Raw genomic sequence first — 108,198 nt, forward strand, 5'->3', positions numbered from 1 at the left:
CATCCAGTCTAACAGCCTTGTTTGCTGTTAACTGTCTGATCCACTGCTGTACACCACACAATTTAGAGCAAATACGCTGCTCCTCCTGGCACATCCCAAGAGAAGCATCTCTCCCACCACTTAGAACACTGTCATTGTGTCAATATTTGATTAGACTTTAAAGCTTATAACGTCATATCAACTCAATATAAAGCCATGAACTCATGGAGTATTCATGGCCTTATTAGGAACCTTCCTCTGAATCTTTTAATCTTGAAGAGATTTAATGAGATAACAGAGGAAATTGAGGGGGCAGCCAAGAATTTTTGGCAGGGTTACAAAGCTAAATGTTTTGCTGAATCAACATGGTACATGACTTGTTCCATAAAGCAACAGTATTGACTATGATGTCAGACATTGAAAGGACTGATGCCCAGTCTCCAACCTGCCCCAGGAGAGCTGTTCAGCATTACCTGTTAACCCAACAGCCCTTGCCATATTCCAGTTGCATCAGAGTCATTAGGAAGCAGTCCAACAGCCATGGAGCATGCCCCCTGCTCACACAGGAAATAATGCAGTCTCAAAGTGGTTATTATGAGTATAATGCACGTCTTTCATGTTGATTCATTTTCTAAAGATGTAATCATAGCTCATAGCTAGAGGCAGCAGAAGTTAAGGAATAAATCTGTTAACACCCATTGCTATGCAGTGTTTTATGAGGAAATTTCTGTGTATTGTGCCAAAAAAAGAAGACACTACACCTTCAAAATTGTTCCTATAGCCCTCTCTTAGATAGTAGCTGGCTATCTTAGTTTGGGCTCACTTAAACCATGTAATACAGAACTCAGTGGGCGTAGCACAAAGCTAAGCTCAGTGGAGATAGGACTGACCCTCAGGCCAGTAGTGATTCACAGACCCACATATTTGGCTTGCTAATTGCGCATTGGGGTTCAAGGGAATCATTTTCTCCTTTGGCAAGAACTGAAACATGGACTACATTAAGCAGAAACACTTGCCTGTATCACCATGCAGGAATAGCACCACTGCTACTTAGTGGTAACACAGCTAACTAGCAATTTGTAGTAAAAAAAAATATTATTAAATCACTGCCCAGCTTGTAGTTAACGGACGTATTCACTAAATTCTCACAATGGTATACAATTTGGAACATTGGAATACAATTTTAACAAAAAGACAATCTTTTCAGATTGTTGCTGGTTATCTATTTATATTCTCCAAGGAATTAATGCTTTGGAAAGTCCTCTGACTTGATGAGTCCACTCACTAATAGAGACTAACATTTCTAGTTGTATATCAAACTCTTAATAGAGAGATTGAGGGAGTAGACCATGATTTATGCTATTAAAGCACTGTATGGACTCTCAAAATCTTTGGTCTGTCTTTATAACGATCTTCATTTCTGTCATTGATAGAAATCTGTTCGAACACTAAACATGAAGGCAAATGGATTTGAATTATATTGCCATAATAAAATAAGGTATTCAGAAGGACAGAGACCCAAGATGATATGCAAGGAAAGATAAACAGGAACCAATGGGAGCCTTTAATATGCTGGCTTGAGCCTCCTGAGTGGGAGTGCTTGTCATCTCTTACACCACAAAAACGAAACACCTTTCACTCAGCGCACACAATGTAAGTCAGGGTATCCCTGCTCGCAACCCAGCAGGACACTCACATAAATCCAGGCACTCCGAGGAGTCCCAGAGCCTCACAGCTGTGTTTCTGTCTATTGGTGCCAGCACTCCATCACTCATAGAACCCGTGATCTTTACTCCCACATGAGACTTTCTGGGCTGCAATGTCTGTCTGTCCCTCAGACTCATCTGAAATCACATCATCACTGCCATTGCTCTAAAACCATGTGTGGATATGTGTGTGTGTGTGTGTGTGTGTATGTGTGCGTGCATGTGTGTGTGTGAATATTGTGTGGTTTTTCTTTTAAGACAAGGAAAATATACTGTCAGAAACAGCACATGATGGGAATTATATATATGTTGCCATTGAGCAGCAGAGGGTGTTTTGGCCAGCCCAGACTCTGGAGTTCTGTCTTTCTGTCTCTGCCTATTAAACGCTACCATGCATGAAAAACTGTGGGGAAACTGTCTCTGCTATTTCTGGCTGGAGTTGTCTAGGACCTCAGCATCTGTAACTCTGGAGATTTTACAGATGTGTGCTGTGCATATGGTTTTGGGGATTTCACGGTCATGACTGTAAAGTAAACTTTTTTTAGGTGGAGGGATGGGGGTCATTTTGGGATATTAAATTTAATGCTGTTGTTATGATTTCTATACTGAGTTTTCTTGTGACTCTCTCTATAAGTGGTGCCCACTGAGCTCTGTTGAGTTTAACAGAATTGACTGCTAACAAATCATTTTCATAAATTGCTTATTACTTCAATGCTTTTATGATCATTATCCTAAGCAAACTCTTACAGAATACCACGCTTTACATTTTACCATTATCATTATTATATCACAGATATCAATAGGACCAAAAAGGTTTTGTTGTTGTTGTTTCCTGGAAAAGCAATGGACTGATCGCAACTGAACCTTGGCTATACCTCTGTTATTTTCCTATAATTCTATTCAATTATGCAACAATAGGTGTGTCAGACATCAGACACAGTCAGGTGTGTGTTGAGGAGGGTGTGGCTGCAGAGGGGTCTGGCTGCCCACATCTCGAGCCTCAGGCTGCGTTGTACACAGCCTGTGTAAACCTCATCACTTTGGTTTGATCGAGTCAAGAATCCTTACTCTAACCGCAATGATAACCTGAGCCTTAGCCACAAACCAAAGTGTTTTTTCCGTCTTCACATGATTGTGATATGGTCTGTACGCAATAATAATGTTTAGAAAAAGTAATGCTTGACACCATGTAGTGTACGATCTCCCTCTAACTGATATATCTGTTTGGAGGGCTTTCAAAAAGCTCTGAATGACAGAGTGGGTGTGTTGCAATTCCTACCCGTAATTTATCTCTCTTCCTGAATGGAGTGGCAATAATCGATGGAAAAGCCAAGCCTTTGTTTTTTTGGCTGCGGAAGTGTTTTTTACTTAAACCTGCTTATGTCTAGACTGAGGTTTTACTAAAGTGTGTAATGATGACACAAAACAAACCATGCTACAGGTGAATCCAGACTCAGCTCACAGCATTGCTGAGTCCTATGACACATTCAGTGCTCTCCTGCTCCAGTTATGTATATACATCACCATCTGGCACAGCCTCAAAGACAGAGAATTTCAGTTTTTCAGCGTGACAGAAATTAGCAAGAACAGCACACGGCACTCCGCACATGCACACATGCACGCACACACAAATAAACACACAGACACACACACACACGTGTGTGCACATTCACTCAATGGAAATATTGTTTTTGGAAACCACCTACGTGTGAGATAATGGATCAAAAGTATTTTTATATGCTTTGTCGTTGCTGTTTCTACTTTCATATTACATAACTCCTCTAAATGAGGTAATAGAGAAGTCAGCCAAGGTTATGCGGTAGAATGTTCAAGCATTACTCACTGTTATGAAAATAAACAAAAGTACAGTGCTCTATTTCTTTCCTTCTTTCTCAATGGCAAAATCTGCTGGATTTTTACATTTTTTGAAAGGATTTACTCCTGTTATATGAGAATTCAATCTGAAATTGAAGCTTCATCTTAAGGAGTATTCCAACATTCCAAGTGCATCTGTTTGTAACTGCATTGCGCTTGCTGGTCACGCGGTGAAGGGAATAGTTTTGAAATTTGCCAAAAAACCCTCTTTCAATAACTAACAGACATCAGTTTCAATAAACATAGGGAATTGTTACATTTTTGAGATTCTGAGTTCATTTCATACAAATAAACAACTATATTAATTACTAATCAACTTGCCAGTGGAAAAAAAAACAATTAAGTTGACTAAGCAATATTGGCAAAATGCAGCCTTTTCTGCAAAAGAACAAAGTAGGCATAGCCAGCCTTTTTCATGACCATTTCAACACATCTCTGCACACACCTCTGACCAACCGACACTTGAACCTGAATTCATCTGCCAATGCCATCTAAAGCCTTACCCTTCACAATTTGATTTGATGGACAAAAGGAGGAGATGACAGATTTATGGCTCAATTTTGTATCATCTGAAATTTGTCATAACATTCTACCTTTGGTAATATGGGTGCACAGTCAATATGTTGGCATTCATGCCTTTTAAAAAATGCATACAATTAATTAATAGTTTTGTGCACACATTATTTAATGCTGTTCACATTCAATAATTTTGAATGAATTTTTTGAAGTAAACTGTTGTGATAAATATTTTACCTTTTTTCATTAAAACTAACATAACTTATGGAGTTTACAGAAGCAGAGCAGCCACATTAGACACAATCAAGAAGGATGGACTTAATAAAATTATCATGCTTGTTAATAGTATAAAACAATCAAAATCACATTCAGTATATTTATAAAATAAAAGTCAGTTCTCTGCCTCCCCTATCAGCATCTCACTGGACACCAGTCATTTCAAGAGTAATCAACAGGTGGTTTCACTCTAAATAACTCTAAAACAGCAGTAGGCTGCAGTGGTTAAATACTGGAAAAAAGCTTCAAAGAAATCTATGGATTGTATGTTGTTTGTTGCACTTCTGGAGTATGTCAGAATCTGTACAATTATGTAAATAATACATAGCATACAGTGCATTTTTCAACATGTTGCATAAACATTTTTCAATATGTTGAAAAATTTTTCAATCAAATGTCATCCACAAAACATAAAAATGTATTATTTCTATCATCATTATTATAAATTGTACGAGTACAGTACAGTAGTGGTGACAGTAGCAGTAGTAATAAAAGGAGCAGAAGTGATTGATAACTTGCCTCTGATTCTCTGTGCCGAGTTGAAGGTGATCAGTACAACCGCAGTAACAAGCAAAAGGAGCGGTCTGAGGAGCATGGTGTCAGCGCTGGTTTCTGGACAGAGACACCGGACAACTTCTCAAAGGTATCTAACTTAGGAACTTGTGCAGCTCACTGTGTAGGACTGCTGAGTGATAGAGACTGCAGGTTGCAGCAGCATCTATAAGCAGGGGAGGGAGGGGACTGGTGACATCAGCCCCCACCCCAGACTCAATGCTCACTCATGGGGGCACGAGTGTGGAGCTTTACTTTAATGTGTCTTCTTCTTTCCTATCTTCTCATTCTTTTTTGCTTTCTTACTTTTCCCCCACCCTTTCTCTGCCTTGTGGGGGTTTTCCCCCATCTTTGCCATTTACCAGCCCTGTTTTTGCTGCCAAACTTTTTTTCCATAATTTTCAGGATTGCTCTTTTTTGTCTTCAGTTACAGTCCTGGTGGGGGCGGGGGGGGGGGGTGCACAGTGGGGGAGGTGGGGGAAAAGGGGCATGTGCACATCTTCATGCCATCCACACAGAGGCCTGGTTGGAGAGAAATGACCCAACCCCTCATCAGCCCCACCTACCTCCTCCCCTGGTACTTCTCACATGTAGTCACTGGGTGGGAGTAATTGTTCCCATATCCACCGTAAATTGCTGATCTGGGATCAGTTTCCACTCCACAACATGAACCCCAAGCATATCGATCCATCATCCAGCCCATTGCCCCAAAGGGGGTATTTCCCGTTATCAGGATTGTCTTCATATCCCGACAGTGATGCAGTAATTTCATGAAGAAATCTCTCATACATGCCAACAAGTGCCGCAACAGGGACAGCTATTCTGGTAAATGCAATGTCACCCACAGGATGTGACAGAATCTTCATTACTCATCTTTAAGTACATGAAAACAAATGAAATAATTACCTCCTGAAGTACTGGTACTGTTTGCTCACTTGTGAAATAGCTGTACCAGTTCATACTCACATATATGTATTTTGGCTTTTTAAAGTCATGGAAAATTTTAGTTGTTGGAAATTGTATATAAACCTTAATAAGGTGTATGATCTTCATTCAAACATTTGTTTTCTCTAACAGCTTTAAAAAGATTGTGCATGCATGGTTATAACAGACTTGTGGGATTATGGAAAAAGTAATTATTTAGGTCAGTGTTTCTCAATCCTACTCCTGGAGCCCTCCTGTCCTGCATATCTTCTATCTATCTTTGCTCCAAACACACCTGATTGAAATGACTAACATGCTCTTGATTAAATCAGGTGTGCTCAGCTTATCAAAAGTGCCACTGATGAGTTCAGTCAGGTAGGTAGGGCAGGGAAAGATGGAAAACATGCAGAGCAGGGGGGGCCCAGGAGCAGGATTGAGAATCAGTGATTTAGGTGATCTACATTGTGGATTAGCCAATGAAAAACAGCTCCTTTTCATTTTGTTTCAAAGTGCTTTACAGGCATGTCTTGGTCAGTTGTTATCAAAAAATATCCTTTTTTTAGTATGAATTAATTACAGGGCTTCACATGATCTTGAATGCAATAGCTAGGCAATTAGCAACTAAATGTGAGCCTGATTCTGTACAAAGTAGGCTTGACAAGCCTCAGGACTATTCCACCAAGTCATTTTGGTGACATACCAAGTCATCTGATGACATAAAAACAACATGGTGGTGGGGGGCTGCTACTGTGACACCACATTGGTGTGATGCTTACCCTGCTGCACCTTCAACACTGATCAGTTTGTGAAGAGACTTTAGAACTTATGCAACAACCTCTCTGTGCCTGCAATACGAACTTAATTTCATTCAATAGAACAAATCATTCTGTCTTACAATGCACTCTTTGTCTCTCAACACGCTGAGGTTGTTTGTGAAGACAGAGCAAGAGCAAGAGAGAGAGAGAGAAAGAGAGAGAGAGAGAGAGAGAGAGAGAGAGAGAGAGAGAGACCATTCCCAAAAAAGGAATAAAAATAAACAAGAGTTAAACTCTGTGCATACCTGTCCTGTTTGCCTATTGGCTTCAGGACACAAATAGTGCTATCTATAACATTGCATTTTGATAAGTGCAATGTTATAGACAGCAGTATTTGTTTCCTGAAGCCAATACATTTTAAAGATTTATAATATAGAATAACATCATTTGCCACTCTCGTAACAGTGTGAAGCTATGGTTTGAAGAGGCGGGAATTGTGGTTATGATTTGGCCATCACAGTCACGTCACTTAATCCCATTCAAGACTTTTGGGACCAAACTGCAACCAGAATACATGAGCAGAACCCAGGGATCCATGGACCGTTGTAAACATGGGATGCATTACAACAGCAACACCAACAGACTCTGTCCAAGGATCAGTTAAACTATCATTATATTCTGGTAATACCAGCTTGGAATACTGAAGGAATGGTTCATTGTATACATTGTAACTCATCACTTGGACAAGCTGTTATTTTTGACTACTATATACCGTATGAAGGTTGAGATGGTATAAACCCAACTGTAAGGATTTCTTCTCTTGCTCCAGGAGCTGCCCAAATTGACCATCCCAACAAAGACAGCTACAATTCATTTTCCTTTTTAAGGTAACCTGTTCAGTTTATAGCTTGGTAACTTGGTAAATTAAGTTTTTTGTTGTTTTTTTTCACCACAGCAATCTTTTGATGGAGCCGGTGCAGCTGGTGGACATCATAGCTGTCCTTTCAGTAGCTGTACCTTCAGTTTGACAAACAGCCATGCAATGCATTATTAGGTAACACTTCAAAGCATCAGTGCCCACTGGGATAATGTGAATATGTAGATCATGTGAATGATTCCACAAATCCTTTTGCTTTCACATGCAACAAAGTAACACCACTTCCTCAGGTTTACTCAGTTTACAGACTCCTCTCCACATATCTTTGTGTTAACCCCCCGTTAACCCTGACAATTATTAGAAGGATAAAAATCATACCATGAGGTTTCAATAAATTTTATTGGTGCTTTGCTGGAGATGTGATAATGTGTTCCTTTGATCCTTACACACTAAACTATCCTTATAAACATCTGTGTAGTGTGTATGCATCCAAAGCCTTGCAGTGGACATGAGAGGATGCCATTGAAGAAGCTTGTAAAGAGTGCAATGATTATCATTGGCTGAAAACAGGGGAGAGGCAAATGCAAATTAAGAAAATGAAAAACAAACATGGGAGCACTGAGTTCAGTTTCCCCGTGAGCTGCCATTGGAGAAAAGCCTTCATCCCACACAAAAGATTGGGAAGTTCCCCAAACAGCAGGATCCAGAAACTTAATTCAGTGCAATGAAATAGCCTGAAAATTCTGCAATTGTGTCCATGGTGGCAGGTTATCCAGGTGACTCAAATGACAAACAACAAGAAGCAAAGTATAGGTGTACAGATATACCTTGGTTAATGAAGCACATGCATTCCGTGAGGTCATGGCTGTTGTGTTCAACAAACGGCTAGTAATTCATTCCTATTTTGCATGTAGTCACTAAGTGTCAGTCCATAATGAAATTCACAGATAAGCTAAATGGAAGGAGGAAGGGTGAAGAGTGAGCATGAGTAATGTACAGAGTATGGAGAGCTGAATAAAGTTTCCTTGGCAGTATTACACCAAATCTCCTGTTAAATGCCCAACACGTAATACACAACACTCATTATCCAACATTTAGTTACTTTCATCGACCAGCACCATTACATGGTGATATAAAGATGATGGCATACAGGAATGAGTAAATAACAGCATTGAAAACATGTTTATTTATCACCATTGCCATACTTCCAACTGCTGTTGCACCAAAGTCTTCACCTATTCTGCTTGATTTAAAATTGTTTACAATGCCAACATACCCATCACAAATGATCACTTTACTTTTTATTTCACCCAAATTTCCCCTGCCAGTGATCTCCATTTCAGTACCTAGTGTAACTGATTTACAGTTCATCTTCTGTCCAGTAAGACTGCTCGTGGTGTCATGAGATAGCAACTTGGATTCCAGCTTTCCATACTTTGACCAAGAATCACAGGCTGCATGGCTGGGAGGGGCATACTTTCCCCTTCACCTGTAAGTGTGAGGGAGGAGCCAGGGTGAAAAACCATGAAACAAAATTCTGTATTTTGATAAATAGGTGGGAAATAGAGCAGCAGATGATGTCGGACACAGCTCATTCCATTTTAGAAATTGCAATCTCCGGTTCCTTTCCTCCTTTTAAAAGTTATTTCCTATTTTAATACTTTTCAGCACATGAGATACCCCATGTGCAAATGAACATCATGTGGCCCAAAAATTGCACAAAATTGCATGGTCCAAGGATGACTTTAGAGGGATCTGGATTCATCACTCCGTTTTGAATAATGAAGGTACCCCATGCATACCCCAGCGCCTCAGAATTACCTCAAACAACCCCCAAGCTGTCCTACTTTCACCAGTTATATGGCCCATTTTTTTCCTCACGACGCTTTCTTCCACATATTGGCAGGCATTGGGAGGTGCAGTATGCATGGAGATTTATGAACTTTTACATGGCGATTCTTGAGATGGATCGCCTTTTAATGTAGTGGAAATGTGGCCTGCAAGCTTCCAGCTCAGGTCATGCCAAATACCTCAAAATATAAAATGAGAAATTTCAAGGAATAGTTTTTTTTTTTTCAGCAGATTTTGGAACTAAGAAAACATTTACAGATGCAGCCCACATGGGCCAACCTCTCAGAACAAACTCTAGTCAATTCCCCCAAGTTTGGACCATCGTTTCACTTGGAGACAGAGACTAGAAAATTGTCAGATATTTTTCCATTTCCTAATACAATACTATCAATTAATCTAATTTATTTATGGATGCCTGAGGTGGAATAACTCATTCTGCTCCATTATTTTTTGAGGGAGTTGGGAGTTATCAAATACTGAATCTTTTTTTTCCTGTCAGCACCAAAAGGAACTGAGTGAAAGTCAGTTACACTAAGTTACATTTTATAAAATCATTACAAAAGACCATTTACAGATACAGATTTTAAAAAGTATCTTGTGCAACTATTAGCATCAGAAACACAGAAATGTATTGAGATGCTTTTGCAGTTTGGGGTAAGTAATGGTTCATTTTTCAATAACCAGCTTGTACAACTCTTCCATGAGAAATTTATTCATTAGGTGTTCAGTTTCATGGAATGTTTAGTTAATGGAAAATTATGACTCTGCCAAAATTAAGCACGTATGTCATTGTTAGAGGAGTATTTCAAGCACATTATGGATGTAATCTGCTAAATGAAATTGTTTATTGATATGATCCATTCATTCATTTGAATTCTCCTTTGTCACTTATTGTGCAAATGCTGCTATTGTACAACTGAGCTATAAATAATGTAACATTGATTTATTATTATCAATAACATTATACATTATATTATATACATAACATTAGAAATATTTTTGTGTTCTCGAAGTGTTGTTTTATACTTTTGAATAAACATTGGCGTGGGATTGATGCAAGGTTCTTAAAAAGAGCATGTTGTGCTTGTGTTGTGTCAAAATGTATCACATTTTCTCTAATAATTCTCAGTTGATAGGTATTAACCCTCATATTGTACTATAAGGAATGTGTTGATATGCATATTGCTTAACTTCACACCCCTAATGTCTCTGCCAGTGACTGAAACACAAGTGTAATTGCCCACTCCGCAGCCTCCTCTGTCTCATAACAACCTTGTACTTTCTACCCCCTTTTGACACAATTATGTAATCATCATCAGTACATATTCTCTGCCTTTTCATGTGGATGAAGCCATTTTCCAGTGCTAATCCATAAAAAAATAAAAACATGATGAAATAGCTGGCAAAAAAGACACTGGCATTCAGAATTTGTCTAAAGAGAAGTAATTGTGATAATTTAGAATTTCATACTAAACATTCATTTTTTCTGATAAAAAGAATTATTTCTCATAAATGTATTTTAGTAATCACAAAAAGCTTGAGATTTTAACATTGCTCATTAACGAGATTATAATAGCCATGTCTGGACCAGGATTGGAGCGGATCACTCTGAATATATAACCATTTGTTGAGCCAACATCCCTCTCAGAGCAGTAGTGTTGTCCTTCACCCATAAATCTTTTTCCCCACAAGGGTAAGTGTCACAAGCTAAGCCTCTCTACCTTTCTGTCTTCAAGGACAGATCCTTCCATAGGTTCTCATCATGAATGTGCTTATGAAACACTTTTCAGTTTTTATAATGCTGATCCAACACTCAACCCCCGGACCGGTCACATCAGGATACATCCACTGCTGCCTGTGAGAGATGTGTGTGTGTGTCCTTACAGGATAAGGATGGCGTGGATGAGTTTAATTCAGTCACAAATGGTGCATGTGAGGAAACACCGGGAAAAACAAAACAGGTGACACTACTACTTGCTGGGATTTGATTGGATTTTGAGATGGAACACTTTATCATATTGCTGAACTGAAGTTACTGAATTTCACGTAAAACATTTCTGGTTTCATGACAGACAGAAGGCATTTATCTGATAAAGAACAAAGACATATCCTTATCCTACATTCAAGATGTGGCTTAAACAGGGCTTGATTTGCAGTGCTTTGAAAGTGGAAGCTTTCCAGCTGTAGGCCATTATTCATTTGTTTAGAACATATCTATCCATGACACTATGTCCTGCAGCAATCACACGTCACCCATCCATAGTATCAAACCCATTTTGGTTCAAAGCCTGTGTTCCCAGGACCTGAACCCATATGACCTGAACCCATATGCAACCAGTCAAAAAAGTAGGAAATAGAATAACAGAACAACGTGGAACAATGTGGAATGGAGTGCATTAGAAACCACTATAAAGGAGATCTGTGTTTATTACAAGAGAACACTGAGCAGTTTATGAAAACTTGCCTTTCACAATGTTCTGATGATCAATGCCTCATTTTCTTATAAGCATGATTGCATCATGTCTTGATAAATGGAAATAACAACTAGAATGTTACAACAGTCTGAATGATGACCAATCTTGAAATATCTGTGGTTTTGTCCTGAGTTTCCAAAGTATGAGCATGAGGACTAATTGAAAATTCCAGTTATGAGTTACAGTAAATTGGTAGTGCCTCCAAAAGAAAAAAAATTTAAAGCATACCTGCCAAAATCCTAAATCGTGACATCCTAATGTGCCTCAGGACTACATTTCTGTAACACCCCTTTTATTCTCCAATGCCCAAAAGCATGTGACATTTAGTGCAAATGGTGTATTTGAATTCATATTTGGGGGCTCCTGGGTGGCACTCATCTTGAGTGCAAGCTCAGCACTATGGCCCAGATTCTCAAACAGCCATGTCATCTGCTAACAGTGATGTGGAGCCTCATCTCACCTCTATCCAGCACCCACTTATTCATTGGTTGTCTCCAATTTACCTGGTGGATGTCTGTGGAATAGCACCTATCCTCCAGTGAGCCCCCACTTCACACCAGTATGCTGTGTGATTTGTAGTGTGAAAAGTACAAACACATACATCTTTCTACAACACTCCGGCATGACTGCAGAAGTTGTCACCATTACACAGGGTCATATAAAGGACAAAAACAATTTAAAAACTGGAAAAAAAAAGATTTAAAAGATTAATACTCTGTAAAACCTGTATTCAGGGTAAAAAAACTTTACTTTCAAAAGATGTGCATGACTTGTATAACATTTTGAGAGAGGAAAAATAAGAATAAGGAATTTTGATGGCAAACCTTTAAAAAGCTTAACATGATAGCAGTTCGAAGTTACAAGCTTTTCCTATTTTAGGCATTGACACAAATAGTACAAGTTATGTAATTCCAGGAGGAATTACATACAGAAAATCAGGTGGAATAATAATGAGAAGAAACTACGGAAGAGGGTTTGAGGACAACTTTAAGTTGGCGTGAAAAAGCCTAGCATTGTGGTCACTGCAGCAAGCCCAACGTTCCGATTCTAAACATTCTATCCAAATTTACATTGGAGAAAAATTAGATGTAAAATTGTAAATATCTCAGAAAATGTTTTAGGTACAGATGCAACAAGCACAAGCAATGCAGTCCCTTGCGGTTAGAAGATATTGGCCTCGTAAGTGTTATTGAAAAGCTGTAGGTGGAGTTATGTGTTGGAAATCATTTGTCAAGCCAATGTAACAAGAACCAGTGGGTTGGTTTCCTCAAGCAAACCAAACAAAATCGAACAAACCATTAAAACAAAGCAATAAAATCAGGAAAGTCACTTGATGTCATACTGAGACCTGTGAAAAAAAAATATAAATTCCTATATAGAGTCCTGTATTATATGAATTTTACCAATACATGAACCATCTGAATCAGTGGACAAGTGGACAGAAAATTAATGTGGACATTTAGCATTTCACAAAACTGTTCCTATTTGGCATTCTTATGTATGTGGCTTTGCTGTGGAAATACGTTTCACCTGTTTCCCATTTCCCACCATGAAAATACAGATCTTCTCTGGAAAAAGTCAAAACCCTGCTTGAAGAAACCCCCTGTAATAAGGCAGGCTCACAAGGTTCAGATGAGAAAACAGTACACACTCTCTCCACCTGCAGAGCTGGAGAACCAGCTGGACACAGAAGACCTTGCCAAAAGTCAAACTTTGCAATCTATCCCAGCCACTGCCTCAGGGAAACTGAAAAGAAATTGAAGTAATTAGCAGGTAAACCCATCGGATTTAAGAATTGCTTGTAGTGTTTAACACCCAAAGGAAAACAGCTGGAGTTAATTCTTCATAAATGCTGCTAACCCAAGAAACTCCTACACTCACAGGCCAGAGTTACTATAGTTATGAGGACAATATGTGGTACAATAGACTTATGGAACCTTCATCAGAATATTTAAAGAACTGAAAATATGGATAGGCAAAAGCTTTCTGATACTGAATAGTGAGTCCATGACAGTATACGTGCAGTATATGTAGAGTGCATGAGATGAAGAATATTACCATATGATGAAGTTTTATGATGGACAGATAACTCTCCTGAGAGGAGAAATATAGCTGTGATCAAGACCGGCTGGAATCCTCAAACATTGATGCTTCACAGGTCCCATGATTATGTCTCTCTGCTTCTCTAATGATTAATGCATCGTCCATAGGTTCATTATGCAGGGTCGTAATATAATGGTTAGTTTCCTGTAAGCAATCACTTTGATGTCGTGTTAAATTAACCAATAACATCTCAAGGAGAATGTGTATGGAAAACAGCCCTGTCTGCGCATCTGTGCAAGTGCTTGTGGGAAATGAGCAAACAATTTAAACTCACAGTCAAGCATGACAAAAGAGGCACAGAAGGAGCTGTGGCTCACAATAAACAATTCAGTAACATCCCGTAATTATTTCCAGCTCTTTACTCGAAGAGCTACTTGTTCAGCTTTGGATGTGAGGACTAATGATTGTCCGCTCAGTCTCTCATATCACAAAGATTTTCTTATCCTCAGGCACTAGCCTACCAAAGTGCTGTTTGCATGGTCTTGAATCAGTGAGGTATGGCTGGCAACATGGTGAAGCTGTGGTTGAGGTGGCAGTCTCCAGGAACTGCAGCCACCCTGAGATAAGACTACTTTATAGAAGTAGTGTTTATCACTCCTACAATGAACCAACTCATGCCCTGCTGTATCTAAAGCTTTTTCAAATCCATTTAGTCCAAGCTTGGGATATAATAGCTGTATCAAACATGGACACAGCCAAATTGGTCTGTAAAAGTTAATGTTAATGTACTTGTAAGACTTTCACTTGAGTGATGTGACATGAAGATGACTTGAAACCAAAATTAGCCAGAATGACATAGTTAAAGACAACCATGCCAAAATAGTGGATGAGTGAGAAAGAAGACAGTAATCATGCATTAATCATTAGTAGTATAATTCTAATCATTATGTTCCAAATGTTAGGTTCTTGAGACAATAATTGCTATGTGTCTGTTTTACATAGATCCAGACCTTTCTCCTTATGTGTGCCACCTCAGTAATGAGTTCCATATACTGGCTATGCTATGACAAAAGTTGAATTGTTGTTATAATGCACCACGTCAACAGATACCTAGACAGCGATGAGGAAGAGTTAATATGTGGCTGTTTCTTCTCAAATGTGTGCTGGGACCATGTGACACAAAAGTGGACCACAAGTTTTTCAGATGCTGGGATTTTTTATCTCCACAAAATTACTTGCAGCGTACAAAAACTGAAAGTTACTCATGCATACAAAGTAGTCTTCTTTTTTTGTAACTTGGCATCCAGTGAGGATATCTTTTGTCTTGAGATGGTATGTTCAAGGTTGCAATTCTATTATTGTGGTATGTGCAGGTCCCAGAACCGTGGGTACTGTAGCTAATGCTGAATGGAAGGACAACAAGGCAATGGAATGGCTTTGAACCAATAAAAGAGATTTATTGCCTATAACTAGGGCCCTCGGTTTGTATCATGTGACTCACGGAAACTTGAAGCTGCATTTAAATTGTTATCCTCCATGTGAAACAGTCAGCATAGTCACTTGACTGATTGTACAATTAGTTGAAAAGGCTTTTTAACAACAATCCTTTGATCTATGATGGGGAGGAAATGAAAGGAGCCCTGGAAAGAAAGTCAAGAACAAGCAAGGAGCACACAACAAAGAGCATACCTTTGAGTGAAGGACTGCAACAGTATCTACAGGGTACTCTGCACACTAGTTTCCATTATTTGTGTGATTATGTATTTCATTATCTTACCTTTATAGCCAGAAGAGAAACTATTCAACCCTAGATGCATTGTAAGATTTAATCTGTTGTTAGTTCATTACGTATTTCAATGCTATCATTGTTATGTGTTTCCTTTCTACATTTTCATTGTTTGAGCGTGCAGGCAGTTACTGGCACATGTGCAAAGCTCTACCCTTGCATGCGGGATGGAACTACAATGGAATCAAAGTTGTCTCACAGAGTTGATTTATTTTGCAAAACCTGCAATTTAGCAATAAATCATATGCAAAAGACAACAACAGACTGCCATCTAAAATCACACAAACACTCAGAATTAGTCTGAGATCAACAGAGCAGAGAGGGAATCATCTGTCAGCAAAAGTCAGGAAAAGAAAAGACAGCCTTGAGCGTTGGTTGAATGGTGAGTTGACAGATTTATTTTTAAGTGCAAATATTCCCATTGAAAAAGTAGATGATCCTAAATTGCATTCATTTTTGAACAACCATGAAATAAATGGTAGGGTTCAGACAGATAACTTGCATAAAAGTTATCAAAAACATCTATAATCACAGACGAATCAACAGATGGGAAAGACCATTATGTTTTACTAATTTTATTTGTTCTGCAACAAAAATCCATCTCTCACAAAAAACATCCTTGCTGACAGTGTACCTTATGCTGTTAACTACTTGGTAGCAGATGTTATCAAGAAATGCTTACAAGATTTTGAGGTTGATTTTAATACTATGACTACATATTTTCCCAACAATGTGACCTGTATGTGTGAGGCATATAATGAAATCACCTGAAGCTTGTTGCCAAATTCATTGCAGTCAACATGCAATGCCCATATGCTATTAGTATATGGGCAAGTAATTTCCCTAAAGTTGACAAACTGATTGTTACTGTCAAAAATATTTCTGAAAACTGAACTTTGAAAACTTGAAAAAAAAATCCACAAGGCAGAACATTTAAGGAATGCAGTTACCAAGACAGGTTCCTCTCCACCAATAAAACCACCCCTGGTTAATTATTCTTGGTATTTTGTGGATGAAGGAAAAATGTGTTTCCATTTGCATCAAATGGAATTTTCTCTGTAGCCCTTTTGTTTAAGGGGAACAGCCAGGGGTACAAAGAAGTGGTTGCATAACCAAGTATGGCTTCCTTAACAATCGCTGACAGAAATCTGACAAAAAACCAGAAAGTCTGATTGTATCTGGAGAGAAGGGACGAGTTGAGAAGACCACTTATTTTCACTAAGCGCTGCATTCTACATTAAATTTCTCCCTGCCAGGTGGAGGAGATATTTTCCAGCAACTGAAAGTGAACTTTAAACAGTCCTAGATAGCACCTGTTTTCTCAGTCTTCAAATTTCACACCAAATGTAACATTTTATTCCTCAATTGCAGAAGAACTCATATCATCATAGTGCCTTTCAAAGGTATTGATCAGAGCAAAAACCCAAGCATCATCAACTGTTGTCATTTGTCAACATATGCCCAACATATAGGTGGTTTGGAGACATTACACAGGGCTTTTAAGTGGGTTTTTGATGCAACAGACACTATATGATATTGACTGTTGTGGTAAAATGAAGTGGTAGGAAGTCATGTGTTACACTGAAAGATAGGCCTGATAATAACTTGCATATTTTATTTTCTGATAACTCAGGAGAGGAAGATGATTTGAGAATGTATCTATTTCAGCCATAAACTGTATTATCTCACTGGTTACCAGTATTGTGTAGTTTGTTGCTTGTCTACTATCCTATGGTACTATGGTGCACAGAATTCTGCACAGCTGACTTATCTTAAAATCTGATTGGCTCAGTCCATTCCATTCTCTGTGTCACATCAGCTGATTCAAGTAAAAATGGTTAAATGTGCACAGCATGACGCTCAAACTCAATCTGAGTTTTCCAAACTCTCTATCTATCTCTGTGGTGCAAACCAGCTAAAAGAAAGAGGGGTAACTAAAACCAAGAAGGGGTGCATAAAGCTAGATACATACCTCTACAAGAGAAAGAGATCTGCATCAATATTATTGGAAAACATCAAAAATAAATCTGTGGAAACAAGGCAATGACCCTCCCCAGTGGCTCAACAAATAAAAATGACTCTTCCCCATCTTTCCCCATGTTAAATCTCTACAGTGTTAGTTACTAACATTAGCATTCTTGTGTGTATGGGGAGGGGATTGTTGTTTCATATGCACCATGCTGCTCTAGTGTACCATTCTTTTCATAACCTTTTAGGCTATTCCATGTCTCAGGTAAGTGTACCTGCACTTCATGATCTCAAAAAGCATGATTAGAATCATGTAGTTCCTGTTTCCATGACATTAGAAATTCAAATGTAATTCTCTAGAATCGGGAAAGTAACTAAGAGTTCAGTGGTAATTTTCCTTTAGTATATGATATTTCCCAGCTGTTGACCTAAGCAGGGTCTCCAATTTGCATCGCCTTTTTTAATCTCTATCCTAGGAATCCTGCTTAAAAATCTAACTAGAAGATCTGCACTATGTTTGACAGCTGGAGTTCTTCATACATATAATACAGCCAAAATGAAGGGTAACTAAAAACACTGAACCCTTTTATTTATTTATCGTTCATCTGTATGGAACTACAAACATATGGAAATAAACATATAACCTATGTTGCATGGTGGTAGCACTGGTTACTCTGCTACCTTATCAGGGTAGACTTCAGTACTACAAAGACAAAGACTTCCAACAGAGTGCCACTGTTTCCAACTATGAAGCAGGAACTGTGTAGTCTCCCAAGTCAGTGCGGTTTAAAACCAAGTTTGCTCATTAGAACTCTGTCAGCTCTAAACCTGATTCAAAGCCTGGCATTTTTCTCTCATAAAATGAATCCAGAGGAGTAAAAAACGATGTATTATATCACCAAGGGGGAGCATAAACTGCCAAACAGCCTCTTGTGGTTCAAGAAGACAGTAGTGAGATATTTGTAGCCAAAGGAAAACACTATGCTAACTGTCGAAAGATAAACCTGGTAATGCATTGCTAAAATAAATTAAGTTTGATTATTTTCCCCTCTTGGTAACCCAAAAAAAATCATGAGATAAAAAGAAGCAGTTGGCAAGTATCTGGTGAAGAATGAAGAATTTCTCAGATGAAAAGGTGATAAATCCTCTTGTAGTCCAGCACCTTGACATACAGTAGCAAAGGGAGCTTTGGAAAAGTTACAGGGAAAATAACTGAGGAGTTATTTACTGTCGTGGCTTATAATAACTCTGTTGTTTGTACCGCATAATTTATTTAGGTAATTACATAGTCTACGAATGTCCCACTGTGGGGAAAGACCTAGTATTAGTATTAGAACTAGTGCTACTACTATAGTACCTGGCAGTAAAACAACTGCATCCAATTCACATATAATTTTACCTGCATCAACCTTCTTTCCCTCAGGATCAGCATGGGGGCCGTCATGTAGGGGGTGAAGAGAGCACTTTTCCAGTTATACGCTTTGACACGTTGTCATGTTTTTTCTTACATTGTTCAATATCGGTAAAATATGAGGGGTGGAGAGAAGAAAGAGGGGTAAATCATGCTGTCTAAAGGAGCTGCCAAAATGCAATTTGTCCCTAATTTATCACTCAGTTAAGAAAATGCAGGGCACAAAACATACAGCCTTTGTCAGAGGTAAAGAATTATTGGTGATTTATCTGGCTGGGAATTTCTTTATCTAATTACTTTATTTCAAATGTCATGGCAGTCAAAATATATCTTGTATCTGTGATGAAAGGAGAAGCAGAGGGAAATCTGCTCAGGTTCATGAATACGGTGTATCCAGGAATGATACATCTAAAAATCAGCAATGGTTATAAGAACTATTTAAATGTGGTGACTTCTTGGAGCAAATATTGTTTTTATAGTATGAAGGATGTGAAGTAATACCATTATATTTCAACTTGCAATTGCATGTTATTGAACATGCATATTAGCCACTGTAATTATGTGATGTAAGTAAAGTAAATGTGCAGAGCCCTCTAGTGGTAATGCAAAACAAAATTCATGGGGGAAATGAGAGGGTTAGTAAAACCTGCGTTGCTCTGACGAATAACCACTCAACTCTACCTTTCACTGCTGTATGTTTTTATTTAAGGATTAGTTTTCATATATATATATATATATATATATGAAAGTTTCCCAGGGCTCCTGTAAGCACATTGTCATCATGTTTCAAGGTAAGATAAGATGACAAGATAACAATCAACAATCCCTCTTACATCCCTGGTGAATCAATACCATATACCCTCTGAGTAGGAGACAACAAACTGCAGTTTAAGAATTCAGGTGAGGACAAGAAGGAATAGAAGGAAATGGCAACTTGGAAATATAGAAGTGAATTTCCAGTAAACTTCATAATCTCAACCAAAAAAATATTTCCACTCTAAGACAATTTCAGCATACTATAGCCCACATTCCTTGTCCTGTTCTAGTTCATTTTTGTGCTAGTCTTTGCCAATGACATCACAGGCAGATCTTTATAAAGCCAGCCATGACTCTAAAACAGAGTGCGTTAAGGTCACTTGTCGTTCAACATTAGCCACTTTGCTCTTCAAGTGAAATGTTGGCCTAATTCCAAGAGCAGCAAGAATCAACAGTCACTAAGTCCCTAAAGTCAGAAGTCCCTAAGCATTAAGTAGGGAAAGATTTTCAGTATGAGATAATTAGTCTTTTCATAGTAGCTTTATTCAAACATTACAGTAAATAAGAAACAATGTAACAGTGGTTATTAGGGTGTTGTTGTGTTTTATTTAAAAATCTGACAAATTTACAAAGAAAAAAAACTGAGAGAGCAATCCTTGTCTGTAATCTGGACTGTGCTCAACATGTTTACTGAGGGTGACGCAAAGCTATTACAGACTTATTCTCTTTTAGAACGGCTAATGCCTTGATGTCCGCTAATCCTGTCTTGATAATTGTGGATTTATTTACGTAATTACACAAGGCAAAGTAACTCACAACTAAATGTTGATTGATTAAAGCATCCTCATGCAGTTAGATTTGCAAGCGCACAGTAGGCTAGGTTAACTGCAGGACTGAGTGTGTACAGTGGACAGTAAAAACACCTGCATGATTTTACTAACCTGTCATAATGGGTAAATTTATTAATTTAGAAATGGGGGCAGCAGTGTGGGCTAGTGATAAGGAGCAGAGCTCCTAACCCAAAGGTTACCAGTTTGATTCCCCAATGCGGTGCTACTGCTGTACCCTTGCCCATGGCCCACAACTGTAGAAATGGACAACATGTAAGAACTGTAACCTATGTAAATTGCTCTGGAGAGTCACCTTTGAGATACTGAGATATAAAAACATGTTGGAAATATAGAATGATTGCAAAGACATGTAACAGAAAACACCACCCTCTGCAGTGGTAGAATTAAGATGGACATCCCTTGGGCAAGGCACTTAACCTGAAGTAAATATCAGTAAACAGAAATCAGTATAAGTGTATAGCATGTAAGAATTGTAACCTATGTAAGATGCTCTGAGTAAGAGTATCTGCTAAGCAACTAAATTTAATGTGGTGTTTCACTGTGTGCCTTTGTCTTTCATACATATTTAGCATACTAGTAATACAAATTAGGCCATTAAATATTTCATTTACTACAGCCATTTTTATGTACAATCCTCAAATTTGAAAAGAGATTTTTCACCCTTGGAAATGCAAGTATTGACACCTATGTTGTGGATCAAGATGTGGTTGTGTTACAACCATACTATTTGGACTATATCAGTTCAATAGAATGTCTGTTGGGTTACACAATGCCCTAGCAATTTCAGAAAGATTATGGACTGGGATTTTTGGTGACAAAAATGTTCAGTTTTGATTTACTTACAACTGAATAGTACATTCAGGGGTTAGATTTGGTGTTTTCCAACATTAAAGCACAGGATATAAATATCAAGCACCAGTTACTCTCGTGGGATGTTGAATATTGCAGTTTTTGAAGATGATATCTGTACAATCATAAGCAAAGATGAGACAAACCATTTACTTACTGAACTTGCTACCAAGCATAATAATGTACACCAGAACTGCTTGTACAATGTACAATGAAATACCTTAGGTTTTAGATGTATTATATTTATATACCACAAGATTACTCTTCACTGCAGATAAAAGTCAAACCATATTCAATACCTTTTTTATTTAGTGTTCATTTTTGGAGTTGAAAAATATATCTATCTTAAGATGCAAAACATATAAAAACATTCTGAAAAATATATTGATGCAAAGACATGAAACACTATCTTCTGCTGTGGTAAAATTGAGATGTACACGATCTTTTACCATCATGATAATAAAGGTATTTTGCTTGCATACATAAACCGTACAGTACATGCATATGAAAGAAACCAATGTAAACATAAACTAAAAAACAATGTTTTATGCTACACGCCATCAAACATTAAAAGCCTGATATAAAAAGTAGAAAGAGAAAATACAAACTTGGTTTAAAGCAGTGGTTGTACACCTGAAAAAAGCAAGCTTTGCCAGCAGAAACCCATAGCTCTGTATGGAACACATAAAAATCAGCAAAAAAAAATCACTAAACATATGCAATAAATGACAAAAGCAAGACTTAACATTTTATGTCTGGTGTCTCCAACACTGATTTCTGGCAGTGAAATTTCATCTTTTTTCTAGGACATACACAAGACCATAAATGTATAATTTTATACATCACCTAAAATGTTGGCTCTGTTTTTTTTAAAAAAAGCCATTTGCATTACAATTCTGGTATTCTGTCTACTCTTTTCATTATGTCAGTAAGTTTGCCATGCAAAACCTTCTTCCCTGGAGTTATTTTTTCTTTGTTTTATTGTTATTCTTAGGCATAAGAGACTGCCAGAATACAAAATACAAACTTCCCAATGTAATATTTCTAGATAAGGAATCACAAATGGGGAAAAGTAGTTTAATGCAGAAGTTCATTTACCTTTTTATTGCATTATGTTCTGTTTTTGCAACTCACTCCTGTCCATAACACAAAACAAATTCTGTTGCCATTGTCTGCCTGTCTCCTGGATTTCGTCTTCCCAAGTGTGAAATATTTTCTAAATTGAAGCACATCAGTGAAGTGCTAAAATATACAAGAGGACAGGTTTCTGTAAGTGACTAAATGTAATCAAGCTATGCTCTGAGCAGTTTTACATGTTCATTTGCTTGTCGCATTTTTCATCATATTTCAGCTGTTGTGAGGTATCAGATCAGTTTTAGCTTTTTAATCTTGCTTCTTGTGCCAGATATTACAGTTCTGAGACAATTATTCTCAGGTGAGTATACTCTGAATAGCACTGCTTTGTAATTAGTGGGTTGAGTGACTGTGAGACAGGTTTCTGTTCCAAACTGCAAATGACTATTTTCATAAGCAAATACAATATATAACATGTCAGACAGAATATATGCTACAATAAACAAATAAAGTTACCTATTCACTTTTTAATAAAACAGCACCCATCTAAATATCTACATACATTACTGAGTAGTTCAATCCATTGCACCAGCAAGGCAATTGGTATTTCAATGAAACACTCCTAAATGACATTTTGCACCTCACAAATTTGAAAAAAAAAGAAAAATACATTTTCTACTGAAATCCTATGTTTTACTCATTTAAAACATTGTTTTCAAGAAGACACAGCAACCACTGGAATTCCAGCTTTGATCAAATCCCCTACCATGAAAACATGCCTGAAAGTTTACTTTCAGGTAGAAATGTGTCTACGTGTTGTGAATTCCAAGGCTGTGCAGATCTGGTTAAATTAATGAAGGCACTGACTGAAGAGCTAAAGGTGGGGGATGGGGTCATGATGTCCCATCTCTCCACATTTGAGATGAAAATTATGTGACACAAATCCAGAACAGGAAGTGGTAGACACATTTAACGGGGTGTATGTTTCTGTTCATATGTGTGTGCATGTTTATGCATGTGCACACACATGCACATCTGCATGCAAGTAAAACGACAGAGACAACAACAACAAAAAAAAATCACTTTCAACCCACCCGTAAAAAAAAGTTTAATTATACTATGCACATCATTGTCAACACTAAGCGGTAAGACAGTGACAGCGTCACTCAAGCCATGTTCCGTGTGTAGCATCAGCAAGCATAGACGCATAAAAATGAGACCAATCATCAATGAATATCTACTCCCAGCTATAGTCATTCAACAACATCCATTCTAAGCACCATGGTGACAGGAGTCACTGACTTGTGAGGAATGGTTCTTTTCCCTTCTTCAAGGACCAAGGCATAGCTCTGAAAAGTGAGAAAGTTCGGTGACATTTAGCAGCTGTACACAACTGTTGCTTTAAAGTAGGTAATTTGCTCATGTAATAAACAAACTCTATAAGCTGTGAAGTCCACATATACCCATGTACTGGTGTCACTAATTGGGCATAGACAAGGCTTACTGCTATAAGCCGACTAAGAAAAGATCTTAAAATCAAGGTGTTTTCTTTTGAGGAAAAGAGGGGAAAGTACCTCATTGTTCATAGCTCTGGATTCTCTTTCCAGGCAGTCTACGTGGAGGAACTCTCCCGTCGAAGGTCCATTGCCCTGTTTTGACAAAAAAGCAGCTGGGTTCTTTGGGCTGATCAGCAAAAGGCTGCTTGGTGTGCTGCTCTCCTACTCTCCCTACAATGTTCCATATTTCCTTTTGGACATATCTGTATTTCCCTTTCATCTCTGCTTTGATGTCTGAATGCAATATATTGATGTCTAATACAATGTCTAATATCCATTCCATATTCCATCTATATTTACTCCTTTTTTCTTCCAAATACATCTTTTTGCTTTTGGTCATAGCTTGTGTTTTTTAAAAATTGTACATTTGGAAACCTCTACTGTACTTTAAGCCCTGTTAAGTGTTTTCGCATTGAGCATTTTAGACTGTCCCAGGTCAGTCTTTGTAGAGTGGGAGGGAGTTCATCTGTCCTGCCCTGGGTGAACAGAGCATGAGGGGAGGTTTGGATCTTAGTGGGTGGCTCAGCCCCAGTGAAAGTGTGTAATCTCTGAGGAGATTTAGAGTGTCAGTTAGGTCAACTCTGTCCCTGGCCCCATCAGTGAACAGTAATAATAGCAGCACTCACACTTGATGCTGTCGCACAAAGTCGGCGAACTGGCGGTCCTTGGCATAAAGCTCAATTATCCGTATCCGATCCTGAATTTCCTGCAAGGGGGCGGAAGAGTGAGACAGTTATGTAAACGTCTGGATGTTAGAAATAGGTCTGAGCAGTCCTACAGTAAAGTTGCATGTTTAAGCAGAATTCTCACCGCACATCTTCTAGAATAGTAAAACAAAACAGTCCTACAGACATATGATGGAGATGATGAGCCTCAGTACTGACCCCAGGCCTTTCTCCCACTATTAACTCTCTTTGTTTGAACATGTAGTACTAGAAACTGACAAAATAAAGAAAATGATTCATATAACGGAGGCCCTGAACCTAAAAGCAGAGGTATCTTCATGTACATATTGATCTAAGACTAAGTTACAGTATGTGCTACAGTGCTACAGTGTGTGCTATCATGAAAAAGTTATATAATATCTACAGAGAACCAATATATACAAATTTAGATTGGTGTAGCACAAGCCAACACAGGGTTATGAGTGTAAACATTTTTGCTAGACCTACTATAGCAAGAGCCCAACCAGTACAACAGAAACTGACAGTACACATTACATAAAATTCCTTGACTTGCCTTTGCACTCTGGTTTCACCATGCAGAATGAGTGAAATCAGGGGAGAGCACTGGTTAGTAAGTGGGGAAGGGCAGAGCTGACACACCCCTTACCTCCTTGGTGAGCTCACTGTTTTCGTAGATGTGTCGGATCTCCTCGCTGCTGAAGTCAGTGGAGGCCTCAGCACTGGCAGTGCTGTAGCAGGGAGCCTCCTTGTACCGCTTGTAGTAGTGGCTGTACCCTGTGGTGCAGTCACTCTCATACATGGGGTTGTACTTGGTGGCCTTCTCAAGGGATGGTACGCTGTCCCCAAACCTGAAGGACAAGAAGGACAGAAAGCCTCAACTCAGGGGAAAGGAGTTGGGAGTAAAAGTTGTGGTGCTGAGTTTGTAACCAGTGGCTTGAAGGTTCAGATCATCTCAAGGAAGGTATTTCACCTGAATCACTTCCATAAAGGCATTTTGAATCAGTGAATCAGAAGAGATAGGACTACAGGGACACATATACACACATACACACACACACACACACACATACACAGTGATAGTGAAACATGTAAAAACATGAGATGTGCACATTCATGCAAATCCACATGAATGCACTAAACAATGTGCTCTTGGTTGTGTGCATGACACATGCACTGTACTTCATCACAGGACTTAATACACAGGTGTTCATGAGAGCCACACATATGACTTCAAAAGTATTGAAGCAGAAATACCATGCAGAAATCTGTACATATACATTAAACCATCTACAGTAACTCAAAAGGAGATCATGACTGAGAGGTGACGCCACGTCAGATTATGGTTTAGAAGCTGCCCCCTGGTTGTCACGTACAGCAGTGGACAGAGTGACACAATTAGGATGTGACTCATCCCTAAGTCAGTTACACATAGATCATAGTGTCCCCCAAGTCTTAACCTGTCAGTGGCACACTCTGTCCTAACTTGATCAAGGAATTGTGGGATCATCCCTCTCAGTTATTATATCATCCATTATTGCCCCATTTCATCTGACCTGCATTTCCTGCATGCCCTCCCCTCCTTGAAAAGTAAACACAGCCAGTTTATTGTAATTATCTTTAAAAACTGCAACCCTCGCTCAGTATTTCTGGCTGCTGTATTGCTTGGTCTGCCAGTGATCATAGTTTGTGGCTATACTTTATCTTTTGTTTTTGGATTTAGAACCAACCTAATAGTCACAGCTGTTCTTTCTGGACAACATTCAATGCCATTTCAGCAAATATCTGATTTTTTCTTCTATTATAAAGAGGTTACTTGTTTCCAAATATATAAGAAGGAATCTTATCTGGTTTGCAGATTATCCATGTCACTGGTGAAAAATATATGCAAGTTTACATATATTTAAAAATACAATGTGTAATCACTCTCTACAGATGTTGACAGTAGGAGTAGGGGTTGGTGTAATGCTCACCAGACATTCATGGTAATTACAATTTATCATGCATTTAGCTTCTCATATCTTTCTTTGAATAAATCAAGTTCTGTATACAATATTTAAACATATTTAAATATATATAAAAAAATATTTGCACCGGGGCCAATCACAGTTATGTTACGCTACAGTCAGATACTCAGCAGTTGACTGTAAATTGAAAATAGATGTTTAAGTTGACCTGTCGCATCACTCAGCAGCTTCATACAAGATCACTTACTGTACTTTATAGCCTGTTGCCAGCACCCCATTGGCCAAAAAATACATGATCTCTTTCCACACCCCTCCATAACTCAAGGCAGCAGTGGAATAATAGTGGAGCTGTCTGTGTAATGCCCCATGGAAGTGATCTGATCAGTGTGTTGTCTCACCCCATGGGGTCCTCCATGTCATCCTTGTCGTACTGGTCACGCAGTGTCCTGGCCAGGAAGAAGATGATGCCGGAGGCTACAAGCAGGAAGCCAACCACTGAGGCAATGGCAATGCCCACCACCAGGGGCTCAGACACGTACTCCTCACAGTGCTGCCCACGATACCACCAGTTCTCCCCGACTCGACACCTGAGAAATGAAAAGGAGCATCAGCACAGTGCACAGAAACTTCATACACACTAAAACTATCAGCAGCCTCACAGAGCACAATACACACCTCTCACAGAGACAATACTAACAATCATCAACAGAGTGTATGCCTCACACACACACACCACATATGGTCATCATCGCAGTGTGATCATGTGCAGTCTGCATACTGTATTATTTACACACACAGCATATCAATGCAGACATACTGGTGTTCACCACTGTGTTTGCAAAACATAATGCCACCTCTTCAGACTGTATCTTGGTTCACTCTGGAGCATCTGCTAAATGAATGTGATATAATGTAACGTAACTTAATAATGCAATGGGAACATGTTTTATGTTTTTACAAAGTAACATTGTCTGTAGCACAGTAGCACTTCACTATGTGGTTATGTTTAACAATGTATTCCTTCAAAAGTATAAAAATCCAAACAGATCATGAGCCTGTTACTCCTGAAATGATGTGAAGGGCTCACACACCTGCAGATGGCCCCCTGGCCAGGGATGATGTCACACTTCCCGTCATTCAAACAGAAGTCAGGCTGCAGGTCACAGATGCTTTGGCAGGGCAGGTCGTCCACGCTGAAGTAGCCAGCATTGCAGACGCACTCTGCCTCGCCTGACCAGCGGTTCACCTTACACTGGGAGAACTCGTTACAGGCTTGGAACTTACAGGGATCTGCCCGGTCACCTGCCAACAAACAGAAAACAGAATGTTCTGGTTAGGTCCTCTCAGAAGGTGAAGTTTTTGCCATTCACATTGTTTTAAGGAGTAAATGCTGTGATTTCAGTGAGTGAATTTGATAGGAAAGATCTTTGTGTGTTTGTCCTGAGAAGCACAAACACTGTTGTTTTTTGGCAAAGGTTAATGGAATCCACCGAGTCAGGGACAAGAGTTATTCTATGGTGAAAAAAGCTCTTTTGAAAATACCATATAATTATATTCTCTATGGTTTTTTGTGTCCAAATTATTTGTTGAGGATTTGTTGGCATAATGTGTGATACATAATTCCACTCCAATCCTTGGCCAAGGTCTGTCATACTCAAGCATTTTAGGTGACTGTGTTCTTAATCGCATTCTGTTGATACCTTACATGCTGTGACAAAGCATTCCAATATGGCTGACAAACAAGCTGTCACCCTGCCATATGTGATTAGCTCAGACAGATCAAAAAGGCTTATCACAAAAGCAATCGTCGCAGTTCATAAACGGATAATCAGGGCCTGAATTATTGATATTATTCAGGGGCAGATCTCACAGATCAGTTCTGATAACCTGAGAATCTCTGCTGAGATGTGCTTGGTGTGTGAACAGTAACTAATTACGTGAAGTCACAGTGGACAGCACCAGTCATTTACATCAGGTTCTCCGACTATGTCCCAAGTTTCAAACCTGACCCATGCTCATTACCTCACATGTGCTACCATTTAGGGATTCATTTGGGGTTTCATATTATGAAGAATTATGAAGGATGGGACATTTCACAGTATCAATAGATGCTACACCTGACTCTACATCCAGAGAATACTTGTCGATGGCAAGGTTCATGGTCTGATAGGCTGTGTTGCAGAAGTTCTCCAGGATAAGGTAGACAGCATTTGTGACACCACGGGGCACAGGCTTGGCAAATTTCATCCTGCTGTTCACCACAATGCTGCCGTTTCTGAAGTTGAGAATCTCCAGGTTCTGGAAGTTGCTGAGATTAGACTGTAGATAAGGAACAAGCTACAGCAACAAAGAAGATGGGAAAAACAAAATTTTGAGGATCAGTTCAGTGCATCCTATCAAAATAATCAGCACTTGTCTCGTCAAGTAATTGTGTTTACAGATTGGGTCAACTGGGTCATCTGTAAGAGGAATTAGGTCAGCTTTCTCAGGGACAGTTGGTATGTAAGAAAAGTTTTAACCCTTAGGCTCATCTCAAAGTGACAACCCCTGCTTTCACTCAGGAGCACTAAGATGAGATGACGGCAATCCTCCATTAAATTGGCACACAGCCAAAAGCTACACAGTACACTACAACATCGATTCAGATTTGGTTGCGAAGTTCTGGAGTTATTTACAAAAAAGGATAAATGCTGTATAATATACTTTACCAGTTCAAGAAACCTCTGTTCCAGGGCTTTATACTCAGGTGAGCTTTTGTTAAAGAGGTCCTCAGAGAAAATCATGTTGGTGACCCTGAGGCTGAAGAACACCATCAGTGCCTGCCCTCTAGGACTTCCACTATTTGGCAAAGCAACGCCAGCCATGTTGGTCCCTTGGACCACGCTGGAAGGGTACCCATTCCTTTCTTCCTCTGTGTGGCTTTCCCCAGTATAGTGCAACACATCATAGGACAAGTCCAGGTCCTTGATGTTCAAAGAGTCTGGCCCATATGTTCGTATCTCTAGCATGGTGGTGCTGTCCTGGTCTTCCTGGTGCTCTGTCTCGTAAGGCAGTGTAAACAGGGAGGGATCTACCATTATGCCAGCATCCTCTGCATTCTCAAAAGGTGGCAGTGACTCACTCAGCAAGTCTTCGATGGGTCTGAGGGTTGACTTATAAAATGGAGGAAGGCTGGTCAGGGTTGTTTTGGTCTCAAGGCTATCAGAGCCATTTGTCACAGGAACGCTGGCAGTTGAGAGAGATGGTTCCATTGGGAGGGGTGTCTCCATGAACTCTTTGTCCTCTTTGGCCTGAGGAGATTCCTTGAGTGAAGGGGGCTGGATCTTAATGTCGTTGATATCATCAGAAGGGGCACCTGTAGTGGTGTGGTCTGAGACAGTAGTTGGTGACTCTGTCATTGAAGTGACAGTTTCTTCCTCTTCCGGCACAAAATAGGAGACACGAGTGAAAGGTGACTCCCTCTCAGGGGACAGTGGAGTCGGGGAGGCAGTGCTCTGGGGCTGTGTAACCAGAGGCACTCTTGTTGTCAGGGGAACCACTAGGATTTCATCCTCAGCTAGATCTTCCTTTGAGATTTTGATGGTCAGACTATCTGTTGGCAGGATCACTGTTGGCTCTGCCCCTTCGTCTTCCTCCGTGATCTGAATCTCTCCACCCCCCTCTTCCACAGTAGGTTCCAAGAAAGGAGGGACATCCGTGAAGGCCTCTATAACCGGTGGCTCCACTGTGTCCATCTCCATGGCAGGGTCCTTCGCTGTGAGCTCTGTATCCACAAATGCAGGTGCCTCTGTGATAGCCTGTACAATATTTGTTTCTGAACCCACATCTGAATGTTCAGAAACAGCAAGCTCAATGCTTTCAAAGGCTGGTGACTCGGCATAACGGTCTGAAGGAGGTGTGATCTCCACAACCGCTATGTTAATTGGCTCTGCCATTGAAACTGTTTCAAGGACATCAAAGGAATCCCCTAAAGGGGCTGCATTATCAACTGACTCTGAGTCTGTCGTTGCTGGTCTTTCCAGGACAGGGACCTTGGTTGTGGGATTTTTGTGCGGGATAGGGTAACTGGGAACCGGAATCATCACAGTAGAGGGTTCACTGGCATAATAGTCATCATATATCCCAGAAGCCTCCACTGTCTGCATGGACAGCTCTACTGTCAATGTCTCCATAGTCCAGAACACAGGTGGTTGATCAGTGGTCGTGAAGCGGGGATGAGTCCGGATGTCCTGAGTCACAGGGACTCTTTCTAAAAATTGATCCTCCTTAGTGAGATCTTCCTGTGGTTCAGGTTCCTCTTCATCCACCACAAACTCTGTTCGTATTGTGGAGTAAAAATAGTCCTCTGATGGGGAAGCCACCACCTCTGAATCTTCTGGAGATTTAGTTGAGATTTCAGACACACCTGCATCCTCTTCCTCCTCCGTGAACTCCACATCTATCTCTGGTGTGGGGGTATCATTCAGAACACTCTCAGTTTCTTTCCCTTGAGATCCATGCTGTTCTGTCATTGAGATGAACCATGGCCAGACACTAGGGTCTTCCTCACCTATGAAGAAGCCTGATCCAGAGCCCATATCAAACAAGTCACTAAGGGGATTGTCTTCTGGCATCACTGGTGGAGCTTCTGTAGGGACAGCTTTGGGGCTGGTGCTCATGGCCTCCTCAGCTGAGCTGCTTGTACTGATCTCAGCTCCAGGGCTCACCACTTTGGTTGAGAGAGGTTGTGAAGGGCTCGCACTGTCAAGAGTATTATGCCCCTCAGAGGTTTCTGTGGATGCTGTGCTGGACACTTCTTTGTTGCTGAAAATGAAACCCTCCTCTTCAATATCTCCGTTATCTAAAAGAAAAGAATCAATTTCAGATATTTCAAGTTTGCATTCTCATTCTGTGTATTTTTAAAATTTGTGACTTGTAACTTTTTACTGAGCATTACTACAGATAAAAATACAATTTAAAATATATTTTTCATATCTTTATAATCTTTCCATATCTGGATTATGTATGTAGGACACAAAGCTACTCACTGGGCAAAGGGATGGTTAGGGAAGCATTTGATTTTGAGTTGGACTTGTCTAAGGTCTTTTCTGTAAAGTCTGGAGTGGGTAAAGCAGGGCTCTCATCCAGGACAATGACATCATTCTCGCTTGTCACCAGATTCTGGGACTCTATCCATGGGTCATGAGTGTGGGCGGGGTCAAATAGGAAATTGTCCTTGTTCAAGCTGTCGACGTAATTGTTGCTAAGCTCCTGTACAGCCATGTCTGGGGGTTTCTCTGCTGCAAGAACATTGTCCTGGGATAATAGAGAGGATGTTTAGAATGAACAAAGACTGAATGAAAACTCAGAGAACTGGAATCTATAACCATGAGTAATTTCTTGTAAACACTGATGAAATATTAAGCAAACATAGTAAGAATATGTACAGTAAAGCAAGCTATTTAGGATGTTTTCAGTTAATATTCATACTAAAGAAATGCAGTGTAATATACATAAAAGTTCGATACTGTATTCACATCTTGAATGCATCCACTAGCTATTTGTAAAACTGGACAAATGTCCAGGTCCTCTAAAAGCAGGAGGCACTGTCTTCATCAATACCTGTATTAGGTTTCAAATGAAAGCTGGAAAATGTAAGATATACCTGAAATTATAATAGGATTATTATATTGTACATTAAGCTTTAAAGCCTTCACCTTTGTCCTTGAATATGCAATCAGCCAAACTAATCCTTTTTCCTACAACACAGGTACACAAACCACCGTATTGTAAATGTCAGAGTAAAGCTTTGGTATCACACTATTCTAAAGGGATGTGAACGAGGCCATTACCACATACCCAAAATTTAAACAGTGGAAGCTGGTGAAAAAGCAACTAGTGATGTCAAGCGAAAAGGAAGAAACAGCGTATAAATTCAGAGGTCATGGACTTGTCTTACAGATAGTCTGAAAATATTTCTAAATTACAGCCCATTCTGCCCTGAAAGCATTAAAGCAGATTTATTTGAGCATAGAGCAAGTATAGAGAACAGTTTACACTTATTAATATTGTGAGGATGATCTTGTAAACAGATATCAATTGCCACCCATCACAATCCACACACCTCAGAAATGTAAAAATGATAAAATAATCTTGATTCTGGTCTAGTAAAAAACAATCACTCACCATGTTTTCGTTGAGGCCAACTGGTCTAGCGGTGGCTTTTAAGGCCGGAGCCAGAGTCTCCACTGCAGAACAAGAGGTACAGGTCACATTGAAGTCATATGCAGAACACATACAATAGGGTCCTCCACAAGAACCAGATCACCTAACATTGGGATGGCAGCTATTCCATCTGTCAAGTTACAGGTTAGTGTTGCACACCTGTAAAATACAACAAATTGTAACTTTGTCTGCTGAGAATGAAAGGCATAGTTGCTTACATTGACCATGTCATAGTTAACCCTGGAAATCTTTGAGATCACAGACTGGGGTGCATGACTATCTTTGTATGAAAGAGTGACGTTTCAGGAAAAACTTGTTTTTCTTGTTTTTTCAGGTCAATAGTGATGGGATTTGAAGTTGATTTCATAGTGTTTCACTTCACTTATTCAGTCCTTTTTATTTCACTTTCAATGGAAGTGAAAATGAACCGGTTCAAATTATTCATTTACTTAAATTGGGATCAGTTGGTCATAATGTCATTAACTGATGATGAAAATTTGTTAGAAAACTGAATGGCAAATTTTAGGAGCAACATAAATTAATTCACTTCCCTAATTACTTTTCACAGCAGTTTGAACCAAACAGTTAGACATCAAACTGAATTTGAGACTAAGCAAGAGGAGATCTAAGAATTATCTTGCAAATCTGACCAGTTTAAATTTAATATGTATTTCTAGTCAAATATAAGGGTAATTTCTGAGAAGCTGCTGTGACGATATTGAAATATAGCCGGGCAGCAGAAAGCAATTTGTAATGCTTTAGAATACTGCAGTTATACATGGTTAATAAAGCATTAATAGCTGCTTTTTGCATCATTAAACATAGATTGTTGATGTTTAGTAGATATTAAAGAGACAAGGGCTATCTCTCTAATAGTCTTACTTTGATTTAATTTGTTTGCTTGTGCAATCAAGTTACTGCTGGCAGTTTCACAGGAAGGTCCATATTAGCCTACTTATGCCTATTAGCCAGTTTATTCTAGCCTTAATACCTAAATTACCCATTAGCCTAATGGGTATCTAGAAATTATTACTTATATACTGTTTCCAAAATATTTATTATTGTTTGCCATGTACATCTATTTTTTAATGGTACAGGTAAAACAACACTGACTTGACTGCCCACTACTAATGTCCCCCAGAAGACAAAAAATTTTAACAATATTCGAATCAAGAGTCAGACAAACTGTTGCTGAAGGTCTTCACTGAAATATTTTCTAAGATAGGCTTCTGTCTTCCTCAGGAAGAAAAGCATATTGCCTTTCCCACTGTTAATTTTTGTTAATTTAATCCTAATTCTCCTTCTCTCAAATCCAGATACCCTATCAGTACTATTTGACACTTTTACCCCAATGACTACTTTACAGTTTCACTTCCTCCTTCACGATAACCATATTCTCAATGCTATTCCATGGTGTCCACCCAACAGTGTTGGCAAGTTCGTACCGCTCTCCAGCTGCAGTGAGTCTGGGTCCACTGCCAGCGTGGTGTTGCCCAGGAAGCTTTCCTTGTGCAGTGCCTCTGTGATGTAGTTGCGGAGGTCAGTGATGGTGTACACAATGGTGGACTGTTCCTCCAAGTCCAGAAACGAATTCTCCACTGTGTTCGACTGCAGGTTGATGTAGTCCATGGTCTCGTTGGTGATGCCCCCTCCATCAACCTCCAGAGTCACGGCATAGTGGACTACAACCGCTTTGCGACTGTGAGACAGAAAGGCAGAGGTTTGATGAGAATCAGGCAGCGAGGGGTGAGGGAAACATATGCAGAGAGTGCTGATATGGGTGTGATAAGTAACTCTGTTACAAAATAAACAATACGTTGTTTCACCCCACGGTACGGCAAGCAATGCAAGCCAACCAAGAGATGGTTACCTCAGGGTTTATCAGTACCTTTTTTTATCTGGTAGAGGGAAATGAGTATAACACATATTTTCCACAATTCCAATGAAATAATTCATCTCTGAATGAAAATGGGTTTTGACAGATCCACTGTTCCTTGAGATAGAGGTAAAAGTGGATGCTTTACAAACCGCCATGCTGAGAAAGATCAAGACATGAGTACATTAAGTAGTATCTTGATCATTCAGGTGTTACACTAAGGACACAGTCACACAGCCTTCCTGTAAGTTTTACAAATGTCCCAGACAGCTATTTTTTACCATAAGGAAAATATATTATGCTATGTTCTCCAGATTTGCTGTATTAGTCTCATGACCCCATCCTCTAGTCAGCCAGCTTGTGTGGGGTCACAAACCATAGTTAGGGAAGCAAACAACAGCATCTGAATGCTTTCATTGGATGGAATTCAGGTGAAACAAACCTTGTAGATATTATTTAGATATTGAATGGGGAACAGTACTATCTCAATAGGGGTCAGATCTATCACATGTAAGTTTACAGTTATACAGTTACTCTATTTATATTATTTTACTTTATTGATTTATTGATTGAAGTGTATTGTGGGATACTATTATAATGTGTGAATATACAGTCATGTAAGTAAAGTTTACAGCAATGTTTAAATGTAGATATTTAATTTTGAACACACTTAAAAGGTCATAATGTCACTTGGCAGAAGTTGGTTTCATCCTTCATGAATACTTACCCTTTAGAGTCCCTGTGTGGCCTGTATGACATATTAAACAAAAAGAAAAGAAAATAAGAATACAACTAAATTACGCTTGGTCTGTGATTATTTTTCACTTATTTAATATTGATTTTTACCATCAAATTAATTATTCTTAAATTTCGATAAATGGTGTTGATTAAAACCCACCTGAATTCAAGTACAATCACATCCTTAAAACCTGGCAGTCTCTCAAAAGCATCTTCAATCTGAAACAGGTGAAAAATAAAGAGGAACATGCGGTACAAGTGTTACTTATCATCCACATTGTTTTGACTGATTTAAGTACTTCAGTGTGACGCAGTCTCCATGAAAAGGCCCCCTTGTCCTTTATCTGACTTCTGATTGATAGAGTTACTAGGATCCAACTGTCTCTACTGTGATAGGTGATTCACATACTTTATCCTCCAGATGAGCACTGCTCTGACGCAAAATCTGCGTTCAGAATCTCCCAAGCTAAGGTTCACACAAAGAGGGCAACAGTAATTCACTGTTGTATTTTGGGGAGTTTTCAGTCTAGCCTCTTCCTGCTGGCTACACAGTGCATGGGCCTGGCAGCCCTCAGGATAAACAGTGTACATCCTTTGATGTAAAAGTTTTTTTCACATTTTAAAAGTCGATCAAAATGAATTCTCTTATGTTCTGCCAAAGCCCATGCGTTTTCTCTTTGTACTTAAACCCAATGTAACAGCTGAAGACCTCTAGTCTTTCAACAAGAAGAATAAGTAAGAAGAGAAGGAGAAAGGTGAGAGTAAGAAAGGAAGAGAGGCTAGAGGCTAGTGGAAGGAAGAAAAGAATGTAGAAACCAAGAGAAGAAGGAGAGCAACGTTCCCACCTTCTCTGTGAACTCCTGGGCCAGGCGCCTGTAGTAGAAGCTGGAGGGGTCTTTCAGCGCATCACTGTAAACCTCTCCCTTCAGCTGGATGCTGAGTTCCACCATCTGCTCCCCCATTGGTCGTAATGGCCTTGTTACAAAGTCCATGTCAATCTCATTGGTGATCTGGACACAGGATAGAGATACACGGACTAAATTACATTATCATGGACATTGTCAGTCAGCAATGTAAAATGTTCTGTAACAAACATGATGCCTGTCATAGGTAAGATATTTAATCAGATTGGATCTAAGCAAAAATCCTGTATTTTTCTGTTAACGATTTCTGAAAGCAAAGGTAAAGAGTAATAATTTTGAGGTGACAGAGGTGACAGATACATGTCATGTTACACAGAGTCAACACCATTGTCTCACCAAATCTTCCTTATTGTCAATGACTGGTTCTGCCACTGTGTCCCTAGATGTCACAACTGGAGTAAGTTCTGTGACCTTGGGAGTGATCTCTTGCATAGCCTCTGGGGTGATCTCCTGGGTGGCTTCTGCAGTGATGGCCCCATTGACCTCTGGGGTAACCTCTGGAGTGATATCCACAGAGACATCTGGGGTGACAGGCACAATGGCCTCTGGGATGGGAGGCACAGTGATTTCTGTGGTGTCTGTCACACTGATTTCTGGAATCACTTCTGGGGTGACAGCCACAATGACTCCTGGAGTGGCTTCTGGAGTGACAGGAACAGTGACGTCTAGGTTGTCCTCTGGGGTGATGACCATGGTGTCATCTGGACTTGCCTTTGGGGTTACTGTGACAGTGACTTCTGAAGTGACCCCTGGGGTCACAGGCACAGAGACCTCCGAGATAACCTCTGGAGTGATGACCACAGTGACTTCTGGAAGTAACTCCTTGGTGTCGGGCACAGTGACTTCTATCATAACCTCTGGGGTGACGACCATAGTGACCTCCGAAGTCACCTCTGGGGTGATGACCACAGTGACCTCTGGAGTCACATCTGGGGTGACAGGCACAGTGACCTCCTGGATGATGTCTTGGGTGGTGGTCTCAGTGACCTCCTGGGTGACCTCTGGGGTGACAACTGTTGTGACCTCTGAAGAAATGGGTACAGTGACCTCTGGGGTAACAGCCAGGGTGACCCCCTGAACGACCTCATGAGTGATGGCCACAGCAGCCTCAGGGGTCACAGTGTACTCTGGAGTGACCACCACAGTGACTTCAGGAGTGAACTCTAGGGTGACCCCCACTGTGGATGTCTCTTGCTGGGAGACACCACTCATCTCTTCTGCATACAAAGAGACCCAAAGAGAGGGAGTGAACCAGGATGACATCATTTCCATGGATGAAGGATAACAACAATCACTATGCACTTTGGTATGTATAAATTAAACAGGACATGAGTTGTGAGGTGCTCAACAGAAATAATGAAATACTGCATTATACAGTGAGCCAGTCTTAGTGACAGGGCCAAATTCAGACATTAGGTTCAGATAATTGTTTAAGTGGCACAAAGCCCAACACGTCAGACAGTCAATTGGTGTTCATGCCATAGGCTCAGACAGTCACTCAGTATTAATCTGATTGGCTCAGATAATCACTGAGGCAGCACTAAGAGCAGTAGTGTTGTTAATATGGATTACAATCTATTCTGAGAGCAACAAAGCCCATCATATATAGCAGACGTTTTCAACGTGCGGGGCCCACGTATCTGGGGAGGTGCCAGAGAGTTCAAGCGGAAGCATGACCTGAACTGTCACCTACATATACATTAACTACATTTTTCTAGAAAAGTCTTAAAATATAACTGAACAAAGTAAAAAACTGTTCCTTACAATGATGGTACCATGTAACATTACCATCATCAGAGCCTTTTATAGAGAATCGCTGGAATAGGCCCTGACCATCACGACTCAGGTGGGAAAGATTTTACAAATGTTAATACATCTTGGGGAAGTAAAAAAAATTAATAAATAGGGACTGAGACAAACCAGTTCATGAATGTTACATATGTTACTAAATAAAATAATTATGTGTATTGTACAGCATCAGTGTTGAACAAATACTATCCTAACTAAATCCCAAGTAAACATGGTTTAGCTACCGTAGCTAGCTAACCAGAGGGAAACAGTCTTGCAGAGTTATGATTATTTTTTTAATCTTTAAATATTTTGCAGATAAGCCTATAAATATAATTTGGATTGCCAGCTTGCCAATACTATTTTTGTAAAGTGCCAGGTGGCCAACATGGACACATTCGTCACAACTGGAGAGCAGCCAAGAGCGTGCTCAATCCACATTTCTTGATGGACAGGTGCTGAAATGCGAGAGTTGTGAAAAATAAACCAATTTCAACTGTGAAATTAATCAAAACATGTCTTGGTTAATTATTTTTCAAGTCTGAACATATTTCATACAAATTATGCTCCTGAAAGCATTGCCACTTTTACAACTGTACTTTTTTCAAGGAGTGCTCTGTTGGGAGAGCTATAATTTACTACATTATTGTGTAACACTGCTTCACAGCAGGCTACTCTCACTCAAAGATACATTGTAACATCTACCTTGCATTGTACCCTAATCTAATAAGCTGTGAATGCATAGTAGGAAGTATATAGGAAGTGCCTTCAAATACACTTTATGGCCAGAAGTATGTGGATACCCCTCCTAATGATTGAGTTCAGGTGTTTCAGCCACACAGATTGTTAACAGGTGCATAAAATCAAGCATATAGCCATGTAATCTCCATAGACAAACCGTAGATGTAGAATGGGTCATACTGGAGAGCTCAGTGACTTTAAACGTGGCACTGTCATAGGATGCCATCTTTGCCACAAGTCAGTTCGCGAAATTTCTGCCCTGCTACACTGCTCCGGTCAACTGTAAGTGCTATTATTTTCAAGTGGAAGCGTCTAGGAGCAACAACAGCTCAGCCATGAAGCAGTAGACCACACAAACGTACGGAGCTGGGCCGCCAGGTGCTGAAGCGCGTAGCACGTAGAAACCGCCTATCCTCTGTTGAATCACTCACTACAGAGTTCCAAACTGTCTCTGGCTGCAACATCGGCACAAGATCTGTGCATCAGGAGCTTCATGAAATGGGTTTCCATGGCAGAGCAGCTGCATACAAGCCCAACATCACTACGTGCGATGCCAAGCGGCGGCCAGAGTGGTGCAAAGCATGCCGCCACTGGACTCTGGAGCAGTGGAAATACGTTCTCTGGAGTGATGAATAAAGCTTTGCTATCTGGCAGTCTGATGGACGAATCTGGGTTTGGCGGATGCCAGGAGAGCGCTACCTACCGGAATGCACAGTGCCTGGAGGAGGTGGAGGTGGAGGAGGGATAATGGTCTGGGGCTGTTTTTCAGGGTTTGGGCTAGGCCCCTTAGTTCCAGTGAAGGGTAACATTAATGCTACAGCATACAAAGACATTTTAAACTTAATTGTATGCTTCCAATTTTGTGGCAACAGTTTGGAGAAGGCCCTTTCCTGTTCCAGCATGACTGTGCCCCTGTGCACAAAGCAACGTCCATAAAGACATGGTTTGACGAGTTTGGTGTGGAGGAACTCCAGTGGCCTGCACAGAGCCGTGACCTCAACCCCATTGAACACCTTTGGGATGAATTAGAACGCTGATTGCGAGCTAGGCCTTCTTGTCCAATATCAGTGCCTTACCTCACAAATGCTCTTTTGGCTGAATGGGCACAATTCCCACAGACACACTCCAAAATCATGTGGAAAGCCTTCACAGAGTGGAGGCTGTTATAGCTGCGGGGGGGGGGGGGCAAGTCCATATTAATGCCCATGGTTTTGGAATGGGATGTCCAATAAGCTCATATAGGTTTGATGGTCACGTGTCCATATAATTTTGGCCATATAATGTATATGTGTCTTCAATCTGGCACATTCTTTCAAATCAAATTCAAATAATTAAACAAAAATTGTTTGCTGAAAATAACACATAGGGTACCCTCTTTTACATTTTTGGGTTTCATAAGCTGTTCATATTTTCAAATAGGTGTAAGCACAAGTGAACCATCAACAGCATTCTGACAAACAGTATAATGTTGTACAGTGATACAGCAGGAACAGACCTTGCTGGGTGATGAGGGTGTCTTGCGTCAGGGTGGGTGCTGTTGTCTCAGGGCTGCAAAAGAGAAAAATGTTCATCCACAGCCTACAAGCAGTGTTTTGGTGGAATAATACAAGATAGTAGTCAAAAGTTTGTTCTAATTGGTCATGCAGAGCAGCTTCAGAACACATTTCTTTCACTGTTGTTCAATTGTCACCAGTTATTTTAAGCTATTTTGTTACAAAGCACAGGTACCAAATTACCAGAAAACAAATATTTTTTTGTATGTTTGGCCATTAGATTTTGCAAATATTACCAGACAAATGGGAAAAACCTGCAAAACAATTTGATTTGAGGTATAACTTCCATCTGTCTACTGCAAGGACAGGCCAAAGTAACTACAGCAGTGAATTATGAAGCTGGTGTAGAGGCCAGTGTTGTACAAGGCTGAATGAACCCTAGAGTGGGTAGCTTCTATTAAGGCTAGCAGTCCTACAAGGCTGGAGGGGCCAACAGGCTCTGGGATGCAGCAGACAGGCCTACCTGCACTCTTGTGGCTGCGAGCTGGTGGGCTCACTGGCGTCACAGTACAGGGAAGGGGGAAACAGGAAGTGATGTAAATACAAAGTTCCAGAGAGGGGACGAACACACTGTACGTGCGTACGTGCGTGTGTATGTGTGTGTGTGTGTGTATGTGTGTGTGTGCATGTATATGTGTGTGCATGTCTATGCATCTCATTTCATGTCTTTTCCCCTTGTTAACTTTACAACAGATATGAACACACGTGTTTATATTTGATGGATTCATCATCATTTATTGTATTGAAGCCAGTCAGTAACCAGCTTCCATGTTGTACTGAAAATATCATTGGTGTTTTTCTTTTCTTTGAGTCATACCACATGCAGCAGAAAGACTGATGAGCATGTATTTATTCGATGCTATAGAGTAAAATCTCTAATTGGAGCAACACTATTATTGTCCCTTCTTCTTGTTTGATAATTTAGTATTTTTATGGTAATTTTACCTTAACACTATCCTTGGCATTATCTGAAAGAGAGAAAATACATAAGCATATCAGCCTGATGGACACTGAGGAGGAATGCAATAATACACACACATACACACTCTTATTACACTTTTGAGTCTGAAGATTGTACTTTGTCTTGTTATCAAAACATAATTTAGTGCAGTGGATTATGGGATTATATGTTATAACAGTACAATTGCCTGGCAGACACTCTTATCCAGAACAACTTACATAACTACACAGCTGGATGTTTACTGAGACAATTAAGGTTAAGCACCTTGCCCAAGGGCATAACAAAGGCGCCCCGCTGGGGAATTGAGCAAGCAACCTTTGGGTTACAAACTCTGTTCCTCAACCACTCCATCACACAGCAGTCGTATAAATATGTGTGACCAATTTTCTAATTGAACCAGACATCTGAATTGTTGAAGCCACAAAATGTTTCTATCTGTCCTCATCATTTTAAAATGTTGACACCTCACCATCCTCCCTTTACTCACACTCTGCAGGAAGGAGAGGTGCTCCTCTGATTGACTGAAGTTGGCACCAATACTGAATATGGTGCCATTGCCATTGTGGCATACGTTCATCCACTTCTGGTATTCATCTCTATCTGGCAGACGGTCCCAGAAAATCTTGAAGGCCTCCCACACTGTCTCCTGGCACACTGAGGCACAGTCAGAGATACAACCTTTTTAAAATGTAACAATTATTTTACCAGGCAGGGTCAATTGAGAACCAGTTCTTTCTTACAATACATTATGGACAACTCCTTGTCAAAGGGTTTACCTGAAACCCACCATGGGAAAGGGTGGGATTGGGGTGAGGCAAAAACCATTCAGCTAAAGTACATGGAAATTGCCGGTAGCCATCTCACCCGCTAGATTTAATGGGGGACCCTGCAGTCTTTACATGTTGTATAAGAGTGAGTGCCTCCTCTGATATTTTCTAAAACAGTGGCATTCTGTGGCAATACTTTGCAAAATCACCATGGAAAAGTGATTCATTGATTGCTTTGATTTAAGCTATTTTCAATAATAATTTGGTGACATGTCTTTACAGAAACGCAGACACACAAAGTAGAATTTTGCTTTTTTAATTCACATTTCAAGTTAACTTTCCCTGTCTTAATTCTCAATTTGTTTTTTTTTTTCCAAATTGCTGTGTGGTGTTCAAATGGTTCATTTATTGCAACAGTTTGAGGCTATACTGAGCAAAACATGAAACATAAATCCTAAGAAAGGAATTTGCACAATCAGTGAAAACCAATGTAAATCTAAGTAAATGTAAGTGTTTGAACACTTCTCTGAAATTACTATGTTATTTATGCCTCTGGTTAAGAAATATCCTCCAATATGACTTTATAGAGGCATCTACAATGTTAACCAAGGTATACCTGTAAATACAAGTCATATGTAAAATAAATATAAGCGTTTATGTGTCAGTATGGTGCACTGTGTCCAGGGAACACAGAGTGAAGCCAGGAACAAGGAGTGCTATTTGGGGAGGACATTCAAAATTGAAATTTGGTAAGGTCTCCTGTACAGGGTCTCAATAGTTTAGGTAAATTACAATACTTTTTACAATATTTTTCGAAGAAGAGACCTAAATTCCCTCTGAATGGAAAACAATCAGAAATAAAGATGTCTAAAAGATATACATGCACACCCCTGTGCTGTGCTCTCTGGCTCTAAGCCTCGCCATATGGAGAAACATGTGCTTCCAATCATTACCTTTAACCACTTATCTTTTGGAACTGACAGCAGCACCAGCATCCAACATTTCCTTCATTGCACAGACTAGCTGGGCAGACTCTGTGTTCTTTAAGAAACAGACCCTAAACCGTCATCCTACAGTCAGCTATCTCTACCTGGTATGAGATTTTTTTTTCTTGGTAAGAGAAGTAGGACAAAGAAATGACTACCATGCAACATCCTAATAAGCCTGTTCTGCTACAGTGGGTTTCCCTCTGAACGATAACGGTCTTTATCTTTGTAGAACAGTCAGAGTTACACAGAATTACACAATTCATATTCCATATGCAACATTCACTGGAACCATAATGGATCGATTTACAGCTCAAATCTTGATACCCATGGCTGAGGACAAGTTGACATGATAAGAAGATGATGAATAGAAATAGCCTGAATGAAGGCATTAAATGAAGCTATGCTGTTAAGTGTCTGGTCAAACTTGGCTTTCGTAGAAGAAAATACACTCTGTGAATCATGTAAGCATTTCTCTTGGTCAAAAGCCCAAGTCATCAAAAGCAGCTATACTATACTCTACTACACTATATGTGGGTGAGCTTACCTCTCAGCTGGAAGTAATTCAGGTGATTTGTGATTGCTTCCTGCATTGTTTCTTGTGAACAAATTCTAACTCCGCTGGGAAACAGCACATTGCGTTTTCTTCTAGGAAGTGCACCTTTTTCTTTGTTCAATGACTGATAGGTCCCCCTCTGAATATGTTTTAGAGGAAGCGAGTCAATTGATAAAATCCCAACATTCTCTTGAGATTTATGTCCATTTTGGGAAATTGAACTTTCTGGGAAATCTCCATGAGCTGCATCTGAAACAACCAATGACAAATAAGACATCAGCGAATGAGTGTACCTCTTAAAGATGAAAAACATAAATTACTCTTTGTAAATATCTTTATACATACCTGTACTTGTAGCCAAATATCCTGTCAAAAAAACAAATGCAAAAATGCACAAAACACATTTCCATGAGGAATTCAACATGTTCTCTGATGTCCAATGCTATGGGATTGGGAAGTTTCTAATTGAAAAATATTTCTCTTTAATTGATGCTCCCCAATTTATGTGGCCAGGGTTCAGCAAACGAATCAGTTCTTCATTTCATTTCAGGGGGTTTCACCTGTTGCTACAGGGAAGCTAGTTGTGGCAACGCTGGAGACAGCTACCCACTCAGAAAGGCAGATGGCATTTCTAAAGATTTTTTCTCTCTTAATCCTCTTTGCTAAACCCTTCAGAGTAGGTCATCAAGAAGTAGGCAATACCACAAGGATGTGACCGCAAGAAATATACAGGCACATTTGGATCAGACAGACAAACATTATGTCGTGTTATTCAAGAACAAGGTTGTATGCTCAGCATACGAATGACATAAAACTTAATACAGATTTCCCATCCTCACAACACACACACACACACACACACACACACACACACACAAACAAGAAACAGAAAAGTGTTGATGATAACATTATTGGGTGAATCAAGTTCATCGAATGATTCAGTCACTCATTATCCATTCATTCATTCATCCACTCATTGTTTTGGACTGGATTGGATTAATTCACTTAAACTGTACATGTTAAATATCAACTTAGGTTCTTTTCAAATTCAACTGATGTGCATTTGACTGTTCTATTTGACTACAGTACTGTAGTGTATATCCTTTTTCCCCGCTGACTTGCACAGTGCTACCATTGTATATGCATTCCGCCATATCATTACTCTGGTAATAGGTCTATTTAAGTTACATAAAAATTTACAATTAATCTGATATTGCCATATCATTACTAAAACACTTCCTTTTTACTCCCATACTTTTTGGTTTGTGTTGCTCAACAACACGTGCTCGAAATTTGGAAGCCTGGAGACTCTTCCACGTGTGTCTTATTTAGGGAACAACTTGCATCTGCAGGTGAGGTGTTGCACAATTTACTGGCATTCAGGCAGCATAATGGCAGCAGACCTACCTGATTACTTAAGAAAGCCTGTTTAGTTGAGATTAATGTACATTGCGACCAATAAGCCCATTTGACCCAGAGGACACTTCAGCTCAGAGGGGGGGGCGAAACCAGGTGGCGCTGACGATAAATACAGCGTAGCCTAAACACCCTAATCCTGCCGGGAAGCGTCTTCCCTCTGGAAAGGGAGATCTGTCTGTCACTTACAGTAGAGTGGGATCCGAGGGTGAAGTTGTGCGTGATTAATCCTGAATGACCTGGGTGCAGGGGGGATTGGGATCCCTGTCTGTCAGGCGCACACTGACAGGGTGAAGTGTCTGGGTCAGGCTTGACGTTTCAGAGGGTGGTCTCTGCTGCGGACTGGGCGGCGCTGGCCAGCAGCCATTTGCATGGGAGGGAAACGCGTGTAACGGAAGGAGATGCTGGATATGGAAAGGGTCACACATTGAGGCATATCGAAACCTCTTTCGTGCTTTTTGTGCCTGACCAGCAATGGCTTCATCTCTCTCACGCTTGCTGATTACTCACTCTTACACTGAAATGTTCTGCTCACTTCTCTCCTCTCACGATCACCAGTTACAGCTATATGTGTGTGTGTGTGTGTGTGTGTGTATTATATTTCATAAAACTGTGCAGATTTGTGCATTGTGTTTCTGCCTACCTCCATGACCTATGAACTCCCTGCGGTAACCAACATGTAGTATCACTAGACATGCACGTACATCAGAATTGTGCAAAAGCAAAAATAGCCATGAATGTTAAGACACTGGAGGGTAATTAGAGTTCTGTAGACAACATTACAGTCCCAGCCAAAACAAGTCACACGGCCTGAAAAACAAGGAGGTAATGTGCTTAGTTTCTACGCAGCAATGTACCTATCTAATCTTGCCAAAGAACTATAGTTAGAGACTGACTGGTCGTCATTACAAATATGATTAATGGACAACAATGGAAATCATTTACTGAAAAGTGCAATAAGTACATAGGAGGACATCTCAGTTTGGTCTGGACCTCAACCCAAACAGTCTAATGATCATTATTGCCTCATGAGCTATTTACAGTGTTAAATGATAATAGTAAGCCATTAAGCCAGAATCATTGATACATTGTGGAAGGTATAAAAGCACTTTCCAAGAATATCCTAATCTTGCTGTGTTATCATGCCAGAAGAAAACAGAGTCATCAGCCATTGCAGTGATAGAATGATATTTCAGATGAAATACGCCTATTTTTATAGCTTAGTTGTGTTAAACAAAACAACTATATTTAACAAAAATGACTTGCAGTTGGAAATGATTTATTTCATGAACCCCTAGGTACTTCAACAGGAGCTAGACTCTGGACCTAGGACTCTCACTTCTCAACTGGAAAAATGAGGATTATTTGGAGACGGGACAGGCGTCAGATCAGATCTTTATCAGAGAGTCAATAAGTCTAAGCTCACAGTCCAGCTCTCTGATCAGATTAGTCCAAGGCATTCCATCACAGCCCAAAGTTACCCAGAGGTCTTCCTCCTTCACAAGTCAAGAACCCAGCGCAGGCTACTCCTCTCTCATCAGAACCGACTGGAGAAAAGCCCAGCACAGGACCTACACCTTATCTGCAGGCTATTTTTCACTCCCGATTCCATGCAGTTCAGCTGAAGCAACACACAAGCTTATATCGACAACAGACATAATAGACAGCACACACACTGAGTACAATATGGAGAGCCTTGTGACCTGGCTTAATAGAACAAAACCTTACAACACAATAGCACTGTGATAGCATGAAGTTGCTGATGCTGCATAATATCGACAGGACCATGGACCATCAGACATGCAGACAGAGGAGAGCAATGTAAAAAAAGTCTGAGGGGTATTGACAGAGTCAGCTATGTAAGTATAACTTATGCATGATACAATAAAACATGTTCTGCCATACACTCTTGAATCATTTATTTTTTATTTTAAGAACAACATGGTGAATCATGTCCTGTGCTTCAGACTAGACTGATGTATAAGGGTGACTTGGTCCTTCTTCCTCTACGTAATTTACATAACTGAGGCAAAACGTAGGCTGATCGATTAGACTGAAGAGGTTTTTTGTCGTAATTTTGTTCCTGAGGAATACAAGACATGATGCAATGTCCAAACATCCTACTGTATAGTACAAATTCAAAAATACGGAACTAAGAGCTTGAAAAACTGCAAGAACTTTAATCACTACCTATGTATGTCTAAGAAAACATTTTCCCACTGCTTCATGTTAAATTACTGACTACATGCAAAATGTCCCATCCTCTTTCCTTGACCTCTGAAAGGCCACTGCAAACAAACCCATCTGGCCAGCAGGACAGTTTGTAATGAAATTCACATCCTTACAAAAGTAATGATGTTTAAGCTCCTTAATGAGCTGTAGGGGTCCTACTAATGACCAAGGTTCATCTCCCCCACCTACATGCACACTGTTTGACAGAAGCCTCTTCAATTTTGACAAAGAACTGAGCCAACAGTAAGCCCCTCCCTTAAATCGTCTTACGGCCCAAGCAGGTCCCATATGTTGCAGCCCTTCAGCTCTCAGTCTTCATTGACATTGTGCAGATATCCCTCCCACCCCATCAGCCACCCCCAAACAGCACCCTGCCCACAGAACGGCTTGTGCAGATATCCCTTAAACCTTCTAATGTCACTGTTGCCTACTTCCTCTATACACTACCATAACTGGAGAGACAGAAGCTGGTGTAAAAAGGACAAATAGACAAAGACGTAAATATATTAATTTTCTAATTTCCCTTCTGTTGCAAAAACCTGGTGAGGCATATTTTAGCCATTTGGGTACAGTCAATGGAACATGTGAGAAACTCCGTCAAAGTCACTCTGGCAGCAGAAATTTACTCTACATGTCTGCGCTGAGATCACACACAGGGCGACACAAAGTTAACACAACAAAAGTAAGCTCAACTCAACAACTGATCCAAACTTGCAGAATTAGTCAAAGCATGAGCTTCCAAAGGTCCCATTTTATTATACGTAAATATTATATTGCTTAATATTATCTTTGAGAAATTGTTCTGGATTGCTGGTATGTCTGCCTTTTAAATTCTTGCTCAGAGTTCTTCAAATATGTGTCAGTCAATCTATCTTAAGTATGACAACCAAGTGCATTGTTAAGCTTGCAGTGCACTTAGTGCCTTTCACACAGGATAGCTGCTACGCTACAGAACGAAAAATTACACGAAAAATGTGAAGCAAGTCTGATACTATATGCATTCTGTTCAACAAAACAACAAAATACAGTTCCACAAAATCATTGTCATTCTCAATTTATTAACTTTTCAAGGTGTAAAGCTTGTTGGGCACTACAGAAATGAAACCTATGACTCGAGAATAAGATTTAAAAATTGCACACACAGAATCGAAGAGAACATGTGGCAAATCAAAAATAAAAGGCTGACACTGACTGCAGCATACTTGTACATTTTGGTGTAAATATTTACATCTTAAAACAATATACATAAATGTTTTTAAAAAAAGTATCAGACAGTATGACAATATTTGCAAAGTAAAAATAAATTATAAAATATGTAATAGAATAAAATATAACTGAGCCGTTTTTCGATGGCTTTATTTTATAAAAAGAGGCCACTGTATTTTCAAACTCGTCAAGGCGGTGAGTGGCTAGGCAGATATGCAGGTCTGTGCAGGGCTTTGCGAGTTTCAGTTCTTCTGTCTGTCCATCTGCGCAGCCCAACTGCGCAGCCCACCTGCGTTACCTGCTGCCGCCGCTTACACCACCCTGTTTTCGGTACAGCTGCAGTACCAGATCCCTGATCTCATCACGCTTCCTCCGAACCTGCTGCCGTGGAAACCAGTGCTCCAGACGCAAGGGGAGCTCAAAGTGGACCACTGGGTTCTAGAGAGGTGTTAAAAGAGGCATTAAATCAAAACATGGATGACGTGATCAACACAAATTACACTTATTTTCAAGAAATGGAACTGGTTTGACCTTTGAAAAGAACCATGGTCTCCCCAGGATTTTGGCCTGCGTTTGTTGGTTAGAGGAGAAGTGTCCAGAGATGGACTGTGATTCTGCTGGTGGTAAGCAATAGTTGCCGTGATTACCTGCAGGAAGGTCTCCACATATTGAAGTAGGTAGACCCCACAGTCACTGCTGTTGTCCTGCAGTGGGACCCTGCAGTGAGACCCTTTCATCTGATCCGAAGTGAAGTCTCGAGGAGTGCCCCGTCGTACCTCCCATTCCACCTGCAGGTACCTGGGACGAGTTACAAACTGTCACACACAGATGTCAAGCAGTATAACACACATATGTGCAGGTCAGATCACACACACGTACACAGTCTGCGGGGACAGGGTGAATACTCACTCCCGTAAGAGTTTGAGGACGCGCTCATGGAATGACAATTTCAGAGAGTCCATGATGAGAATGCAGGGTCTGCAAGAGGAGACATTTACACCGCCCTTCAGAGATCACTGCAGGTAGGTCTTTTGGGGGAATTCCCCCAAAAGCCAAAGAACTATTAAAATATGTCACACTTGGAGGCTTGAAAACAGTGTCTAGGGACTTATTCTGATTTCCTTTTTACATATTACATTTCGTCATACAGGAAGCTGTTCTTTCTGCATCCAACTTCCTGTCTCTCTGATCATACTTTCAGTATACAACAGCACTGGCAATGAATAGTACAAATGTGAAAGTGGTCTTTACTGCGCTTTTTCTGAAAGTAAATGGGGCCTGCAGGTTCTTCTGCTTACCTCTTCAAGATGGTTTCCCGCTTACAACCCAGTTGTGTACATTCCTATGAAAACAGAAAAAGACTATTCAGAGGGGCAACCAGTCACATAAAATATAGGCGTATTCAAAATTTTTTTTACTGCTTTACCAAAACATTGTTGAGTAACACTTCAAATCATGGTGAATCGGTTCAAATCATGGTGACTTGGTAAAATGGTGACACAGACTTCAGCCACTGCGTTTTCAGCAGAGATCTGCTTCACTGTGATTGCTCAGTTTGCTAGGTTAGTGGAGACAGAGGTGAGATTTACCGGCACACTATATGATCTCAGCATGCCATGTGGGGACTTCTCTCCGTCTCCCTTTGTGCCACCTGCAGAGGAACACATGGTCATTCTCCTCACCAGAAACAATTCAAGTTCAGCAAGTGTTTTGCTGTTGTTGTCTTTAGCAGATAGTACGATAGGGGATCTTGCGAGCCTTGACGTGTTTAATGCTTTTATTTTTTGCATTTTCCCTGTTTCACCAACTTTAGTAGTCACAATGATCCACTTTAAGATCATAATTCCCATGTGTTTGTGGAGCTGTACTTTGTACTTCTAAGCTATTCCAAGAATGTATGTCTACAAGGCCTACTTATACTACAAACTGAACTGTTGAGTGAAAGATGACAACAAAATATCACTGTTCATATTACCTGCCACCCTTCCCTGGTTGTCACTTCCCCCCTTGGAAATGAGTTTAGTGATGATGCCATTTGGCTGTCTGCCCCCCACGGCCTGGGCCTCAGCCTGGGACTCGTTTTTCCTTTTTACCCCAAGGTCTCCCACTACAGCTGGCCTGCTCCATGTCTCACACTGGGGCTCCATTAGGCCAGGAAAGCAGATGACCACCAGGTACCAATGAGCCCTAATACAGCACCGAGAACAACACATACAACTCTAAGGTAAAACAGTATGATACTTCAACAGAGTCAAGGGATCCTCACAAATGCAAAACATCCCAGAGTCTCATCTAAAACATAAGAATTAAGCTCTCAAAACTGGCCAGGTAACACATTTCAGGCACAGATGTTATCTTGAAACAGGGTAAGTTTTTAGACTCGCAAAGATAATAATGCAGGACATTCAGCAATTTTCAGTTTACTTCATAAACACCCTAACAGAAAAGAGGCCTGGCTCCAATGTATTCAGTGGAACACAACAGACTCTTCAGCAGGACAGTGGCAGGAGGCTGAAAACACACTGTAATTTCATACTCGACATTTACAGCCATTGGATGTTTTCATTTACTCCGTTTTACAGCTATGCTTATAATTTGCAATAAAACACTGAACTAACCACTTTCTTTAAAATAATTCTTGGTAAACAGTCTGAAGACTTTTAAGATTTCTAAGGTTTTTAAGGGTGTGTTTCTGTGTTTGTGTGTGTACCTGTGTGTGTGTGTGTGTGTGTACGCGTGCATATGTGTGCAGGGCTGTTCAGGAGGCTGTCACTCACTCCTGATTCACAGGCACAAACAGGTAATCCTTGTTGAAGATGTCTACATGCCGGGTCCATGTCCTCACTCTCTGGTGTCGTCTGTGCTGTGCCCTGAACAGGGAATCATCACCGTTTATATCACACAGCAGGATAGCAGGACAGAAAGAGCAAGTCATCTAAGCATCAAGAAAATGTAAAGTTCATGTATTTTGAGTAAAATCACCTCTTAACAATTCTCAATTATACTTCACTAAAGCAAGGACAATCACTGAACCCACTCAAGGCTAGGGGCACGCAATCCTTCAATACACATGAACAATGGGAAAAACGCTTACGATTACGGTTTTAGAATCTAAAAATTCTACTCATATTAAACTTAAATAAGGGTAATACAATGCATATGTTTTATATCCATTCTCATATGGCAGTACTTTCCACTAGGTTCTTATCCTCCTCCCAGTGGGGGTGGCACCATATCCATGGGGCCCACATCAACTGGCCAAACACGAGCACCTGCAGCCTGCAACATGGCTTAAACCCAAGTCATCCTGAGCCAAGAAAAGTCACGAGGCTCCTTACGAGAAGCCAGATGCCTCCTCGCTGGCGTTGTCTTTGCGGGTGAGCTGCTTGTAAAAGAAACTGCTGAAGATGTGCGATCTCTCAGCCACTGTCTTTGGGGCCTTCTCCAGCATCAGATACCTGAATGATGAACGTCACAATTAGATCTTCCCGACAGAATTCTCGCACAGTCCTGTGGGTTACTCAAATGACGATGTACACAGAGATGGATCAGGAATTACATCTGGTTTGACTAAGAGAGCTCGCAGTGGTTCGTGCTGCACAGACAGAGCGGGCGAGACTAGTGCTCACTTGAGGTAGAAGTCAATGATAACATCATTCAGGAACTCGCCACTGTCGAGACACTCCAGGTCCTCTGTGGTCACGGTAATGCCCCCTTTGGAGGGAGGAGGAGGGAAAAGAATCAACCTGTGGAGAAGACAATATGCTGAAGGTGGAATATGTTTCACAAGGGACAGATTTAAAACAAACAGATGACTTCAGCAAGTTCTGACTAATTTTTTTTTCCCCCTATGATAGTTAAATCTGAAATCCTCCTTAGGCTGTCCTGCTGTGGCAACAGCATGTTTTCCAGTAACCCCCTGCAAAGAGACAAGATTTGGAACTAAACCCAAAGTTAAAGCTGCAAATCAGTGATTGAGATAGACTCCTAAACAGTGAGAAACTGAGGCTGGCCCCACCAGAGCTAGGATTGTAGCCAGCTGCTGGAATCTTGCCTGAGGTTTCTCACCTGCGTGGTGGGCCCTGGTGCTTGTCGCGCCTGCAGGTGGGGCTGGGTCTCTGGGTAATGGACACCAGGTACGAGTCTCTGATTCTAGAGTGGCACAGCGTGTAGCTGGGCCTGGGAAGTGTCGCATCGTCCTGCTGGGAAAGAGAAGTAGGATGTAACCACTTTTAGAACACAACATCCTTCACGTGGCACATCGCAGGTAGTACTAGAAAAGACAAGAGACAGAGTAAGAGAGACAGAAAGAAACAGAGAGAGTGAAACAATGAAGGGAAGACAAAGAGAGAAAGAAAGTCAGGGACAAACAGAGTGGAAATTAGGCAGGACCAACAGCCCCAGGTGCTATACACAGCCACAACACTGACCTCAGAGGGGGCGGGTTCGAGGCCAGTCTGACTGGTGCCGGGCTGCAGCTGCTTCTCCAGGTTGTGGTCAGTCGCCACGTCCTGGTCCAGGAGGGCCAGGAGATGGGCGTCCCGCCCAGTGCTCCGGATCATGGCCAGGCCTTGGCTACAGGAGAAGGGGTGTATCAGGTCCCGCTCCCCGCTGTGTAGGGCCAGCATCTCCATCAGTGAGGCCAGCAGCACTCCCTGCAAGCCCTCCAAGCTTTCACACATAGTGAAGAGAAGGAATGGACTTGCTGGCCCTGCACACAGGCACAAAACACCCAGACACAAGGAGAGGACCATTATGGCAAACAGGACAGAACAGTTTATCTGCAGTCTCATCTGATTATTTTGGTACTTAATTATTAGAGGCTGGTGGGAAATGACAACTGACTGAGTTTCAGTGATATCTGATAAAGCAGTAATTTACATTACAAAAACACACAAACAATCAGTGCCACCTCATTCATCACCTCAATTACTATTTCAAGTGTACTATTTACATACAGTACCAGTCAAAATTTTGGACACAAATTTTCCACATCATAGAATAATAGTAAAGACATGAAAACTATGAAAGAAAACAATTATGCAGTGAACAAAAAAGTATTCCACAAATAAAAACTATATTTTAGATTCTTCAAAGTAGCCAAAAATATTTTTTAAAATATTATTTTTGTAAAGAAATTCATACAAAGGCATAAACTTTACTATTTTTGTCTAAGAAACAAATTTCAAGCAGTCTTCAGTTCAAGTCTTCAGTTCAAAATGTCTTCAAATGCATGTTTCCCATTATGCTAATCAGGTGTGTCCAAGCTTTTAACTGGTACTGTACATTTACATACTTTTTTAATTTGCATACTTACATATTTTGAACATTTTCTCATAAGATTTCTCATATTTGGAATGAAATGGTGTCTCAATGGCATAAAAATCAAATTTAAAGCAAAAAAGTGAGAAGTATGAGGAAAGTGGATGAGAGAGGATGGGTGGTTAGCGATTCGGTGGACGAACCCCAGCCCAATTTGCAGAGTAAAGCCTCACCAGGGGAATTGACGGGGTGGATCGCTGACAGCTCCGTCTGGATGAGCTGGGCCTGGGCATCCGAAACCCACAGGAAGAAGAGTGAGGGGACAGGACTCTCCTCGTCCCTGTCCCACAACACGCTGCCGTCCCACACGCCATACCTGAGTAACTGGGACGCCACCAGTGACACCATCACCTCCACCTTACCTGAGGAGTCTGGAGACAGAGGAACAAAGTGTGGGGTGGGAAAAAAGTAAACGAAAGATGAAACTAAGGGGACCTCTGGTTAACACTATAAAACATCTTATCACAGCCCATTTATAGACTTTGGTCGCATATGAACACCTCAAGCAATGTACACAAGAGGGCACAACATTGTGACTTCTGGTCAGTTTTAACAGAGTTGTGCACTGTTACACCATACAGACTGCATTCCGATATACATTCACAAATTCAGTTATAATGTTTTAGGACTCAGTATTTTTGTAAGCTAAGTAAAGTGTGACTGCCTGCACATGTGTAAGCATCTTAGCATGGCTGCTCAACGAAAGGATGCATAAAGACAGCTCACGAGGCAAGCCAATCAGGATGACAGAAGTGCAAACAAATGCAACCATCTTCATCCACAGTCCACCGTAAATAGGTTGTTAATCTCAGGTGCCTTAATATAGTTAGTCCGATTCAACTCTGTGTGCCACAGTCCCAGACGGCTGAAACTCAGCTGTGACCTGGGGGTGTGGGGTCTTGACGTCTGGTTAACTACCGCCCTATTGGCCAAAGGGTTTTCCTGTGAATGCATCTTCAAAGGAAGCTCAAGTTGCTCTAAGGAATGTAAACTAGACGGCACTGATTCTCAGCATCAGTGCTAAGCACATTAAAGCTTGTGAAGAATCTGATTGCTTAGTTATACATGTCCAAGGATGAATTTAATGAATATTTTTTAAAAAATTATAAAAAATTTAAAGGAATATGAAACTGGAATAGCAGCCTGCAGCTTCCCTGCAGTCTGCAGAGGGACATAAAATAGGGGCTCCAGGAGGAGACAAAGGATGTTTTACCACACAAACAGTGAGGGTGTCCATATGATTCCACAGATTGCACAGTAAGGATGGGAACCTAATGAGCCCCTCTGAAAATCTCATCTGGCTCAACACTAACTAATCATCAGCCATCATTACACCAATAGCTTGTCAGTGATTACCTTTCAGAGGAATGTTGATGCAGTCCTCGGTGATCTAAAATAAAGGAGAAGAAATACGATGGTTCAATGTAAATAAAACTCCTGGTTACAGGGAAGTCAGGCTTCACACACAAAGTCTTCCCACTGGGACTGACAGACTAGAGGAGGGGTGAGGGAGGTGACCCTCACACAGAGGACCCCACCAATCTTTGTCCTCCAGGAGGAAGGCCGTCTCACCATGATCTTCCCATTGGCCTCGGCCCTCACACTCCCAACGTGCAGAGCAAAAAAGGACAGCTCTATGATGGCAGGCTCTTGGGGGATTTCTGCCGGATCAAGAAGCTCCTCTGTACTCAAATGTTGGACAGGTTCATCATCCAGGGCCTAGCAGACACAAAAGAAGGTTTTTATATATATATATGCTTTTTTAAATAAGGCATTATGTGGAGTTGTCATGTCCCTCAAACTGAGCCATTAAGACATAACTTGTATCATCTGTGAAGCCATAGAAGCTAGGTTGAACCAACTGGGGCCATTTTCCCAGAACCAACCATAACTGTTTCACCACACTCCCAATCAATGTCATTAATCCTTCAAGTATTCATCAAGGTCACATCCAAAACAAGCCACAAGGTCATCTGAATTGTCAGTGGTTCCATTTAAATGGGTGCCGAGTATTTGAATAAAATGGCAGAATGATCAGTTCTAGGTCCCCCATCCTTCCTTTCCCTAACATATCTGTAGAAGTTCTCAAATGTACATTTGTCGCCTCCACCTGTGCCTTGTCAGTGCTCTCGCTGTTGGTGTCCAGGGTCAGCTGTGGGAGGGGTAGGTCAGGGTTGAAGGGTGTGTCTGAGTCACTGCTTCTTCTAACTTCTCCCTCATCTTCATCACTGGACAGGACAACTGAAACACACAATGAAAAATAGTAGTGTAGTGTCTCTTCTGTAGTGTAGTAGTAAATGTAGTGTCTCTTCTGATTCTGCAGTCATACAGCAGCCAATGACAGATCTATAAATTAAGGACAATCCAAGGCTTTCTGTTGACACATTAAGGAAGCCGCTTCACCCTCTTAGGAGGGAAGCAGGCGTGGCAGGTGCGGCTGTGGGCATCACCTGGGCACGCACTCAAAGGGAGCTCGGCATCAATCCGCAGCACACGCTTCCCTCGGTAGTGCCCTTCCGTGCAAGCACTTGGCTTGGTGAGCTTTGAGGGAGTGTCGGGGACGGAGGTAATCCCGCCGCCCGCAGCGAGGGCCAATGGCGTGAGGACAGGCACGAGAGAGTGTCACCCCAGGTGGAGCTCCAGCCCTGAACTCTGAGAGTGCCGCCCCAGCATACCTTGTTACACTCCTCTGGGCTGTGCCACAGCCACGGGACTGTCACTCTGAGGTGACAAACTACCTTAATGACCACAGCTGCGTAAATCACTTCTGAACTACAGTCTGTGGGTGAGGGGACAGGGGAGGAAGGACAGCACCGGTATTCATCCATGTGTTTACTGCTGCGGTTTCTCACACTTGCAATGTAACAAACTGTAAAGTACAAAGTGGGAAAATGTGCCTGACACAACCCCAGAACAAGCTGACAGCTCTAAGCTTATCACTCTGCGATTACTGCACTCCGGGCCAGATTTACTAAAGGACTGCATGTGCATTGTGTGTGGTAAAGGCCAGCTGTTGTGTTTTGATTAATGAGCACTGGCTACCATCTGCAGGAAAGCACTCACGGGACAGCAGATGTTGTGTTCTCTTCTCCAAATCGTTTGTCAGCTCCATTACTTGACCTTGACCTCCAGCATTGTCATGGTCATATTTAACCGTATTTAACCGCAAAATTGTGAGGAAATGAGCAGATCCTCCCCATTTTTCCGAAACCTTTCTGCCGCTCGGACCTGTTTTCACATTCTGCAGTGGTTCTGTCAATTTTATCTGCACAAGCACTGGGGAAGGACAGAGGTTGTTACTGAATTAGTTTGCTCCTGGCTCTGAGTTCACAGTCCAATAATTGTCTGCATCCACACCAGAACTTTTGGCGCCTGCATCTAGAAATAACTTTCATGACTTGTTGACCAGATGCCTTGTTTCTGAGTAACGCTGTTTTCGGGGACGGTAATTTCCGTCAAAATTCTTAATAAGAACATTAAGTGACCATTATTTTTTAAGGACATCACAGTGACCAAAAACTGCTTTTATGACCAGACCCTAAAACAAAGAAAAGCAAATGATGATGACAATAAATAAAAATTAATGCATAAACATTGAGAAAGCTATGAGCTTCTCCCACTAGCTCCTGTCAAGACAACAGTCAAGGGAATGAGTGACTAAAGAGGCTCCTGTTCTTAGTGACTCGTGATGTGGGTTCACTGATAAGGTGAGCGTTCTCTCAGCAGGTTCCCTAAGACAGGGTAGGCCCAATCCAGGCTCCAGATGGCATCAGGCATCCACTGGACTGCAATTCACCTTCACTCCAACTGTCATGCTTAAAAGATGCGCTTCCACTAAACCTTTTAGGTCTGGACTCTTGCCTCTCCAGACAGAGGTGTTATGTCACGGGCATCTCTGCTCTGTGGCATGCTGCTAAAGCTGTTGCTGTAGAAAGTCACGTGGAGTCAGAGAGGGAACTGATTAGAACTGGGTACGTGGCAAGGGGCCTAAAAGATTAACACCCTCCCTCCCTAAAACAGTAGGGATATATACGTGAGCCCAGACCAGTTTTTAGGCATTCTGAGGCAAGGCTGCATACAACCTGGGAAAACTGCAGACTGAGCTGTGCTCTTAGTTGCTGTCACTTCTCAAGTCTATACAAATATCTCTGGAATTGCCTCAGTACTGTCAGACAAGTTCCATGGCCTAAGACAGGGCAACGTCTTATACGAAACAGAGACTGGGAAATAGATTCAGTTATTAGGTTACGCTGCGTTGAGTTTCGACGTGTTCTGTTTCTTTGAAAGCTACAGACATAGTTATGTGACAGTTCTTCAGTGCTACTGACACAATACCCTTTGCTGTGTGAGCCAGTTAAGACAGGTTCTTTCACTGCAGCATTTATATTGTTCTCAAGAGTCATTCAACAATGAGTACTCACTTGGTCACATAATGATGGATGATATACATAAATGGAAACACAGAGTCATAGGATATGCAGGTCACACTTACTTGGTTCTGTGGGGCTGAGTTTGGGCTTTTTTGGCTGGCTGGAGGAGGAAGGTAACTTGGCAGGGGTTCTCTTGACTCTGGGCTTGTGGGCATCATGGTTAGGGTACCCCTGCACTTCATCACGGGTCTGTGGGTCAGGACGTGAGCCTACAGGCTCTGCTTCCACTGACCCAGCAGAGGAGGGTTTGCTCTGTGACCCCTCCGGACTGAGACATTTAGGGGCCTTGTCCCCACTCATGTTCTCCCCCGAGTGTCGCAAGACGCTCCCTCTGGACACTCCTGAGGCCCACCACTCGGCAGCGCCATTCTCGATTTCTCCATTCCTCAGAGGCCCTGAGGTGTCCCTTCTCCTCCTCTCCTCCTGAAAACACAGAAAAGCAGCCCTCAGCTCCAACAACCACGTCTGCCAAAGCAGTTGCTTGGCAGCGCTTTCAACACTGTTGTGTAACACAGGTGATACCTCTTTGTTTTCACTGGCCAAGTCCTCACGTCTGGAAATTTCCTTCCTGCGTTTGGAGTTTTCAGGCGAGGCACTCTCCCTCTCACCCACCCATGGAAGCCTTCCCGTGTCCTTCCTGGGGGTCTGTTTACTGTCTGTCTCCCTTTCTCCTTCCACAGCTCTGCTCCTCTCTGACTGTGAAGAATCTACTAAGACAATGGCGCAACAAAGGCAGAGATGAAAAAATATACCCTGGACATGATCCTAAAAATCAGAGTGGAGTGGGTGTATGTGCAGCTTTGAGACAGAGAGGAGTGTATGAGGCAATAGACCTCAATGAGCGAAGTACTACCTCTCTCAGTGGTACAGGACAGAGTTGACAAACCAGAAGCCCCAATATTCCTAGAACCTGGCCCAGTTATGTGAGGGGTTATATTTTAAGGAACTGACCTCTCAATCCCACACTGCTCCTCCTGAGCTGGCCTGGGCTTGACCCTGTCTGCTGGCTCCTGTCTCCACACAAGGTGTCTGACGCTCTTCTGGGACGGGACCTGGAAAGGAACAGCAGAACCATCGCAGCAAATACATAACAACAGTCCGCATGGCTAACTTACAATCAACTGCCGTGAAGGAACTAAATCATTTATCAATTCCAAATCAAAACAGCTGTCAACAACATTAAGGCATTTTAATGGACATATAAAATACGGACCACAAGAGGAAGTGATTCCAGAGCAAATAATGTTGTTTATTAAAAACAGACTTCCTGAATGATTTCAATAACCAGCAGAATAAAGCATGAATATTTAGTTGAGAGCTTGGCTTTTACCATCCTGTCCTTGTACTCCCTGGTGGAAGTTTAGACATGGGGCTCAGTGCAAGACCCATCTTATGCAAAGACAAAAAGGGACAAGAAAATGTGCTCACAGCCAGAGGTCACAGTTTTTCATAGCCCTCTGTCAAACATCTAGTTAACGTTCCTTTAATGGCTTCTGGGAAAAAACATAAATCCATGGAAGCATTTGGTTGGACCAGTACATATGTCTACTTAACCGAGTGTTTGGTACGTCCAACCAAACACCTTCCCAACTTTAACCATCTACATACTTAGAGGGTTATGTGACAGAACCTGACAGTAATACAGAGTCCATTATTTAGCAATATATAGGTTTACACCAGGAGGTTTTCCGTCCAGCCTTTTCAAGATTCCAGATGACTGCCCATTTGAAATAACAGTGACTGACAAGGATTACAAAAATATGAACGATCACCGTGCTGGGCTTTCATAAGATCGTACTCACGAACAATGGAAACAACTGGAAGAATTACTGCTGCAGTTCAGCACAGAGCTCCCATGGTTCTTCATACAGTAACTTCTGCTTCCTTTGAATTCCATTCATGCTAATTAACAGCGCATTTATAGGCAATCACATCATTTACATATTTAATTCCACATGACAGATAGATTCCACTACATACTGAACAGCTTTAAGTACGCAATAGGGTCTTTTCCGAAAACCTTGAAATGCTAACCTCTGTTTATATACACGTGGTATATCAATGTTGTGTATTGATTGATTTGTCAGACAAGGACCTCCAATCTAACTGGGGATGACAGCGGGACACAGGGCTATCAGAATATCAACATTCACTTTCTCACACTACATTCCACAGGCTCTTGAAACAAGCAAGTCTTGAACAGCAGAGCAGAGCTAAGAGCTTAGCGGAGAGAAAGCTGGAGACAACAGAAGGCATCAAGGCCTTACTAGAGGTCTTGGACATACTCCTCTCTTCACGTTCACCTAAGGAGATGAGATTAAATGTACATCTCAGAGCTCCTTGGAGTTGGCATTATGGCATAATCTAAAGAGAGAGCCTAAAGATAGACTAAAGATCTTTACATCGTTTCCCAGAAGCTTATTCCTGCAGTTAAAGAGAGTTAAGTTCTTGATGCTGTGGGCTGCATGGCTATGCAAGAGACAGGGACAGTGAGGTCTGCTGTCAATGGAACAGGGTGCATTATGAGTAGGGTGACCACACTTACTGTGAAAGGGGGCCTTCACCTGTCCCCTAGAAAATGAATGTTAATTGTTAAAATTTAAATTTTCCCAGGCCCTTTGTCTTCGATACATTTCAACCCTACCAATATCAGATCACATTTCATCGATTACATCCAAATCTGTTGACTGTGTACCTATTTGTCATTATGCTTATTTGTGTGCATGTGAAGCCAGCCAGTGGTTAATGGACTACACCCGCCAGAGGCACATTAAATACAAGTGTGTGGGTGCTGCTACGCTCACTTTTTTATGAGCTGGTTGTGGTGCTTATGTCCAAGGCTGAATTTCTTTGCTTTTTAAAATAAATTATTTGATATTTTTTGTAAGTTTGTTCCTTCTGTTCTGTTTGGTGAGAGGAATCAGCCAGCTTCCTCACTCACACTAACAGAGCTCTAAATTTTACCAGTTTGAGTACAATGAAGGCTTTTTTCAGGGCATGAAACAAACTGGCAACACACTACTATAAATGCTGTGATAGGATGAGCCTACTGTTAAACTGTTATTTACACTACAGGGCTGTAATTACCAGCTTAAAGGCAATGCATCATTACTGACAGTAAAACAGAACCCTACATTCAAGCGCCCCACTATATTTTAAATACTACATGCAACTCATGCAATCCATTTTACATACATCAAAAACAGTCCACCATATTTTTTCAAACAAAAGTGGGCAGTGCCAATTATTTAAACATGACAGGGCTGAGGTAACTAAATGCACACACACTTTAGTTAATATATGCAATAGCCTAGCAACACTGTGCTAAACAGTTTATTATTCTGCTATACATTTGCCACTGTTACAAAATAGAATCAAGACAGAATATAAAGTACTGTACTCTTTTGTTGGTTTTTGTTTGTGTGCAGTGAGCGACATGCTAATTACATCAGTGCTCAAAGGGTGAGACCCGCTAAGCACAGAAAATGTTTTCACTCCTAAATCTTAAATCCTAAGTAGATCCAGGATAAATACTCAGGTATTCGGGCCGCTGACTTTAAACAATACTGTTCATATAGTCTCATGCAAAGAATGAAAATAAATTACTGGTTGAAATTACTATGGGTAATTTATAATGATTTTGTAATCACCAGCTGCACCTTGGGGTCATCTCACTGTATCCACTTCTGAGTTGACTCAGAGGCACTGAGGCAAGATGAATGCAACCCTCAGATATAGTCCCACACAGCTATTTTTCCATACAATTCCCACGATGCACTTCACAGTCGCAGGCAGCCTAAGAGTGAAGAGGTGAGGAAACCCTGCTGACAAGCCCACACCAGCTCAATGGAACAAAGCCAGTTTATTTCGCTGATGTGGGCTGTTAGTTATTGTGAGATAGCAGGGCAGGGATAAAACACAGGCTGTTGGGCTCAGCCTTCATTCAAAATGAACGCCTTACCGAATGAGCCACTGAGCAGCCACCTTGATTGTGAAAGCCTAGTATTCTCTGGATAATTATGATACATTTGCTCTGATCAAAAGCAACAAAAGACAACACAAATCACATCACACGATTATGTAGCAGTCTGTAGTCCAACAAAGGTGTCAATACTGTCTGAGTCTGTCATATTGCCATGGATCCATGAGCACACCATCACTGTATGAACATGCTTAAACATGCATGAAGATTCACAGTCTAGTTTTTGTTTTGTTGTGTTTTCACATGATGAAAACCCTCCAGCCTACCTGTTCAGCTGTAACGATGAAGAGCCAGAGAGCCTCTGTTCAGATGCTCCTGCCCAGCTTGCACGGTCTGGCTGGGAATCCAACCCATTGCTGAATGTCCGACTGTCCAGCTGTTTGCTGTTTGTCCAGGCATCCTTCATCTTTTTGTGTGTCTGTGAATCTGTTTGTTTGCTGTGTGTTGGTGGATTTCTCCCCCTGCTGTGCATTTGTGAATCCTTCATCTTGCTGTGTATCTGTGAACCTTTTTCTTCACTGTGTGTCGGGGAATCTCTTTGCTTGCTGTGTGTTGATGGTTCTTTTCCATTGCTGTCCGAGCATGTCTCAATCCGCTGGCCATTCCTTCCCTTGTTCAGGTATCCCAGTCCCAACTCTGTCTTCAGAATGTCTGTCAGGACCAGCGTGGCACACATGCTGTGAGGGAGACACACACTCAGAATCACGGGAGGGAGAATTACAATCATTTCATTTGATTACAACCTAAGGCAAGAGATTAAGAATTCAATTTCATCCACAAATTAGACAAATTTGATACGATGCCCTAATGTCCTAAAGATTCTAATGTCATAAGGTATGCTTGACCTGTGTCATGGTCAGGTAACTACATGTCTACCAGGAGGCTGCAGGTTTGAGGAACTATTACTACACCCTTCAGTACAATAATCATAAAATCTAATGTATGTATGTATATGTATGTCTATGTATGTATATGCGTGCACACTTAAGCAGCTTTTTTGATTATTGTACTAAAGGGTATAGTAACAGTTCTTCAACCACAACGTACAGAGCTGTGGTATTCAGATGTATAAATGATGTAACTGCTAAGTGGAGAGTCTAATGTATGTTCAGATTTTTAGAGATAACAAAAGAAGTGTTAAAAATGCTGGGTCCCAAGTGGCTCAGTCAGCCGGGTTCGATCCTAGCAGTTTCATAATCCGACAGTGACCAGGAACCTACAGCAGCAGAACAAACTGACTTCATCCTACTGGCATGGGGGTAGATATGCTGGTAGAGATTCCTCATCTCTCCTCTCCCAAGCGCCCTCAAATTTGCCAGCCACCTGCAAATTCCTCAGATAATCTAAATGAATGTCAGCTGGTTATCTCACTTCACTATGATGCATCGCTGAATCTGTCGTGTGAAAAAAAAATCACCATTTGCTGTGTGCAAGTATAATGGCGTATTACATCCTTCTCAATTCAACACCAATGCACAACTGCAGATGTAACTGAAATGAGACAAGCTTCCTGTGTGTCTGCTTCTGTTCTAAGCGGTGATGCACTCTGACACTGCATCTAACGGAGCTGGAGCTAATGATGGCAAATTTCCTGCAAACCAACAGCGCAAAAGAATGTCAACTTAAGGATTCATATCGAAGGGAAAATCAGTCAAATCTTACTCAATCAATAGGTATATCAATGAACTAATAAATGTATTAACCAATGTGGAAATAATTTAACTATGGAAAGAACAATTATAAAAATAGGTAAATTGTAAAATTGTTAAATCCTGTTTAAATAAATGCAAAAACAAATGGAACTCCTGGTCTCGATTTCAAGTGTAACTCCTCTCAGTTCTCCAATTCCCATACTGTCTATTTATTCTAGCAAATGTGCTGAGAGGGAGCTCAGAGTCCAAGGTTCAACTATTCCAGTTCAACTGTAACATGCTAATTTCATATCTAAAACCCTATTAAATACTGTGAGTTTGTACTTGCTAATTATTTCATTGAAAAACACTCATGGACATATGACTGAATGACTTTCTTGTGGTATAATCTGAATGTGAATTCTTTGCTCAGGTTCTCCTATGGATTGCCTAGTGGATTCAGTGTAGCTAGCAAAGGGGACTCTGATTTGCAAGTCTGGCCAGCTTTTCATCCTGATCTAAACACAATGACAAATAAGTGAAATAAAACTGAACTATCAGTGCTGGGAATGGATAGGCAAAAAAATATGATGAGAATTTCTCCAACCCTAAAAGTGACTTGTTTTGACTGCTGGTGCTACTTGAAGTGTGCGACTCTACAGCATGGATTCCCTCCTGAAGTTATGTGGCTGAAGTGTGCCATCTGGTGAAAGACTCCAGAACTACAACCTACCCGATGCAATGCAGTTAGCACGCACAAGGTTATCAATAATGTATTCAGACTCCTAATACATTATTTCATAAGACCATGGTCTACGTATATGTCTTCGAAAAACAAATGGAATTATACCAGTATACCAGTTAAAATGTCCACCATGAAATGACTGATTCATCATGAGAGGGAGAAGGTCACATCATTTCCTTAGTGGGGGACGCTGTGAACCTTACCTGCCTTTGCCCTTGCCTTGTACCGGCTGGCTGCGATTTGAGGAAACAATCCCATTCAAGGGAGAGACTCCTTGAGGCTTCCTCCCCTTTTCAGGGCAATGAGTCCACTGCATCTGTAAGAAAGAGGGGAAATTAGCATTATGATGTGGTTTCACTACATTTTATTTAACAATTCTAAAATATTTCAAACACATGAATTTGCTTTAAACAACCCCTTATCATTTAATAGGTCTGCTCTTAAATATGATTCAGAACTAAAACAGAGGGTCAAAGCAGATGAACACAATGATACACAGAAAAATTCATGTATTTCCAAAAAATGGGAAACCCTTGCTGGGCTTCCAATACTTGATATTTCACTTGAATTGACAGCAACAGTCAACTGACTCCAGCTGAAAATATTCAACCCTCTATTTTGAGGACCCAAATCAAGATTTTGGTCTCTGGTGTTTGAAAATATGGCAACATGTAAATATTTACCTAAACATGAGCTTATATCATCTGAGGCTTCATGTAATAACCTCGTATCTCGTATTTCAGATTACCTTTGGAGCAAAACAATCTGACAGACAAACAAATCTGGGCTCTGTGATTTTCCTCTAACCTTCTGGAAGCTGGTATCCTGGAGACGGGACAATGGTGACTCCATCTGGACACACCTGGACTCTGGGGACTTCCTCTTTGGGATTTTGAAAGGAGTACTCATCTGAAGAAGAGAGAGAGAGAGGTCCTTAATTAAGAACGCAGACATTCTTCATTTTACAAAATGCTTAATGATGAATTTTCCCTGCATCACAGTTGAAAAATAAGGGAGCACTTTTCAGTGATCAAATGTTTATCACCTCACTTCCGTGATCCCTCAGCAACTTATAGAATGAAACAAACTTCGTAGTGAACCATTGGAAGAACAGTGTGTGTACTCTCCATGATGATTAACTGATTCCACCACCTCCTACAAGCAGGTTTACTACACAACATTATTCTTGTTTTTGATGCCAATCAATAGTTTTTGTTTAAGGCCTTGCATTAAATATACAAGTACCAGGACTTGTATTAGAAAGTATTTTTATTCCAGAAACTACAACTACACAAATGTATATAATAAAAGATGATTATGAATGTATATCTATGTGTAGCTTTATCCTATTTGCTCTAAGACCCGAAAAAACTGTGGGGGATGAAATGTGTTTGAGGGTAGTTTTATGGTAAAGTGTGTGCAAGTGGATGCAGGAGTACAGAAAACAAAACTAAATCAAGGCTTTTGTCATGCAGAGTATCTACTAGAAAGAGAACAACTCCCCATTATGTTCATTTGTACAACTGGGAAATGGAAAGACCTAATCAAAAAATCTTAAGAAAATTATGCATACAACTAAAGGGATAGCAGCACAGGTGGAAACTTCCTTCATAATGTATCCTATAAAAACATACAGGGGAAATATAAGCAGTTGAATAGAAAATGGGCTTTGGACTTAGAAGTCTGTAAAGGGAAGAAAAGCCAACACATCGAACAACAACTAGGCTTGCTGCCCATTGTGATCAGAATTAACACATTCAGTGATGAACAAAATGGAACCACAAAACGTGTAGCTTGTGTTGTCTCTGATTTGCACAAACCATGGAGTTGGTCAATTTGTCGATGGGGTGTTTAACAGACAGTGCTGTCCTTCAGTTCATCTGGGCAGCAACCTCATTAACAGGGTCTGATGGGGCTCTTCATCTCGGCGGAGGGCAGCATCGCATAAGTATGGTGGTAGGAACTGCAACGCTACAGGGAAAAAACTGAGGAATTTAATCGTCGTTTAAAACCATAACTGCTTTAGTGTGTTGGTCGCTGATTAGAAACGTCAGGTCTAACTAAAAAGACAAGCTAATTCAGTTGTACGAAAACACACAGGGTTAATTTGCAATTAAACAAAGTATCTTAACTGCCGCACGAATATGATATACGTCGCTTGTCACATAGCTGTGTCACATAAGTGTCACATAGTGTAGATAACTGAAGTAGCCAGTTTACGTAAATAAAATCTCAACAGAGAGCTACAGAAGTAGTAAAATGTATGTGTCATACAAACCCGCACTGGAAAACACATATAGTCATGACTCCACGGTTTGCCAAATGTGTTTGTTAGTTCCGGTTATGTGAACATAATGGATTTAGACGATATAGCCAGGATTAACGTTATGAGACAATGGACATGGTGGTGTCTAAACTGGGCAGATGCGTGTTAGTAACACTTAACCTGAATCGGTCAGGGGCTGTTTGTTGTGCAGCAATCAAGCTTAGCTACATATTCGTCAAGCTAACTAGCAAACAAACTAAACCACTCTAGCTAAAAACACTTAGTTAACTAGCTAGCGGCATTTACCGACTACCTATCTAGGAAAGCGAACTGTCTTCTAACGTACGGTAGTTTTGTTAATTAATGAAACAATCATTTGTACTGCACGTATACGCAACTGCATCTACCTTAGTAGCTATAAACTCAAATATTTCTGCAACCCAACTGACTAGCTAGCTGGCTAGCTGACGCTGCTTCACAGACAAAGCTAGATAACGTTGGCTTCTGGCTTGTGTTCTGACAACTACACTTGTGTTTTCATGCTTACCTTGCACAAAAGCAACTGCAACAGAGAGTGCATGATCAGAAGATCAAGTAACTTGGAATTAATTTTAATTGCACAAACATGCTAACATTACTAGCTAAATTACAAACAAATATTTAACGATACACGTTTCCGCCTCGTAAAGGCTGACAAGACCTGTATACACCAACTGCGTCACCAGCGTCGAACCAGCAACAAAAAAGAATACTTCCGGGTTACAATAACGAGCGCTATGTCAAAATAAAAGCTCCTATTTACGCTCTAAACATGACGATAAACGCTTCAAATATTACGTTTTCGGACGGACGAAGTGTATTACTGAAAGTGGGGTTCAGTGTACTCAGGAGGACCCCCTGTAATCAAATCAAGTCAGTGTAAACTAAGAGCTCTGTCTTAAGTGATGCTGGGCTTTGACAGCAGTCAAAGTGGCTGCATATTCCACAACTGTGACAATGTATAAATAGATATTGCACATACATACTGGCCTATGGCAAAAAATAAAAGTGTATTAATGAAAGACCCCTTCCCTTCAGTAATGTATATTTTTCCTGTTACTGATATATCCTGTTTTTCATATTTATCCTTTTTTGCATTACATAGGTAGTTAGCCATTTGAATACATATGAAGGGCCCTATCTAAGAAATTAGTATATAATTATCTAATATCTAGTATCTAATATACAGTACCTAAGAAATTAGTATATGGTGTATGTGTGTTTTTCCCAGAAAAAACAGAAACCACTCACTGGTGATGTAACAGTCTTTATTTTATGTGCTTTTGCCCAGCTACAGCATAAACCTCAGGTCTGCTCAGCCCCTTGAAATGAGGAGTTGATGAGCAAGCCGTCACTCACTGCAGCACAGCATAACACTTTGGAGACGTGACGTGTGCACAACCAACAGACACTGTGCTGCCACTCAGATGGGGGAGAAAGACGGAGAGAGAAATAATGAGAGAGAGTCATGACATCATGAAACTGCTCTTATGTGTCCTCTGAGAATACAGGGGTACAGCTCTCACCATTTAAAAAAAGACCAAGGGGTTGAGATACATTTGATTCTGTGGGCTTACAAAAAGAGTATGCATTTTTAACAAACTGTAACATTGGTAAAAGTGTAAATGGTGAAAAAAAAATAGATTATTACATATTTTGTCAATTGTAGTCACTGCTGCACCCCTAAGCACTGATGGAAGATCTCTTTACACTGCTCCCCTGTGACTCTCCCCAGTCCACAGATGTGACAGCCAGTGTGTCCTTAACCTCACGAACCACACTTCTGCACTGAAGTCTCCAATGGTGCAGCACTGGCTGTGCTGTCAACATCAGGATCAGGGGTCAACATTGCTGCTTGTGGCTCAGACCCTGATGCTGACCCCTCCATCTTCTTTCCTGAGGACATACAGAACAACACAGCAGTAAGAGCAGTGCACAAACACAGGTAACCATCTCCTGAAGCTTAAAAGCACCATTAACCTACTTCTGGTAATGTGTTCACTGACAATTTCTACAATGTTTACAGATTTTTTTGATATGTGTAACATAACGCCTTCACATTACTTTTAACATAATAAATGGAATAATAAAGCCTACCAAGGAAATAAATGATTTGCCTTATTGTGACTTCAGTGTTACTTGTTGGCTGAAGTGTGAATACTGTCCTCTAAGACAGTTTTTCTCAAAGCCTGGTCCTAGTTAATTAGAATGGTAGCAGTATTCATGGTTAATGGTTTAACATGTGTCTCTTCATTTAAAGTTCTAATTAAATCTACCATACCAAGTTAGTATTGAGATGTATTCCATTTGCAAACTAAATTAATACAGACAAACAAAATGGCTGTAGGTAACATGATTTTTTATTAAGACTGACAAAACCGTACAAATAAAAACTGTAACAGTACACCCTCTGAATCAGCGCTGGGAAACACTCCTCTGTATTAATGTTGTTCTGTTAGGTATCCCATCATACAGACTTTAAAAAAGGACTTTTCCACCAATGCTAAAATTGGATTGGGAGTTATTGGGATTGGAGTTAGTGCTGAGGTTTAAAGCCAAAGACTTAAAGCACTGAAAAAGGAAAAGATTTAAAGCACTGATAATGCTGTCTGTTTACTTGCGTAAGACTTCATAATGTTATTTTACTTGTGTAAGACTTTGTAATGTTATCAAACACCTGTGAAATCCTTTTCATTGCTTACACAACATTATAAAGTCATCAATTACAGTTAGTAATGGAAAAAGCTGTGTAAAAAACAAAAAGCAAAATTTTTGCAACAGGTTGGTAAAAGTTAAACTGCAAAGAGGTAGGACTGAATAGTCCCATATCTACTATCTAATCAGGTCTAAGATGAATAAGCAATGACAAAGTGTGTACCAGTTTATCAACTCCAGTTTTACACAAAAATGGCTATAAATATCCATATCCAATTCACATCCACACATTTAAAGTCATTGTAAGAGAGGTTTTTGAGGAACTACTGTCCATCCACGACAAAAAGTAGCATCTGCTTTAACTAAAATGCAGAGGATTATCCGGTGTATCCAGAGAAGAGTATCCAGACAGTCAGTTGCTTGGCAATGAAAGATTATGCGCACCAGGTACAACACTGCCCTGCTACATCAATTGTTTTTATACAAATACTGTTGTTTCCATATAATCCCATTGTTATCTGCTACTTTACCTACACCATTCTACTTCATTATTTACATTGTTCAATTAGTGTTGTCATGGTCAAATCATGAAATAACTGAATATTTGGGACCTAACCTTTTTGCAATCACTGTTCCTTGTGTTATACCGTACAATGAGCACAACTGCAATGCATCATATGGCTGTATCTTACAGCTGTACCTTAAATTCAGAAGTGTGGCGCACACTGTATCATCTGATGTGAATGGACTTGAATTGAATACATATTTTATGGAGGACTGTTCAAAACTAGGGCATCTGAAACAAACAAAATATAGCAGTTAAACCTCTGTTATTTCAGAAGCCCCCTGCAGATTGTTTCTAGTTTAACCTCAGTAAATAGTGTTGTGTAAGCAGCCTACATCGTTAGTTGGTGGCTTGTGCACTTACCTTTAGCCAGGCTACATGGTGTGAAGATGGGCTTCTCCTTCTCTTCCCCTTCAGCAACGGAGGCCCTTATCTTCCTGACCACATAGCATGTGGCTAATGGAGAGAGTATCAGTGTCAGTGTGCAGTTTCCAATTTTGCAATATTCCCAGGAGGCAATAAGCAATCAGGGATTCTTTGTCGCATAAAATATTTCCATGTTTCATTCTGCATGTATTAAATTAAACGGGTACAGGTAATAAATTAAACTTATTTGCTGCAGATATCCAAATATTCGTCTGTTTATTTTGCCTCCCGCTATAATTTCAGATGGAATAAATTATTTTTGCAAAGCGCCTGCATCGTTGTTTCACACAAAAGGTTGCTGGTTCGATTCCGCGCTGGGGCTCTGGAGTTGTGCCTAAGGTACTTAACTCACAACTGCCTCAGTAAATATCCAGCTGTATAAACGATTAAAACTGTAACCTATTTAAGTCGCTCTGAATAAAAACCTCCACTGAAATATAATAATGTAAACCCTACTGAATATTTTTGTCATATTGATTAAAAGAGACACAGCATGTTAAAATGGTTTCATCTATTTGTTTACAATGGAAGCTTCATAGCAGGGACTGTTATGCTGCTGCCTGAATTCGTCGAATTACAAGCATAAAGGGATCTCCTTGCGAATATTTTACTAGCAAGCCAACAACATCGTCTGTAAACCCGGACTCCTCCAGCAAACTGCACTGAACATTGATGAAACATGATGAAATTAATACAGCTTGTGTCGTTCCCTTGAATTGTTATTTTTTTTAATAAGGTTCACATCTGAGTGAGGAAAAAATTACGGATCGATAAACAGGGCACAGTAAAATGTTTTTGGGAACATTACAGCAATTCATTTTGAATGATGGCTGTATTAACCTCGACAGCAAGCTCTTGGTATATTATTAACTTATTGGCTTTGTTCTAACCAGCAATGTAAAAAGCTTAGCCTTACCTTTAATAAGCAGTCACACCATTTTTAATTCAGTCAGTCCCTTTCTTCGGACCTTCTGCTACACAGTGTACTTCACACCGTGTCTACTTATGTATTTCGCACTACAGTTATGAAACGAAGTAGACCACGTGGGAAGTCACGTGAGCAGGCGGAGGCGTTATCAAACTGTCCTCAGCACAGGCAGTGGAGACCAGACAAATCGACAGAACACCGGCATAGTTTCATACGAGCACGTTTGAATACAAATAGCATGTTGTTGTTTGCTAATACGTGAATAGATATAGATCAATGTCACGGGTAATTAATGCATGAATAACTCATAGCATCTTTCCAGATGAAAGCGGACTAAATTCTGTTTTCATGTCTGTAAGGATGTTCCTCACGGCATCTGCCAACCTGTATGGCTCATTTAATTTGTATCACAATTACAGTATTCCCTTGGTGTGTATAAATTAGGCTTGTCAGATAATTCATAACTCTATTCAGCACCATTTAAATATAGACAATGGAAGTTTATATCTATGTAATCTACTCTTTATAGTAGAAACGATTATGATTCCTTTCAATTTCATGTCTTTCATAATTTTAAAAACATGTTTTCTTTCTCGCTTTATGCATATTTCTTTGTGAAGGTACAGGCAGTCATATAACAAAGGTAATATTAACATTAGTAAAAGTGCCGTGATTGCGAATGCCAATCAATTTTTGTTATTGGGTGCGGCTGTTTTCTGCGCAGTCTTTACTTCCGCGTCCTAACTTTCTTCTAAACCGCGCCCACATGTCTCCCAGTTCTCCTTTCTATGGTTTCTCCCCCTCGGTTACGTTCGAGTTCTCGCCAGTATCCCATAATGCTGCAGTTTGACTGTGACCTCGCTGATATCTATGACGGCAGTGGAGTGAGGGGCTGAGGCGTGTGTTTCACTGCTCGTTCCTCGTTGCATGGTGATGGCAGCATCTAAGCCTGTCGAGCCCCAGGTTGGCAGCGGTCTTCCCCGTTGGCAGCTGGCACTCCTGCTGGGAGCCCCCGTTGTGCTAGGGGTCGGGGCTGTGTATCTTTGGAACCGCAGTCGATCGAAGGAGAAGCAAGGCAAACGCAATGGGGCGAGGAAAACTCCCGAAGGTAGTGCCAGTCCCGTCCAGGGCCGAGCTCAGGTAGACGGTGCGGCAAACCGAGCCGGCAGAGAGCAGGAGGATATGGTGAGACAGCCTGGAACCTCTGACCCATCTGTTATTCAAAGCGATTCGTTCATTACAGTAATTATAGGTTCTCTACATCGTCATTATACAATTCGCTGTAGACTAGACAGATCTTTCAAGGACACGGTCTGGCTGTCACGATGCGAGACAGTCGCTGATTGGGTTAGCTAGTGTAGTTGGAATAGGTAGCAAGCTAGCCAACATTTTTTTCATAATGCCCTTTGTCCAGCTTGTCTTACTGTGAAACCCCAATGCATTTTGTCGTGTGGTCAAATCGGAATTGATTGAAGTTTGAGAATCCATGAGTCATTTATACTTGACTTGATAGTGAAGTTAAGCTTAAGTCACATATAGTGCTGCCTGGAAGTCCAACTTTTTCATCTAGGCTAGGGTGAAATTGAGGACGGTTCGAAAGGGCTAGAATGGATATTATAGATAGCTGTCTATGGGTGTAGTCTGCATTAGTTAGCTCGCCATACTAAGTCTCTATAGAGACATGTTTAGCGAATTTCGTTTTTCTGCCAGTGGTGCCTTATACTAAGTATGCTGATTCCAACTTGCTAATATTGTCCTATTTCAGACGCCTGTGTACTTCTGCATAATGTGGTGCTAAAAAAGTAATATTTATTGTCTGTCTTTGTTCACTCATTTATCCAGGCTCCTATTGCAGACTGTAGCTGAATAAATTCTCTCTAAATACTGTACATTGGAAGGCACTGCTAAAGGCCACAGTGCATTGTAGAGTTTAAGTTGGATTGGAATAAATTTAAGGTTGGAATGTAACCATCAGAAATTCATGGCATTCCATGCACAATAAGTGATGCTGTCAGGTTAATGTTCACCACACAGTCAGTTTCACAATTTGACTTTGTTGCACACAACTGGATGTGCAAGCGAAGTCATTGGTAACTTTATTTAGCGTACCTGCTGCAAACCCAAAGTCCATTTATGTTTCAAGTTCTGTCCAGTTGAACACACACCTGCAATGTAGTTCCTCAGCCAAGTCAATAGTTGGTTCGAGAATGGCAGAAATTCTGAAAGGAACAACAGCGTTTCATTTGTTATTGCAAATGAGGTTATTTCCCTCAGGCAATTTTCTGTTTCCATCACAGATATGACAGCAGTGCAAGGAAAGCATTAAATCCCCTGCCCGCTGTTTGAAATGGAAAGCTGAGACTGGAGTAACTCCACATTTTAAGTGGAACTTGGCAGGGAAGTGAGGAGCCATTCTGTATGGACAGGTGTCAGACTGAGAGAATTGCAGCGTTGGCCGGTGTCAGATGTGATACATGGGGCACAGCCGGGCTATGCTGTAGTACATGCCCTCTGTGGTGGACTGCCCTCACAGTTGCTATCCAGACAGCACACCGTACTCTTGCAACGTTTCTGTAACAGCTCTGTTAAATAACTCAGAACAACATCAAGATAATGTTATATGTTCACTAGGTTGAACTTGGAGGTTGTTTGTGTGAGCACTTGTATCTAAAGGAGTGTAAGGGAAAAAGACCAAGAATTGCCAAAGATCTGAGCAAAGTACTTTACTGAAAATAATAGGACAGCTGAAGTGAAGCATGGAGAGCTTGACTGGAGCTGCAGAGATCTACAGAGGCTCATACCTGCATGCATTAATAACATGAGAGATTGTGATATGACGTGCATTGTGACAGATAAGGACTACTGGGGATTGCCGTCTTATCCTTAATGCCATGCTTTCACAAAAGACAAGGAGATAGAGTGTGGACTTGTGCCATAAGGAGGCAAAGGCAGTTGAATGAGGTGAGGGTGTTTGCTTGAGTGTCTGATACATATTGAGTTACCTTAGCTGTTACATATTGCATTTGGGCCATCATCAGAGCCCAACAGTGAAAGTCTGCAGAGGTGCATGGTAATGATGGTAACTCTCAAGGGAACCGCATACTGTTCGTCACTCCCTGGCACCCCCGCGCAGTTGACCCAATTCCCAACCTCAAAAGAGGCTGCTTGTACAAGTGTACAAAATCTACCACTGTCAAGATGTCAAAACGAATGTCTGAAATGTTTCTGCTCTATTTTCAGTCTGATTCTCTTTCAGTTTGGTTCTCAGAAACTGCTGCTGATGGTGTTTTCTCTGTTCTTTTCACTTTATTACCCCTGTCTAGTCTGGCTTGTGTTTCAGCATGCATTTCTCTTGCAGTGTGGTTACCTGATATAGATGGCTCCTGCAGTGTCTGCTATCGTGGCGTTTCAGTATTGACAGGCTGATGTTCTCTTTACAGAGCCCTCTTGACCGGGCCCAGGCTGCCAAGAACAAAGGCAACAAGTACTTCAAGGCCAGCAAGTTTGACCTAGCCATTCAGTGCTACACAGAGGCCATCAGCCTCTGCCCCAAAGACCAGAAGGGAGACCTGTCCACTTTCTACCAGAACAGAGCCGCCGCCTACGAGCAGCAGGTCAGAACCAATAAGGCTGTCTGCAGTTTTTTCTATTTAAATCACCAGTGTCTGTAGCAGCAGGCCTGAGCCAATCAGGGGAATAACTTCTGCTGTGCAGACTGCACTATGTAAAAGACCAGTTTCCTACAAGTAGCAGGTCAGAGCCAATCAGGGACCTTGCTAACTGCCAGGTTCAGTGAGTGTTTGAACACTGAATAAAACCAGGAGGATCTAGTAATATGTTCCATTTCTACCAGCCAATTTCTATTTCTGATTTTCTGTTTTGGCAAGTTGAAAGAGTAGCTGTTGTTACGTTATGATAATTTACTTTGTTGTTAAACATTTTATGTAGATATTTTTGCATTAATGGGACATCAAATGACTGAACATCTTACTTGCTTTTAGACTTGTTGTATTATTCTGCCAAAAGTATTTCAGATTTCAGATCGTATTTGAAATAATAGATGGCATATAGTTCATACCACATTTTCATTAGTCAGGCTCAGAAATAATGTATTACTATTGTTCAGTTGTACAGTTATTATTTATGGTATTACTTATGTACAGTTTAAAATGACATATTGGATTTCATTGTTATTTCAAAACCCTTAGCTGGGCCAGAAGATGATTTAGATGAAATTTGCTAACTGTCGCTCACCTTACACTGTGTATTTAGGGTCTGTCAGAAAACAGTTGGAGGTTTTTGGAAAGTGTACTGTAGAACCAGGAAGGGTCAGCCACACAATATGTAATTATAATACATCTATGCAGCCAAGATGAGTTAGCTTTTGTGTAGTGAGCTATGTGGAAATGCAAGAACTGGAGGCAGCCACACTGTTATATGAGGCCTGGTTCAATGGTAACATGGTTCAGAAAACAAATTCAAGCAAAGTTAGAATGAAAGCCTCCTGACACTGTGTGTGTGATTTCCTGTCCAGTAGATGATTACCTGTGGAGTATGATGACTGATCTATGTTCTGTGGTTGTGAACTGAACATTCCCCTTCTAATCCAGGGCTTCAAGCTTAACTGTTTTAAAAAAGAGCTATTTATACCCTTACCACCGTTTTCACTGGATTGTAGGTTTTTACCATTATTCCTCCTGTTTATTATGTCCACTTTTTCCTGTCTAGTAATATTTTAATGTATTTAAATGAGATGCTGTTCTTCGGGTGCAGTTCATAGCACACTATCACACACTAAAATGCTTGCACCCTTTCACAAATAAAGGTATTTCTCCATATCCACTAGAGGGCAAACTTACTCTTTAAGTTTGTTTTCCAAAAGCTCAGGCATATTCTCCAACAGAGGTCATATTAACAGCATAGTGTGAGTCCTGTGTGCTGCTCAGAAAACAACTTAAAAAAACTAGGACTAGTTTGGGGGAAGGCTTTCACAAGAAGAGATCACCACCTTCTTGATTCCTGGCAGCCAGTGGTGTGTTAGATAGAACTGTGCAGGCTGCATGCAGTTACAGATTTTGAGAAGTGCAGTGACAGCCACAGAATCTTTGCAGGTTATACAGACCCTCTCCAAGGCAGCACACAATAACAGCATGCAGTTTACCCTTGGCCCTTAGGTACATTTCAAACTCACTACAAATATGCTGCGTGTTGTCATTGTGTGCCAGGGGCCCAAGTAATGACAAAGCTGTGGTGTGTCAATTCTCTGGGGTGTTGTTGCAGATGAAGTGGGCGGAGGTGGTGCAGGATTGCTCTCAGGCTGTGGAGCTGAATCCACGCTACATCAAGGCCCTGTTCCGCCGCGCCAAAGCAAACGAGAGGCTGGACAACAAGAAGGAGTGTCTTGAAGGTGCGTCTCAGATTTAATTGATGCTTACTGAAGAGACTTTGTGACTGTGACAGTGACTGATATTGTTTTCACAACTGGGGTTCACAAAAGTGTGCCAGCCCTGGGCATTGACACTCCTGCCATCAGCATCCCAAGGGGAAAGTAGACATGAAGCAATAGCTATAGATTTAGCAATAGCTACGAAAATGGATCTCCATTGAGCTCCATACTGCAGATATGTATAGTACCAGTCAAAAGTTTGGACGCACCTAATTAAGGTAATGGGAAAGGCTTAAAGATCAAAAGACTTTTGTTTAAATGCTTGAAATTTGTCAAAAAGACAGAAAACTCAACTCCACAATTTATATTTGTCTATGAATGAATTTCTTTCCAAAAAAATTTAATTTTAAAAATATTTTTTGGCTATTTTGAAGAATGTAAAATATAAGAGTGCTCTCAGACACTTGCATCTCTTTTCCTTTTCCTTCCATCGGTCTCCAGATGTCACAGCAGTGTGCATTCTGGAGGCCTTCCAGAACCAGCAGAGCATGCTGCTGGCCGACAAGGTTTTGAAGCAGCTGGGGAAGGAGAAAGCCAAAGAGAAATACAAGGTGAGTGTCATGCCGGACAACTCAAGCAAGGCTCACCGAGTTAGTGTGGGTATTCTGAGAAAAAGTTAGTGGACATCTACCTTACAGTAATCTGTTACCATGCACATTTGAGTGGAGCAGAAGGAATATATCTTTTTGGAAATTAATCTTGTTTTCTGGAAGGAGTTAATGCTTTTTCACGAGTGAAACCAAGGTCATATGTCTGACCTTGAGCACACTAAGGACACAGCAAAACAGGCTCTATCTTGGCTGATTACTCTGGGTTTATCCAAATGAACCTTCCATCATTTGTATACCCATGGAACTACACAAGGTGCCTTTTAACACCTGAAAGATTATGTGAGATGCGTCTCTGCATGATTGCTACGTGCCCCTGTGTTTCAAAAGGAATTTTTCAACATTTCCTTGCTGGAAATGCTGTAGTCATGGCTCTGGAGCATTGCAAAAAAAAGTACAGAATGGTACTCAGTTCTCTAATATACCTAACACCAGTGTCAGTGACTTAGCTGAACAAAGATGTAGGTCAGAGATTCCAAGAAGCCCTGTAGTCCCACCTAAGCTGTCTCCTGGCTGATTGGTTTACTGTTAGCTTGGTTACTTAAGTAGAAATTCTAATCTCTGCAAAGTTGTAGAAAGCTCTTGCTGCATAGTTTGTTGTGTGGAGATGAGTTTTATTTCTTTGTAAAGTCGATACATTTACAATTACTTAAGATTATATTATTTCTGTTGATGGCGGTTTGGTGTGTAAGTGGGTCTGTCATCTGTGTTTCTTATCTGCAGTGATCTTAGAGACTAATGCGATCCTCCTTCCTCTCTGTACAGAACCGTGAGCCCTTAATGCCGTCTCCCCAGTTCATCAAGTCTTACTTCAGCTCTTTCACTGACGACATCATCTCCCAGCCCCTGCAAAAGGGTGAGAAGAAGGATGAGGACAAGGACAAAGAGGGAGAAGCCTCCGATGTCGCAGAGAGGTCAGACACTAAGCATTGGAGGCCTAATGAAATAGGGAAAGTGGGGGGTGAAAAAGTGTTAATTTTATATTTTTGACCCCCTGGGCCAAGAAGGTATTGTTGCTGTCTCTTCCTCTGTGTATGTGTGCATTCTTGTCAGTGCAATGATTCTTGAAGGAATGCCACTGCAATCATAAAACTTAGATGCTCAGGTCCATCTCAGAGAAAGTTTGGAAGAATTTACATGCAGTTTTCCTTGATGTACCTGGTTTCTAATTCTAATTCTAGTGAAAAAGCATAACCATTGGATTGTACACAACTCTGGATTGTCCTCAACAGAGTAAGAATTCCCTCCCCTTTGTACACCCCCTGTAGCTCTGGCTACCTGAAGGCCAAGCAGTACATGGAGGAGGAGAACTACGACAAGATCATCAGCGAGTGCACCAAGGAGGTGGAGTCCCAGGGAAAGCACTTGGCCGAGGCTCTGCTGCTGCGTGCCACTTTCTACCTGCTGATTGGCAACGCCGCTGCGGCCCAGCCTGACCTCGACCAGGTCATTAACATGGAGTCCGCCAATGTCAAGGTACTTCATCTACCGCATTACACATTATCTCATCTACCTCAAGAAGCTGTGGTCCACCACCATGGAGGGCTCTCCATCACAGCCCTCCAACACCACTGCATAAGCTGGTATCCATGATCAGATTGTAAAGATGTGTCATCTATCAGTTATTGAATATGTTGACTTTATCTCTACGTGTCCCTGCTTCTTCTTAGCTGCGGGCCAACGCTCTAATAAAGCGAGGCAGCATGTACATGCAGCAGCAGCAGCCCCAGCTGTCCACACAAGACTTCAACATGGCCGCCGAGATAGACCCACGCAACGCAGATGTCTACCACCACCGGGGACAGGTAGGCCCACCCGCTGTTACCAGTGACAGCAGTGACGGACAGGGCATCGTCGTCATCTCACGGTTTCTCCAGGGGGACATGAGTGGCTCTCTGCTCCTACTTTCATCTTGTTTTCGTGATTATTTTAAAGTCAGAAGTTGTGTTATGTATGCAGACACAACAGAAGAAAGAGAAGCATGTGATAATGATATGTAGTAGCAGTGACAGGGTGGTTTAGTGATTAGGAACTGAACATGTGAGGAGAGGGTTGCAGTACCATGCTGTCGTTACAAGGATAGTGGTGATGATATAGATATTTGATAGAGAATGTGATTGTCAAATAGTTAAGGGTGGCCTGATGTGTCCCCTCAGCTGAAGATCCTGCTGGACCAGGTGGAGGAGGCCGTGGCAGACTTTGACGAGTGCATTCTCCTGAGACCTGACTCTGCCCTAGCTCAGGCACAGAAGTGCTTTGCTCTGGTGAGTCAGTGGGGAAATTACAGGACGACCTTTGTGTCGCACATATGTCCTGCAGGAAATTTTGTTGAGCCCCCTGCAAATATGTGATTTTTTGTTTAAAAAAAAAAAAAGGAGTAAATGACACCTCTTCCTCTGTTGTCTTGTGTTGCAGTACAGACAGGCATATACGGGGAACAGTCCCTCCCAGGTACAGAGTGCAATGGAAGGATTTGAGGATGTCATTCAGAGGTTTCCCAGGTGTGCTGAGGGTTACGCTTTATACGCACAGGTACGAGCAAGCTTCCACAACTCGCATTCACAAGTCATCATAATATACTTTATATTTTAATGTCCCTCTGTGCTTTGCAGGCCTTGACAGACCAGCAGCAGTTTGGGAAGGCGGACGAGATGTACGACAAGTGTATTGATCTGGAGCCAGATAATGCCACAACATATGTCCACAAAGGGTCAGTTAACACTGTGATAATTGACTAAGTTGAAAGCTCTGAATTAGCGCGTAACTCTGCAGGGTGTGTGATGTTGTGTCTTGTAGCAGACATCACTCCGTAACCTTTATGTGTGTCTTTTTCCAGCCTTTTGCAGCTCCAGTGGAAACAGGATCTAGATAAGGGCCTGGAGCTGATCAGTAAAGCTATAGAGATTGACAGCAAGTGTGATTTTGCCTATGAAACCATGGGAACTATTGAAGTCCAAAGGTGAGAATCGACCAATGGTTAAAAATTAGATCCATGAAAACACTGACTGAGGCTTAAAAAAGTGGTGTCCACATTTCATATGTCAGATCTTCATTTGGAGATCTGCAGTCTAGTGCATTGTCTAGCTCAGTCTCCACCAGCACCTGACTGACGTGTGCCTTCAGTGGATACAGGTTCACGGCCAGTTATTGGCTCCTATTAAGTAAATAATAGCCAAATTAAGGACGTCTGAATCTCCAGTGGACAGTGCTGGTTTATTTTGCCTGGAGTGTTTTTGCTTTAAACGGTTTGCTGTATCTGTAACCGAGATAAGCCCTCATGCTGCTCATTCCACAGAGGCAACCTGGACAAGGCTATCGATATGTTCAACAAGGCCATCAACCTGGCAAAGTCTGAGATGGAGATGGCCCACCTGTACTCACTGTGTGATGCAGCCCATGCTCAGACAGCGGTGGCCAAAAAGTACGGATTGAAGCCCCCAACGTTGTGAAAGCCCCCCGCTGTCTTCCTGTCTCCTTCTGTCTGACTCTGATCATTCATTAACGGCTACTGTTTGTTTTATTTTATTTTGCAAAGGAGGTGGCATAATGATTTAAAAACAGAATGTTCACTGATAATTAAGTTTACATTGGTTTAAGAGAGAGCGTGCCTGAGTTTGTAGTTGCTGTTCACCGTCCGATGGAGGCAGCCGATAAGACAGGCCCCTTCTCTGTCTGTCAGATTGAGGGATGTAACAGTCTCCTACTTGTCTGCCTGTCAGAACCTACTAGATCCCTTAACCTTTCAAATATATATGGTTTCCCGTGCCTCATTGGCAACATTTTTATAAAGAAAATGAGTGAGTAAAGGGCCAATGGTGTGTGTGCAGTGTCCCCCCCCCCCCCCCCCCATCATTCTGTCCAAGTTCCTCTGGAGGCCAGAATGAGTAGACCTATCCTACACCAATTATTGGGTCATTGATAACACCCTCAGCTGTCAGAGCCTTACTGAGCATCGTGTATTATAACACTAAAGCAAGCTTAGCACACACATAATCCGAAAATTTTCCTGAAATAGAAATGTACTTGCTTTATTTTGAAAATAATGTCATCAGGTTGGGAATTGATGGAATCCACTGTGGTGCTTATGATAGAGTGATGAGTAAAGGAAAAAAAAAAAAAGTAAGACCACATGAGTGACTCTGTATGTTAATCAGGAATGTTCTGTAATATTGCATTTGAGCAGATGGGTCCACAGAGGCAATGATGAGTAGCTCCTAACTCCACGCCATGCCAGGCAGTGTAGTTCTTCACTAAGCTTATGCAGACATGATACAGATCCAAGCAAAAACTGAACACATTGTTTGAACTTGGACAAAAGAGTGGATGTGGAAGTGGTTTAAATGATCTTTTCTACATTTGTTACCATTATTATTACTGTTCAGATCTTTTCAGCTGTGCTGTCCAACTGCCCCCATATTCTTATAATAGTTGTGGAGTGGGAAATGATAAATGCAAGAATTTAGTGAAGAGATGTGTGTTCACAGTTCATTATGTCAGTGTTTTTGTTTGGATTTCTGGAGTTGGGCAACACAGTGTCTGGGATTATGGGGAACTTGTGAAGTTTTTGATTGATGCCATACATTTTTTTATCATCACTATTTTTTTTTTCATTTTTTAAATGTTCTGTATAGGTTGTGTTATATTTCTCTTTATAAATAAATGTTAATATGATTCTAATGGTGCATTGTTTCTCTGTTATTGTCCAGCTGCTCACCAGCATTGTTTGAAGTTTGAGAAAATGCTAAGCGGATAAAGATTAAAGTGACTTTGTGTCATACCTTTGGAAAATTGGCTTTGCCTAGGTTATTTATAAGTGCTAGTGATGTGAGGGAAATTCTAACATGATTAGGCAATGCAATCCTCTGGGACACTTGCATGCCTGCTACAGGTCCCACAGTTAAGCAAAACAATGATAGTCAAGGTGTGTCTCTACTGATGTCATCTGAGCAGCTCATAGGCACCTGAAAGAGTTGTGGGGTGCCTGAGAGTGGTGAAAGGAGGAAACTGCTCACAAATCCATTCCTGCCTCTGTGGAACAAAGTCAATTTGTTTGGCTCCTGTGTGCTCCTGGTTGTTAACTGATGATACCCCGGAACACAGTCTGCACTTTGAACAAGTACCTCTGCTGTGCCACTCAGGCCCCACCTGTGGCACATTCAAATACTTAAAAAGTTAATGCAGAAGACCTCAGATCGGTGCCAATCAATAATACTGAAGTCCTTGTCCCTGAAGTTCTACTTACATATTAGATCTTCAACAACAGTCTCATGGGTTTCAGCCCTGTGTCTGTTGGGTGTCTGCCTGAGTAGCAGATAGCTGTGTCAGTGGGGCAGTTTGGTACACTTTGCCTTGGGAAAATGTCTGCCCCATCAATGTGTCCAACATGACTCTTACACAACATCTAAAATGGCAGCTACCGATTGCAGTAGAAAAATACATTGCCAGGCTTTCTTTTCTGAGTAGCCAACAATTAACCCTGTTATGTCACGGAAGCAATCAATTTTATATCCATGTCTTGCCATTTTAGTGTGTAGTACCGTCTTTCTGGTTTTCTAGCTAAACCCAGCATTTATTTTATGCGTATTTGCATGTTTTCGCAATATTAACTGTGTCGGGGACGCTTGAAAACTTGTAGACATAAAAAACATTGAACGTAGGACCAGCATGATGAGAATTATGAATGAAGTGGCAACAAGTGTTCAGCGTACATCACGACACAGTGCTGATATTTACGGCAACTTTGACGTGGATGTTGTCAACAGCAATGGCGGATGGAATAGAAGTACTCCAGGGCAGCTGGTAAGGGGAACCTGAGAAGTGGGGACTAAGACTGAAAGTGCAATGAAACGCAGGATTGTGCACTGGCGGGGACGGTGTTTTAGCAGTGTGAAGCTGCCATAAAATGGCAGTGTCTGAGAGGGTACGAAGTGTTAGCGAGATTATGCAGTGATAGTCGCATCATCATCGACGTCGCCTCCCTGGTTTCTTGTCTTGTTCCTGCACTACTCGCTTATGCATAGCCGCTAGCTAGCTAACAAAGCCAGTACAATCCTTACGAAGCCAGCAAGCAAGTAGCTAAAGCTAGCTGCATTTGAATCTTATCGGAAAGACAGTAGTTTTTGACATTAGCCTGATAGCTATCTATCAGTTTTTAGCCACATTTTACTTCCATATGAACTCAGCTTCGCTGACTGGTAGTATTTTGTCAGTTGTCTACAATTAGTCCGATCTAGCTAATCAGTTTGCCTCATTTGGTATGTTTAGCTGGCTAGCTACCTACTAGCTAAGTCAGCGTTTACCTAGTTAATGTAGTTAGTGTCAGACTGAAATTTGCCCAACTTTAAAACTGATAGCATGTGTACTAACATCTTGTTACCTAAGTATGTATTTATTAGGTTACAAGGTACCCAGTTAATGAGCTTGGTAGTTAACCGTCAGTCAGTTATGATAGCTTTCCGTGGCCATGTTGATTTATATGCTCCGCAGATGTTTTCGCAGGTTATCCCTAGACACAGCTAACCAGTTGTAAGATACTGCTTATAACATTGTATAGCATCTTGCCTCTAGCTCGATTAACTGGCTGGTTATGAGTTATACACAGATGATAAGATTAAGCAGTCAATGGACTTGGCTCTTTTATTAGCGAGTATAATTGTATGTCATCAGATTTTGTTTTGTGTCGACCTGCTTTGTGTGCAGTGGACTGTTTGGAGCCTAAGTTAGGCAGACACATTTATTTAAAGGTCAAGCAAAACTAACTTGTGTTACAGTGGGTCGGATGTACAAGCTTTAGTCAATACCACTGTACAGCACAACAGTCCGTTATTTTGTAGCTAGATCATCTAGTCTTAACTAGCTTGTTGAACTATGGTTTTGTTCAAGAATGTGCTGTACCGCTTGGTGATGGAAAAGGGACCCTAAGATGCAGCTACTTCAGTTAAATGGCTGGTTAAGTGGTGGTACATTGTGTTTAAACAAACTTCTCCATTACATATACAAAAAGATGCCGATGATAAATGTGTTTTTATTGAATTTCAGACTAAAATTTACAGATTGAATTAAAATTGTTAGTAATGGAGAGGGATGCCAGATGCCTGAACTCAGTGGTGATTGGTGGAATCAGATGGATAATTGTCTCGTTTTCAAAATAATCTGCAGGAAACTGAGTTTCCAGGAGCAGGACTGAGCAAGACTGGCAATTCTGCGAAAACAAACAACAAACAACAGGCATTTTGTTTGCACATTTTGACGTCAGTTATTGCTGATCTGAATACTATGACCAATAAGTGAGCCAAGTAAATCCTAAATTGGCAAGAATGGCAATAGGTGTGCAGCCATATGTTTTTCATAATGTGTGGCAATTAGAAGAGGCTATGTAGATGATTCTTTTTTTAATTATATGCAAATTAGCATGTATTCTGTGGCTTGATCCAAAAGGCACAAATACAATGTTGTGGGACCTGAGCTGCCACGTCTGGTTTTCTTTTCTTGCTTTTTTTCTCAAGGCATCTTTCTGAAAATTAAGTGTATTATATTTGCAAAGTGTTTGTGGTTACAGAAAACAGAAAACTTTTATTGAATACAGAGGGAAAAATATTTTAAGCATTATTTTGTCTTGGAGTTCAGTGCTTTGGTGAGTTGCCCTATAGTTGCACTGTCAGTCAGGTGCATCAAGCCTTGCACACCACTGCAGATAAAATGAAAATAGCCTGCCAAGAGCCCTGCATCAAATAAGCAACCTGATCTTTTTCATTCTCCAGTCGATATTGAGCAGTCAGCAATCTCTTATTACCAAAGCAACCAAAATGACCCAGAGAGGCTGGTGTTGTAGTAGAAAATGAAGCCATAATGGAAGACGGGCTACGTCTGTACATGTACATATGTAATGTATACTGACCTGATTGCATACAATAGTTGAAACCCCTCCCCCACCCCAGCCTCTGTAAAGCCTGTTTTCCACTTTCATGTATTAGTTTACTCTTTTCATTGTCCCCTAATAATGCGGAGCTGTATGATTTGACGTAATTTCCCATTGACATATGTTTGCTTGTTCTTCATTGGTAATTCATGGTTTCATATGTTTCTTAACCCTTTGGGTTTTAGACTGATGGGATTGAGGGATATTTAGACTGATAGCTTGCTATCTTGGGAAAGAGGGTGATAGAGCCCTTAAATACATCAGAAAAGAATGTTTCTTTTACTTGCTGTGACAGATGGGCTTGAACCATATCGCTTATGATGCCCCAGGCCCCCTCTCCCCTTTCTTACTGAGTATGTCTGTGCTCTGAGCGTACGCTTGCAGTCCTGCAAAGTTCTGCAGAGTTTCCTCAGCTTTGTGTCTGACTGATGGGGCATCTGCCATCTGCACAAATGTTTCATAACAAGCAGCGCTGGACTCTTAGTCAGGAATTTGATGAGTCCTCTGGAGAAATGAGAAAGTATGACCGCAAGGAAAGACTCAGTACTGGACATTTTAAGTATAGTGAGGGGCTTTTCCTAACAATTCATAAAATTTATGCCCACAGTCATGCACCACATTCCCTTGGCTTATAATGTAGTTAATAACATTGACAGAATGAAAAAAAAAACATATATGCTCAAGCTCCCATCTTTCCTGTAAAATGAAGGCTAGTTTTCTCAGTTGTGCTTGAAAGGTGAAGTGCTTGCTAAGATGGAAAAGAAAGAGGACATTGGGGCCTGTAGTCATACAGATTCTCAGTGCAACTCTCAAAAAGCCTTGAAATATATTTTCCCCTTAAAGTTGCACCAATGGCTGTATCCATAATGGCACTGAGAAAAAGGCAGCAAAGGATTAGGGCACATTCTCAGATGAAAAATGAAGTGTGCCTTACATCCGTGCTGTTAAAGTCATGTATTATTCATGAATACGCTCACTGATGTTGCATTCCAAATATGGACATGGCTGCTCTGTGTTGCTTGGATTTGATTGTTTTGCTTTGTGCTTTTCTACCATAATGAAAAGCTGTACCCAGTAGGCTGAGCCATAATGAAAATGTTCCCCACCTGTTATGTGTTTCCATTATCACCATGAATGACAGATAAATATACAGTGAATTTGAAAGTGCATTTGAAATGATACATGGTGTTAAAGTGCAGACTGTCAGATTTAATTTTGTAGTATATCAATTCATTCATATCAGATGAACTTTTTGAAACTACAGCACATTTAGTACATAGCCCCCTCCCACCACAACACATTTTGTACATAGCCACCCCCTCCACCAAGTATTTAGACAGATTAACATTATAGTAAAATAAAGTGGTCATGTTTAGTACTTGGTCATATATCTTTTGCATTCAATGACTGCCTGATGTCTGTGACTGATTGTAATCACCAGATGCTGGGTGTCTTCCTTGGTGATGCTCTGCCAAGCCTGTACTCTAGCCATCTTCACTTCTTGGTCATATTGGAGGCTGTTTGTCTTCAGTCTTTGCTTGAGTATGTGAAATTCATGGTCAGTTAAATTCAAATCAGGTGATTGCCTTGGCTAGAATGTTGCATTTTCTGGCCTTGAAAAACTCCTTGGTTGCTATGACAGTGTGTTGGAGTTATTGTCCTGCTGCACAATGAAGTGCCATCCATTGATTTTGGAGGTATTTGTTTGTATCGAAGCAGACAAGATGTTTTGCTACACTTCAGAATTCATCCTGCTGCTGCCATCAGCAGCCGCGTCATCAAAGAAGAAAAATTAGCCTCAAAGAAAAATTAGCATCAAAAAAGCAAACTAGCCATTTTCCGGGGGCAGACATTCACGCCCAAGCCAAATTATGACCTCCACCACATTTCATAGATGAGGCAGTATGCTTCAGATCGTGGGCAGTTTCTTACTTCTCCAGACTTTTCTCTTCCCTCACTCGGGTACAGGTTAATCGTTGTCTCGTGTGTCAGCCTCATGGCACCCAGCTTTACCTGCATCAACACTTCTTTGCTGCTTCTGGTGTCAGTCACCAGCAACAGACTCCAAAGCCAAATGCAAAGCCTAGAATCAAGACTGGATATTGGCAGCTCTCTTGTGTATGCGCTAACGATGGAAACAAACACACCTGCCTTTTCAAAACAGATTTGAAACCAATCATGCAAATAGTTGTGGTACCTTAAATGTACAAAACCTGCTGTAATTTGTAAGCGGTTTGTCCAATATTGATAAAAATGCCTTTAAATTAAAGCTGGCAGTCAGCACTGTTAGTCCATAGTCACTATGTCATTTTGAATCAGCAAAGTGCTGGAGTACAGACCTAAAACAACATGTGTCATTGTTCAAATACATATGGAGTTCACTGTACTTGCACACACAGACACAAAGGAATATTGATGAGAGCATAAATGAAACAAACTGTGTTATCTGAGTGCACTGTAAAATAGTTTACATAAATGTATAACCTGTTAACTAAAACATTAAAGTCTGCTTCTAAATTTAGAGTCACACAAAATGTAATTGGAGCTTGAAATTTCTTTTTTAATAGGTTTTCTAGACAAAGTCAGCTAGTTGAACTAAATGAACTAGAATGATACTAAATGCCGAATGATAATTTGGTTGCACAGAACACATAAGTCAGTGGCCTCACTAACACCAATTTAAAAGTGCTTGGTACATTCTCTGAGAAATGGTCTTCAATATGGTGCTGTATATGACTTTCAAAGGAGCTACTGCATTAGTGCCATATCTCATGAGACCCATTCCTTTTCATATTTCGAATGTATTGATGGATTAGCGGTTTAGACTTATGTAGAGATGGGAGTAATAGGACCTCCTCACCTTTATTATCACTAACTGCAGAGGTGGAGAAGTGCAGTGATCATGAGCAGCAATGTCGTGAATGAGCCCACGGTGTAAACCCATTGGCTCTCTTTGGCAGAGTATTATCAGACACCTCCCCCCTCACCCCACCATGGTCCCCGTGAGTTGACACTGATGGGTGTTTGTCACTCCCATGTGCACACAGGGACCAGGAACTGGCGGAAGCCTTGGACTCGGGGAGCTGCGACCTGGAGACTGTGAGGGGCATAACCCAGGGCCGAGAACTGCCGCCCTCACAGAGGGCCAAGATATGGAAGGTGAGAGGCAGAGCTGCACCAGTCACGGTTCTCTGCACACATGCTACCATGAGTATGCTCAGTATGGTCCTCGCCCACACAAATGCTTGTCGCTGATGCTCAAATCTGTAGTTTTTTTTTTCCACTATCATTCTGTCCTTGAACATCTTAGTTAGGAAATCCCGTAATGGGGCTGCCGCCAGCTTTAATTTTCTCGCTGCCCTTTTCAAACGGGTCCTGAAGTTCCCTCTGTCATAGAGAGATATCATTTCACACCTGAGGAGGGGCAGTAATTTAGGATTCTTAGGTGTACAAAGGGATATGAATTGGCATATTTCATTGGATACAAGATAAGGTAAATTTTATTTTAGCCATGAGTATCAAACATCAACACCGAAAACACTAGGTTCACTTAAGGAGATAACAGGCAACTACATTTTGCATAGGCTGATTCTCAAAATATTTGAATAATCAGATGTCATGATAGACTGCTTTTGAATATCAGTCAGTATAGTTACATGATTTATTATGATTGTGTTGCACTTGACAACCTTTATTGCAGCAGTTAATGTTAATAAATATTCTGAATCCAGAATATTTATTACTTAACTGTAATGACATACAACTGTGTTATTAGAGTGTTAACCTCGAATTTAAGTGTATGTGCAAAATGCACTTAATCTTAGAAATGGGGTGATAATTCTCTGCATGGATTTGGTTTTTTCCTTTTAGAAGAGGAGGGATGTAGGCTGCTCTCCATGCTTAGGTGGCCAACCATTGAAAGACCCTGTTGTTTTTATTTGGGGCGTTATTTTCTTTGTCTTTTTCCCCAAAAGCACATCACAGTCAGGGCTGCTGTTTCCAAAAGAACAAACGTCCTCAGTCTGTTGACCTGGTTTTCAGAACCAAGCCATTATGTGCCACCAGTGCATTCCTAAATACAGCAGAATGTCATTATACCAAAGAATGATTTCATGCATATATTTTTTATGTATGTATGACAAGGTTTTACAAAGACTTTATATTGTATTAGCATATGTACTAGTAAATTGTCATGTCTTTTTTTTTTTCTTCTTTTTCAACATAAGATTAGAACCGGTTTTACATGAAACTTTATAATGATTAAGTGTGTTATGTTAAGAGTGGTTATTCTTTATAGCATTATTATTATTTTAATCCCTGTGAATGTTGACAGTTTCAACATCCACTTTGCACATCTGTGGAAATGTAAGGAAAAGATGTTGAGACAGGGGTGGGTAAAGGAGGACTTGCTCTTGGTTAGTAGTTCCTTATCTTCCCGTTCCCCTGGTGAAGGGAACAGATGCTCTCCCCTGGGAATTCTGGATGATTCTCTGCCTCTGTGTATCTGACAGATTGCGCTGAACGTGGTGGGGAAGGGAGACAGTCTGTCGTCATGGGACGGGGCTCTGGACCTGCCTGAACAGACACTCATTCATAACAGATGCCAGCAGCTGATTGGTGAGTCTTTTCTTTCTCTGTCCCACTCACCTGAATGGCAGTACTTTTCACTCTACTGCCACTTTGTAATTAGTCATATTTCCACCACAGCATATGATGTTATATTACTAATCAATATCAAAGTGAACTTTCCGAATTAATCATAGTTGGAAAGTTGTTTAAGTAATAGAAAAGGAGAAATTGTATATTCAGCATGTGCAAGGTGGCTGACAAACCATGTGACACCTATAGCAACAGAAAATGATTTTATGCACTACTATGACCACAAAGCATGACAAATTGGAGAATTGCTGGGAAGGGAAATGCTGCCAAGAGTTGCATGCTTGGCAGAAATACAAGATGCCGCAGTTCTGAATGACTGGGCCAGGTCACAGACTATTTGCACTGTCGTGTCACAAAAAGCCTTCATCAGCACACTTGCTTCTGGTGAGAATGCCCTCAGCTGAAAAGCCCATTGACATTGAGAATGGAATGTAAGGCCATTGTAAAGCCTACATCATTGCAAAATGCTCACAGCAATTCAATTTAAATGGATGTTTTATTGAAATCTTGACAGACACTTATAACGAACCAGTATCCACACCGAGATGGCACTAATTGGTTTAAGCTTTGATATGCAGCACAACAGTCTTCCATCATGATTTACTGTCTTTTCAGGATTACGGACATGACCATAGATCCTGTGAATCTGAAAAATGTTTGTTCAACCAGTACTCTCAGTGGCTGCTGGGGCCAGTTTGCCTAAACACAGGCAGTCTGTTCATGCCATGGAGCTGCGGCAGTCAAGTGGAATAGAAGTTAAATTTACAGACATGTCTCTCACATGCTGCTTTGCCATCACTTATACAAGTCAAAACCAATAAGAGAAGAACAGCAGCTGTTGGGTTCCCCTTTATGCAGAGAATGTAGCTGACAAAATATTTTCATAATTTTTACTGTTATGTTATCTATGTAGAAAAGGTAAGCATTAAAATAGTCTTAGTTCATCTGATGCATTTAATAGTGAGGGCTTTTAAGAAAACTAATTATGTGACCGTTAATGTTTTCATACCTCATTGTGATTCTTGACATATCTGTGATGAATTCTAATAATTCAACATTATAATCATCATAGCCTGCTCTGGTAAAGGAGGCTGAACTTGATGAAATCTGGTTAGCATTGTTACGTAGTTTTGGCAGCCAGAGAAACATGAAAAAAGCATCACGAGCAAGAACAATAGCCTGCCACCCGGTACAGCTTAGAAGCCTAAAAATAGCCAAGCCAAGAACAATTGGCTTGTGCCGCCTGTGGCTTAAACCTAATAATAAAGTGTCCGTTGCCCCCTGTCTCATACTTGGAAAAGTAAGGATAAGCCTGGATCCTGAGAGCTGACAAGGGGTGACAGTGTTGTGTTCATAGTGAAACAGTTGCTACAGAAATAACAAGCTCACTTTGAGTCCAAGAATGCATTTGTGATCCCCGACCCACTGAAATAAACTAGACACCACACACAGAGTTTGTTGCTGTTCCATTTCTCGCTCTGAATGGACTGAATCTTAGAGTGAAAATTCGTGCAAGAAGCCATTTTCTCTCCTGCAGGGGGCCTAGACTGATGCAGCCCGATGCCTAGAGTAAAGGCAATATGCTTCAGTGATGCTGTGCTGGAGGTACGGCAGGGCTAAATTTGTGCAGCCCTGCTGAGAGAAAGAGAAAGGGAGAGTGAGGGGTAGTGAGAAAGCAATATATTGATTTGGTCTTGTACAGTGCTGAAGAGCATGTTTAAATAAAAAACAGCTTTGCCATTTTCCTCTGCAATATGAAGGCCCTAATGGATTCTGGTTTACAGCACAGAGCTGTAACAGTAAGCCACATTATTTCCCAGCAGAACAGGTTTTAGGGGGAATGAATGTGATACTCTGCCTAGGGAAAAGGCCACCATGTTTTTTTTTTTCCGTTGCAAAGGTGAATTATACAGAACAATTGTAGATTTTTAATTATGCAGATCATTAAGCATGCTAGAAAATTTATTTCTGTTTTTAAAGATAAAATGGGCAGTTATATTTCAGGTTTTTATAGACACTTATTGTCAGAATGAGATAGCTGAACACCAACATATAACTATCAGTTTGAAAATTCATGGCATATTCCTGTGCCAAACTAAACGCTTTTTATGATGCAAATTATACAAGAGTATCCATCAAATGTTTGACATCAAGGGAGCAAATCACTTTATCACGTACCCGAATCTGTAAATTACACCATTATTAATTATATTTGCAGATGGAGAAGATAAAACATTGTGTGTTTTTGCAGTACAAGTTAATTTACATTTGTACACTTAAAATACAATGATTTCTGTTCCTAAAATTATAGATTATCCTCCACACAAACTAAGTAGTTCCAATCTATCATGTGTAATTACATACACCCTTAACCAATTCCTTGAGAAACTCCCAAGCTGAGATAAAACAATACTTTCTCTTCAGACACCAACATCACCCGGATCCAGCATGCACTTAGGAGCACGTCTTCAGGAATTTCCTCAGAGCAAATTCCAGACTCACCAGATCGTGTGGAAGCTCTGCTGCTTTCATATCCTGTACTATCATCCTTCCTAGACGTGACTCGGTTGTAGACTCTGAAACTCACCCCTGGGTGTTTTTCAGATTCAGTTGTCTGATTTCATAAAAGGCCAGAAATTCAGTTTGAGTTGCTGTTTGTCTCTGCAAATCTTGCAGTGCAAAATCTATTCACAGAATGGGAACATTCCCCTCAGTTTGCTGTGCAGACTTTGAGTCTGCATTCTGTAAAAAAAATAATAGTGGACAGTATGAATGACTGGTAATCCAGTTCATTTAAGTTTATTATACATTTTATAACATACTCATGAAGTAAGACCCAATGTAATGTAATGATAATAAACTTAATTTCTCAATTGTCACTGTAGCTGTGTTGAGGTTTTTATTTGATGTGAATTTTTCCTTTTTCCTTTCCCTTTCCTTGCTGCTTTTTGGTGTTTTGTAAAATTACTGATAAATACTTAATCCTGGGAAGCCTGCCTATCATCAATGCTTGTACCATCCATTACCGTCAGACTGTGTGTAATGTTTAAACAGTTCCTATTCACCAGAAGTCCTTCTGTGTGACAGTAGTTCTCGGTCTATGAGTTACAGTGGGGTTGTGGACAGTTGGTGTTCAGTGAATCTGTCACCTCTTACCATGATATTGTTGCTGTGCCCAGACCAGCTGAAGATACCGGAGGAGAATGAGGCAGGCATGGTGGCTGACGTGGAGTCGGTCATCACCTTCTACTGCAAGTCCCGAAACATCACCTTCACTCCAGAGCTCAGCTGGCCAGACCTGCTTAAACCCCTGCTGGGTCTGCAGCTGCCACGCAGTGACCTCTACAACTGCTTCTACGCTATCATGAACAAATATATCCCCAGGTAAGCTGTCATTGTACAAGTACGCACATGCCATACACAAACACAGTGTAATATCCACACACATAATGTTGAGGTTCCTTATCCTGGCCGTTTGTGTGTGTGTGTGTGTGTGTGTGTGTGTCTGTGTCTGTGTGTCTGTGTGTTATGTGTGTGTATTTGCATGTGTGTGCATGCTTGTCTTTTGTGTGTTGTTGGTTCCACAGGGACTGTGTTGCAAAGGGCCAGCCCTTCCATCTCTTTAGACTGCTGCTGCAGTACCATGAACCAGAACTCTGCTCCTTCCTGGACACCAAGAAGGTCACCCCCGACTCCTACGCCATCAGATGGGTGACTGTCCCCTGCCCCTCACAAAAGTGCTATACAGACATTTGATGTCACTATTTATAAACTGCAGCCAATCAAATACGTAGGTATAATATCAACTGGAAATCTAATAACTTAAGAACATACCAAAAGAAAATCTCAATTGAAAGGAGTGTCTTTGAACTGTAATATTTTGGAAAACTGAAAAGTATACATTGTAGTACATCTCAAAGATCCCTGATGTAATGCATTGGACAAAGAGCATTGATGTTACAAGAGAGTTCGTGTGACATTTTGATCAAAACCCCTAGAAGGAGTTAGCATCTCAGAAAATAAGATATTAATGTGACGGTTGTCTCCATTGTTACATACACAAGAAAGAGGACCTTTGTTAGTGTTTGTGTGCTAAACTGAGGTCTCTGTGTCTTTGTGTCCCTCACACTGGCATCCCCCAGTTGGGCAGCATGTTCGCCTGTCACTGCAGCCCAGAGGTCACCCAGGCTGTGTGGGACATCTACCTTCAGCAGGCCGACCCCTTCCTCATCTTCTTCCTCATGCTCATCATGCTTGTAAATGCCAAGTAGGTTTCTGGACCGGCACACAGACCATACAGGGCTGTCATATTGAGCAGTGTATTATGGGGCAGAAGTGTGGTGTAGTAGCAAGCCTGCTGTATGATTGTCTCAGTGGGACACTGCTATTATATGCTTGGTCAATAAATATCCAGCTGTATAAACGGATGTGAAATTGTAAGCTATAGAAGTCCCTCTAGATAAGAATGTCTGCTTTGCAATAATGTAATAATAATGTAACGTTTTCAGGGTTTTTGTTTTTGTGAAGAAGTAAAGTCTTTTAATCTTACTCCCCACTCCTCCAGAGATTCCATTCTTTCCCAAGAAGAAGGGGACAGTAAAGAAGATATTATCAGTGAGTGTCCTGGTTTTCCATCTTTTCCATCCTGTGTACTTCTCATTCTTTCTCAAGTGGTGTGTCTAAAGTAGCTGTCTCATCCTCTCTCTGTATGTGTATGCGTGTGTGATACAGAGATGCTGGAGAGCTCTCCAACTCTTCTGGAAACTGAGGACATAGAGGACCTATTCTCCCTGGCACAGTACTACTACAGCAAGACTCCACTGTCACTAAAGAAGGTACAGTAATTTATCCAACCACAACAGCACCAGTAGTATGACACAGAAGCAAAAAAAAGGGCACTGAAAAAATTTACACAGCTTAGAAATGTAAGCTTAACAAAATACTCAAACTTGCATTTATTGAATTGGGTGCAATTTCATATCTCTAGTATTTTCTAGCAATAAACTTGAAGCATTGTATGTATAGCACTCAGTAATACTATGATTTGATATATGGTGGAGCGTGCTATAACCTGACCCATCTGTGTATCTCCTTTGTGTCCTGATGACTTTGTCTACAGGAGAACCAGAACTTGTTTGGCAGTAGTCTGGTGGCTCTAAAGGAGGAGGACATGGATTTAAGCCAGGTGCTGTGTCTGCCTGTGTCTGTCCCTGAAATCCTGCAGGCCAATCAGCTACAGCCGGTGAGCTGACCATGGGCTGGGGCAGGGAATGGAATTGTATAGAATGGAAAGGAGCAGCATATGTTAGAGGGCTGGAATGGACAGTGTGGATTGATTTATAATGAATGGAAGAATAATACCTGACACCATATAGTAGTTATGAAAAACAGCTGAATGGTATTCATGGTATTCATCTGCTGTCTCATTGGCTGTTTGCAGGAGGGGGTTCGGTTCTTTGTGGTGGACTGCCGCCCGGCAGAGCAGTACAACGCTGGCCACCTCTCCACCGCTTTCCATCTGGACTCTGACTTGGTGAGGACCTGCCCCGTGCACAGCGGGGGGGGCGGGGGGGGGGGGGGGGGGGGTGTTGGCAGTGGGCCTGTGGGTCACAGCTTGTATGCCTGCACCGTTTCAGCGACTCGCCTCCGTGTGTCTGTGTGCCTGTCGCAGATGCTGCACAACCCCTCTGAGTTCGCCTTGTCGGTGAAGTCCCTGCTGGAGGCGCAGAAGCATTCCCTGGAGTCGGGCTCCGTTGCCAGCGGGGAGCACCTGTGCTTCATGGGCAGCGGACGTGAGGAGGAAGACATGTACATGAACATGGTGCTGGCGCACTTCCTGCAGGTCAGAGAGCACATGTGGGTGGTGGGGTGGCATTTACCTGAATGAGTTGTGCTTCCTGCAGGTTAGGGCACATTCATGACCAGAGAGGGGAAGTGGTTGAATCAGAGGAAGCTGAGTGTGGATTATAAGTAGAAGAGGGTACCATGCATGCATGCACACAAGCTTGCACTTTTACTAAAGAGCATGAGAGAGACATCTGCAGGCTTCAGATATTATACAACTTTCAGGCAGATCCATAGCTCCTAATGAGTGCAAATTGAAAAACAGGAACCTCCTCACCTGTCTTATTTGTCTTAATAATACAAGTTCTTGTTAGTCAAAAGCTCTGGACAGTTCTGTAAATGATGGATAATTGACAGTTAACAGCACTGTATTATCCATACCTGGTTAAACATCAGTGTTAATGTCGCTGTATTCTTACCTTCAGCCTCTACTGAATGTGGATGTCCTGGTTTTCTCTTACAGAAAAACAAGGAGTATGTCAGCATTGCAAAGGGTGGTTTTATGGGTAAGTAAATGTAAGCCAACCAACTCTTTCATCTTTCATGGCCTGTGAAACAGTAGCATGACTAAAACACTGTGTTTGTATGTGTATGTTCTAGCACTGCAGCAGCACCTGGCTGACATTAACGTGGAAGGCCCAGACAATGTGTACGTGCACTGGATCGTCAGCACCTCTGGCTCTCACGGCAGCCCCCGTGATGTAAGTGCACAGGCATTGTTTGACTGATGGAGGTTGCAGGATAACAAAAACTGTAGGCAACCTGCACAAACAGGAGAGCAACTTGGCACAAAATGCTCTGTGTCCAATGTCTGCTTCCACAATGTGGCTTTGGAGGAATTCTCCGTTTTTTGGGCCCTTTCTGATAAACTCTTGTATGTTGATTGTTTTCATCTTAAGCTGAATGTATTACCAGTCCTAATCCAACACTAAGAAGTACAAAAGTTCTCATCACAACACATTTCCACGGCTGTATGGAAAACTCATTGAACCCTTCCTGGGGAAATCCGCTGTTTGTTTGTGCTTGTTTACCCCCTCTCAGCCTCTGAACCTCTCACTGGTGTCTCTGACTGAATAAATATGGCAACACCCGAAAGTGGGACTTCCATAAGAAGAAGTGTGAATATTGATCTTGGTCAGAGTGTGTACTTTATACAATTATGACATGCCCAGGCAGCGTAATGTAGAATGAATAGAATGAATCCTCTCACTTCCTGAAGGTTTGTGAAGGTCTCACAGTACCTTATACCCTCACCCTGCACCTGTCCTCTGGCCTGCAGGGAGAGGGTGTGAATGGCCCCGGGGACAGCAAAGGAGTGAAGTCCCTGGTTAACAAGATGACCTTTGCCCTCAAGTCCAAATCGGTGAACGTGAAGGAGAAGGTGATCAGCTTTATTGAGAACACATCTGCTCCAGTGGACAAGTAAGTCTTGCCCCTGACCAAACCACACCAGGAGCTTTTCAACAATCTATGTCTGCCATACAATTCATTTTATCCCAAATAATGTAACCCAAAAAGGCAACATAACGTCCCTATAATGCATATTTTTATTTTTGCACCATTATACTTATTTTTAAGTATTGTTATTTGTAATGTATATTTGATTTGCATAAAGTTTCCCCATTTTGTTTAGGTTTGTTATTTTAATTGATAATTTTATACATTCTTGTTACATCTTTTCATGCAGATTACACAATTATATATTTTCCTTAATTATAAATACTTTGTACAGTTTTATTTCAACAGTTCCACTGTTGTTTTGCGCCTATATTATATTTACTGTATTGACAATATCCTTTGTGTGTACGCCACTCCCCGCGTCATGACTTGTACCTTATTTCATGATAGAATGTCTTTCACTCTGCCCTGGCCAGAGAAGGTGATTCCGGATCGGTAAGAGTTACCCAGCGTATGTCTGTCTCCTGCAGCATGAAGGCCAGGGCCCAGCGCATGCTCACCTCATGCCCACAAGGTGGCACTGCTAACCTGGGGATCCCAAACAGCAGTCTGGCCAGGAGCCTCTGGGAGGGGAAACTTAGGGTCTCATGATCCTAACACACGTTTACAACCCAGATTGCACATTCATATGTTTGTGCATCCATTCACACCTGTGAGAAACCCTCTCTCTCACGCACTGGCCACTGCTTAGACAGATGTGGCGTAGCTAACAAGAGTTTCCCCAGAGTCTCGGTGCCACCAGCTCATCATTGCCTTTCTCGTCCTCACTAACACAGCCTCTCACTGTTCACTTTGTACCTTCTGACAGCTCGCGCTTCGCGACTCACCCGTCAGCGTTTGTCTCAGAGCCTGTGGGCACAGCTAGTCACCGGAGCTGTCCAGTGCAGTCTGGAGCCTCCCACCTGTCTGCTTGAAGAAGCCCAAGAACTGCCTGTACAATAGTTTTGCTGTTATAAACAGGCTATGGATGATCATCAGTGTCATCTGTTTCAGCATTTGCATTGCTTTCGACATGATGCCCCCTGTCCACTGCTGCATTGCCACAATGCTAAAATTCAGACCGCCACCGGGTTCACAACATCCCGTTAACTCTAACATAGTTTCCAGAGGTTTTCTGTTTTCTGTTAGCAGTCCCTTCTCGTTAATCCATTTTCCTGTTCCCGGATAACCTAGCTGTCTTTCTCTCTCTTGTTCTAGTGAAACAGCTCTGATGGAGGTCAGCGTGTTTCTGAGTGTGGAATGCAGCTGGTTAATGAGAATATTTTGTTGTGACCCTCTCACCCTCTGCAGGCACATAAGCAGTAGTGACCGGGTGGGGAAGCCATACAGGGGTGTCAAACCTGTGTTCAGCATCGGGGATGAGGAGGAGTATGACACAGGTAAACACAGACTACTCCATGATCATTTAGCTCAAAGAATGTTAGAGGCTTTTGTCAGGTAAAAAACAGGGATAGGGTCTGATTGGACATTGCAGACATCTGTAAATCAGCCAGCTGACACAAGGGATTCCAGACAGCTAAAATGTATCCTTCAGCCCGTACTCTGGTGAGAGGAGGTTGGTATTCTCACTCTTGACGAGATGCATACTTTAAAAACTTTGAAGGTAGTGTCACAAAGTATGTAGCTTGTGTTATTTGAAGTCTTTTTTTTTTTTTGCTAAGTTGCTATCAAGGATTACAGCATACTGCCAGTTATCTTGTTGACATTCACCTGCTTTTTCCCCAGTAACCCTGACTGTAACTGTGTTGATAGTCTGATACAAAAATGTGTGTCTCTCCAGATGAGATCGACAGCTCATCCATGTCTGATGATGACCGCAAGGAGATTGTCAACATCCAGACCTGGATCAGCAAGCCAGATGTCAAGCATCATGTGCCGTGCAATGAAGTGAAGGAGACGGGGCACATGTTCCCCAGGTCAGACAGACACATAGTTCTCTCATTTTCAGGGTCACGAAGAGGGGATGTGATTTTAGGCCTTGGTGCCATAGAGAGAAAGACGGCCTGATCCAGAGCACCACTTGCCTGTAGGTGCTGTTAGGTTTTGGATTGATAGTTAGACTAGGTGGAAGAGATTACAGCGGTAATGTCTGAAATCCTGTCTTTTTATATTAATTTATTATTTACCAAGGAAATGTTGCATGTGATCTGTTTGAGTACCTGGCTCAAGGAATTTGAACCTGTAATCCTGTTGTTACAAGTCCAGTTTCCTAATGATAACACCACACTGCCAAACATCCTTCCTTGGCTGGTTGAGTTGGCATTGTTTCCTGTGTCATGTCCATTTACCCCCTTTACAGTCACCTCCTGATCACAGCCACCCACATGTACTGTCTGCGAGAGATCGCCTCGCGGAAAGGCTTTGCCTACATCCAGTCCCGACAGGCACTCAACTCCGTGGTGAAGATCACCTCCAAAAAGAAACACCCAGAGCTCATCACCTTCAAGTTCGGCAGCAACAACACAGCAGGCGTGGAGGTCCTGGCAGTGGAGAGGTAACAAGGCCATCTGACACCAGGGGAGAGGGAGGCAATAGGTGTATTGATTGACATCAGGGGAGAGTAATAATAATAAGAGTTAAGTAATTAGTAAATAGTAAATAAATAAATAAAAATTATATGTATGTGTGTATATGTATATATTAACAAAAAAACTTGTGTTTTGACACTAACATGGGTAAAAAAAAACCTTTTTGTTTAAACTTGTACAGCAAATTTTCTGGACTGTTAAAGTCTGTACAGTAAAGTTTCTGAGCATGTGAAGTTTTCCTTGTGCTACATAACTCTTTCCTTTCTCTCAGGTATCTGATACCAAATGCAGGTGATGCCACCAAGGCCATCAAGCAGCAGATCATGAAGGTGCTGGATGCTCTTGAAAGCTCATAGTGGCCATATGGACAACAGCTCCCCCACTGGCAGATTGAGGAACTGCAGAGGGGACCGTGTCAATGGGGGAAGTGGCTGTCGTAGAGCTTCTCCCTGTCCTCAGACAAATGGAAGACCTGCAGTATTGATTATTAACCACCACCTCTATGTCTGTCAGCATATGACTGGACTTGACAACTGAAGAGCTGTGGAGTCCTGACAGATGTCTACGCTCCTGATCATTTTTCTTCATGCCGTTTGAAGTTTTTGAAATCTTGAAAAGACAGCACATTTCAGAGATGTGGGATATGATTACTGCTTGACCTTTTTTGGGGACCTGCCACTAGCCTTAACTTGGAAAGGTGTTAACGTATCTCCTGAATGCTGCTTTTTCAGTAGCAAGCACATGTAGGACTGAACGATGACAGAGCGGTTTCTTTAACTCAGAGTGGAAGGTCAGCTATTGACTATTTTTATCTGCTTTTATTTAAGCATCCCATAATTATCTTGCCATGTGTAAATGTTAAATGGCAGATGTGACAATATATATGTATTGTGAGAGTGTGGACAGGTATTTCAGACAGAGTATTTGTAGAGAGAGGCTGAGTTCCTTCTTTTCTGACTCAGAAAGTCTTAATATTATGGTCACAGACTTAAACAGGGGTGGTGTTTGCTCCACATAGTGGAGTCTTCATGCAGTGCAGGTTTTATAGATGTCATGATGCGTAATACATTGCAAATGGCATTGCGCTGGTGTTGACTCTGTCGTCAGAAGGGATTCCTTGGAAGATTGGTTATGTACTCATGTACTTATTCAAGAAATACTAAACCTTACACCAGATCTGGTGAGGTGATGTACACAAAAGTATTTACATTCTTGTGTTCACTAGTTAATGTTAAAGTTAAAACTGTTAATATTTTGATACTTGCCCTTGAAATTTGTTTTCAGCTTCTAGCCTTAACCTTGAAATGGAGACAAAGATTGGTTAAACTTTATAAGTATCTGTTGTATATAATGTAAACTTCAAAAATAATGACAAACTTTGCTTTGAAAAAGTGCACAGGGAGTAAAGTATGCAGGGGACAGTACTTGGTAACCTGTTTCTGGTTAAATAATGACCCTAAGTACAAGGGCACATATAAAAGGAGACAGACTGAATTCACCCTTTCAAGGGTCTTATGTCATGTATTTCCTGACAAACTGCCTACTCGCCTTTTTAAGTCACCAAAGCTCCAATCATTTCCCCTTTTATTGTATTGAATTAACCAATTGGAAGAGGTCTCCAGTTCGTAAACTGTAAAACTCAAATTCTGAACAAAACTAAAGGTGGTGTGCTCCCGTGTCACATGGGATAATTGGTTCTGGCTATCTGTGGTTTCATCAATAATTAATAAAAATTGCACAGAAAATAAAATGTAAAACTAAAAGGCGCATTCTTGGTTATTTTGACTATCCAAGGTGTCCACACCTTTAGCTGCTCTCCACTGCTTTCCTAATTTAGTTTATTTGTAATGCTCAGCAAACCATCTGAATTTGAATTCCCCCTGAATGTCAGTAGTAAATTGTGAGTATCAGTGCTTTGCTTTCAGTTGCACTCATTCACTGGTATTTCAAAGAAAATATTACCCACGGTGTCAATCAATCCCCTACAGTATGTGAGCCAAGTCATAGGAAGGTGTAAGCAGGCACTCGAGTAGCATCCTTTAAATGTTTTTTTTTTTCCTCTTTCAAAACATATTGAAAATATTTTCAAACAGATCTTACTGAAATCCCTTAGCTTTTTAAAGTTACTTGTACATTTTGTTTTCGGTTAAATGCACCTTACTGTACTGTTATTTTTTGTAATCCTGTTTTAATAAATTTACAAATGGACCAAACCTTGCATTTTCTGTGTGATTTCAACTGGAATACAGGTATGTATGTTTTAAAAAATGGAAAACAGGTCTACATAAGCCTTTTTTGAAATGGGGGTCAGTACTCCACTGGGTGATGCAAGAGTTTTATGGTGGGGTCCCTAAATATTTTTCCCAAATCAATGAAGACAGTATTTTTCAGATGTAGACCAACCATGTCAAGGCCAAATATGTATTTCTTAGTTAAGATAATATGCATATATACTGCTCACAAACCTACTATCTTTTCTCACTGATAGAGTGCCTTACTATCATTTTGTTTACAAAAACTACATTATTATAATTATATTATCCACCTCATTTTATTGTGAGGAGAAAGAAAGATTACAGGAAAATAGAGGAAAACAGTTGCCTTTGTGGTTGAAACAAGTCAAAACATAGATATTCAGATCAAAAGCTTGATATGCAAATGAATCTGTTATAAATAATTGTGATTGTGTATCATACAGTACAACCACTACTATGAATGGACTGTGAGCATGACGAAGAAGATGATAAATGCAGATGATAGCCTGAGCTTTAAAATCATTATTGAGTATGTTTTAGGAAGAATTTTAGTTATTGGTTAAACGGGTTCATCATCCGTTTTGTGACATGTTAATTCACAACTGACCATGGTATACTCAAGTGACTTTGAATGTTACTTAGCTTAGATGGCTACTGGCTCGGAGGAGGAATAAACAGCTTTTGAGGATACAGTATCTGGAGTATTGTCAGAGTAGAATGTCGTAGGAAATGGCTTGGACAGTGAGTTTCCTCTATCCAACTGGATCAGCTTGCTCATTCCCACACCCAAGAAGGGATGACATTTTTGTGACAAATGCACTCGACAGATTACTTCTTAACATTAACAGTGAAAATATGCCATATGTCTGAAAAATTGGGTGCGATTTGAACGGACAATACTTCAGTTACTTCAAACTCGAGTAACTCTGTGCAACCCAGAAAGGCTTTTGTTTTGAAATTTTCTCCACGGAAAGCGGAAGTAGAGTGACATTACGTCGTATTTTGAACGCGACCAGCTACATAAAAAATCGTGCTGAATCACTCATCCGTATATGCATGGATAGGCTAATGTGCGGGGATCAATGATTGAGAAGAGCCATCCATGTTTTTTAAAGCTCAGTTCATTTATGTAGACTTTGCACAGCTGACAAGTTGCACACGGGCATGTCCATGAGTGTTATGGCTGCTTTAGCAAAGGCAATGTCGAGTAAGTCCATTATTCCTGTTCTTTCAAGTATCATTGCAGTACATAAATCACATGCATGTATAGGTATGAGCATAAAGGTCATATTAATTTGTTCTTTAAACATTCTGTTTTGTACCGTAGCTAGCAGGTCTAACTAGGTTTCTAGTTAGCTTTTGGTAGAGCTACCCACACTCTACCTTGCTAGAATTCAGCACTGCATTTTTTCCAGGTTAGACTTTGGAAGTAACGGTTAACTTTGTAGTCTATCCATGTATGATTTCTCATACTGTCCTTCTTAATGTCAAATAAATGTAACCGCTTGATTCAACTTGCTGTAGTACGTGTGCAAGTTAATTATAATGGCAGAAATATGAAATATTACTTGTATCAAATGCTATCGTTTCCAATTCACACTTTGCTGTCGGACACACTTTGTACGCAACATGCTCTGGTTTCTTTGAAAGACTATATTTACTCATGGTCGTGAAGTTACTTAAGACTTGTGTACACAAAACAATACAAAACGGGTTTCTTAGTGCGACTAAATGTAGTTATTTTGACGTCATCTGCATAGACAGTGCCAGGATCATTCCTCGCTCTTGCGCGCATCCACCCAGTAACAAGTGCATGGTCGTCAATGTTTTACGTGGTCAGTGACCCCTGCAACTGGATGACTATGTGCAGTCCTTCAAATACCATGCATGTACAAGCTGACACTCAGCTAAAACTGATTTTTGGATTCCATTTTAACAGTGTGACTCTGAGCATTTGTCATTGTCCGTCGTGCACGGTTTTGAAATGACCATTTTGTCTGTGTTCTAAAATAGCGAGATGTCTAAAACAGTACTGTGTCTAAAATAGTCGAAAATGTGCAGAATTTTCTACAGTTGCAGTGTTTACAGGTCTGCTTTTTGGCACAGAGTTCCGTCTGGCCGTCGTGCAACTCCATGTGACTAAGGTGAAGGCAGACAACTTGAGCAGAGCACAGAAACTGGTGAAGGAAGCAGCAGGTCAGGGGGCAAAGGTCGTGGTCCTGCCTGTGAGTACCATTCCCTCATTATGTAGCTAGATGGTTGGTTGTGTGCTTATTTCTAAGGCTGAGTTGTGGGGATCTTTGGCATTGCATTTATCAGGCACAATGGACAAACCAGGTTTTTCACAAATCACTAATGATAAAGGGCGACCTGATGTTCTGTGAAAAATAATCTTGTTGCCTAGTTCACTTGATATTTATCAATACAAAGTACTTCTGTAACTGAAACTTGAAATAAAATTTTGTGCTTTCTGGGAGGGAGTATCTGAAAATGATCTAAAGGGAACATGTTCAGTCAGACACACCAGTGGTCCTGACTAAGATGATTAATAAATTCTTGTTATGTCCAGCCAAACACTCTCCCTGGGTATAATTTGCTATGGGTACATTAGCCTTTAAAGGATTTAAGCTATAGTAAATGCTTAACAGTTTGTGTTGCTTTTGCTTCATATTGCATACCCAGGTCTCTTATTGTTGTTGCATCCTAGGAATGCTTTAACTCCCCCTATGGGACTAACTTTTTTGCGGAATATGCTGAGAAGATCCCAGGGCCATCTACTCAAGTACTGTCGGAAGCTGCAAAGGAGAACGCCGTATACCTAGTGGGAGGTGAGTCCCCGGGAGGCACACCTGTTCTCCGCAGTGTTCTAATGTCACGGCATGACTGACAGGGCGAACAAGAGGTTAAAACCCAAAGAAAAGCATGATAGTGCATTGCTCTGGGCAGTGTGTGAATATTCCTCTGGGCTGTGTGTGAGGCGTGTTTCTTTGGGCAGTCTGTGGCAGACTCTCTATAGTGTGTGAGGCATGTTTGGCGTGTGGCAGGATCCATCCCAGAGGAGGACGGGGGAAAGCTGTACAACACCTGCCCAGTCTTCGGCCCAGACGGCACCCTTCTGCTCAAACACAGAAAGGTGGGTACATGTTCAGGGCATGCCGTCAGTATGAACACATACACACAGATATGAACAGGCTTTATTTGCATGACTGGATGCCTGAAGCTGTACCAAACCGACGTGTTCTACAATATCAGATGTAAATATTTGAACAATTATAAAGGTGAATGAAAAGGGAAGGACTGTCATACATTGTGGTTCTACAGTGTTGTCCTTCATCATTCCCTGTCTTTTTCCTCTGTAGATCCATCTTTTTGACATTGATGTGCCTGGGAAAATCCGCTTCCAGGAGTCAGAGACACTCAGTCCAGGAAGCAACTTCTCTGTATTTGACACCCGTGAGTGATGGAGAACTGTCTTCATCTGTCACTTTTCTTTCCAGGTTCTTTGCCTAACTGCAGTGGAAGACAAGCCTGTCAAAAATGTTAACTGTTATCCCTCAGCAAGTGTGTTTGAGTCTGTGATCTGCTGAATAAGTGACCATGTGTTTTTGTTTTCTGTGATGTCCTCCTTAGCCTTCTGTAAAGTAGGTGTTGGGATATGCTACGACATGCGCTTTGCTGAGCTGGCACAAATATACACAAAGAGAGGTGAGTGGAGTCAGAGAATGGCAGCAATGTACTTTTACCTGTGAACAACAGGGATATTGCTAAGGTGTTTGTGGAACACTGTGAAAGTTATTCGTCTACAGTATATAATAGTGCTTATGGTGTAAATAGATGGATTCTGCAAGATTAACTTTTGATATACTTCAAACCATGCTCTTGCACAGTGAAAATAAGGTACATTTTGTTGGGAGAGTTTAAGTGAGGATTGTATCCCCTCTCTCCCCCCCCGCTTATCCTAGGCTGTCAGCTGTTGGTTTATCCTGGAGCCTTCAACATGACCACTGGGCCAGCCCACTGGGAACTTCTGCAGAGGGGAAGGTCAGTGTCCAAAACTTTCCACTAGCACAGAAATACAGAGTGAATACGAAGTCATAATAACAGCATTTTATTCAAATAAATAATAAGGCATAAAAATGTATGGAATTCAGAAAACAGTGATTATATGGTCTCCTGTTAGTGTTCAGATCTTAGTAATTATTTTGAGTTGTGTACAGCATTCTCCCTCAGAACTCTGACTGTTTACCGTCTTTCCCCAGTGACTCACTGGCTTGCTCTCTCTTTCTCTCTCTCCGTCTCTCAGGGCAGTTGACAACCAGGTGTATGTGGCTACAGCCTCCCCAGCTCGAGACGAAACGGCCTCTTACGTGGCCTGGGGCCACAGCACTGTTGTCAACCCTTGGTCTGTATTTGTTTGTCCATCCCCCCCTCTGTGAATTGAAGTCAAAAACCCCTGCCTTGCTGTGGGTCAAGAGATTACTGCCAGTTTCCATGTGGAGATGGTGGTGTGAACAGTATAGATGCATTTGCATCAGACACAGTAGGGCTGTTGGTTGTGTTCAGGTGATCACACATAGAAGAGCATGCCAGCCAAATGTGTCTCTGGTGTACATTGTATTGCATGTGGCATAGGCTTGCAGTGTGTCATGTCTGTGTGTGCCTGGTCTGTTTGTGATGGCAGGGGGGAGGTGATAACGAAGGCTGGACCAGAGGAGGCTGTGGTGTATGCCGATATCGGTGAGTACAGCTGCCACTACAGGGCTCTCATGTTGATGATTATTCATCCGATTTGTTGATTTATTATTTTTTAATCCACAAAGAAACAACTGTCTCAGCTCCTCTAGACCCAGTCTTTATAAAATGGATATGGGCGGGGGATCGAGTTCATAGGCCTGCTAGCTGGAGGCAACAGAAGCCTTATTGCTCAATATTTCTGCACGGCAGGCATGACAAGATTCAGAAGCAGGACAGTTTATTTGACATGCAAGAATGCATGTTTACCTCATACCTCTTCCCTCTGAAGAGACATGATAAAAACATACATTGTATGGTTGTACTGCTTGGTCAAAATAGCGTAAACGGTTATTCAAGCCTGTCACTATCTTTCTTTCTCTGTGATGATATTAGGGTAGTTGTTTATGTGTCACATTAGTATTATAGCAGTTGTTTATGCGTTTTCCGGAATGTTTTGCTAGACCTGCAGTACCTGTCAGAGGTGCGTCAGCAGATCCCCATCTCCTCCCAGCGCCGCACTGATCTGTACAGCACAAGTGCTGCAATCGAGGGCTAAACATGGACCCAACACAGCTGAACTGCGGGTGGCCACAGAGAGGCCAGCCTGGGCCACGAATCGCAGCCTAATGGGACATAATCTGCGCAGGCACACCCTAAGAGAGAGCTGTTAACTGCGAATGCTGAGGAATAGGGGATGTTTCCTTGAGGGCCCACTGCAAGAGACCAAGAGGAGCTCTTTTGTGTTAGATAGTGAGGTACCTGGATTCGGTGTCAGTGCCTTCACTTTGGTTCATCTTCAGGCCTCCATGCATTTGAAATCTTTTTCATTTCAGGTGGAATCTTAATTTCAGCCAAGTCAGTAGCAATCAATCACCAGTGAAAGATTCACTTTTGTTTCATGACTTTAGTGTACTGGAAAGAAAGCAATTTGTTTTGATATATCTTTGATATATCATTTATCTCAAAATTAATTGTTTTATATCATAGTTGCAAAAAACAAACTGTTTTGAGTGTATATCATGATATGAATAAGGCAAAGTAAAATGTATTTTCTTGGCAAATTGTACAAACCCATCCTTCTGT

The 108,198-nt window shown here is 41.1% G+C and overlaps 4 protein-coding genes and 1 long non-coding RNA gene across 8 annotated transcripts; 3 read left to right on the plus strand and 2 right to left on the minus strand.

Moving 5' to 3' along the window:
- Nucleotides 1-48,762: 48,762 nt before the first annotated feature.
- On the minus strand, nucleotides 48,763-67,749 carry LOC118786267 (sentrin-specific protease 7-like). 3 transcript variants are annotated; one of them, XM_036541393.1, is made up of 23 exons: nucleotides 67,600-67,749; nucleotides 66,607-66,757; nucleotides 65,594-65,695; nucleotides 64,990-65,102; nucleotides 62,677-63,087; nucleotides 59,380-59,480; nucleotides 58,951-59,135; nucleotides 58,491-58,851; nucleotides 56,109-56,239; nucleotides 55,571-55,717; nucleotides 55,355-55,388; nucleotides 54,172-54,369; nucleotides 53,107-53,387; nucleotides 52,745-52,878; nucleotides 52,306-52,422; nucleotides 52,015-52,134; nucleotides 51,454-51,546; nucleotides 50,652-50,863; nucleotides 50,266-50,327; nucleotides 49,975-50,018; nucleotides 49,586-49,654; nucleotides 49,324-49,474; nucleotides 48,763-49,114 (listed from the first exon to the last, which is right to left on the minus strand). In XM_036541393.1, exons 2-23 carry the CDS (start codon nucleotides 66,607-66,609, stop codon nucleotides 48,971-48,973), a joined length of 3,213 nt encoding a protein of 1,070 aa, XP_036397286.1. In that variant the 5' UTR covers nucleotides 66,610-66,757; nucleotides 67,600-67,749; the 3' UTR covers nucleotides 48,763-48,970. The 3 variants fall into 3 exon arrangements, with proteins under 3 accessions (XP_036397286.1, XP_036397285.1, XP_036397284.1); XM_036541392.1 differs by having other exon boundaries at nucleotides 52,745-52,875; nucleotides 56,094-56,239; XM_036541391.1 differs by having other exon boundaries at nucleotides 56,094-56,239.
- Nucleotides 67,750-68,610: 861 nt separating this feature from the next.
- Nucleotides 68,611-71,767, minus strand: LOC118786234. Its single transcript, XR_005005315.1, has 3 exons — nucleotides 71,654-71,767; nucleotides 70,675-70,767; nucleotides 68,611-68,987 (listed from the first exon to the last, which is right to left on the minus strand). It is a non-coding gene; the product is annotated as an uncharacterized LOC118786234 (long non-coding RNA).
- A 767-nt stretch (nucleotides 71,768-72,534) lies between these two features.
- Nucleotides 72,535-82,309, plus strand: LOC118785765 (mitochondrial import receptor subunit TOM70-like). Its single transcript, XM_036540681.1, has 12 exons — nucleotides 72,535-72,850; nucleotides 75,106-75,279; nucleotides 76,946-77,072; nucleotides 77,553-77,662; nucleotides 78,485-78,633; nucleotides 78,988-79,195; nucleotides 79,390-79,524; nucleotides 79,876-79,983; nucleotides 80,135-80,251; nucleotides 80,332-80,429; nucleotides 80,556-80,678; nucleotides 81,015-82,309. The coding sequence occupies exons 1-12, from the start codon at nucleotides 72,593-72,595 to the stop codon at nucleotides 81,166-81,168; spliced, it is 1,761 nt and encodes a 586-aa protein (XP_036396574.1). The 5' UTR covers nucleotides 72,535-72,592; the 3' UTR covers nucleotides 81,169-82,309.
- A 1,148-nt stretch (nucleotides 82,310-83,457) lies between these two features.
- On the plus strand, nucleotides 83,458-102,325 carry LOC118786103 (TBC1 domain family member 23-like). Of its 2 annotated transcripts, XM_036541147.1 has the most exons (19): nucleotides 83,458-83,518; nucleotides 88,685-88,796; nucleotides 90,149-90,254; nucleotides 93,476-93,680; nucleotides 93,884-94,007; nucleotides 94,439-94,563; nucleotides 94,861-94,910; nucleotides 95,028-95,131; nucleotides 95,416-95,538; nucleotides 95,737-95,829; nucleotides 95,968-96,138; nucleotides 96,604-96,646; nucleotides 96,741-96,841; nucleotides 97,420-97,562; nucleotides 97,989-98,033; nucleotides 98,889-98,977; nucleotides 99,379-99,514; nucleotides 99,898-100,092; nucleotides 100,398-102,325. In XM_036541147.1, the coding sequence occupies exons 1-19, from the start codon at nucleotides 83,469-83,471 to the stop codon at nucleotides 100,480-100,482; spliced, it is 2,100 nt and encodes a 699-aa protein (XP_036397040.1). In that variant the 5' UTR covers nucleotides 83,458-83,468; the 3' UTR covers nucleotides 100,483-102,325. The 2 variants fall into 2 exon arrangements, with proteins under 2 accessions (XP_036397040.1, XP_036397042.1); XM_036541149.1 differs by lacking the exon at nucleotides 97,989-98,033 and having other exon boundaries at nucleotides 100,398-100,482.
- A 1,146-nt stretch (nucleotides 102,326-103,471) lies between these two features.
- nit2 (nitrilase family, member 2) lies at nucleotides 103,472-107,950 on the plus strand. The gene is made up of 10 exons (XM_036541161.1): nucleotides 103,472-103,588; nucleotides 104,488-104,606; nucleotides 105,089-105,209; nucleotides 105,426-105,514; nucleotides 105,741-105,834; nucleotides 106,012-106,086; nucleotides 106,344-106,422; nucleotides 106,685-106,783; nucleotides 107,063-107,118; nucleotides 107,577-107,950. Exons 1-10 carry the CDS (start codon nucleotides 103,546-103,548, stop codon nucleotides 107,669-107,671), a joined length of 870 nt encoding a protein of 289 aa, XP_036397054.1. The 5' UTR covers nucleotides 103,472-103,545; the 3' UTR covers nucleotides 107,672-107,950.
- The last annotated feature ends 248 nt before the right edge of the window (nucleotides 107,951-108,198 follow it).

The sequence above is a fragment of the Megalops cyprinoides genome, chromosome 11 (genome assembly GCF_013368585.1).
Source record: "Megalops cyprinoides isolate fMegCyp1 chromosome 11, fMegCyp1.pri, whole genome shotgun sequence".
Classification (NCBI taxonomy): Eukaryota; Metazoa; Chordata; class Actinopteri; order Elopiformes; family Megalopidae; genus Megalops; species Megalops cyprinoides.

Coding starts and splice junctions, on each gene's coding strand:
- LOC118785765 (XM_036540681.1), top strand. CDS start 72,593: ATGGTGATGGCAGCATCTAAGCCTGTCGAGCCCCAGGTTGGCAGCGGT. Junction 77,663..78,484: donor AAGCCAAAGAGAAATACAAG/GTGAGTGTCATG, acceptor CTCTCTGTACAG/AACCGTGAGCCCTTAATGCC. Junction 79,984..80,134: donor CACAGAAGTGCTTTGCTCTG/GTGAGTCAGTGG, acceptor CTTGTGTTGCAG/TACAGACAGGCATATACGGG.
- LOC118786267 (XM_036541391.1), bottom strand. Junction 65,103..65,593: donor AGGATACCAGCTTCCAGAAG/GTTAGAGGAAAA, acceptor TCTTTCTTACAG/ATGCAGTGGACTCATTGCCC. Junction 50,328..50,651: donor CAACCAGGGAAGGGTGGCAG/GTAATATGAACA, acceptor GTTCCTCTGCAG/GTGGCACAAAGGGAGACGGA.
- LOC118786103 (XM_036541147.1), top strand. CDS start 83,469: ATGTTGTCAACAGCAATGGCGGATGGAATAGAAGTACTCCAGGGCAGC. Junction 93,681..93,883: donor ATGAACAAATATATCCCCAG/GTAAGCTGTCAT, acceptor TTGGTTCCACAG/GGACTGTGTTGCAAAGGGCC. Junction 94,008..94,438: donor ACTCCTACGCCATCAGATGG/GTGACTGTCCCC, acceptor GGCATCCCCCAG/TTGGGCAGCATGTTCGCCTG.
- nit2 (XM_036541161.1), top strand. CDS start 103,546: ATGTCCATGAGTGTTATGGCTGCTTTAGCAAAGGCAATGTCGA. Junction 105,835..106,011: donor CTTCTCTGTATTTGACACCC/GTGAGTGATGGA, acceptor TGTCCTCCTTAG/CCTTCTGTAAAGTAGGTGTT. Junction 107,119..107,576: donor TGTGGTGTATGCCGATATCG/GTGAGTACAGCT, acceptor ATGTTTTGCTAG/ACCTGCAGTACCTGTCAGAG.